A 119,610-nucleotide genomic window follows, 5' to 3' on the forward strand; every position below is an offset into this window, starting at 1 on the left:
CTAAAGGGGCAATAAACGATATTAAGGTATGCAAACTTTTGACCATGGATTATTTCCTTATTTTCTTTTTTGTTACGTTTTGTTTCTAATTTGTTATATATATAAATGCACCACTTATCTAATCAGATAATTATGTGGCAGCAGCACGCAAAAATCTTCAAAAAAATCTTCAGTTAATGTTCACATCAAACATTGGAATAGGGGAAAAGTGTGATCTCTGTGACTTTTACAGTGGAATGGTTGTTGGTACCAGAAGGGCTAGTTTGAGTATTTCTTTAACAATCTCTAAAGTTTACAGTTCTGTGGGTGGAAACAGCTTGTTGATAAGAGAGGTCAGGAGAAAATGAACAGATTGGTTTAAGCTGCCAGGAAGGATATAATAACCAAAATAACCACTATTCACAAACATGGTGAAAATCTTCAGGCCAAGAAGAGGAATCTGAGGCCATTATAGGCACAGGCTCATCGAGACAGCTGAATATTAGTTAAAAAAAAAAAAATAAAAAATCACCTGGTCTTTTACAGTTTGGATGCCAATGGTTAAAGTCACAGAGATCTCAGTTTAACTCTATTCCTTTTGATTTGTATCTGCATGATTTTATATATATTGCTGCTGCTATATGATTGGCTGATAGGATACCTTCATACTGTAAATTGGCAGGTGAACGGGTGTTTCTAATAAAGTGACTAGTGAGTGTATGAGATATACACTTTGTATATAAGAAATATATCTTAGTGCCAATGCAATATATGTTTCATATTCTATGCCATTCTATGACAAATTACTGAATTAACCCCATTAGTGAAATTACACAAAACTACACATGACTAGCTGTACTAAGACACACACGACATAAATTCTGGAAGTTATCCTCCCCTTGTGGCTGTACTCGGTACTGTCAGTGGCATCAAAATGCACAAATCCCCAACCCTGAACAAAATTACTTAACCAATCAGCATTACAGAATATCTTAAATATTTATTTTTTTTTAGATCTTTAAGGATAGCCATTTTTTAAATAGCACATGTTCTAAGCTTTGCAAGAAATAAAGAAACACTTTGTAGAGAGATGCATTCCAAAATAAGCCTTTGCTCCTAGATTCTTTTAGTTATTTGAGATTTCTCTGTCCTTGAAAGGCCAGCACAACTACTGAAATGCACGAACTGTAATGTGCTATTATGAGGATCATATGGCAGCTCATCATTGTCCTCAGGCAGGAAGTCTGGCTGCTTCATCTCCATGATTCATATTAGTAAGACAGATGCCCTTCCATACGCTTCTTTGCATCAGTGAAAGAGCAGCAGGTTTCTCCTGCTGTGCCTTAGATAGGTTATTCAACAGTCCAGAACCTGCTCCAACTGTGAAAAATCAAACAGCGACATGAGCCAAAGCTAATGGTGAAGTGTAGAGTGAACACACACACACACACGCACACACACAATCACAATTATAATTTTTTTTTTTAAATCATTCATACTGAAGTGCCCACAGACATAAAGTACTTCTTGTTTCTACTGTTTTGGTTAGCAGTTGTTTTATGCAAAATTATATGTTTACACTTGAAACACAGAAATCCAGATCAGGCCCTCATTGAGCCCTTATCTGTTTGAACGAGCACTTGTTACAACTGTTCTCACCATTCAGGCAAAACAAAGCTCCACTTGACTGCTGCTGTAGCGGTTGTAAACACATGGAACAGATACATATTCAAGCATGCATACATAAGGAATACGCCTTATACATTACAATCACAATGCTCATTTGAAACAAATCTGTTCATTTTCATTCCAGTGGCATGTTATTGTTCAAAGAAAGTAGTGGAATGTGCTCCTGATGTTTGAAATAGGTATAAAGGAGACACTTTGACACTGAGAAGCTTTGACTTCAGTAAATCCATACTGGCAGGTGACTGGTGCTGGCCTGATATTCCTGATGCATTTTCCTTTTTTTGAATGAAATGCAAATGCTCCTCCACCCTCAACCAACTTCCTGTCATACTACCATGCAGCAGGTCTGAGATCAGCAGACTATGCCCATTCTAGTGGCATGTGTTCAACCCAGGCTGTTCTGAGGTCAGTTCTCTCTTCTTACCAAATACCTACCAACACTGACTGTCAGAAGAAAGGCCTCTAACCTGGAGTAATAAAACAAGCCTTTGGGAATGGCATTTAGTAATTGCCAAACAGTGTATAAAAGAAAAAAATATTTATTGTATTAACTCCCTAGTATGCCGGAAATGGTAATATGTCTGCATTACTCTTACATATTATGTAGGAATTAAAACACAACAAGGCCTGCAAGTATTAGAAAATAATTTTAGCTGGGGTGATGTGTCCCTACCACTATGTCCAATATGTCCAATGCATGTCAAGCATTATAACCATTTACATTTAATGCTGTAGAACATCCACCAGCCAGGTTAGTTCCTGTTATTTATTTATTTGTTTATTTGTTTATTTATTTTTAAGATAAATAGCCTCTGTTTTTTCTGTTTCTTGGAGTTAATAAAACCCAACTTGTTAGTGTACTGGAAACTGAAAGATCCTCTTTCCTGTAGAATCATCTACACTCTGAGATTACGTCCTTAAATGTTATATCAGTGGGTCATTACATGGAAGTTCACTATGTCAACAATTATAAAGCTTCCTTCATTAAATGACAGCACGTGTTTGATTTCTTTGTTATTAGACTTACATTACAGTACTTTCTGCCATTTAAGTCTCTGTCAAAGAGCTGTTGCTATAAACACTATAATATCAATACGTACAAACGAATTACATTTAGAAATTGGCTTGTATGTAATTACTATGAGGGCTTTGTCTCTGTGAAAAAACAGATGTGGAAGAAAGCGAAAAAGAAGAAAAAGAAGAAGAAGAAGAAGAAGAAGGAACTGAAGATAAATAGTTGAGCCTATCTGTAACAGGATCTATAAAAAGGAACTTGAATCTGTGCTTTTCTGGCCTTGAGGCAGTTCCTTCTCAGGAACTTTTGGTCAAATCTTAAAAAAAAAACAAAAAAAAAACCAAGCTTTACATTCCTCATGATCTCTATGTCACTGAAAATCAGCAGAACCCTTGACTGCCATCTGGTGCTGGTGTTCTTTAGTCTCCTCTCCTAAGTGCTGATGCCAGAATTTGGCCTTGTGCATCTCTCTGCTCAGAGTTTGTGTTGATGTAGGTATGTTTACTAAACAACGCCAGTGTACATAGACATGGCAGAGACTTTTCTTTACACAATGCTATGATTTTTTTTCAGTAAACACTTCATATTGTTTCAGGTGTAACAGAGAATCCAGAGGGAACAGTGGGACAAATCAACACTTTCACAGGATTACACAAGAAGGTAAAAATCCAGGAATAATCACTGTTTTAGATGGTTACACATTTATAAATTACTGTTCATTTTTCTCAGTATCTCAAACATCAATATCATTATGGATTATTCAAGTTCAAGTTCAAATTATTATTATTATTATTATTATTATTATTATCATTATTATTATTATTATTATTATACATTACGACCTAAATTCAATTCAATTCAAGTTTATTTGTATAGCTCTTTTTACAATTGGCATTGTCTCAAAGCAGCTTTACAGAACATAATCATAGAACAAAAGGTTAATATAAAGAATAATAAAAAGATTAATATTAGATGTATTTAGTTCACAATGTGTATGTATTTATCCCCATTGAGCAAGTCTGAGGTGATTCAGGCAGCAGTGGGGAGGAAAAACTCCCTTAGATGGTAAAGGAAGAAACCTTGAGAGGAACCAGACTCAAAGGGGAACCCATCCTCATATGGGTGACACTGGAGGGTGTGATTACAAATATACAGTCTGATACATGTTGTATTGATGCAAAAGATCATATGAAGTTCATGAATGTATAAACTATTTTTACTGGCTGGTTTTAAAGGCAGCATCTCAAACCGCATGAACTAAATTGGTCGTCACCTATTGCTTACTGTTTAGTAGGTAGGATGCGGATTGGGACGAAGCCCAAATCTTTGGTCCCACCTGCTTTTTCGTTCCACTCAACGCGCACTGCGTGGGGATTCCTCAGGATTACCCGGCGTGCCTCGCGGGAAAGATGGCGCTGGGAGAGACGAAAGAAGGATAACTTTCGTTCGGATCCCAAACAACGTACTCTCAGTGAGGGCTGGATTTCGGCGCATTGGTCGTGTCGTTGGAAGCCAGTGAAGCATGAACGGCGGACCTGGTGTCTGTATTATTGCAGTAGAGAACCGAGAATAACGTTAAATGACGAACTGCGGCTCCTGACGATAGCAAAGTGTTAGTTAGCAAGCAGGCGGACTGGTGGTGCTGAGTGACTTAACACAGTGCACAAACTTTATCACCGTGGCTTGGAGTACGAGCTTGTTCATCTAATCTGATCGTCTGGGTCTCCACAACGACTTAGGAACAAATAATAGGCGGTAAGAACAACGTACATTTATCACTGTTACTCAAATAGTGCGTGTTTGTTTGTTTGTTTGTTTATTATTTCTGACAGTAACTCGGTCACTGATTATCGAGTGGAGATCAACACACCCAATAAACACACTGTATGGTTTAATTATCAATATGAATCTCAGTTATAGAGCGTTACTAAGGTCCAGGTGATCAGATTAATCAGTAAATATGCCATAAACAGACCAGAGGAGACTGTTAAACAGCCTCAAGCTGGACCTAAAAATGTCGCTCTGTCGTTGTCTGAAACCGACTGCTGTTATCATGAAGAGAAGCCGAACTGATTTTAACTGTAATATAAATGCGACGACTTCACGACCCTTTTTAATCATTGTTTAGCGTCAACCGATTCAGGACCCTTTTGTTTTTAATTCTCTCACACACTGATAGCAACGTGATCCTGAGTGTGAGAGGAAAAGGGTTTAATAATAGGATTGAATTCGGATTAAATCGGTTCCTTCAGTTGAGTTCTATGTGCAGATCACGTTTGTCAATGTGATGTGAAAGAACAGATCTCTGTGTCAAGTCACTTTTGCAGTAAGGATTGAAGCTTTATCCTGGTAATGAGTTGACAGAAAATCCATTCAAGACACCGATTGCAACCCACTTTAGGGTCAAAATGCAAAGAGAAATGTTTTCACCGACCTCTTACTAAGCCTCATCTTCTGTGTTGATATGTAATGATGCATGGATACATTATTTTACTTTACATTCTCCACATACACACTATGGCAAGCTGGATTTTATTGTATCGTGTCAATCCACTTGCTGTTTTTCTGCAATCAGAACGCGTTTCATGGGTTTTTTTGTACCTGGAAATGTCAAATAACAGAATCAAATTACAGCTCTCGTGCCATTTCAATGAGACTTTACAAGCACTTAATAAGTATGTGCCAAGAAAATAACCTATATGTAAGTGTAATGTACAATAGTCTATCAGTCAAAAATGATAGGCACAAGCTGTGTGTTAGAATTGGTAAAGAAAAAAGAGAAAGAAATCTTTGTCCAGTTTACTCAGCTGGTAGCTGATATCATACGGTTGCTTTAGTCTTGTTGGTCTGTAACAGTTAAATGTTTGTAAGGATTGATAGTGGCATCTAAACCTGTTTAGCGTTAATTGCAATCATGAGGAAATGTGGAAGTAACTAAGAATATGATTCATTAAATGTGCCTCAAATTTCATAACAAATTATGTATGGTATCACAGAACATATTTGTAGCCCAAGGACACCTGAAACAATTTTACTGATGTGAACAATTCTAACTTGATGAGTTTCTCAAGTAGGATTTGATTTTCATGGAGTATTTTGACTGACTTTGTTCAGTCTTATTAAATAACTCAAAATCTTTACATTTCACATTTAAACGTGTTCAACAGAGGTTTAGAAAGTAATGTAAGCATTTTCAGATCACTGAGCTTTTAAATTATATATCTAACACATTTGCTCAGGATTTCTGAATCCTAGTGGTGCACAGTTGAGTTTAGTAGCATTCAGATGTTGTTAAAGTCTAAACCAGTTGTTTCTTTAGGTCATTGTTAAAGGGATACTCACAACTGGTTACAGTGCAGATGTGGAAAACATTAACCTTTAGTCAGTGCTTATGCTGAATTGCTCATTGTAGGGCTGGGCAATTAATCGAAAAGTAATCGAAATCGACATTCAGTACCTATAATCGATCAAATTTTTCCAGGTCGATTATTTCGATTACTTTCCCATTAAAAACAGTACCGCGTGTGAAGTCACGTGACCCCGTTACGTTACGTTATTCCACCGACATGTCGAGCATGGAGAGCTTAAACACTCAGACAACTGAGCAAAAAAGAGCAGCTTGTACCAAAGAAAAATGCAGTCTCTGTCGTTTGGACACATTTTGGCTTCAGTAAGGATGACATCGAACAAAATGAAGTCAGATGTAGACACTGTAGAAAAACAGTTTCGACGCCAAAAGGTAACACCACCAATTTGTTTCAACACTTGGAGCGCAATCACGTTACTGAATATGAACAGTGCATGGCTCAAAAAAAAAACAAAAAGATACTGACAAGCGCTCAGTAACAAGTGCCTCTGCAAAGCAGATGTTGATGATAAATGCATTCACAAATGCCACACAGTATGAGAAGAGTTCAAGAAGATGGAACGAAAGAAATGACGCAATTTGTTATTACATCGCAAAGGATATGACTCCCTTGGCTACAGTGGAGCGAAGCTATACAAGAGTTATTTTATTTAGAAAAGATACTGCTTATTTTCTACTTTTAATATGAAAAACATTGAAAATAATTTATTTTGTTTCCAAAAGTGCAAGTTATTTATTTTTACTTTTTTTTTTTTTATTTTTACTTGTTACTTTTTTTTTATAAGAACAAAGTGCCTTTGTTTTAGGCAATGTGTGCTTTAATTTCAGTTGTTCAACATTGATGTTCAATAAATAATCATAGCTAGTAGATAGTGTGTTTCCTTCAATTATTTTAAAATCAAGTAATGCACCCTTCATTAAAAAATCTCTTTGTAATATGTGAGCATATTTACTAAACAAAACTTGTCAGTGAACTATGAGAGCAAAATAAATAAAAATAAAATAATCGTTCATTAATCGTAATCGAGTTAAAATGTTCAATTAATCGAGATTTTGATTTTAGGCCAACTTGCCCAGCCCTAGCTCATTGTTTACCTCTTATTCTGTTTAGGCTGCATTTAAGGTGATCGTCATTCATGTTATAGCGGCCAGATGGTTGAGCAGTAAAGCTGTACAGACCTATCAAGTCTTGGAAGCGGTACGATATGTGATGATGGTACTGCACTTATTGCACGTTTTCTGCTAACGGCATTTGTGAGTCAGTGGACATATACATGCTTGGTTCGCTTCTGATGTGTCAATTCCTTAAGAATGGTGGTGTTTGAATGGGATTTTATCAATTAAGACATTTCCGGGGATTTGTAAAACGATGTGTTGAAAGTAGTGCAAAGTAGCACCACTATTAGCACACCTTAGCTACTGTGAGGGGTTGGAAGATGGGATAGACCTGTGTGAAGTAACATTTCATTGTGATTGTATTCTGATTATATTATATTATATAACCAGAACCTTTTCTCACTTTGTGTAAGATTTGCACTTTGGTCTTGCTTGTATTAAAGTGCAGGTTATCGCCAAAAAAACTCTGGATCCTTCTTTGCACACAAGAAAAATAGGAGACGTATAAATTAGGAATGTTTTACAGTTGCAAGTATTTTGATCCTTCTGATTTTTACTGGCACTCGCTGGAAGCCCTGCCATAATAATACATCACTCCATAGTACTGTACTGTACAGTACTGTCCTTAAACCTGAAATAGTGGATATGCTGGTTTTTCTTTTTTGGTTTGATTTTTTTTTTGTTTGCTGGTTCTGGAAGATTAAATCATTTTCTTAATGGTGAAACACAAGCAGGGAAAAAAAAATCAATATTTCACAATCCTGCATGGGGAAGGCTGGAGAACTGCTAAACGTATGGCGATACATGTATGTCTGATTCAGTATTTCACTGATTCAGTGTTTCCTGATAAGTGATTTTATGCTTCACAACTGATATTTAGTCAGTTATTAGCGTCCTTTATGAGGGTTTGACATATTTTTGTGCCAGCTGTTTGGATACACATTGGGTGATCTCCGTAATTGGAGCTTGTAAAGCAGAGTGGCTGTGCAAACTGTGGCAGTGAAATCTGGGCTGCACTTTTGTGCTAATGAGGAGAGATGAAGCACAGGCTGGTGCACTTTGATACACTGTCAAATCAGCTGCCTTTTTATCAAAGCAGTTGCTTTTTTAAAAAATTGTTTTGAGTTAAAGGATTTGTGGGGAAAAAAGCCTTAAAACGGCCTGAGGTATTGAGGCATGCGGTTGCAGTAGTGCACACGTCTTTCAGGGCTGTACTGTGTACTGGGCAGGTTTAGGTGATGCTGAATGAGTTTGCATGTGAAATATTGCAGTAGATAATGTTTATATTTCATCATTTGGAACTTTGGCACAATCCAATTGAAGTGCAGTGTTGAGTAGTGGAGGGTTATGAGCCCTTCTCAAGGTGGCTTTTAAAGCTGGCATTAGTGATTCTACTGCTGTAAAACAACACTGTGATCATGATCTACTTATAATGTGGTGAATATCACAGGTTGTTTTGGAGGGATGTGTGAAGGCGTTTAAAGTAAGAAGGTTACCGAGTCTGTAGCACTGTGCACTGGATCCATTCCTCTCCTCAGTTGTGCCCCAGTCATGGTGGAATGCTCTTGAGTAACCACCGTTTAATTCTTGTGCAAATTAGCCCTTCAGCTGCCCACTCTTATTGTCAGCATGTCAGGGCCATGTTTTATGTTTACTGCGTCAATCCAGTTATCTGTGACCCGCAGTATAACCACTGCATTTTGCTTTCCAGTCTCTCACGGTTCAGATACATTTTTTTAAGCCCCTTGAATGAGTCTCAAGATCTAACTGTGGATTAATATTATCACAGTGTCTCTCTGTGTCCTCATTAGTTCTTCATTCCATCCTGGATTTAGTTTTTATGTTCAGGGTGTTTATTTTTTCCTTTCAGAAAACTACTTCTATTAAAATTGGTAAAAATTATTTGCAAGCACAGGATTCTTCTTTTGAGCTACTACTGGTGAAGACACAAAGTGTAATTACTTTCTATCAGAGCTGGACTTTGATATACATGAAATGTGAAGGGCTTTGGATGAGTGAATGTACCATATGTACAACTTTTGGCCCAAATTTACTTCTGCCATTACAAATTCGCAGACTGATTGTTTCCAAAACTGTAAAAAAAAAACAAAAAACAGTGGCCATTACAGTGGAATGTTGTCTCTCATCATGGGTCATTTTAAGACATACTTTTATTTAGCACAACAAAAGTAACAAGAGGAAATAACTTTTATGCTCGCCTCTTTTCCTATAACCAGATTTCAGCAGAACTATAAGCTATGTTTTTTTAATTTGCTCTTTTCTGTCACAACCACTTGCTTATAAACTACTAACAAGTTGATGTGGGAAGAAGTTAACTTCATCCTCAAGGACCTTTAAATTAAACACATCCCTCAAATGAAGTGTTTGCCTGACATTTCCACAGTACACTGCCTAGGAGAATATCCTTAATTTCAGGTGACTCTTGATATTTGTTCACAAAGCGTTTAACTTGCTATAAACACTACATAAGCGGAATCTATAAAGATGCAGATTTTCCCAATGCCATCCTCATTGGTGGAAAAACAGCAACTTCCTGCTGTCCCTTAGCAGAGATTAAAGATTTAAAAAATACTGGATACATGTAATGACAAGCCAAAGGGACAGTTATTCTTGCATACAAGTACACAACTGGTGCTGTGAGCTTATCTCTTGTATCACAGCACGACAGCTTTACCCCAAAGGTGTACAGAAGCCCAAAGAGAGCCACATATTCTCTGGTCTGTTTTATGCTTAAAATGGTTTCGCTTGTAATTCCTTTAGAATGACTTCTTTCCTCTAGTCATGGTCTGCATGTTTGGATTTGATTTCAGCCACGTCACTAATCCTTGCACAGCGAGTATTAGTTATTTAAGAAGGTTTTCAGACATCAACTCTGTCTGGTTGTATATTAGGAACCCCGGGGGTGGAAGTGTCGTGTTGCAAGTGCCATCTTGCAATGGCACCTTGCAATGGCACCTCAGCTGCCAACACATAGCAGGACATTCATTGACTCATACAGTATGACGCTCTCTGTGTTCCTGTCTCCTGCTCACTGTCTTGTCCTGTTTCCTCTGAATTTGGAGCCCTTCCAATCAATGCCCAATATCAACCAGTTTCGCTAAACATGTCCGGGTGCTGTTTTGAGATATTTCTGCTATCGATGTTTCCAGAAAGACAAATCAGTTCCAGTATGCCATGCGTTCTTTCACCCCGACAGACTGGCAGACTATTTATGTCAGTAGGGCGGCTGTGCTACTGTGTCAGGTTACCTGTAGTAATGTAAGTGATCTAGAACTCAGACTGACGTAAAGAAGTTCCGGTAATCCTGTCTGCTCTGTGAATGTACTCATTGACATTAAAGGAAGATGCACAGGGGCTACATGTGACTTAATCTGCAGTGTTCTCTGAAATTGTTCCCTTATCCTGTTACCTAAAGGGTTTCTGCAGCAGACCCAAGATTGCCTTAAGTTCTACTGATTCCTGGCACCTTTGCAGATTGGATATTATGGCTGGTTGAGTGCATCCTTTCCAAGGAACAGTGAATCAAACCCAAGGAGCCAAAAAAGAGCCGCTTCAGCGTTGTTCTGACCTCCCATGAGGTTGACCGGTACCAAGGAGACATAAAGTGATTACAAATCTCTCTAGCTGTTAAGCAGCGATTTCTGTTTCTTTTTGGAAAGCAAGCACATGTATGCGTACATGCTGCTCGTGCATTCACATCTTCATCGGCTCACATTTTGGATTTGATGGGCACATGTTAATGAGTGCCTTTTCATTTTGCACATGCTTTGGCACACTTCCTGGCATTCTTTCTAGTTGGCAGCAGGTAGCGCAGCTCGTGAGAACTGCTTGTATTTCTGCAGCTCCACCATGTCAACCAATGACCACATCCTCAGCTGTTTTCTCTCATGATATCTCTTCCAAATACTGCACTCTGGGAATTTTGTGTCATTTCTGTTGTCTGTTCCTTTTCTCTGTACTGCTTAAACCCTAAAGGTCCTAATCTGTGTATCCCTTACAAGTCTAATATATTGAGAGCACACTGATCATGTTATCATATTCTTTCAGTGAGATCCTGTAACATTACCAGGAATCATTGCACTTGACCAGTAGACTGATATCTCTGGATCACAATGACCGACCCGCATTACAGTTCATATGCTAGGATTAGCACTAATCCAGAATTTATCAGTAGCTTTAAATTGACACCAGCCCCATGTGCTGCAGTCTGCAGTAACTGTGAGAGAGTCAAACCTCAAGCATTTTAACTTCCTTTGGAGCTCTGTTTCTGGTTAAAAATACCCCCAGCTGGTTTATTTAATATATATTTTTGGGTGCATTTATAAAATCATTCATTAAGAATATTGTCAATCATGGAGATCACATTTTGCTTACAACCTCAGAGATTCAATTTGCTTTATTTTGGAATCACATAAAAGGAGTGTTTCCAATCAGAAAATTTCTTTAAGATTTGGTTTAGTTTTCAGAATTGAGTTCAATCCAGTTGTGAAGCCAGTCTCATGAACCATGTTGTATCATTATGCTCCTAGTAGATAGGTTTCATGGCCATACCTTGATTTTAATAAAAGAATTGCTCAGCAATCATCACCCAATGAAAGACTGGCAATTTTGACCTTTACTGTTGAATTTTGCACATTTCCCTTCAGACAAGTAGCTGTCTTGTTAATTAATGTGTGTACTTTGCTTGCTCTTTGCTTGCTTTCCTAAAAGCTTTTAAGTAGGGCCTGATATCCTGAGGGCACTAGATGCAGAAATATAATAAACTGTCTAAATTAGAAGTAAAAGTCAAAAAGCCTGCCTGGATTAGATGTCTCTTTGTCCAATACTCTCTGTGGTCTCTGACTGATTTTCAGCTGGCGGCTCATATAACACAAGGCTGGTGCACGCAAATCCAGCCGAGGGACACGCTGGCAAGCTGAATTTCAGTCCTAACACACACAAAAATGACACTCTCCAGAAAAACTAATCAAAGCAATGTGTGGATCCAAAAATACATCTAGAAGATAGCAGGAATTTCAGAATGTCTGTAAGTCTGTCTGTCTGCAGGGCTGAACATGCTGAACATGGGGTGGGGGGTCTTCTGGTTTTATATACACACGTGTATATACAGTATATATATATTCTTTTAATATAAATATAAATATAATTTTTTTATAAATATTATTTTGTTATTGTTACAGTTTCTTAGAATGACCATAGGATGCACTTCCACCCAAATAATTGCTGGCAGTAACATGACCATGTAGGCTAATGATTGGCCAGCAGAATACCAAAATATGGCCGCAAAAATCTTCACAGATCTACCCCCATGTTTGACAGCTGGCTTTTTCATCCATTAACTCTATCTGCTGTTGGGAATAATGTAAATGATGATTCATCTGACCATATTATTCGTTTTCAGTCTTTATCTGTCCAGGTTTTATGACCTTTACACCATCTTTTTCACATTTTTGCATTGTGTCTGTTAACAATGGTCTAGCAAGTGCAACTCTTCCATGGATGTTGGCTTTGTGAAGTTCTCTGCAGACTGTTTTTATGGAAACAGGGTCTTTTAAGGTGGACATTAAGTTCTGCTGTCACGTTTGCTGCAATAGTTCTGTGTTGTTTGGACACAGTCCCTATCATTGTTTTGATTTTTTGTCCACTATACTTCTTTACTGATGAAGTCCTGTCATGCTTTACGCACACAGTCATGATCAGTTTCCTTTGGAAGTCTGACAAGTCACCCATTTCAACAATGCCTAATCACACCATTTAATTTTCACCTAATTTTAGCCTACACAAATAATATTACCCCCATAACAATGTGTGTTCACTTTACGTTGTCCGTCCCCTGTATAGGAGTCATGAGAAGAGTTTTTGACCAGATCTCACTAGGTACCAGTTCATTAGCACAGTACTAACTCAGGCTTGCTGGAAGTAGTCTTGGTTTTTCTTTGATGTTACATGGTGATTCATTGAACATCCTCTTTTGAGATGCAGTGTTCTGCAGAGCAACAGCAGGATCAGAAACACTTCATAATATTGTACATCATTGTCGATACTGACCTACTTTTCTAGTGATTCTCAGATTTGTAAACTGCCTTTGGTTATATAAAATCTGTCCAGTCTGTGGAGACTGAGTAGAAATCAGACATTGCTTACCCACGTTTACAGAACAGAACAGAACGGGGGGCATAGAAGCCTTTATTATCGCCACATATACATTACAGCACAGTGGAATTCTTTTCTTCACATACCCCAACTGAGGATTCATATTGTATATTTCTTGGTTACTGTTGTACATATATTTACATATTTATCTGAGCATATCTATCTGACTATTTGTCTGATGTTATGAAAAGTTACATATGATTAGCCTCTTAGCCTAAATGTCTCTCTGTGACAGACAACTGCACTTTGGATTTCTACCAAATTACGTTAAAAAAGAATGACAGATTATGGCTATGGACTTTATTGAGAGGTAGACTAACGTAGATCAGACTGAGTCTGTAGCTCATCCGCAGACCAATTTTAATACATCTCTTTATACAGCTTGTTTAATTGGAACTTGAAGACTTGGAAAAACCTCTGTCTCTGACATGCCAGTGAAAGCCTAGTGGAACAAATCTGCTTTAATAATAATTCCTAATAGCACAGAGTTAATTCTTCTTGTTGCCTTTCTGTAATTCTACATAAATTAATAACCTTTGCTTTGGGAGCAGAAATTTTAAGTCTTATGTGCTTAATTCTCTAATCCATCACACAGAGTATGATTCAGTTAAACTTCGGCTCATTTTAATCAGCATTTATTACATTGAGAAAATCCCCCATCTACTAATTATATTCATAAGATGGACTAAAATGTGGCTTGCTTTTATGCAACAGTTCTATGGGGAAAAAAAAGTGACATTTTGCACATAATTTAGACAAATGTATTCTTTATTTTTTTTCCAGCTAGCAGAACTTGATCTCGATAAAACACACACTATTGCAGATCTGTTACTAGGTTGTACACATTACTTCATGTGACTTCTTATTGCTTCCTGAAAAATTGGCTTCCCTTCTTGATTTTCATTTCCTCTTAATTTTTAGCCATAATTTATATTCCCGAATAACTGCCATGTCTGCTGGTTGCTCTAACACTGCTGTAGTAATTGTTAGGACGTGGAATTCTACAGTATGTGGCAAACACACCTGAGTGGAGTGATGCACATAGTGACAATTCCCAGTGTGGTTATTGTAATTATAGTCATGTCTCTTCTTACGGAGCTTCTTTGTCAATCCTGAAGTTCTCCCCCTGGTTGGAGTCTCATTGCCTGGTGGTCATCCTGCCCGGGATTGCTGCATGGTCAGCCAGTGACTCATGGGATTGTTGGAGATGCCCGGTGACCGTCATACCTTCTTTGATCCAATGTTGCATCAGCCAGCTGTATGGTCTGGTCTTTATCAGCAATCATTTGAAGACTTTGACAGAAAGAAATTAGTGTTGGGTCTTTGCTGAACTCAGAGTTTACGATGACCCATTAGCTCTCGGTTGCACTATTATAAACTGTTGTAGAAAGGGCATTATTTACATTTACATTATTTACTGTCCAGTGTGAGGATGGGTTTCCTTCTGAGCCTGGTTCCTCTCAAGGTGTTTCTTCCTCATATCATCTTAGGGAGTTTTTCCTTGCTTTTCCTATAGGGACAGATATATAGTATTTTAAATGATAAATTCATATTTTTAAATTAATTTTAAACTTTGAATGTACTGTATATATTAATTGTTTTTTTTTCTTATTTTTTCTTCTTCGTATATATACGTGTATATATATATATATATACGTGTATATATATATATATATATATATACACACACACACACACACCTTTCAGGGTAGAATCAAGTGATTAGAAATTGACTCTCTCATGCGCACACATGCACGCACGCACACACACACACACACACACACACACACACACACATACTCAACTACATCTCTGTCCCTCAGTCAGCAAGTGGCACACTTTTAATGACATTACAGATTTAATTTGTGCATAATGGCCATGAACTGTAATTTTTGTAATTAATATTTAACTACTTAGCTAGTTGTTTCTTTTTCAACCTTGTACTACTAAACATATGAGCTTCTAGGCCTGGCATGATTGATGATTGTATTAGGAGTATTGATTTGAGCTAACGAGATCCTGATCAGGTAGGACGATCGTGTCACACACTGTCTTTAGTTTTAAGATAAATAAATAAGGGAAAAATACATTTTTGTATCCTCTGTGTTTCCTATTAGCCTACTATCATCATATACAAACTTTAATAGCCTTATTAGTGCTGTCTGACTTCTGAGCAGAGCGTCAAATCCGTTCTGTCAAAGAAATAAAACCATAAACGTCTTTGCCAAAAATGAACCGGGTTTCAGTTCCAGAAACTTATCATTGTGTTGTTACCAGGATGACTTCACAATACAAAAACTCAATAAGTGGCTTTGCTGCTGTTCAACACAGAGCACATGTACATGTAGTTTACCTCATTCTAATTTTATGATTAGTTAATCATTTGTTTGTCATTAATTAGATCCTGATTTCAGTTTTGTAAACATTCCTGGCCTTGTTAAAGGTGGGGTCTCCGTTGTTTGAGAAATGCTTCAGAAAACTGCATTGGGCCACCAAACAAAACAAAAACAAAACAAACGTGTAGCCAATGAGCAGAAAGGGGTGTGTCTTTTCAATATGGGCGGAGAGAGTGTTCAGTGCGCATGTGTGATATTAGCAGAAAGCGGTTTTAACATTGACATGGCGGATAAAAACAAAGAAATTAAGTGAAGAAAGGCTTACGATAAGGCAAGAAGTAGGACCCGTGTTAATATAGGATCAGCTTTCCAGCACTGGAGAGAACTGAACATCTTCCGCATGAAACGGAGCTAAACCTTTCACGGTACAACACACAGTACTACAAAAACACATTTGGATTACCATAGTATTACTCATTGAGTTCATTTATTGATAAAAATATACCCTCGGTGAGCTGCCCCAACAGGTTCCGCCATAATACTTGTCTGGGTTATACTTGGGTTATACATGGTGTATGTGTGGGGCGGAGCTATCAAAACAGGGGTGGGACCCATTTGGGTTAGGGGTGTGTTTGTTTTGGTGATTTCAAATGTCAACATTGGCCTTCCGGAGACCCTACCTTTTAACTAGCAGTAATTTACATTTTAATCCGTATAAGTAACTGCAGCTACAGCTCACTTATTAACCAGCTCCTTATTATTTATTTATTTATTTATTTTTTGCTTTAATGACATAATGTCTGACCACATTGTTTTCCTTTCCCTAGTCCGTGTCACACCCCTCCTGCGTGATGGGAATTACAGGTGTCTGTCCGTATCTCCACCGTCTGAAAGCTCTAATTATCATGGTAGAGAGTAGCGCCATCCCTCCTGCCCAGAGAGCACAACTAATTATATGCCCTCTTGTACTCACAGGATAGTTGTTTCACTGTCGGGATGCAAATCTGTGACCTGCCAGCAATAAGCTGAAGGTGGTTTTTAGCACTAAAAAGTTTGGGGACAGACACGAACTCGCAGCATGATGTCTGTTTGCACCTGTAGGTTCAGACATCACAATATTAAGACATCATCCTTTATAGTACTGCAGCCAAGTTGAGAAGGTGTGCAGAGGCAAATAAACCACTGACGAAATGGTACTTCTCAATAGCAGTGTGTACTAGTGGTTTAGTTGTTTACATGTCACATGAGTAGGGTTGGGAACCGAGAACCGGTTCTTTTTCAGAACCGCTTCTGTTTTTTAACAGGAACCGGAACCGCGCAGAATTTTTTAGTTTCGGTTCCAAACGCGGTTCCGATGCGATGACTGGCAAAGCGCTGGGAGCGGTCACTTTAAATAGCCATGTCTTACCTCATGATTATTAATTGTTTTACAGTCACGCAACCAAATTAACGCAGCTTACCACAGAAATCAGTCACTCGCGCTGCTGTGCTGAGGTACGCTTTGTGTTAAACATGTCTAAAAAAAAAGTCTAAAGTTTGGATTAATTTCCAAAGCTACAACAAGGAAGCAAATCTACCCCATCATAAAAAAAAACAAAAACAAAACACATTTCCTGAAAATAAATGTTGTAGTACAACTATCAGGACATCAGTGATGTGTGTTCTGAGTTTGGTGACAGTAAAGTATATTACAGTAAAGTTATTGATCTTTTAATATTATGAAAAATCATAAAAAATAAACAAAAACACATTTATCCCAAATAAGTGTTGTAGTACAACACTCAGTACATCAGTGATGTGTGATCTGAGTTTGGTGACAGTACAGTGTATTACAGTAAAGTTATTGACTGTTTTTTGTTTTCGCTTTTCGGGTTTTGCACTTTGCTGACGGTCTCTTGGAATCTGTCTCTTAGGTGTTCGCACATAGAGACTTATGTATTTTGTCCAACTCGGAGGAAAGCTGATATTGAGGAAACTTGGGTTGTAGCTGCGTTGTAGCTGCCTCTCTACATTACTACAATAAAAAAGAGGCGTTATTTGTGTAATAAGAGTGTTTAGGTCAGGAGCTATTGACTCGGGAAATTCGAATCTGTGAATATGGAGCCAACTTTACTTAAGTCCCTCTGAGAGGGTTTTCTCCACAGCTGGAGATACAATAAGCCAGGAAAGGTCTCGTCTTCTCCCAGAGAAAGCAGACATGTTAAATTTTCTTCCGAAAAATTGCTAACTGTTTTGCTAAGTTGTAATTCAGGATGTTAAATTTGATGTTGAATTTATTTAAATTTAAATTGATATGAATTGAAATGCTCTGTTTAAAATATTTAAAGAGTGATTAATAAAAACAAATGGAATTGTTTAAGTATTGTGCATTATTTTTCACATTTCTTTTATTATGGAATCGAAATCAGAACCGGGAATCGTAAGGCAGAACTGGAACCGGAATCGGAACCGGAAAATTCCTTTTGATACCCAACCCTACACATGAGGGTTTTTTTATATAACACCCTCATTTTGCACACGTCAATGTACAGATGCATTTGGCTAACTTGGGGAAAGACTGGAAGTCTGTTCATTCACCTGTTGTTTTACGCTGTGCTGCTCGGTTAAATCGGCATCTCCAGCTGAACGCTTGCCTCAGCAGCCTGTCTCATTAACTTTAGGTCTCGCCTAAATGCACATGTACATCAGCTCCATATTGGTTCTGGACTCTGGACAATGAAACTGGAAAACAATTATTTTGTTCTCTGGTTATTTCTCATTCATAAATAACAGTATAATCTGTGACACTATAGGGTTTTTCCATACTGTGACTAGAGATGGCATGATAGCATGTACACTGATACTGATGCTGAAATCTTGAGTATCAATCAATATAGATACCTAGCTGATTATTATTTTAAAAACTACTAAGCTTTGAACGTATTTTCAAAACCCTTACATGTAAATAGTGCCCATTCTAAAATAAAAAAAAATCTTGTCCGGTCTTTTCTATTTGTTACACCATCTTTTTTCCTTTTTTATCTAGTCCCTCTGTACGCTTAAGACGCACAACAAGGCAAATCAACACAGTAACATTTGCAGGTTTTATGTGTTTTATGGACTAAATTAAAAACGTATCCTCATGCAGGTAAAAAAATAAATAGATGAGGCTGTAAGAATACTATGAAGCAGCAGGAAAACACAAACACAAGCCTAAATTTAGTACGCATTTAAATGAAGACAGCCAGTGACTTGGCTGCCAAGACTGCTAGAGGATGTTTACCTTGTGTATTGAGGGAATGATGGGAAATCTGGCAGGAAATCACCGGAGGGAAAGCAGCCGTTACAGTAATCTCGAGATGACATGGGACTAAACAAACATCCTAAATGGTCGCTCTAGGGAAATGACCGGTTCCTACAGAATATCCTGAATATCTAAGCCAGGTTTGCAATGAAAGAATTTAAATGAAAGAACTTCCTTCAGGATTAATAAAGTTCTGTCTTGTCTTGTCTTAGCAATATGTTGTTCTGCTGTGGGATCCGATCATCTTGACGCAGAGATGCTACGTCAATATTACGGAAGGGGTTTGGCTACAAAAGTTAGCCATTTTAGGTTGCATGAGAACCCAGAGTGACTCAAACCAACATGCCTGTATCTTTTGTGACTTGTTCCATGTACCATAAAACTCAGAATCAAGCTGTGGTTACATGACATTATACTCACACACTTACTCTTTAGATGTCTGCACTACAGAATGCTTCACAGTGACCTCAAAACTTGCTGCTGCAGAATATCTGTATTGTGATCATGATGTTATTTGAAGGCCATATCTCTCACCCCTTTGTTCCCATATTGCTGAGTGTGAACAAGAACAGAATTGACGAAGGATGTCGGTCTCCGAGGGCCGTCCTGTATCCAGCTAATCTAAGTATATCTCAAACACATGCTTGTGCGTCTCTAAGCCTCTTCCAAAACGAGCTGTTGTAGCTTCAGCTGGATATCTGCAATAAATCAGTCTCAGTCAGCCATGAAATTGCTGCTTCTTTTTGGTCAATAGAGGGAAATGAAGATAAAGGGAATGAATTGAGGACATTGTTAGACGTGTCTGTGTGCATCTCTGTCTCCGTCAACAAGCTCATTCACTGGTGAGTTAATGAAAGGCGGAACATTGGCTTCACACCTGGGTGAAAGCCTTCATCTGTCCTCAGTCTCAGCATGCTTTAGTGCGTTTTGCAGGTATCTGCTTCCCATGGCTGATTTTTTGAGTGGCAGTATGATTCATCTGCCTCTTCACTCACTCACACACACACACACACACGCACAGCAGTTACTGGACTTCAGCAGGGCAGTGCTGCATTCTGAGAGACTGTAACTGCCTCTGTGGTTAGCTTTGCCCACATATCAATGCTGTTCATACTTCTGCTTGCAATGATTTTTGTTTTTTCCTCTGTTTGCCTTCCAGCTGTTGTCTTACATCAAGGACTATTTACTTCAGATGCACATTGTTTACTCTTGCACTAATTACTTTTTAATTTAGCCTGTGAAAAATAAATGAAGTGGGATGTAAGGCTGAATTATATTTCAGCATTAATAACATTAATAATAATTCTTTTCTGTCACAATTTTAAAATCAAAAGCGAGTTAGAACAAAAGTGCATGCGGAATTGGTCAGTGCTCATATGGCTGCATTTAAGAGCTGAATCAACAGCAACAGCATCTTGAATCAACAGCAGCACGTATAACATGTTACCTTGCTGGAACCGTAGCTGTCTTGTTCACACACGGACCGTTTATTTCAGCTGCTCGGCTCCCACTGAGGCCAATCTGATTACATTTAAACATCTCACACCATGTTATTTCCTTTCATTTCATCTCATTTTTGGAATCACTTCAGTATATCAGGAGCATTTTATTAGTCACTCCCTCAGGTTGCAATTAGGAAGCTGTGTTAATTACAAAACAGCACTTTACACTTAAGAGCCCGCTGGCATTTGTTTATTATGATGATGCACTTGGTGCTGTGATGGATAACACACATGACTGTAGACACACTCGTCATTTATGGCTTTGCAAAATTTCTTTTGTGCGCTCGTGCAAACATGGTGATTTGGAGAGAGAGTGTTAGCAGTGATTAGTCATTATTTTAAAGGAATTCTTTAGTCATTTTCTATCTAATATGAGATCTGGGCTTTCATAGTTTTACTTTATATCTTTACAGCCTTAACTGAAGCAAGTTTAAATGTTTTTTATGCATCCATGCAGGCAGCAAGATGTTCTACTGTACACACACATGCGCACGTGTGCACACACACACATCTTTAAATGTCTTACAGAGCTTCAGCTCACTTCTGCTCCTGCTAAGATTGATTCATTTCTACTGTAGGTCTAAACAGTGTTCTTCATTTCTCTCCCTGGTGTCCTGTGTCATGTGAAGTGTTCATGGTTCTGGCTCTCTGCTTTTTCAGCACATCTTCCTGTAGCTGACTGAAAATCAGGATAGGATTCCCTGTTGTTTTCTGGGTTTCAGTGCATTTCGTTCGGTACCGAATCTATATTTGTAAAGAGTAAATGGACTCTTTTATTATAGGACATGAGCAGGTTTGTTCATCTGGAGGAGTGCGCGCACACGCACACACACACTCACACACACACAACAATGTAGTATTAATAAAACTCCAGTTAGTGTCTATGTATCATATGAGAGCTTGCGGGTTTATGTAAATATTTGTATATGAAGACTCCCAGATGTTATATTATCATATAATTTAAAGCACCTTGCAGGCTTTAATGATATTATTTGAACGAGTTAATGCAGGTTGATATACAGATTACACTATCATGTTCATTTCAGTTTCACACAAATTTCCTAAACATTTTCTGAAGCTTGGTATTAAAGTTTCAAATGAAAAGTAGTCCGAGCAAAGCCAGAAATTCATTATAAAACTAGCTCATCAGTGTGGAAAAGGAAGGATGTAGAGCCAATTTTCCCTCAGTGCTTGCCAACATGCTGCATTGCCAGAAGATTTCTTGTGCTTTGCCTTATTGTTCAGACACCATTTTTAGATCAATGCAAGGTGGAGATTTGTGTCTGAAGTGGTACGGGAGCTAAATAATTGTTAAATAAATAAGAAAATTAGTTCTTTTGATTTCTTATGATTGGATGTTCTTTCTTTTCTAAGCAAACTCAGGTCTAAATATATTTTTTGGAGAAAATGAACTCTTTCACTGGCATTAATCTTTAATTATTAAGCAGGAATCTGCATGGAGACCTGCTGTTTCTTTAGTATCCAAAACAATCAGGAAAACATGGCAAAGTGAAAAGTGTTTCTAAATCATTTATACCTGTAGTGTTTCTAGACACGAGAGATTATCTTCATTTATTGTGACACCTGTAAAACCAAAGGAAAAGAGTCAAAACAATGTGCCCGTGTTTAGGACGACATCAGATCAAATGTTCAAATAGGTTAATGAGCATGAAAAGTGAAATATAAGCATAATAATGATAACTTGGCTATTAAACCTACTTGAACCAACCAGATCGCTAAACGATTCTTTGTCAAGTCTCCTTGTAGATAAGGTGAGTTTAATCTTCAACCTAGTACTGAATAACTGTAGGGGACAACAATAACAGCAGCGTGTTTTTGTAAAGATGTCGATCTTTTTTCATGACCATGAACGCTCGTGACGTCATGTGCCGTCTGTAGAGTTTATTACATTTGAATGAACTGCAGTGTACAACAGTGTATAAGCGATGAATATTTTAACACTCCTCCTTATTTGCTTAATATAGTTTAATATTTCTAGAAAAATGTTACATATTCTTAAAAAATATAATATAAAAATATGGATTATTTTCAGTTAATTAATGGGAAAGGGTTTAGGCATTGGGTTACTGATCTGTGAATGTTCTGGGTTCAAATCCCAGGACCACCAAGCAGCCACTGCTGGGCCCTTGAGTAAGGCCCTCAGCCTTCAACCGCTCAGTTGTATAAGAGATTATTGAGATAATTGTACTGAGATCAATGGCATTTTGTATGGATAAGAGTCTGTTAATGTACTGGGTTATTGAGGATTTGTTTCCTTCTGAGTCTGGTTCCTCTCAAGGTTTCTTCTTCATATCATCTCATGGAGTTTTTCCTTGTTGCCGTCAGCGTCTGGATATTTCTGTAACTCCTCCTACATCTGCACCGTGTGTGAATGTTTGTGTGCCGTTTATCCGCCTCCCGTGTGACTGTTTGCTGTGTTTGCTGGTGTGTGAGGAACTGCAGGGATAATGGGATTATACACAGCTTTACACTGAGGCTTTTTGGAAGAAACTGTGTCACTATGACGAGAGAGCAGTTCGTAGTTACCATGTAGGGAATACTTTACTGTAATGAACCACATTTGAACTTTGTGTTAAATGATGCTAGAATTTTTTGGCATATAATATTGTAGGTTCTAACATAATTTACCAAAGTAGGGTAGCATTGGAGATTAGGTTGTGTGAACATCATGTATGCAGAAGACTCTTGGCAAAATCTGTAATAAAATCAACCTGTGTGTGTATATATGTGCGAGTGTGTGTGTGTGTGTGTGTATATATATATATATATATATATATATATATATATATATATATATATATATATATATATATATATATATATATATATATATATATAATATACACACATACATACATACATACACACACACACACACACCACACATATATATATATATAGTGCACTGTTTAACGTTTCTGTATTTTAGAGACGTTAAACAGTGCACTATGATGATGTCCTTGCAAACTAACTTGTATTTTCAGGTGAATAATATTTCTTTTTGCAGTCCTTTGTTTTGGAGGAATGTGAGAAACAGTGGGAGTTTGATGCACTGGCTTCAATTGTTCCTTTGCACATTTTTCTAATATTTGCACTTCTGGTAGATGATAAATGCCATTTTGCTTATATGACTGCCTGCCTGCCTGCCTGCCTGCCTGCTTTGTCAGAAAACATTATCTTGTGATTCTTTGGCTAAAAGTTTGGTACAACCTGATGAGTTAAAAGTGTCAAATGTTTTTTTTAGCAAATCTTTCAAGTAGTTTTACGGTGTCAAAAAAAAACCTATCAAATTCAGTTGAAAAGGGCTGTGAGATGTGAGTCAGCAGATATTTTTTGTATCTTTATTTAGAATTTTTGAGTCTGGAGTGATACAAATCAAGCTTTGAAATTGAAGACGTATGCTGTGTGGAACCAGTAAACAAAAATGTACAGAAAAGCATTCTTGCGTCAGTTCAGGTGTCTCATTGAGCCCGTATATAGGTGTCACTTATGCCCTTATATTATTTTCATAATCACAGATGACCTGATAAATAATGCCGAAAGAAACCTTGAAAAGAACCAAACACAAAACGGGACCTCATCCTCATTTGGGTGACACAGGAGGGTGTGATTTAGAAATTGTTATAAACACCGGAGTGTGTTGTTATGAATAACGTCCTTTCTATAATCCTATGCAGTCCATTATTTTTGCACTGATTAGGAGATTGTTGTAAAGACCACATGTAGTCGGCATCTCCTCTTTAAATGTCCAAAATCTTCACGAAGCGGAATCCTCACAGGACCCTCACAGGGTTGGTGAGAATGGCCTCTTCTCATTGAAGGTTCCAAATCTTCATGAACCAGAACACAACTGGACCTGGCACTAAAGCTCTAGATGAATCTCTAGATGCCTCGTAATAGGTAGAAACGGAGAAGTAAGTGGAGAGAACTGCAGCGTAACTGCAGTTCATAATATTAACCAGCACTAGATGTTAATGTGCACTTGATATTAGACTTGTATCTTGCCAAATGTGGTCTGAAGAACTTTGACCTGTGAAAGCTTGTCACAGAAAAATGTTCTTCAGACCACATTTGGCAAGATCCAAGTCTAATATATATTATATAAAAGTTTAACATGTAAGAAATTTGATCAGGCCACCACACACAAGAGGTGCTTATAGCATTCATTTGTCTGTGAACAGAGGAGCAGATCCTGCGTAGCTGCACTACAGTACATCAGCTATCAGCCATCAGTAAATGACTAATAATGATGAGCACTTAGAGTAGAAATTATACATAAAATTGACCGTTCTTGACACTATCCTTTCAAACAGCTACAGATTATCCACCTCTGTACCATGAATCTTGTAATGCTGATTGCGTAGGCAGAGACTGTAGGTTAGTGGCCATGATTTGGTAAACTGTCTCTTCAATAAACTGAAGGGATTTTTTGATGTTTTAGGCTGCAGATTTTTTATTTATTTATTTATTTATTTATTTATTTATTAATAGGACACTACTTTGTGAGGTCGTTGTCAACCTCACAGGGAAAGTCCTTAGAGCAGACCTCAATAAATGGTGGACTAAACTCTAAAAATGTACAGGTTGTGCTTTTCAAAGCACCCAGACTCATATGTGATAAATTCACCAGAATTAATAATCACATCCATAGCACAGAACCATCAGATGTGTGTGCTTCACTGAACTGAGTCAGTGTTTACAGCGTGAGGTACAGTGCATACTGGAACTTGGATTGTACTCGATTTATTCAGCACAAACATCCAAGCATTGAATAGCAACACACACACACTTAAACCCCATCCATCATGAAAAAGGATTTTCTTCAATGAGTAATTTGCCGCAAACGAAATGATGACAGCATGGCTTCCATTAAAAAAAAAAAAAAACAAGAAAAAAAATTGTTTTTTAAAAGAGTGGACGAATTCTGACTAACACACTGCCTTATATCATCTGAAACCAGTTTAATAATAATAAAGTGTTGATTTAAGGTGTTGTGTACATCGAACATGTCCACAGAAGTGCGGTGTACAGACACGCAGTATAACCGAACTGAGAACCAGGTATCCTGCCATTTCCTGTCACTACACGGGAGAAGTACAGCTCTAAAGATGATCATTAATGGTGTTAACCTTTTAAAGGTGTAAATAAGAAACAACTGCATGTAGAAGTATCTACTACAGTTCAAATTCATTCTGCAATCTAGACAATTGTTGGGAGGAAATGTTTAGATCTTAATTCAGTACCCTGGCTTAGAGGAAACCTATCCAGAAATCTCCTTATCATTAATTAGACACATGTGACTTCATGGTTTGTTTTTCCATGATTCCTTAAATAATGAGAACATTTAACATATCACCAGCACTTTCCTCCAAAAATATACTGCTCAAATATTTCCTCTCCCAATTTATTAAATCAATCTGTTTTTTTTCCTCTCAAATTGGATCTATGTTCACAGAACAGTTATGTTAATAAATCCTGATTTGCTCCATAATCTGTAATCTATTTATGCAATATTTATATGCAAAATAAGTGGGTGGAGATGAGATGAGCCATTTTCAGCAACCCCTCCCAAACCCCAGGAGGCCAGTCATTTTTTTCACTGATCTGAGTGCAGTATGAGAGGAACATTGCAACCCTTTTCATCACATCCAGTAATCAAGCTCTTCTAAATGTTATACTCTTTAACCACAATCACAACCACTTTAGCAGCCCGGAAGACAGATGCACGAGGTCATACACATGGTCCCACAAGGCTTTAGAGACTGGCAGCATGTGACTTTGGTGCCATGTTTATTTTCACCAACCTGTCTTTTGTTTCAGGTCATCAATAGCCTGGGAGTTCACATGCCAGGAGGAGAAGGACAAGTTGGAGGAAGAGGAGAGCGAGAAGGATTGAGTTTCCCTGGTTACCGGAGGGACACGTTCACTGCAATGACTGGCGCTTGAGGTGAGAAACAACACATTCACTGTTGCGTTTTAATGCTCTTCTGGACCCCTATTTTGTATTTCTAAGGTTCTATCTGACAACTGTGTCATGTTATTGAGCCATATTATACCGCTCAGCAGCCTCAAATTTCATGGTTTATCTGTAGTATTTTAGTCCATGTTCTGCTGCAGAATTTCTTTAATGCATTCCGGGACTTGTAAAGAACATGTTTAGAACATTAACCCATTTTTCATATCGGACAGTCCGATCTGGCTTTGTCTTTACTCTTGCTGTGTGTTATCATTATTGTACAACTATCATTCACTTCGTTTTACATGTCATAATGCTCACACTTTATATAATACTTAGTACTTGTACTCTGTTGAATAGCCTGTATTTTCTTGGCCTTGTCATTTTCACAGTGAAATCAGAATTCTTTGTCTTATTATGAAGCCAAGGCGCTTGTATTCATTTCATTTGTCTCTCATTCCTGCCTTATCTGGGTTCAGCTGAGTGAGGATTAAGGAACTTGAAGCTACCTGACTCTGCCAATTGGCTACAAGTATAATGAGTCTTTTTTTCCCTACCAGATGTGTGGATATATGAACCATGGTCTCATGTGTCTTGTTAAATTATTTAATGTGGGCTAGGTGAGCTCTAACCTCTCCCTGCTCAGGTGCTTGTTAATTATTAACTATCAAGTCTTCATTTCATTAATTTACCTCGGTCCTTTTTTCTGTCTAATTACACGCGTCCCTTCTTCCATCAATCTACTGGTGTGTTCTAGATACAGTTTACAATCATTCATTCGGGTGCATATCTACTGCGCTAGCAACCGTTCTGAATGAATTCCGAGTCTGTCCATCATTCCAGGCACTGCATTGTTTACCTGTGTGTTATGATGGGAAGATGTCAGCGTTGGTGCTGTTTTTCCGGCTCACTTCCAGGGCACCGCCAGCTGACTGTCACACACAACCACTGGCCTTCACATTTGTTATTCTGTCACATCCTGCTGCAGAAGTGTATTCAGCAGAAGGCCTTAAACATTACACAAAGGAAAGCTTTACATGCTGTATGCTGTCAAATCACAAGGGGGTCAACTCTCTGTAAATGTGTGTGGGATGGGCTGATAAAATGTTTGCTGCAGATTTGTAAGCTGCTTATATTTTATCATAAGCTCATTAGCTTTAAATCTGGAGGAATTTGCGCAGATTGCTATGTCTATGATGCATGTTATGCTATTTCTCTAAAGTTGTTGTTTAGCACGTTTATTATCATGGTTTATATTAAGAACAACCATGATGTAGGTGTGTGTGTGTTAAAACAATGTCTACTAGAATGGCAGAAGGCAGAATTATGAAGTAGTGGTGATATTTTTGCATGTTCTCTCACCTGCAAATAGAGTGAATAGAGCTGTTTAGGATTTCATGGCTATTCACGGTATATGATAATGTAGTCACCTCACCATTAACAATAATATTGTTTTGTTTTTTCTTCCTCTTCTCTCAGCACGTTTTCCATCCCTTCTCCTCACACACACACTTGCTTATAATGACAAAATAAATCCTGTAAATACAGTATAGGTAAAATAGTGTACATACTGGCAATGAACTCGCAAAGAGATCTTATGAGAGAGGCATTTTCAAAAAACTTTGTCCTCAAAATATCTGGGTCTTTCTGAGATTTTAGTTTCGTCCAAATTTGTCTGTACACACGCATGTCTGGGATGCTTCTGCCATATTTTACCTTCTGTTCAATAACATTGGCAGTAGAAATAATCCCTGTTAAATGTGACATGTTGGTAACAATTCTATCATTGCCTTTTTTGTCATACACTTACAGAGCACTTTGTGCAGTTATCTAGTCAGCATGGATAAGCAGCAAAATGCATAAAATCATCCAGATTACAAGTGAAGAGCTTTATTTAATGTTTCCACCATCCTCAGCATGCTCTCAATGGACGATCTCAATGATTTTGACCATGGCATGTTTGTTTGCAGCTGCATGGGCTGGTATGGGTGTTTTAAGAAACTTCCTGATCTCCTGGGATTTTTATACACAGATAGTCTTTAGAGCAGGGGTGGGCAATTCATTTTTACAAGGTGCCACATGAGAAACCTGAATTGTGTCAGAGGGCCACACCAACAATAACTTGAACTTAATTCTGCTCAAATTTCTTTCATTGTAAAATGCACTAAATTATATATTTTGAATAGCTGGTACTGATAATCAGAAGAATAAAACTATTCTGTAAATATTTATATTAGGCAATGTGAAATTGTGGTGTATAGGTCAAATAAGAAAACAAAAGCAATTATTGAATCAGTGCAATTTATTTTTAACTTGTTAATCTCCACAAACAATGAAAAACAACTTGAACAAGTTTATAGAAATACAGCAATACAACAAACAATAACTTGTAATGCTTTCCATCTCATTTTACCTCTTCAGTGAGAATAATGCGGTCTGTTCTGGGCTTGAACAAGGGCATTGAAATCTGGCTGAATGTCTGAGGTGGCTATGCGAAGGACAGCTGAGAGGTGGTCATCAGTGATACACAGAGGATCTGTGTTTGGATTTGTTGAACTTCATCACTGAGAATGTCTGTTCACATACATGGGTAGATCCAAAGAGGACTAGAATCCTCTGAGCATGCCTCCTCAGTTGTGGAAAGTTCTCTTTGAGGGAGGAGTAAAAGTCCAGCAGTGAGACTGACCTGAAGTGCTCTGCCAGAAGTGTGTCAGACTGCAGGTCAATGAGTTCCATATGAACATCACTTGGTGCATTATCCACACTGCAGTTCGCTACAGACGGAGTGGGCGTGCTCGGATTGATTTTTCATTCTTCTCATATTTAGAACGGCAATCGGGATGTTTGGATTTCAGGTGATAAATTAAACCCGACATGGAGAAACTCTTTGCAGATACACCCCCTCTTGAAATTTTAGCATTGCATGTTTTGCAAATCGCTATCCGTGGCTCTTTCTCCGAGATATTGAAATAAGTCCACACTGCAGACATGTTGGCTCTTATCCAGATAACCGTGTGCTGGCTGTGCTTTTTAATTGTGTCTCGGCCGTGTTGTTTCGGTGATTTAGGTATTCCGGGCGAAAATGTTCGCTGGCCGAATTTTCAGTGCATGCCTATAATTTATGATTGGCCTCACGCAGGCCAGACAGGGACGTACAAAGGGCCGGATGTGGCCCACGGGCCGTAGTTTGCCCAGGTCTGCTCTAGAGATCAGGTGACAGAAGAATGGGCTGACGAGGTCTAGTTTACAGCATGGATACAGTACAATATAAATAACCACTCTGTACAAGTGTGGTGAGCAGAAAAGCATCTCAGAATGAACAGTACATCAAATCTTAAGACATTTCTTTATTTTTATAAACAAGTAGACACTATTTTAAAGATTTCATAATCCACTTTTTTATTTTTACCAGTTTTTTTTAATGGAGGATTAATGCTATGCAATGATGATTTAACATTGATTAAATGGTAACACTTTTATGTTGAGTTTTATACAATATATGAAGGTGTATATCAATTAAGCCTTTGCTGGTTGTAATACTGGCCATTTACTGTGTTGATGGAAGGACTAATTTGCTGGTTAGCTGTAAAATGTTTCCATGACATTTTCTCATTGAATTTGAAATGGATATATGAGCATGTTTACATGTTTCGTGTTTTTATTTTTCAGAATGTCCTGGGCCTGACAACAACTGAATCTCAGACACCACCACCTCACTTTTTGGGTATGTAACATTAATTAGTTAGGAGAGTCTGGTAATAGTTTTTTTTTTTTGTGGTCCTTTGGCAGCTTCTAGAAATAGCCTCAACTGGTTGAATCCATCTGTGTGCTGAATTCCCTAGTTGCTTTAGTAAAGACAAGTTGATGCGCACGACTTCAAGAAAAAGATGCTGCAGCTCTGTGATGAGCGTGAAATTATCTGCCCATCAAGAAGGATATTTACATCAGATGAGGTGATTTGAACTGTACTGAAATGTGACTCATAAATTTGCAGTTTAATGTGTTGTACTTGCAGCATCTGATGTTTTGCTCTTCAGAATATATATAATATAAGTGTACAGCAGGTCTTTAGTGTTTGTTACTTGTTTAATATTAAGGCCAAGAGTTTGATAGCTCTAAACTAATATTTATATCTCAGCGTAACTTTTTTTTTTTGCCCATCTTGCAATTTTGCCTCAAAGCTTTGAGACAGCAGGGACATATTAACACTAGCTTTCACACAGTCCCTACAGGCTCCTACTGTCTGCTCATTCACTGTCACAGACATGACATTTAGTGAAGCTGACTCAAGTCTGCAGTGGCTGTTTCCGGGCCTCCGGTTTCTAAAAGGATGCTCCTTAGAGAAGAGAAATGGGCTCTGACTGCAAATGAGAGCTGGTCACTGCAAGGAAGTACACACAGTACCAGTCTGGCACAACATTGGTGTTTGTGAGAATTGGCCAGTAAATACAAGCATGTTCATGCTTTAATAAAAGTTTAATCACCTTTTCTTTATTTTTAATGACATTGGCCTGCAATGACACCAAAAGCATCAAAAATCAAGCATCACTGCATCAAACATAATAAAACTTATCTTTGGATCCTTTATTTCCAGTTTGATTAAAAAGAGAAAATCCTTACAGCAGATATACTACATTTACCAGAGAATAGGTCACTCTGGTGACCTACTTTTTTTATTTTTTTTGTAGAAGTTGCAGACATTTAATATTTTACATTAACGCATTGCTGCCTCAAACAAAACGACTGCATTGACATGTTCTAGTTTTTTTCTCTTATTGCTGCAACTGCTTCAGCTTCAACTATAGATTTTCTTAGTATTATCATATCCTCAGTGATTAGATGTCCACCAGTGTAGCTATGGAATTACCATGTTTTGTTAATGGACCATCCTCTTATTGCTTGTGTAGCAGATCTACAGTAAAAACACTTTAACACTATTAAAGGTAGGGTCTCCGATTTTTGAAAGCATATGTTGACATATAAAATCACCAAAACAATGGAAAATGCGGCCAGTTCTCTCCAGCGCTGGAAAGCTGATCCTATATTAACACGGGTCCTACATCTTGCCTTATCGTAAGCCTTTCTTCGCTTTCTTTCTTTGTTTTTATCCTCCATGTCAATATTAAAGCCACTTTCTGCTAATGTCACACATGTGCACTGAACACTCTCTCCGCCCATATTGACAAGACACGCCCCTTTATGCTCATTGGCTACACACTTGTTTTGATTTTTGTTTAGTTTTCGGCCGGCTCAGTTTTCTGAAGCATTTCTCAAAAATCAGAGACCTTACCTTTAAATTACAGTGTAGTTACTACAGAGGATATTGCACAGACATCACTCTGCAGCATCTACTCAAGGAAGGAAGAAGGTATTTATAAAAGTACAGTAGTTAGGTTAATTATAAATAATGGTCTGATGTCTTTAGTATGTTTAGTTTTTTTTAATTATTACTTAGCATTTTTGTGCAATTTCTTAGCAATTGTTTTTATTTTTCCATGTAATTTCATCTCTTATGCTGATCCATCATTTAGCGTTTTACTGTTTACTGTTTTGTAGTTTGACTTGTGATTACTGTTATGAACTACAATAGACATGATAGTCAATTTTTTTTATTCATTTACTCAAAGAATGACATACTTAACCCATGTGAAATTCAACAATGCAAGAAAGCCACAAAAGAATTGTAATTAAGCAATGAATTCACTTCTAACTGTAATTCAAATGTCAGAGTTCCTAGAAATGAATGACAACTCTATTATGAAGTGCACGCAATTATAATGAAGGACCTCGATTAAGAATGACTGCAGCTCTCGTGTGGGATTGTAAGTGTAAAGGCCACATTATAAACCAAGCCCACTTTTCTGTTACTGAAGGAACTTCTGTTAGTCCATTGATGAAAAATGTTCAAGGCTTTCCTCAAATGTACACAGCCAGCATACGTACAGTAACAAGACGTAAAGGCACATGAAATCCTCATCTCTCAATTACTATCTTAAGAAAGACAAATCTGCATTGTTCTCCCAAGCTCTTTTGTCTTATATCTCCAGTGACAGAGGCTCATTTTTCTGAGTCATTGACTGCCTGTGAGTCATAAGCAAACAGTACCTAGATTATTCGGGAGAATGGGTTTAACCATCTTTGTCTGTGTCCTGGTGTGCAATTTAAATTCCCTGTCATTTTCATGTGGTAGCACCAAATTATTCGAAAACCCTGCATAGATAAAGCATGTGTTTGTAAAAAAACATCAGTGTTTCTGCAAGTCGAGTTTATTTACAGGCCGATTAAACAATTGTTAACATTTGGTGGCAATGGTTTTCAACAGTCCAAAATCTGGTTTGAAGAATGTTGTTTTTTGGTGGTGCTTATTACAATCTGTAATTAAGAAACTAATCTCCTTTTGTTATAGTGTAAAATTGCTAAGTAAAAATGTTAATCGCTCTCTGTTATAGTGTATGATTATGATAACTATATCTACTTGTCAACTATTGTGACAAAAGGCAATCCACTGAGACCTTTAATGGTTCCAGCGGTTTGGACACAAACCTGAAAGAAAATGCTTTTGTTGTGCATGCTTAACAAATTTAACACAATGGTTTTTTTTTAAACACAATGTTTTTTTTATTGTTAATGAGAACCTTTATTGAATATTTATATGTATAAGAAGATTTTATTAGTATTATCCCTTTAGCTTTAATGGCACTCACAAGCAATTGTAAAAGCTGATGATTAATGTTAGCTCAAAACCATGGGAGTGTCATCTGAACATGTTCTTCAGCGGCTCAGTCTGAAGTAATGTCCAACCTTTCATGCAAAGAGTTACAACTGGCACCTTTTTAAAGCAAGCGCTTATATTTTCACTGTAGTATGTCCCCTGCATAAATGTGTGTCAGTGTGCATGTGTGTCGCTATGAACTGAAGCCCCTCCCTTAGAGGAACAGTCCTGTGAATGCCATTGATTTAACATTGGTGGAAATCTGTGACACACCAGCTTTTTTGTTCCTGTTTTATCAGTAAAGATGGGTCTCATTGTCCTTAAAATGCTGCTGTTTTAAAGAGTGACCTCATCAAACAGGAAGGTCTGACCCAGTAAGCAGAGGAAAGACCTGTGGGTGTGATGGTTTTCCACACTGTTTTTGGCAGGCTATAATAAGTGATTGGGGGAAATGTCCAGTCCTTCCACATGATTTGTTGGCTTGTGGTGGTAGCATAGTTTCCTCATGTAATTGTTAATCAAACAAAGGGGTAAGATTTATTTGTGTTTTGTAATATCCATTAACTGCTTTTCAAATGCACTGGCTTGTTTTTGTGAAGTACAGTATGTCTGGCTTCTATAAAAGGGGTGTTATAATTCATCTGGATCAGAAAAGCTTAAGGGTCAACCCAGTGTCAATGAGTCAAGGAGTCCATAATGCCAATTTTCCCCATTCTAACTATTGCTTCCAATAAGAATAAACCTCCAATAGTGGTTTATCTGTTTGAAATACACTTTAGCTGGTAATCAGTCACTATATTAAAGGGAAATCCACTTTTGTCTTCTCCCCATTCATCCTAATCATTTCTTGTTTTTCTCTCTCATGTAAAGCTTTGTTGCAAACATGCACACACATTTATTACACATTCTCACATGCTTAGTCAAATTTTTGTAAAATACGCCACACAAACATTAACAGATTAATGGTTATCTGAAATGGCAGGCCCCTCCCTCGCTTCCTCAATCTCTGATGGTCTGCTTCCGGCTGTTTTTCTTTACTGCCCAGTGCGGCTGCATGCATCAAAGCCTATCGATTTAAACTGTTTTTGATGGCAGTCGCTTGGGGAGATGGAAGTAGTGAGCTGGGGGAGAAAGAGAACAGATAAACTGAACAGCCTTTTTTTAATGAAGCAGGACTCTAGGTTGGTGGTCTTGTGTAACCTTTATGCCTATATGCTTTGGCAGGATAAACCGTCAGTGTGTGGACAGAGACTGAGCTTCTAGAATGATGAGTGCAGCCCCAGCCCGCAAGCCGTACCGCAAGGCACCTCCGCAGCACCGTGAAACCCGGCAGAACCAGCCCATTTTACGAGAGGACCTTACTGGGAGCCCCACAGCAAACTGTGACTCTCTGGCTCCAGCACAACATGCCCCCAGCAAGGTAATTTGTCTCCAAGATTATTCTTCCCTTTTGCAGAGCACACAATTTACTAGACCTTACCCAAAATACTCAGACAGTGTTGAGGGCCCAGATGTTTTCTCATCATCATGGTCAGATAGCGAACTGGAAGTTTCTAGTCTCTCTAGCTTGGAGCTCATTGTCCTTCCTCCTCCACGGATATTCAGCCATGGTGCTGTCGGAGTGACCCTTTCTCCCAAACCGAGCAATGGCATGAACAGGTTTATTAGCCGTAGCGAGGACCTTCTTCTGAAGTCTGTTGAAGAGGATCGTCCTATCTGGAAAGGGTCCCAGAAGAGTGCCCAGTGCATTTCCCCAGCCCACTCTAACAGATGTGGAGAGCGCTCATTAGTCTTTAAGGAAGAGGCAGAAATCTTTGTTCCCAGAGTGGAACAGCATCTTTCTACGTCTGTATTTTCAACACGGGCACCTCCAACCAAGGGTATCCTCAAACAGACACAATACCTGAGCGTACATGCAAAGGACAGTCTACGCAAGTCCAAATCAGCTGAGATGCTGGTAAGGAGCCACCGCCATAAGAGAAAGCCCAAGAGCATGTCCTTGGACCGGGAGAGGAAACCAGCTGTGTCTGCCCAAGGACTCGATGCTAATACATCCTCTGCTTCACCAAGTTCCGTACTGCCAGAATGGAAGATCCAGCTCCTGGAGGAAAAGCTTAAGTTCTCACAGTTTTTGGATGAGATTACGTACAGTGTTTTGAGTCCTGCTAGCTTGAACTTGCTGGGTTATAAAAAGCAAACCTCTAAAGGAATCCAGGCCCAGCTGAGTCCTTGTCAACAAGATGAACCCAAGAAGCATAGAGGAAAGGAGCAGGAGAGAAACCAACCATGGGGTGAATGTGACAGCCAACAGGACACTGAGGCTATGAGAGAAAAGACAGGCAGGTCTATAACAAGGCATTTTTCTTTGACAAAGGACAAACTGGAACAAGAAGCAGAGAAATGGCATATGAGACAACATAAATCCAAAGGTTCTGATTATAGACAGATGGACATTGGCGTCGATTCCATGCATAGCAGTGATGCAGAGTGGGATGGCAGGATTCGACAGGGGGTTCAACAACAGTCATCACCCCAGTCAGCCCAGCTGGAGCTCAGGACTCAGCCAAATGACACAGTGAATAAATTAGGGCTGACAAAGGCTCCAATGTCTACCGTCCATATGGAAAGTGAAAACATTCCAGTATCAGAAACTGCTTTTTTGGTTTTAACACAAATTAAGGTATGTGTACCAATTTTGTTTCTTCATTCTCCAAACCCCTCTGTCTTTGTCAAATCTCCGCCATGTTCTTTAGATGCACTTGGCAAATCAAAGAGTTGATGATGTATACAAGGTTTACTCATTTTAAACAGACTTTTTTTTATTTACCAGAGAACCAGATTAGAATAGCTGTGTTAAGTTGTCTGACATAACCACATGCTCCTTTGCTAAATTCCAGATATATTGAGGCTTAAAACCACTAAGACGATGTGTACATAACCTTGAAGCAGACGTTCTACTTTTTAGTAAATTGTGGAGAACATTCAGTTGAATGTAGTAATTATTTACTAAATCAAAGTGACTAATACTAATACTTAAACTCAGTTTAATGCAATTGTCATAATTTGCTGTTTGGATTTTTTCATTATTTGTTCTAAACAAAATCTGCACATTATTGGATTGTTAAACTGAATTAGTAACAGCTCAATTAGTCTGCGATATGGAGAGATTATTAGTGAAAACCTACTTTAGCAAATTTACAACACCACAATGAATGGATGTACACATTATGATTTTGTATCTATCCTTATTGAATGTATGTTTTACTAGATGGTATACAATTTATAAATGGGATGCTAATGTACTAATTATCAGATGCTCATACATTTTTCTTTCATTCTTTTTTTTTTTTTTTTACGTGAACTCAGATTTTATTTTAACAGTTTTATTTATTAAGTTAACTGTGGGATGTTTGGGATTTTAATTGGCAGAAGACAACAGCTGCCAGAGAAATTTCACAGCTTCACAAAACAAGGATATTAACCTCCCATGCCAATTAACTCTCCATATTTCTGCATGCGCTTGTTCTTAATTAACAATTTTGTTGTCATGTGCAAGCTGTTCCTTCATACTTAATTGTAATTGTAGGTTGAATTCCCTGCTTTTAATTACCAGGGAGGTGAAAATACTTTTATAAATCAGACTGGATCGATAATTTAATGATAGAAATATTCATCCTTGGTTGCTCTTATATGTATTATATCTGTAACAATGCATTATAAGTACTGTTATTTTCATTGCATTTAAACTAATGCTTATGTATTTTTGCAGGAGTCGGTATCAGATGCAGACAAAGTCAAGTAAGTGCATGTTTTTTTTTATTGCTGCTCTTTTTCTTGCTGTATAAATTAGTTTAAACACTAGTTTTTTTCCCCTCGTCATATTGGATGGCAGTCTGTTGCATGTGCATCACTGTGTTGCTTTTCATGGGCCTTACATAATTCATGAGAGGTATTTTTAGTATGCTAACCATGTTCATGTTATGTGTGGACAGCATGTTCTTTATTTCAATCTGAGGGGTTTTACTGTTTTATTTAAACCTGACATACCCATGTGTGGGGCAACAAGGTGAAGAACTGATAGACATACTAGACCTCATGGGAAATGTGTACGGCAGGTGTCAATCAACAGGAGTGACAGAACATCGCAGTGTAGAGATCAATCAGAGCGCACTTGGGCTCTTTTTTCCCCTCCAACTTTTACTTTGACTTTCACTGTCTTGCTGTTTTAAGTACATTAATGCTCAGCGTGATCGCTGTTGTCTCGTTAGCCACAGAGGAGAACCGACCTAGTAGTTCCTGCTGCTGTCATCTGTGCAAAGCTGCTGGAGTCATGTTTTGACCATTTTAAATTATTCAGAATTAGCCATAGGAATCACTTTTTAGTGATGCATATACTTTTTTTGTATTTATTGTTTCACTGCATTATAATGTACTTCCTTATGCCCATTTATTATTCTAAATATTTCAATGGAATTGTTCAACCACAGCATATCCTGGTGAAAATTAGTAGCATGACATTAAGAATCATTGTTCGAGTGAAACTGCATGTCCTCAGTGAACGTAAACAAAAAAATGTCGACCGAAAGTGATATTTAACCGAAGCCACGTGACAATGACAGCTTTATTGATTGGCCTAGATGCTCACTCATTAGGGAAAAGCAGAGAATGTTTTGCAAGGCTTGACCAACTTTCTTTTTAGCATTTATTTTTTGTACCTTGTCAATGTCAAGGTCAAAGCTCAGCCATCCTGAGAGTCCAGGCACTGTTAATACTCTGCTTTCAGTTGTTCACTAAAGAGGACAGACTCATGTGGAGAGTCATACTTCGGAGCGCACAGTTAATGGAAAATTACAACTTGCTGCACATTTAATTACTAAAGCAGTCTACAGCATAAAACCTCTTGAATAAATAAAGTTGATGGTGATTAGGAACTTGTCTTTTCTCCAGGTTAATTGGAAAGCCTTCACTTCCTTTCCACATCAGGTACCACACTCTGTAACACAGAAGGAACAAGGAACTTAATTCCTATTTACTAACGGGTCTGGTCCATTTTCTATAATGATGAAATTTTTACTTCATGGCCATTTTATCTGACTGCAGATAAATGGATGACATCGATCTAAACTGCTAGATTATTTACCAGATAATCAACTACTAATTTTGTCCTGTAGCTCGTTGGCAAAAATGCAAGATTATATCTCTCCAGTTATTATAATGTCCGGCTTTGAAAAGCTTGCTGTGTTATGGTGTTCAAAAGTATGTTTCCCCTATGAAGCATGTGCAAAATAGTTTCAAGTCTGCTAAGGGCTTCTGCAAATGCTTCTCCCTTATTGTGTTCCTTAAAAACAAAACCACTTTTTCCCAGAGCAGCCTGTATTTCTCTCGAAGTTGTTTGTGGATTTTTCTTTGCGTCCTAAACAATTCTTCTGGCAGTAGTGGGTGAAATCTTTCTTGGTCTAGGTGTGGAAACTTCCCTTTAATAGCCATTTAAACCTCTGTGTGTCAACCTGTGCGTTTATAATGTGGCCAAACATTCAAGGATATGTAAACTTTCAGGTAACATTAGGTTTTGAAAAGGTGATGATTTTAAAATGTGATGATTATTGACTTCACATGAGCACTATCCTTAAATAAGAAACAATCTTTTCATACTTTCCAAATAAATGGCAATATTTAACAAATTCTTTCAGGGTGTGCAATCTTTTGAGAATAAGTGTGTGTGTGTATACACCATACAAACACCACTCAAATAAAAAAAAAGATGAGTTCACCATTTGAGTGGTGTATGTGTAGAAGAGTGTAAAATGTGATCTTTAGCTGCTTTAAAGTCCACATATGCTGATTTTATCTTGGATGTTAATATGACATTTTTGTTATGAAAGGCTTAACATGACAACAGGATCATTCCGTCAGACAGGAAGGAGACAGTATATCAAATCCTCAGATTAAAATGCACATTAATGGATTGTGTGCAATAGTATAATGTATAAAGAGACTTCTAGACGCAAGGGTACACACACACACACACACACACACACACACACACACACACACACACACACACACACACACACACACACACACAAACCTATGCATGCCAGGCCCCAGTTACTGGAAGTAATGGCTAGTGCACTTTTCACTTAAGTGGATATAGAGAGGAAAGTGAGCTGGGTTATCACAGATGAGAAAACATTATAATAATATAATATGGAATCATTTATCAAGTTGGCTGCATTTATTCCTAAATTGATCTTAGGTGCCTTTACAAAAGCAATTTGATCTCTACGGAAATCACATCGTTTTTAGAAAACATTCATGACTTTCTCATGCTCTTCAGTCTGTGTAAATTTACAATCAGCCAACTTAATAATGTAATCTTCATCTTGGTTCAGCTTTAACACGCATAGCCATAAGCTGTAAACAAATGCCTCAGCTGATGGAAGATTTAGCTCCGATAAGGGAAAGGATGCTTAAAGACCGGAGAATGAAAACTTGCTGTGAAATCAGTTCTGTTTGACACACCATCTTCTTTCAAATCTCTGTGCAACTTTCACTTAAAACATTCCCTATGTGACATACTCGGTGTACATGATCACCTGGGTATAGGGTAGAGCTAGGCGGCTTCTCTGTTTTTATGCCACTATTTTCTTTTCATCTTGTTTTAAAAACTTGATTCACATATAATTCACCTTTTTTTTTCATTCATGACAGGCGTCCGTGAACCCTGTCATGAATGAGTTTAGCACGTGTGTGTTCAGCGTACACATGCGAGTGTTACATTATTATTTGGTCTTCCTTACACAAACATTCACATACAATTTACTAATTTAATAATTTACAATTATTTATACTGCTTTTTTTGTCTAGCTTTCTGACTTTATTTTGCCCTTTGCTACATTTGTTTATTTATTTATATGGAGAAGATCTTTGAACAAATCAGTCTTTTTTTTTTTTTCCTGATTAATTTCTTTTTAATTATTTAGCAACCTGTAAATGCTTTTTGTTTAATTAGAAAGCTGAGGGTTTCTGGGAAATGGTTTTAATGTAAAAGAGCAGCATGTCCCCAGAGCACCAGTAAGAGCACTGCAGAGACAGTTCTGTAGCACATAGCAGATGTATTGTGTCTCATGACAGTTGCCCTTGTCTCCTCACCACATAACCAACTGCCCTCAGCACATAATGCCCTCATGTTCTCTCTCTCTCTCTCTCTCTCTCTCTCTCTCTCTCTCTCTCTCTCTCTCTCTCTCTCTCTCTCTCTCTCTCTCTCACACACACACACTCACACACACACATTTTCTAGTTACTTATGTGCATGCCTTCACAAATATCCATTAGATTTGTTTTGCAGACACACATAAGCATTAAGTTTTGGACGCATTCCGGATGCCAGATTCAAAGTAATGTATAGGACAGGATGTACTTGGTCAAGTAGTTTACTTAAGGAACAAGCCATTTCTCAAGCACTAATATATTAGAGGTATTGATTACATTTTTTTTTCCTGTGTATGTTTCCAGGATCTTACAACAGCAGAATGAAGACCTGCGCCGCCATCTCACACATACCACCCACAAAATGGAGGCAATGGAGGCGGAGTTTGACAGCCGTCAACACTATATGCAGACAGAGATGGGCCGAACACGAGACGATCTGGAGAAGATGAAAGACAAGTTTCGAAGGTTAGACCTACCATCTGCCTTTGTTTCTCTCTCTCTCTCTCTCTTTCTTTCTCTTTCTCTTTCTCTTTCTCTTTCTCTTTCTCTCTCTCTCTCTCTCTCTCTCTCTCTCTCTCTCTCTCTCTCTCTCTCTCTCTCTCTCTCTCTCTCTCTCTCTCTCTCTTTTTCTCTCTCTCTCTCTCTCTCTCTCTCTCTCTCTCTCTCTCTCTCTCTCTCTCTCTCTCTCTCTCTCTAAAATACCCTATGGATGTATTAGCTCAGTGACTCTGCCTTACTCAGTAACAGACTATCGGCCAGACAAACTGAATCAGCCTCCCGTGGCTGTTGACTGGCTTTCACCATCTGCTTCTGTACTTACTCTGTCTGGGACTTTTACCTTTTCTTTCCAACAAGCAGCGAACACCTTTCTGTTTCTAATGACCTTAATAAAAGTAATGAGAACACAAATATGCTGAGCACCATCAGTTTAAATTAATCTGATGTTCACAAGGCCTGCTGAATGGGTTTGACTGGAATGATTGTCTGAAAAATGCTCAGATTTCAGATCAGTGATTTAGATAATTTGCCTTGAGCACTTCTGTCCTTACGGTTACACTCAAGACCACTCGTCTTTCACAACTGAATCAAGACCACCTCACTTACACTATTTCAGTGTCTGTACTTGAAACACTAAGGACGTTAACTGAATTGAATTTACTGGATTTCATTCAGCTCAGTAATTTAGTGTGATTTTGTTTAATCACCAAGAAAGCAACCCAAACAGTGTATCACATGCAGGAGTGCTCATGAACATCACCACAAGAGAAAACAAGTAAGCACTGGAAAGACATTACTGATGCTGTGATATTTTACCTGGCCAAAAGATATAATATACATCAAAACTACAGTATAGTATCCCACCATCTTTCAGGGTAAGAGGTAGCTATACATCAAGACTCTCTTCTGTTCTGGCACCGAGGTGGTGGAATGAACTTCCCCTAAATGTTCAGCTGAGTAACTGGGCATCTTCATATGACTGGTGAAGACCCACATCTTACTGAAACACTTCAATTAAAACTGTTTGATTTTTATGTATTCTCAAAAAAAAAAAAAAATCCCAACAGAGATTTAGGTTGATGGTCTAAGTCTGTAACAGTAAACCAGTGTTGATATATTCATTGACAGAGTCGTCAAAGAACCTGTAAGACCACACATGCAGATTTACCACCGAACAAAATAAACTTCATTCTATTTTTAAACTTTATGCAAATGTTAATATAAAAATGTACCTATTGTATCTGTATTGTGTATCCTATTCATCCAGCCTGATTTGCTCTCATTTACTGTCACTTGTTTCCTCTGCGCTCATCTTCCTGATTAAGTCAGTGTCTAATTCTGGTGCAATCAGACCGATCTTTATTTCCAATCAGGCTGCGTACCTGTCTCATACTTTTCTCAATGGCACCCGGATTCAATCAACATCCTTCCTGTCAAATCAGAGACCGCATTGCGGCTTTTACTCCCCTTCTCCAGCCCGCAGTGCTGATTTGTATAATAGTCAAATTGGATAACAATCAGGTAATGAATGTGTACCACAGTGTGCATGTGCATCAGTGTGTGAATATGTTGTGCCATGCTCACATTAATGTAGAAGGCCTCTGGGGTTACACAAGTGCATTTTACAAACTGAAAGTTGTCATTTTTAAATAATGGTTTGTGTTTTTCGTCTTTTCTCCAGTTTATCAGCAACCATTGCCCAGTCTGACCAAATCTAAGGAACCAACCTAATTTACCTCTGCCATTAAATTCGATATTTTGTTTTCTATCTATTCCTGTATAAACATTGTCTAATGTTGTTTACCAAACACATCGTGCACGGGTCAATGATACCCGAGTTATATTTTACATTATGAGTTTATGGCTGTACTCATTGGCAATCGGTGGTGCTTGTGAAAATGAATTTAATTGTTAAAAGGTGACACACAAAACCCCCTGTGTAAAATAAAATTGATCAGGAAGAGAGAGTAAGTATTAATGTGAAGTAGACTCAATCGGTCAATCTCAGTTAGTATGTGTAAGCACAAATTTCTATTGATATTGATGCTCCCTTATTAATGTCGATGTGTATGTACGGGAATAATGTAGTGTTGTATACAGAATCTGCAAGGCTGAGACTTGATGAATTGAAACGGAGTTATAAAACATGAACTGTTCTCAACCCACAGTCCATGTACTGAGAATGTGTTGAGAATTTAATATTAGATGAAGGCATAATCAGACTGCAAAGCAGGGCATATTAATGCACTGTGTAATATTGTGTGGTCAACAGATCAATCAGCGTGTTTGCTGGAGTCCCAGTCGACATTGTGTTGTATGTGTATATGTGCATACAGTATGTCTATGCTTTCTCACTGTGTGGATATACAGTATGTACCGTATAGAGCATATTATCTGTATTGAACCATCAGAGTATTATAAGCATGCATAACCATTGTAGATCAAATAATGTTTAGCTCAGGGAAATCAGCATAGTGTTCTGATTTCTAGGCATCAAATGATTTATTAGAGCATCAATACATTTTTATTTTGAAGTTGGAGTTGTGACATCAGTTGTGAAGCGATTAGCTGCAATTCCAAAATATCAATATGAACTGAGTTTGGATAGAAACTGCAGTTAGGTTTTGGACACTAATGTTGATTGATGATGATACATCAATATTGATAACACGATGTAATTCTGCTCAACAAAAAGTAATGGATGGTTCCTGTGTGGTTGATTTTGTTTAATGACTCATCAGATCAGCAATTTCCAAAATATTAATATTTTCATTGTTTATTTTATTGATTTTTGGGAGCTCTTTTGGTTTGATACGTGACCTTTTATTGGGTAATATTTAAAAAAAAAAACAACCTTATATAATAAAAGTACCATACAAACAAAATGTGTTTAATGTGATTAGGAATCCAATGTCCTTGTTATAACGGAATGAAATACATTTTGAAGTATTTACATTTACATTTACAGCATTTGGCAGATGCCCTTATCCAGAGCGACGTACATAAGTGCTTAAATCTCTAACATTGAATACATTAATGCTGGATCACTAAGTTACATACTTAAGATACCATGAGTTTAAAACATTTGTTCAGAGTTACAATGAAAAAAGTGTCAAAGGTGGGTTTTTTTTTTTTGTTTTGTTTTTTTTTTAATGCAAAAGATAAGGAAAGTGCTAGTTGAAGTGTTTCCTGAATAAGTAGGTCTTCAACCGCCGCTTGAAAATAGCCAGTGAATTTATTACTGTTACATATAACTTATTACATTTATTACAGTTAAATGATATGTAAAGGCAAACAACTATGATTTTTATACATTCCATTTGCATTACATTTCATATGTAAATGTATTTCAGCACAGTTTAAGAACAACCACATGTCCTCTGGATATTATATGTATTGCTCCTAAATGTAGGCAAGAAGTAACGTGTTATGGTGAGAGAAATACATGGCTTTTTTTCAGTCATTTGTGTACAAGTCTCAGACCTGCATAAAGCCTGCAAAAAACCAAAAACAATACCCCACTGCTTCCCAGAGGTATATTTGACTGTCTTGCTCATCTTAAATCTGAACACAGGCCATACCTGCCTTGTCTCAGTGCGGCCTTATTACGGATGTTGTGGATAAAGGAAGGCAAAAAACAAATGAGGCTGCTGAAATATTTCATCCAGAAATGCATTGCTGAATCTAATTGTAAACTACAGTTGTGTATTAATGACTGGTCCTTCATCTCTTAAAAAAAGCAGAGCATTAGCTGATGCAAAGCTAATCGAGTGTTTCTTCCTGTTCCCGTGGTGTTAATTATGTGTGTTTCTCCCACAGACTGCAGAACAGCTACACAGCCTCACAGAGAGCCAACCAGGATTTGGAAGAAAAGCTTCATGCCTTGGTAATCATTCTCCCTTTTACCTTTATCTTCTAAATTCATTTTAGTAACAGATGTCTTTCATTCCATTTCTTTTGGTTTCACTAATATAATGATCTTCAGTATGTTTGGAGGGAGTCAGCCCAGCATTTATCTCACTTCATGCCACAGGGATTAGATTAGACTCTGTAACACTGACAAACATTTAGCATGCTTGTTAAATACTTTTTTCGTATGCAGTGGCCCTTACACTGTATATTCTTCTTCAGGCTGCTGCTCCTTAACTCCTTTTTAATTCATTTATCACACTCTATGACTTGCAAAAAATAAAGTAGCGATTAAGTTTTGTGTAATAATATTTCTGAACCCTTCAAGTTTTCTTCAAATCTAAAGAAATGGCTCCTAATAAACCATCTGGTCATCTTCCTAAACACTTCTTAGAAAGGTTTATTGCTGCTACCCCTGCATCCTTACAGTTTATTTGTATAACACTTTTAACAACTGACATTGTCTCAAAGCAGCTTTATAGAAGCATAGAAACAGAATAAAACTTAAGTTTATAATTAATTTATATATAATGAGCCTTACATGACATTTTCAGGACTTTATTTTGCAGGTTTTTGTATCCAAAATAAATGAAGGAGGGAGGGTTCGGGTTCGGGTAAATGGTTAAAGCAGCACTGATTAAAAAAATGGCATGTATCTCAGCAAATCAGCAAATTCCCAGTGTCCGAGAGACATCTGTGAAAGAACAACACTTCCTAAAGCAGAGAAAATGTGAACTAAGAAAATATTTATCCAAAGAAAGGAAGCCCATATGAAGCCCACAAGCTCGACCCACTGTATATACCATGCACTAGACTTTACTTTATCATGATCACTTATCAACTCACTTACTGTACTGTCCTGATATCAGCTGAATATGAATATTTACTGTCCAGTGTCCCCCAAATGTCCTTTCTGAGTCTGGTTCCTCTCAAGTTTTCTTCTTCATATCATCTCAGGGAGTTTTTCCTTGCCACCGTCACCTCCGGCTATAAAAATATTTATATTTTAAATTGTATTTAATATTTTTTTTTAATTGTATTTATTTATTTTTAATCCTTATTTTTTTCTTCTTATTATTATAGATTTATTTCTTTTTTTCCTCTCTCTTCTGTTTCCATACTTCTGTAAAGCTGCTTTGAGACAATGTTTTGAATTGTTAAAAGCACTATACAAATAAATTGAATTGAATTGAATATCCTTGTAATCTATGTGCATTAATGTCCTTAATATGGTTTGGGTACAAGTTTGTGTTGTGTAATCCTGCCCTGTAATGGACTGGCAGCCCATCCAGGTTGTCCCCCTAAGTCCCTTGAGATATTCTCCAGGTTCCCTGTGTAGGATACATGGTACAAGGATGTGTGTGTATCTGGCAACTCAAGTCCCAGACATGGACACCTATACACCCTCATGCGGTACAGAAGTAGTCCAGAATCATATGGAAACCACAATGGATCTGTGGGTTACCAAAATAATTAGGCAGATTTACGAATTGACAGGGTTGACTAACAATACAACTAGCTGTCTTGTCAGTAAATATAGGGATTGAAGACTAGGATAAGACATTTTATAGTCCTGCTTATTTTGCAATGTCAACTGCTCATATAAGTAGGCATACAGTAATGCATATACAGTTAACTTAACTTTTTTGTTCCTGTATTAATGTTAAAGTTTATGATTTTAATTTTAGACAACAGGAATGTATCAGGCAGTATATTATAAACTTGTATTATGATGAGGATTTTGTTGAAAAAGTAAAATGGAAATTGTAAATGGAGTTTAAAAGGTCAGTAAATTTGTAAGTTTGATAAGAATGAAAAAAGTTATTTTTTTTCCTCATCATTTAACATTACTGGAAAATGTATTTTATATAGTTTCTTAAATTAAATTTTTATGTTTCTGATCAACGTTGTTGTATGTCTATGTTGAAGTGTTTCCATCATTTGATTTGATTTCCAGGCACTTTAAATTTAATAGATCCTGAAATCTCTACACATTGTCATATAATCATATATGGTGGCATTGCAATGTAAATGTTGAGCATACATACCATACATACATATTGCAATGCCACCATATGTGTGATTATATGACAAGGTACATATATATATATATGTGTGTGTGTGTGTGTGTGTGTGTGTATATATATATATGTATATATATATATATATATATATATATATATATATATATATATATATATATATATATATATATATATATATATATATATTATTTTTTTTAATGACTCATGACTCATAAATGACCCATTGTGTGCAATCATATTATGCTTTGTGCCCATCAATTCTTTCTCTTTTTCCATCTTCTCCTCTTATTTACTCATGCTGCCATAACTTGGATCTCACATTGCCACAACCATCACCATCAGGCTGCCATCAGTCAAACCTGGGTTCATGCAGTTGCGTGATCACTCATTCTCTTCTATGTGCTTACACTTCAGTGTGCATTATTGTAGATGTCATTCTCCAGTCTCTAGTGTCTCACCCTTCTGTTCTCCCTCTGCATGGCAGTGCTTTGACATCAGCGGCATGACTCTAGAGTCCAAGTATGCAGTACAGTGGTTGAAAAGCTCTAACTGTTGTATTTACTGTATAAGATTTTGTCTGTCACACCTTTACAGTCTCTTTTATACTCTGCATCAGTACCAAAGAGAAATCCATTGCTGTTGTGTTTAATGTTAGATTCTTTTAGAATGAGCCATCAGCAAAATGTGTGCTTGCTGAGGGGCTTTAGGCATTTCAACTACTGAACTTCAACTGTGGATGTTCAATATATAAACCGTGCTCAACTTTCTGTATTTTTTCTCTCTCTCGTTTCTTGTCTTCCCATTTCTCACTCTTTTGGATTTTCTTTTAGTCTAGGACTGATATTACTAGTTTTGTGTGGACTAGTTTTAATAAACAGCTGCTTTTTTTCTGTACACTAGGTTTATTGTTCCACCTAATCCACTGTAGCACCACTGCTAAATTTTATAATAAAGATTGGAAAACAGAGGCTTTTCTGGCACTTTGCATCACACTGCACTCTTAAGCTAATAGTAGACAGAGTTGAATTTTAGGTACCAGTGTATCCATGTCCTGAACACACACAAAATGTTGCGCATTGTAATTAAATGTAAATCACAGGAATTGTTCTCCATTACAGTCCTCTTTTAGTCTATTACTGGAAATACCCTGTGGCTCAGAAGCCAGTATTTAGAATGTCATATCCAGCCATCTAATCACCTGCCCATTTAAATTACTGTGTGCAAAGCACAGACCTGCTTAGCTTTTCACTTCTGTGATGTTTTATGAAGCACTCAATTCTATTAAATTCACTGGCTCTGTCAGCGTTCTCAAAGAGTGCTGAGGGTCCATTATGCAGACACCAGATTATATACAGTCAGAATGCAGTTAATATGCTGCTAGCAAAAAAAATTGACATACACAGTCTAATCTGAAAATATTGGAATGGTAAGACATTTAGGTCTAGATGTGTTAAACAACTTAGAAAATGGCACCATTTGTTTGAACCCAAACATTTATTTATTCATTTATTTATTTATTTTTAATGAAATGTGGGAACATAAGACTAATTGATGATTCTTCTTGCCCAGTTAGATTGGCTGTTTAAAAGTTTATTAAATACTGAATGTCTACTCTTGGTTTAAGCCCTGGATTTCAACATGAATGCCAGAGAGCTGTCTGTGGAAGATAAGCAAGCCAGTTTGAAACTGAGAAAAGTGGGGAAAATCTGAGCCATTGCACAAGCATTGAGCATAGCCAATACAATTATTTGGAATATCATGAAAAAGACAATGCTGAGAAAGATGTGAAGAAAAGCCCCAAAATAGTCAGTTACATCATCAACAACAAAGGCATCACAATTCACTGTTCAAACAAAACTTCAAGAGCAAAAACATAGAGGCCATAACCACAAGCTACAAGCCACTCAATCAGCAGTAAGATACTGAAGGTCAGATTAGAATTTGCAAATACAAACGAGCCACAAAAATAGTAAAGAAAAAGCTTAATCTCTAATATACCACATGGAATTGCCTGATGCGTTCATGTTAACATAGAATAGAATCACAAAGGAACATTTCCAACATCTTGTGAAATCTATGCCATGAAGACTTAAGGCTGTTTTGAGAGCAACGGGGGTCCTTAATCAGTATTAGTGTAGTTTTCCTAAAAGAAAATGTTCAATAAGTGTATACTGCTCTCTTACTGTTTCTTTCAGCACTGTGCAGTGTGATTGCCAAACTTGTTTAGCTGATATTGTGTCAATAAACTGGTAAATCAAGGCAATTTCCAATATACCATTTATTTATACCTCAGCCTGCAATATTCATGTCATACACTTAAGCTGAATGGATCTCGCTCTCTTTCTGTCTGTCTGTCTGCTTGTCTAGATGTAAAGACTTAGCATTTTTTCTTATTTTTCTGTTCCTTTCATTCATGCTGATGCTGTCAGTAGAGATCTAAAGACGAAAGGAAGATTTTCATTTCATTGATAAGGAAATGACTGTCTGCCCTTATTTAAAACACTAGCTGAGGTTTTTGGCTGATCCATTGAGAGAACTGCTTAGAGAGCTATTTGTAATTTCTGCTCGCTCTGTCTTTTGCAGCTCCGGAAAGTGGAAAGAGACAAGAAGACCATGGATCAAGAGATAGTGGAGCTCACAAACAAGCTTGTGGATGCTAAGAACACTATTGACAAGCTAGAGGAACTAAATGTATGACGTTTGTTTGTGTGTGTGTGTGAGACATAGTGGACCAGTATTTTCAATGTTGTAGAATTAAAATTGGTACCCACTGGAGCTGAAAATTGAAAGTTACATTTAGAGGTTCAGCGCTTTCATGCACTGTCAGGTCTGTGTGCAGTTTTGGACAAGACTGATAGAGTTCTATAGATAGAACCAGCAATCTCACATTAAGACATGTTTTTCTTTTCTATTCAGATATATACAATTTTAGATACAGCTCATCAAATCCATATCTGTGCTAGGGCTATATTATTGCACGTTGCATAGGATACCCAGGATTGTAAGGAATGTCTACTAAATACTTGTGCACAGATTAGTTGTACTGAAAATCATGATTTTCAACATGACTTTCTCTTTCAGGAACGCTATCGGCAGGACTGCAATTTGGCTGTGCAGTTGTTAAAGTGCAACAAGTCCCATTTCAGGAACCACAAGTTTGCAGATGTAAGTGTTGGTATTGTTTATCTATCTGTCTTTGTGAAGTCCTTTTTTTAGCATCACGTGTGTTTTAATCTCCATAGTGATGCACAGTGCAAGGAGTGTGAGGCCATGTAATTGAAGGTTTCTTTTCTTTTCTTTGATAAAAATGGATATGGGTGGATTTCTGACTGTACAAGGCATTAGGCAAAACAGGGGCAATATAAAGGGGACTATGTTAAAGAGACTATTATCAGTTATGTAATCATTTGTTGTACTGTGCCAGATTTAACCCTATGCTGGTTAGTGGCAAATTAAAATTGATCATAAATGAAACCTGTTTAGGTGAGCCTGCGCCTTCTTTACCCTTAGATAAATATCCTTGGCTGACAAGATTGGAACCTGATGTGGACTTTTACTATTGTAGCTGATCTACCTCAAGGTTCTGATGTGCTGTGTTCACCTAGATGCTTTTCAGTTCACCACAGCTGTAAATATTGGTTACCATAGTTTACCATTGCCTTCACCTTCAAATTAAAGGTGCTGCTTCTAACAGAACTGCTGCTCTTTGCGTGTTCCATCCCAAACCCAACCACTTTGTGTAAAACTCTGTAATGTATGTTGAAATCCCAGTAGGTCAAGCGATGCTTTCCTTGATGATCAAAATAAGAATTGCATCTTAAAATCTTGTTTTCATGTTACATATTTTGTTACAGCTCTGTGGCTCTAACGGTCACAATGGGTTATGAGATGTGTGCATCGAAGAGAATTCAGCAGTGCACTCATAATGGTGCATAAATGCCACTCATGAGCTCTCTTTTGGAGCCAAAAATGACAAATGACTTTTAAGGTTAAATCCTTCTCTCATTAGCAGTAATGTACCTCCAGTGGAATTTCATACTCTGTTATTCATAAAATGCATAAACGTAATAATATTTAAGCTCATATAATGTGTGCAAAATATTAGTGTAATGGTATGAACTGAGGGTAATTAACAGTTAAAAAAAATAGAAAAACAGCTAAATGATTTGCCACTATTGTGGGTTGTGTTTACTTCTTTGGAAGGTTTTATAATGATGTGTTATACTTAGATGATGTAATACACATGCCATAAAGAATGCCTATTGTAAGCATTGGGTTCTGGGAAACCTTTTCCAAACAGCAGTCATTGGGAATGCATACAGAAAGCAGTGTGCCACCGACTGTGGCGAATAAAACAGAATGCACATAATCGTGTGCGTGCGTGTGTGTGTATTTGGACATTAATCACTCTTCTGTTTGCTTGAGCATAAAGGAGGGCTCCAGGTTGCACTTTTGTATTTATTGGCAGCAGTCAGCCAATTTCACACCACTAAATACAATTGTAGAATGATATAATTTGAATAAGATTTAGTTATGGGGACTTAAGTCTTAGTGTATCTTTTTGCCTCTTGTAGATTTCTATTCATGTACTTGAGCTAAGACACTTGTGCAGTGGTATGATGCAGTGGTTCAGCCTGGTATCCAGAATATAAATTATTGTCTTGACTAGTTGGGTGGAATAGCAAACTTAGCTCAGTGAAGTACTGGGTTTATATTCAGAACAATTTTATTCAGGAGTCATGTTTTGAAGTGCTTTGCGGAATGCAGTGATCTTGTCTGCCCTCACATCTAGACCAGTTGTGGTGCACTTGCTGCACTCACAAGATTGATCCAGCATCAGCTTAGCTAAACTTTATGATCAGACATATTCCCTTCCAGTGTTCCATGAATCAATAAGCCCCAGTTAGCCTCATCCAATTAAGGCAACAGTGTAAGATAAATGTCCTCATTTTCTGCCCAAACAACTACTTTTTTTTGCTTCTTTACAGTTAAAATCTGGTTTCATTAGCCTCTATTCTATGTTAGAGACATTGGGGGTTTTTGAAAAAACTGAAATTGCCTTCACCTGGTTGAATGGTAGATCTCTTTTATCAGCTTTTTCACATTTCTGGGAAGAAAATACATTTCAGTTACAGAAAAGGTGCCAGAATATTTTCCTCTAATGTTAAGATTAATTTAAGATTTCAGTAACAGATTTTTATAAAGGAATCATGCTTATTTATGCACATACTGTCCATCTTTGTTAAACACCAATTCAAACACCTTAAATTTTTAAAGCTGAATTTTTTTTTGTCTGCAAGCAATTATATGATTTATAAAACATGTATTTGTCTTTTGCTGACTTGCTTTGTAGTTACCATATGAACTGCAGGAGATGGTGAATAAGCACATGAAAAGCAGTCTGCCTGACAAGGCTCAGAGCCCTCAAGGAGCCCATGGCCAGGACCCAGACACACTCAGCCTGACACCTGCTGATGTGGTGCCCACGTCTGTTATTGCACGGGTACTTGAGAAACCTGAACCACTTGTTCTCAACTCTGCTCAGTCCAGCAGCAGTGGCCGTCCAGTGGCTGAGGATGTGTTTGTCCATGTGGATATGACTGGATCCCGAAATGAGAGTGCTGGCAGAGAGAATGGGGGTTCTGGTCAGACTAAGCTTAGTACCGGCACTGCATCTGAGCAGTCGCATCTTAATGGTATGTTCCAAAGTCCAGAAGGCCAGTCAGCTGACAGTGGGTCAGCACCATCCTTTGAGAAGTTAAACCCCTACCCTACACCTCCTCCCCCACATCCGCTCTATCCTGGCCGCAAAGTGATTGAGTTCTCTTCTGATGATAAAGTAAAGATCCCTAAGAACAGCCCACTGCCCAACTGTACATATGCCACACGCCAGGCTATATCTCTCAGCTTGGTACAAAATGAAGAGGAGGCTGGAGAACGGCAGCGTACTGTCCCCAACAGCCCTGCAGTGTCTGATGGAGGTTGGCGTTCTGGAACCTCCTCATCTTCAGGTGGAGGGCATGTATCGTACCCCAGGACACCTCAGCAGAGTGATTTCACTGACCCTTTGTCTAGCCAGTCAAGTCCATTCAGCAGCCCGCCACAGCCACCGAGTGCCTTTGCCAGCTCAGGTAGCTCTGAGGAGGACTTGCTTACCAACTGGCAGCGAATGTTTGTAGAAAAGATCGCACCATCCTCAGAAGGGACTCTGGTTAACCGCACCTCCTTCAGCAGTGAGACTGTAAAGGAACTCCAGAAGAGTCGCAGCAGCAAGTCAGGTAGAGGAGCTTCAGACCGAGGTATCCTGCGTGGGGCCTACTCTGATGGTGAAGAGGGCTCCTCTACGCAAAGTTGGACGGCCAGCAGAGGATCCAGCCTGGATACTGATACAAGCAGCATTGCAGACCTGCGCACAAAAAGGGGTGAGTATGGTGCTACCTTTTCACAAGAGGAAAGTGAGCAATTGCTGATGGCTCTTGACAATGATGATGGTGCCAGTGGTGACACAATGGTCATGGCGGAGTCCAGCCCAGTCTCTTCCAAGCAGCAGGGGTTTTTTGAAGATGGTGAGTCTGTAGGCAGCCCAGCCGAAGAGCGAGACATCCTTCCACAGGACTTACCCATCATCAGCCCCAGGGTCCTTGCTGGCTTGGAGGATTACACAGAAAAGCCTCCTGCTCACCGTCACCATAGTGGCCCCAACCGGCCTCAGAAGAGCCCCAAAAGAATGGGGGTCCATCACCTGCACAGGAAGGACAGTCTTACCAGGGCTCAAGAGCACGGAAACCTGCTGGACTGAGAAAGAGGCCTAGCCCCTTGCTCCTTATTTCACCTACAGTGCTCTTCTGCTTGTTAGCTCACAAGTCTTACCAGGCCACAAAAGGAAGCAGGAATCATATAGTGATTGATCAACTAATACCCAGGCTGCTTTCCTTTTATGGGTTATTACTGTAACACTTGAGCCACTTCTCAGAAGCAAGAAGTTCACTTAGTTATGGTATTTATATTACAGATTAAGGTGGTCATCATACCTTTAAAGAAGTCTGTACTTCAGTCATCCTTTAAGAATGTAAGAGCATGTAAGAAGTTCATTTTTCCATGCTCCAACATCTTCAGGACATCTTCAAGCTGTGGTGTAATTATGAGACGAATTCAGGATATAGCCATATAGACACGTCTGTATTTGGCCAATGTAATGTAACGGGGGAGATCCAGATGAAATAGCACTGTAACTTGTTACCGAAAGGTACTGAAATACCACAGAAACTGGAAGAAAGTCCCCTTTTCTGTTGCAGGGTTTCAGCATGAGAGCTGTCTATCTTTAAAGATTAAAGAATGAGTTGGTGCTCTAGACTGAGATCCAGATACTGTTGTATGGTTTGGATTATGCAGGTTTCGTGTCCAGTGAAGATCCAGTGGACTTTAAACTTTCAGTGCCTAACCCTTTTTAATGACTAAAGTTTTCCCATCACCCTTTAAAAAGTATTGCTCCTTACTTTCAGTTTATGTCAGAACTAAGAACTCCATCTCACTTCACAACTATGACAAACACCACTTTTTATTGAGCTGCCACAGTAAATTATGATCCAAAATTAGTTTTTTACTATGAAAGTTCCTGGTATGTGGCTAAGGTCCATAAAAGGATTTCTTGGTAACTCCCACTTCACAATGAGAGTCTGTGGAATAGATTTGGATGTCTTGTATAACTACTAAATCTTTGTGTTTTTGAAATATAGTTAGACAAATTTAGACCTAAATCTGAGCTTTGGATATTTATCTTTCACCCTGTGAAGAATGTGTGGATTTGTTCAGCATTTATTTAATTTAATTTGTTTTTTCAGGATTCAGTATGAGTAAGAAAACAAACATCACACGTTAGGATTCCAGTGAAAACAAGATTGTTATTTATTGGTGTCCAATCACGTAGCTAGTCATCAGTTTTCATAGCTGTTGCCAACAGTGAAATTTTACTCACTACAATTTAATGTATTTTAAACAATACAATTGGCTGTCAGAATATTTAAAAAATTCTCAATGCCATTAAAAATTTCCATGCTATTTTTATCAAATGTAGGCCAAAGGAAATCTTCATTTCAAGATCAAATAAGCCCAGTTTTCATTTTTACACCAACTAATAAAATAACAGTATATCAGTTGATGTATGTTAAGGGCTCCTGATAGATGCATGTAACTGGTGCTATATCTTATTTTCCCCACATGTTTGAGATATTTTCAAAGAAACTCTAAATCACTATTAAATTGTAACAACTTGGGTATTCTAAAATAATATTGACATCTTAGTATTAATCCAATCTAAGTAGTTCAGCATTTATTGATAAATATTGGCCTATGCTAAAACGTAAAAATACACAAAAGATCCTTCTCCTCTTTACCTCCATACTAAATACGGCAGTCGACTCATCAATCTGGAACGACTGCCTTTGTCTATTAATTGGCACTCCCTGGAACTGTCTGGAAGTTTATTACAGTGAAATAAAATCTATCAATATGTTTGAGTTAGTGGTCATTAAAGTTAGTATTTCATTAACGTGATGTCAGTTATTTTATTTTTTTTTTTTTTATAAATTCTCAAGAAACGTCATATAAAAGTATAAATTTGTCTGTTTTGGAGTGTGAACCATTCTGTAGCTGAGACCATTTCTTTGGAGTTACAGTGTACTACATGGGTCCTACAATGTCAGCATTACTTGTCTTTATTTAGTTCATATACATTCAGGTATATAAATATATAGGAAATTGACAAAGTTGTTATTTTAGCAATTTTTATTGTCTAAGACAATATATTGCAGTTGAATTGCAGTTACATTAGAAACATGAGCTCAGAGATTTAATTTAAGTCTATTTACATCCAAATCTGGTGAATGATGCAGGAATAAAAAAGTTGGTATATGTCCTATAAGGGACCAGATTTAATTGGACTGTATTGGACTAGTAACACCAGCTCCATGGCGACATGTGATATTCTCTCATCATTTCATTTAAAAGTAACCAGATAAAAAGTTGCTGATTTCAAGTGTAGTTTGCATTTGATTTTCTGTTCTTCTCGATACTAAATCTAAAATATGAAATACAAAGAGCTGTCATTGCCAGTGAAGCAAGCCATCCATAGGCTGAGCAATCAAACAAACCCATCAGAGAAAACGTAATATATTTTCATTTAGAATTTTAAAATGATCAATTGGCCAAATCAACTATTTGGTAGGTTCATAAAAAGAATGCACTTTTGAGCTCAGGAACACCAAATGACCCAGAAGACCACAGAAAAATGTGGTAGATGACAATTTTTTCTGGTGAGGAAAATCCTTTCAAAACAGTTGGCCAGATCAAGAACTCCCTCCAGGAGGCAGAGGTATCTGTGTCAAATCCAACACTCAGGACTTCACCGGAGTAAATACAGAGGGTTTACTCTCTCTCCCTCTCTCTCATTTTCTACCGCTTATCCGAACTACCTCGGGTCATGGGGAGCCTGTGATCTCAGGCGTCATCGGGCGTCAAGGCAGGATACACCCTGGACGGAGTGCCAACCCATTATTACTATTAGATGTAAATTGTTGGTAAGCCTCAAAAACAGGAATATCAGTATGTGATTTTGCTTATTCAGTCAATGGAGAAAAAAAGCATATACAGTTCTGGAACATGTTGAAAAAGCATATACAGTTCTGGAACATGTTGAGGAACATTAAGCTGACAGATTTAAGGAGAAGAGAAGGAACTGAACATGATCCAATGCATACCACCTCATCTTATGGCATGGACATGTAGGGCTGTGGCTACTTGTAGAAGGTGCTGTAATTCCTACACTGTTCACCTGATTTAGATGCAAATTCCCTTTAATTAAAGCTGAACTTTATGTAATATCAGCTGCAATACACTGTGGTAGATATTTAAAAGAATACAAACAAACTCTACACCAACCAGCTAACAACAGTACTGTGTATACAGCATCAGTGCCATTCTTCCAGAAACTGGGTTATGTTTATGTACGTTGTATCCATCAGAAAGGTAAAAGACGAATTTACAAATTTAAGGCAGTGTATTAAATGTTAACTGGTGAACTGGTCACAAGTCATCTCTGAAGTGTGGTGTTTCACAAGTAGATCCTGAGTTTGTCCACAGTCTTCTTGCAGTGTTGAACATTATAATCTCATTGTTAAACTAGACTCACACTGGTCATGCAGTATGGAAATCATATAAAGTGTCATATATGGTATACAGTATATTGCACATGAACATGATTCATAAACATGTCATTGTAAGACATATCAATCAGTTTTCTTAATGTGTATTTCTCTAGTGGTTTAAGTTCTATTGGAAGGGCCACACAGTTCTGCGCTTCTTGAATGTGTCCCCCTCATGACCAGCCTGCATACAGAATATGTTCACATTCTAGTTTCCTCAGCGTCTGCTTTACACTTTATTCCTAGTGTGGCCTATCAATCTCTCTTTTTCCCTTCTGTATGTACCTCAAAGAGCCCATAATGAGTAGAACTATAACTAGCCCCTGTGCTGAATATTTGATGTCTTCTCATGTTTGAAAATAGCTTAATGGTCCTGAAAGGAGCGGGAGAGACAAAGAACAGTCTGTCAGAGACTTACACGTGAAAACGGACGTTCTTAAATATTTTAGGACCTCATCAGCGAATTAGACGAGTTCGTGCAAATACAAAAAAAAGAGCGAGAGAAACAGAAGGACGGCGAAGATAAAGTGCACCTCTGTAATTCATGTGGTTACACAAGATGAATGAAAGAACGAAGATGAATGTCTAATGCGCCGGGTATATAAATAGACTTTAATATCTGATGTGTTAGAAGTGTAATGACTTGCTATCATTACTATAATCGAGTTTATAATTGATTGACAGTTCCTTTCTTTGATCCACTGTGACCTGTTTGAAGGTGAGGGCAAGCAAAGTGTTGACAAAGTTGAATAGACCTTTATTTTTTCTTTAATCAAGCTTGCAGGCACATCTCAAACATGACGCCCACATTTACCATTCCTTTATCCTTCAGGACATTATTTTCCATTAATAATTATTTATTCCATTTACTCATGATTCTATTATCTACATTTTTATTTTTCGATTCTATATTGGACTAATTTTAGCCTGTTAATTTAGAAAAGGAAAATGTAGATACTTAGGGATGTGCCTTCAGTCTATTTTAATACTTGAATATCTGTAAGAGCTGACGGACGGATATTCTTCTAATCGTTAGGAGAGAAGAAAAACATTTTACCGTGCAGTTAAACTTTCCTCCTGTTGTTGGCATTGCACGTGTTTTGGTTAAACAGACTGACAGCTGAATATCCTTGGAGCCCAAATGCAACAGCATGTCACGCTGGTATTCTTAAGACCTACCTACTAGATTTCACTGGATTAACGTGATCACAGTGGTAATGCATGTTTATATGAATCTGTCTAAAGATATTTACAAAGTAGAGCCTATTTGCTAAAGCCGTGAATGAAACGTATGTGAAAGCGGCACGAGCAGCGACTGGTGTAAAATGTACTGCGCTGTGGAGTCGATACGAGATTGTGTCACTTCTGGTGTAAAACAGGATTAATCTGAGGCGTACCTGATTAGTTTCCAGTGAAGTGAAATGATTCATACTAAATGTTCTTAGAAATATATTTGCTCTTATCCCACAGGCTTCATATCTAACCACATGCATGAGGGAAAGCAATGGCCCACTCACCTCCAACATGAACAACACTATAGTGTTGCGCTCCACATCAGAATATTGCCTGACACGGTTTTTCTTTTTCTTTTGCATACTTCTCACTGATGTCATGTGGACTTTAGGCATAATGAATGCCTGACTAGTGATTTTAGTATTCGAATACCGCTGCCTCAAATAGCTAACATAGTATTCGAATAACAATTCAAACAGCTGAACTTGACATTTACTGGATAATTTACAGTATTTCTTTTATTACTTTTATTTTCCGGTTATGGTCACTTGACTTCTATGTTCCAAACGTGGCCTATTTTTTCTATTAGTGCTAGCATGAAGCTGTGCTCTGTAAATATTCACATGTATTTGAAATACCAAAAGGGTGTCAATGCATCCAAACACACCATCACTCAAAAATAATGAATAATCTATTTCATGTTAATGACTCAGGCACATTTCAAACACAACTTCTGTTTAGCTCTGTGGTTTGTCATTGTAAAATCTGTCTGTCCACATGCTTGCTTATTTTTGGCGTGTCTTCGCTTGGTGTATACAAATCGTCCTTCCTCTTTCCTCGGTCTGACTGAAGAGAGATGGTGCTTCTGTCATTCATGTTAGTTCTTTTAAATGGGTTTTATTTGTTTCCCCATTACCCTCCTGTGCAATGACTTCTTTATTTAAATGTTACTTGAGATTTGACTGTGTAAATATTTGTTAGTGAAGTAGCGACACCTTGTATGATATATTTTTTTTCTTCCTGTAAAAAAATGACCTTAAAAAGGGGGAAAAAATTCTACAAAAAAAAAAAGACTGTTATACTCGACTAATTTTATCTTCTTGATTTGTAAACTGATGTATATTTTAAAGCAAATAAACCTATTTTAAATCTAAAAGTAGATTGTTGTAATTGTTTTAACATTGTCTTGATTTTATAAAGATCTTGAACACCTGATACATGTGCAGATGCTTCCTGGGGTAGAAATGTGACCAGACTATTACTATAATGCATTCGTTTAGCCAAAAACCTTTTTTCTTTTCTTTCGTTTTTTTTTTCTGACATTAATTATTCAAGTGTCAGTTTCTACATCCACATGTAGAGAAGCATTTATTAAGACTGGTAGACTTTACACGACTGAACAGTTTCTAATAGTTTTTGAGGTGAGGAATACAAAGGAGCTGATTAAAATTCCACATGGCTTCGTTCATTTACAACCCAGATTAAATTTCCATGACTCCAGCTCTGCTGCATCGCAAAACTGTTCTCTTTCAACTAAGTGGTAGAACGGGGTCCTAATTAAGTTAACTTTCCATTTCAGCTGTCGATTCAAAGCCATCATGACTGATGAATGTGGCGAGTCTGAGCTTTTACATGAAGCACCTACAGGAAAGAACAATATCTTACTAATTACGCTTAAAATCTCTCCACTGATATTATTTTTTATAGTTGCTGTATGATTCCTTGAATCTTTTAGCACATTTTGTCTGTTCAGTCTTTGGATTCAAGCTTTAATTCAAACTGAACTTAGAGTCTAATTGGTACTTTATCATTTTGAGTCCTTTTAACATGGGCCTCCCGTCAGAGGGGGATTAGTGAGTAGAGGATTCATGGCACTATTACGCACTGGACAAATTGCCTTCAGCTTGTCTTGGTCACTTAGCAGCTCAGGAGATTGATCATGGGCCTTTCATTTATTATAGAAAACACTCTGCTCCAGTGTAGCCTGGCTCGTTCGGCAGCTGCTTGGCTGAAAGGCCAGGGTTGCAGCGGGGAAGGAGTTTCTCCTGCAGTGGCGTCTGCTTCCATCTCTGATCCTTGTCCTTAGGGAACTGCGATAATCAACCAGCAGCAACAGAACACAAAAGCTAGTGCACTGCGATATGGAGATGTCTTATAGGTTGTGGGGAAGAAGAAGCCATTGCAGATTTTCTCTCACACTTTTTTTTTTAATAAACAGTTAAGCAGCTCTTGACCCCAATCTAAGTAAAAGGCTGATTTTTTTTTTTATGTGTGTGTTCAGCTGATGTGCTGAAGATTAAAGTGAAGAAGGATCTTGTCTGTTTAAGAAAATAAACTACACCACTTTAGATGTTGTTGGTAACATCTGTTGGTGTGATTTCCCGTTAGTTGGTGGAAATTTATGGCGTAATGAGGAAGAATTCAGGATGGCAAGACTGTGTGTATGTGTATGTATATATATATATGTATATAGCCAACATCCCTTCCACTTATACTGCAGTTTTTTCCTGTGGCTGCACATCTACCGTGTTGGAACCTACGTCCATTTACTGAGACCTGATGTTCATCTAAAGATCTCATGTGTGTCAATCACATGTAGTATTTAAACAGCAGTCTCCCATTAAAAACAACCAGACCCTTATGACTGCAGACCTTTACAAACCTAAGAATAAAACTCGTATTCAGCGCAAATCCCCATGTCAGAGATTTTCCTTGTTTACGCCTCCTAACCTTAACCTACAATATCGTTCATCTGTAACAGCACGCTAAATTATACCATTTTAGTATTTGTTAACATGTCAGGACATAAATGCTTTAAGCGGATTACAATTTTGCTGAACGCTGGAAAGGCAGCATAATTCACTGAAAAATCCTATTTGTCTAAGGACAAATTTCATCACTTTAAATTGTTTGAAATGCACTGTGGGTCTGGTGCGAACAGTAGGAAATGCTTTGAGCTTTTTTCCAATTTGCATTTTAAAGGAAATTCAGCTTCACTCATGGAGTATGCATCGCTGTGTTTGAGCTGCCGATCATCTGCAGTTTTAAAGGTCAAACCCACAAAAGTCCCAAATGCTGACTTTACCAACCAGCATCATATATTGATGATGATAAAACCAAGAGGACACAGTTATGAAAAAGACACCGCACTTAGAAAGATGTAAATAGATTTATTCAGGCCATTACAACAACCCTACTTAGCTGATCTAATCAGGAGTACACTGTTGCTTAAATAGTAACTTATAAATAGATTGTACATCAGGCAAATAAATAATTTACTATAGTGTATAAGTCACTTGGTGGTCGAGGTTTTTTTTTTGTGCCGGCTTTGAACAGTCTAGCGCTAAATGCTACACGTCATGCTTTGTGAGTGGCTGCACGCTAGCACGTGGGCTGACTGTAGCGGCGTGCAGTGCAAACCTAAAACCAAAGGCAGCTCCAGTTATCACAAGTCAGTCTCTCCCAAAAAGCTCTCACCCAGTCCTGATGACATCAGGACCATCTGGGAGTGGGGGTCTGGAAGGGTCAGAGACATTGCGTAAATGTTTGAAAACTGCAATTCTGAAGAAGACAGGAAAGGATGACAGCAGCTCTCTAGTAGTGTTTCTCTTCCTACTGACTTTTACACAGAGTACATGGAGTTAAACACTACGTTTTAAACCATATACTGTTTTTTACACTGATGCGGCTCTTTACTTAGTCAGACTCGGGTTCTGGAGAGCCAAACGCCTGCAGAGATTAGATTATCTTACTCTCTGCTAACACACTGCATTTAATTCAGACAGACAGGGGTAATTATCACAAGTTATTTCCTAAACACAAAGTATAACAGAAGAGTTGCTGATTTATCAATTATTTATCATAATTCTCGGATATTTGAAGTGCTAAAATCATAAGACTAACACTGCATTAATAAACTTATTTATTAAAAATAATAAATGTGCCTTTTTTAACTGCACAGTAAATTTAAATGTTATGTCTTCAAACCAGGGCCACTTTTTTCTTTTTTTTTAAATCACTACTGAGTTTTCTGGAGTAGATTGTTGAATTGAAATTATCCTGTTTTTTACGCTGTTGGAGCGGTTGCCAAGGAAACAAGTTTGTAAGATCAAATATTGTCTGAGCAGCAACCTTTTAGAATGTAAATAGACAGAGTTATAGATGTTAATTTAGTTTAAAACAGCTAGTTAACATCAAGACAACATCATTGTAATGTTATGTACAAATTTCTTCGGTACTTTGGATGTTTTTGACTGATCGAGACTTAATGCACTCTGAACTGCACTTAACTAATTAACCAAACTGTATTACCCCTAAAAAACATCTGTATGGTGTAATCAACAATCTCCATTAAGGTTTACTCCGTCTGCAATAATCAAGATGAACACACCAGTCTAGATTTGTTAAATGACGTAAGGAGAACAGGCCCCAGCTCTGCTCAGTCATTTCTCTGTGGCTGAACTGATACCTGCTCAAAATGTTAAAAAGGAAACACAGTGGTCTTTACTATGCTACAACTATACAGAATATTAAAAATAAAGACTATGAAGAAGTCGGGTTACAACTGATCTTATGCATTCTGATATTTGACCAAAACTTGCCATTTTAAGTAATTACCCAGTCTAATTTAATTGGTCAATTCGTCTATTAATCTATCAGAATGTAAAATTCCATAGTTACTACAGTAGTGTTAGCAACAATCAACACTTTTTAGGAATAAAACTGTTGTCTTAATATATGACCACTCTTCATCTGAATCGGACAATGCAAAAGTGATGCCAGTTTTACTGGCTGCACCTTTAATGGAAATGTACAAACCAACATGAGCTATCTAACCAGTGTACAAATGAATGTGGCTTCATTGGGATCTGTTTCCACTAGTGGAGCTTAAAATACACAAAGCTCTTGTGTCCGAAATATCTTTTGCTCTATATAATTGTGTGTTTTGTTTATAGAACTATTCACAGCTGTGATTAATAAATACGAACCAAATCACAGAGTAAAGATGTTAAGAGGTAGAGTGCTAATCTCTGCAGTGCCATGGTGATTTAGGACACCCCTGTTATCTAAAAATAAATAAATAAATAAATCATACACATTGTCCGTATATTGCACAAGTAATGCTACAGATACCCCTGTATTACTCTAAACACACTAACACTCCTGCTCCTCAGAGTGCTGATGACTCCTGGAAAGTTCCGCATTGAGAAAAAGAAAAGGGGATAATGAGAGAGTTTAGCTCAGGCGGAAGGAAAGACAGTGTGGGAGAGTGGATCAACCCTTACTGCTGTGAGGAAGCCAGGCAGGTTTCTCACGCATGGTGACTGAGCTGCCATGGGCCTCAGCATCCCTGTCCTCATCCTCCTCGCCCTCAGACAGGAGGTCAGAGATCTGCTGCTGTAGCTCAGGGCTGATGGCGTTCTCAGCCAGCACCAGCACACGCAGACAGGTCGGGTAGTTCTCCACCATGTCCAGGAAGACCTGAGGCCGCAGTAACAGAACCATCACACACATACACGAGCACATTAACTGTTTCAGCCTGTGTTCTGTCCTAAACAATATATGAAAGTATGATGCAGACAGAATATACACTGGTATTTACAACGCACTTGCGCGTGAGAGAGAGAGAGGTGATGAGGCAATGCGGTGTAAGAAGTGCTCTGCACTCAGCATTAAGTCATTTTATCTATGGTCTGTCTTATTATGAGGTATGTTGGCTTTGTAAAGAGAAATAAAAATTACACAGAAAACAAACTGCTCTGCTCACTTCTAATAAATGAAAGAAAATTCTGGGTGATTAATGAATGCTTCTTAACCTATTCTGTTCCAACAAATTCACAAATAAATACAAATACCCTTGACTCATCTGATGGTTAATTTGTTCCCAGGTACTCTCATTTACTACCTGTGAAATATTTAATATTTAAATGTCAGCTGAGAAACAGCAACACTAAGCCCTCGTTTAATAGTCAAGTGTGACCAGGACTGAATGCAAAGCACAGTCTACAGTGGGTGAAGGCAGACATTTGATTTGTGATCAGTCAGTCTCACTTCTAATTGACATTTCTTGACCATTTCTTTGAGCCCTAATAGTGTACGTCATCTTTTCTTCTGGTGTTTTAGCCCGTATGCTCCGCTCAGGCAGCCCACACACGAAAGGCTTGTAATAAAGGCAGGACTGAGCACCCACACAACAAACCCAACTGCTATTTGGATTATGAGGGCACAATGTTGCCCTCTAGTGGAGGTTACCCCAAGCACTATTAGAATTTTACATTTGCTTCAAGAGTACTGTATACTTATCAGTTGTATGCTTGTACAACATCTTCTGGAAGTCACAAATTTCGGCATTTACCCATAATTTCCATAAACAATGTCACTGATGTCCACCTGTGGCCAAAGATGATTGATTTCATTATGGTTTCAGTTATGTTTCATTAGCTACCTACGTACATGTCCTCACTCTACAGAGACGCCAAGTGTTTAGGAACTAATTTGTATCATAAAGAGACAGAAAGTGTCAAATTTCATTAATTCAGTATTATTTTCTAGTCAGACTGTCTTGAAAATTTTAGGCCAAATATTACAGTCCTGGTTTTTTTTGTCATGGTAAACCAAATACTGATGTTCCTCAGAGTGTGCTTTCTCAAGGACAAATAAAACAAATAAGAGTGCTCTCATTTTGCTTTAACCTGGGAAAGATTATGATGACTGGTAAAGGACACGTGTATATTTTAAATATTTTCAGGTGGCATAAATTGGCAACTCAGACTGCATAAGAGAAATGATTTTCATTAAAAAATAAACCACATTGATATCAGTAATCTGCTGGCAGCTCCGCTGTATGTGTAGTAGTAGACATTGTAATGGCTTAAACATAGGCATTATTAAATTTCATAATATGGAATATGGGATTAAATATTAGTCCTGATCAGAGTCCTCAGTTCTAGTCCTTTATAAACCTGTTTATTCTCATGCTCATGCCCGCATTTTTCTTTTTATAGAATGGTCTGTAATTGCAGCAGTTTGCAGTAATTCACACTAACAGCAACGCTATCATGGCTGTTTGTCTCTTTGTTGACACGGTGCTAGCCGAATATTTAGCCCCGTGTCAATGTTGACATGCAGCAAGCTAACTGTGAAGAGGAATTAACTTCAACATCTGGTACACTTAATTATTAACTCAGCTAATGAAACATGCTCTAAGTGACTCACCTCCTTGTGAGGGTGTTGGAAAATGAATAATGAATTAAATCATTTCGTTTAAATGTGGAATATGATTGAAGAGTTACTCAGGACCATCATACATAACATACTGCACAGCCACAATGTTGGTAGTGCTTATCTGCATTTGGGAGTCACATACAGTATAAATGCACACTGCAGAATCAGTTTAGAATCGTGTTAAAACAAATGAATCGAAATATAAATGTTTTGTGTTTACAATTTCAGACTTTTTGTTATTTTTTTAGGGAGGAGATAGTGTTTCACATAGCAGTCAACAAATGTACACATTTAGAAGGTAGCAACAGATGCACATATCCACACAAATGCATGTATGTATATATCGCTTTTTCCCTGAAAGATTTGTGTACAAAGGTAGATTTATTTTTAGAGCAGAACTTAACAGCGTGAAGTGTTATATGGCATAACGAAACAAGCACTTTGGCCTACTCTGCATGTAACAGCTAAAGATTGGACTGCAATGACTAATAGTTTATTTTAGATTTAGAAATAACACAGCAGTGGTTGCTCTGGGTTACTGAATGGATGGTTGAGGTCTCAAATCCCAGCAGCACCAAGCTGCCACTGTTAGGCCCTTGAGCAAGGCCTATATCCCTCTCTACTCCACAGCATGTATCATGACTGACCCTGCACTCTCACCTCAGCTTCATAATAAGCCGGAATATGTGAAGAACAAAAAAACAAATCACAGTGCTGTAATATATGTGTCAAATAAAAGCTTTAAAAACAGTAATAAAAACACCAAAGTCCAGACTGCAGGACCACCCATGTGCCACTGCTGGATCCTTGAATAAAACACTAAACCCTTAACTTCTCAGTTATATAAATGAGATAAATTAAAGTCACCCTGGATAAGGGCATCTGTCAAATCGTGGAAAAGTAAAATGTAGCTGCAGGATACAAGGCATGTTTAATCCATGACCTTTCTATAATCACTAAGGAGAGGTTTGACAGTCACAGTAGCAGGATGATAGTTATGATATCTTTACAGCGGGACTAGTCCAACAGAAGGAGCTTTACTTCTCTCTCTTTTGCTCAGCTTTTAATCAGCTATTTAAACTGTTTGTGAAATGTGGCTGGTACCTGCAAAGAAAATATCCTGTATGTCAGATCGAGCTTTGAATAGAAGCCTTAATTTTGTGACCTATACTTTATACCACAGTGAAAATTAGAGCACAGGGTCAGCCATGACACAGCAACCCTGGAGCAGTGAGGGTTAAGGGCCTTGCACTAGGGCCCAACAGTGGTAGCTTGAAATTGCTGGTGCTCTAACCCCAATCCTTCGATGGAACTGCCCTGGTATGGTAAGTATTAAATAATAAAAGGGTGCATGCAAAATGAAATGAGTGGCACAATTAAAGATAAATAGATGTTGATTATCTCATAGCAGTTTAAAGTCATCATATTTTAAAGTTTAGAATTATAATATTCCAAATACGATACATAAATCGTCAAAAAGAGGAGATGATGGGGAGAGTTTACATTTTTCATAGAAAATCATTATCAAACCCTGCTACAGAAGCAAGAAAAAAAGGAGAACAGACCATATGTGAAGATACTTTGACTCATGGAAGTTTATGAAATAGCAGAAGTATAACATGACAGATTAGACATTAGCAATTGATGTACAGTGAGAGAAAAGAATATTTGATCCCCTGCGGAGAGGATCTGGAAGTGGGACAAAATCCCTCCTGAGATGTATGCAAACCTGGTGGCCAACTACAAGAAATGTCTGACCTCTGTGATTGCCAACAAGGATTTTGTTTTGTGAAGGGGTCAAATACTTATTTCACTCATTAAAAGCAAATTAATTTATAACTTTTTTGGAAATGTGTTTTTCTGGATTTTTTTGTTATTAATCTGTCTCACACTGTTAAAATAAAATCATTAAAATTATAGCCTGATCGTTTCTTTGTCAGTGTTCAAACGTAAAAAATAATGTTTTCCCTCACTGTACACCTTCACTAAATGAAGTGGGTCACACTTCTAAATCCCATCAATAGTTAATTCAGAGTGTTTATTTCTGCGTACAGTATACTGTAGCATTCTTGCGTGTATTGTTTACCTGTGCTGATTGATTTGTGAGCCCTGTTCCCTCCAAGTCTAAAACCTCCAGAGTCCTGCTGGATGCCACAGCAACCGCCAGCATTCCGGCTATCTGGTCCCCTAAGAAGTACATTTTAAAAAAAGAGCTGAGACAGATAGAAATGTTTTATGCTTTGGAGTCCTGAATTTGCAATCACTGCACTGCTGCAGCAGTTGACACTAAGATAGTATTTTCATTCTGTGGAAAGAGGCAAATCAGCAAAACACCTGGAAAATAGAACAAGGACATGGCATCATTAATGTGGAGCAGACGTCTTACAGAGCACACTAGTGCTTTTTTTTTTTTACCTGTGCTCATCACAACGCAAATGAACTATGTAAGCACGGGCTAATTTTGGGACGACAGACTTAAAAATGTAACCAACAATTAGGTAATTAAAGTAAACACAATTAAGATAAAGCTTTTAAATATTTTTGTTTATACATAATTACCAGAATAGATCTGTATCTCCATGGGAAAAGAAAGTACTCCAGCTAATTAGGCCCTACATGCTACATGAGGAGCCCCTACAAAAAACAGTAACGGCAAAACTTTGGAATTTGTTGAGCTGAAAAGCTTGCGATTTATCAAAAGCAGGTTACAAAACAGCCGGACACATTCAGACTTTCTTAAGCAAATGATTAAGGGAAGTAATCATCTGAAAAGTACAACAGACTTGACCTGTTAATAAAACAATGCATCAGCATAAGATCACAGTGTTTTGTTCTTCATAGTTTTAGATAGTGTTTTGTGTTTATCGAGAAAAAAAAAAAAAAAGGTAAATTATCTGCCAACAGAACAAGACTATTTCAAGCTAGAAAGGAGTAAACAAAAATGTCTGGAAGTTCATTATATGGTCAATAGTATGTGGAAACCTGACCATCACGTTTAAATATTCAGTTCTTGCTGAACATTCCAGATTCAGTTCCTCTTTGTGGTTATAATAGCTTCCTCTCTTTAAGGAAGGCTTTCCACTAGATTTTGGAGCAGGGCTGTGAGGATCCGAGCTCATTCGGCTACAAGAGTGTTAGTGACGTCAACCTACGTGTACTCGTTTTGTGCACATGGGCATCGTCATACCGGAACAGGTTTGAGCCACTTAATGCTACAGAATATAGAGACTTTCTAAACAATTGTGTTTAAAAGTTTGTGATAACAGATTAATAAGGACCCACAGATGAGTGACCCACAGATGGTCAAGTGTCTACTGAAAAAAATAACCTGTGTGTTGCCTGTGTATTTTCATGCTATATCACCTTGCCAAGAGAGTTTAGACTGATGGACAATTTAGTATGGTATTCTTAGTCAGGGACTTAATGAACTAGTATTAGGATGTAATTAATCACTGTATTCATGACTTCTAAGCTTCAACGTGTCCACATACCTTTGATCATATAATGAAGGTTTAATAAGTTTATATTTGGTTATACAACATACTAGATAAATTTGACAATATTCAAATTATTTTTACTTGATAAGATGATATTTTTGGATTTGGATTTAAGTCATTCATAAAGAATGAAGTATGAATTAATACAGCAATTTGTCCAGCATCTTCATTAATGCTTACCTAAGGGATTGTAGTCTAGATTAAGGACCCGCAGTTGTGAGCTGTGAGCCACTGCGATTGCCAGGCGAGCCCAGCCTTTAGTCGTGACTGCTGGGTTTGCACTTAGCGTCAACTCTCTTAGACCTGCAGAACAAAAAAAAAGTCCAAACAACACATTGGACATGACAAAACATGTAAACGTAAGGATTCTTAATACTTAATTGCTCTGTAACTGATTTTGATATGTTACATGGCTGAATAATACATTGAATTTTTATTGTGTTTAATTAATTCAAGAGTAATATGAATTTTTACCAGATTTGGCCCCATCTGGAGGCAACATGCCACAAATCAGCTGAATCGCTTCATCTCCCAGCATACAATCGCCAAGGTCCAAGGACACCAGAGAGGGGTGAGTTGACAGCGCTGTGTTCAGAGTGACCAACCCTGCATCTAAAAGAGGGCTTCCATGCAGACTGTGAGGGTGAGAGCAACACACAGACGATTAGAGGTCATGTTATACAAGGTATTAGTCAAATAAATTCAGTGCATTCTGATATCATGTGTTATAAACTAGAGAGTTTTGCTTTGCTTTGCTTTGCAGCACTTGCTTTGACAAAGGTCCCTTTGGCCTTTGGTCCACTTTGACCTTTGCCTAACTGTGGACTGTGTAGTGGAAATGTTAAATATCATAAGTGTTTTTATATAACTGTTATTTGCTTGTTCCAGCCGTTAACATTGTACATGTTAGAAAGATGGGAACTTGAGTGGAGTTTGTGTGCATGTGCTCGATAAAAACTGAAAATGGAATGTGGCCTTGCTGAGGTGATAACTCAAAGAGATACATCTTCAGTAACCAGGGAGGATGCATGAACACACACACACACACACACAGACAGATACACACACACAGATACACACACACACACCTAGGGTACAAAAGGGAGAGCTGTACAAAAGAGACTTTGCACTGTATGGAAGACGCCTTTTGCTGCAGCAAAATAAAATTCTCTCTTTTACCACCATCTCTGAGTCTGTGTGTGTTTTATACATCTCGATCAAGACTGGACAACTATAAGACTGACCCAGCGACGGGATCCCGAGCTAAGTGGTAAAATTTCAATTTATTTATATTCTCAATTTTTCCATCTTCAGACATTCTGCCTCAAGGATAGGCAAAATTTAAGTTTGGATTCTGGCCAACGGTTCCAGGAACCGGTAAAGTTGCATAAATAGTTCTGGGAACTGACTGTGTACTGCAACACGTATGCTTTAATTATTTAATTACTTTCAGCAAGCTAAGTGTATCTGCCCAGATAAAATCAAACTAAAAAAGGTAAAAAAAAAAAAAAGGTTTGTCTGTTGACTGATTGTCGAGAGGAATAAAAAAAAAAAAAAAAAAAAAGGTTAAAGATATAGGTGGTGGGGGAAGCAAAGATGAGAGTGATGATTTTTTTAAAGACATGTAAACATCCTAATGTTCAATGTTAACTAATGTAACTAATTACTGACCTGGTTCTGTATCGCAATATCATATGTGGGTGATTTCCAGAAAAAGGTAGTTTTAGAGAAAGGCAGTTAGAAAAGTTGAGAGAAAAGTTGCAAGAGCATGAGGCTTCAAAGACAAGAGGGAAAAAGAGACGAGAAGTAGATTAGGTTGCATATAATATGTGCCAGAGCACGCAAAACAAAACAAACAAACTAATTCACAATCTTCCTCTCTTCAGTGTTTTAAATCTCTTGTAGACCCAGACCTGGACGGCTGCCGCCCAGACCGCCACCTCAGGCCTCTTGACCAGGCCTTTCCAGTAAAAAATGAAGACGACGAAACAGTCTCCAGATATCTTGCACGATTGACAGAAGTACATCGACACGATTAACCTCACACCAAACGAGACACGTCTGAGAAACCATCTCACCCATGGTTCAGTTGTCTGAGGCCTGATGAGATTCCACCAGAGGGAGAGGCCGTAGCCGTGGAAAAGGTAGAGGAAGAGGACGGAGCAGACCTGGATTTCAAATGTTTTTTAGGCAGAGGTTCAGACTACTGGGCACGGGATTGCCCTAAGAAATATCGAGGGGAAGCCGAGAACCAGGAGGCATGAGGTTTGGACGGGTCTGGGACGGGTGTGCACCTAGGGATGGGTAAGTCTGACTCTTTTATGCAATGCAATAAAGAAAATCTTAAACTAACTGTTCCATTTTCACCCGTCACTAAGAATTAGTGTTTACAATCCCTCATGCGAATGAAAGCTTTGCTAAATATAGTGAGCCCGGGTTTAAAGAAATGCCTGTAATTACATTACTTGTCGAACAAATAGCGTTTCTAGTTGACAAAGGAGCAGGGCAATCTGTGATACGATTGTGTAAAGTTTCCGCTCCACCAAGAAGGAGCAATCGCTCCCTGTTTACTATAGGAGCATCAGGATTGTTAGTCATTGAGACATTCTCAGTGCCCTTAAGGTGTGAAACCGTAACTACACAGAAACAATTTAAATTCTCTTTTTTGATCTCTGAATGTTGCCCAATAAATCTGTTGGGTTGAGATTTGATGTGCAAACTAAATTTAAATCTGATCAGCACATCACTAGGACTTAAGATATATGAAAATATATAATATTTTCCCTTTCTCACACAGACTACATGACACCAGAAGCTCTGCATTGCACTGCACACATACACAGACACGAACCAGATGAGAGCTATGAGAAGGAGTGGTTTAGGAATATCCAGATATACTGATGTTGAAACGTTTGATATGGAGTGAGCACAGATGTGTTATAGAGGTAGACTTAACTTGGGTTTCAGCTCAAGCTGGTCATCCACACCCATTCCAAATGAAACATGCATCTCCACATCTCTCTCTAGCTAAATCCGCCAAAGAAGAGTGGGAAACCTTAGGAAAATGGATGAATTGCTCAGACTCATGATTGGGAGCAAACCTAGCAGCCAGCTGTTTTTTACAGCACAAAATTGAATGCATATACATAGAGCACACCACTACATTGACTGGCTATAGCCAAAAGAAATGTGGACCAACCCTAATCTGGAACTATTTGTGGATGGAACAGCATCCAGGAACTCAGAAACAGGTCAAAACTGTGTTGGGTTTGCAGTAGTCAATCAGAACTAAATTTTACTCTCATTTAAACTCCCATCTCATTACTCAGTACTGTCCAAGAACAGGGTGTTTGTTATGCCCCCCCCCAGGGAATTTTTTTTTTCCCTTTTTATGCTAAATTGACACATGGTAAAGAATGCGTGTCAAAAGGAGGGATGGTAACAGAAACAAAGAAACATTGGCATGCCATAGGCTTTACTAATTATTCCCAAAAATTTTGTAAATGCTGTGTCATATGTGCAACAAACAATGTTGGAAGAGGCATCCTGGTTACTCAGAGCGCACATCCGCCACCGCAAAGGCCATTTGAACACTCACAGAGGGACTTTATTGAGCGAACACTTAGTGAAGGTAAGAAGCACTGTCTGGTCATTGTAGATATGTTCTCTAAATGGGTAGAAGCTTTCCCTACATCTTAGCAAGAAGCCAGTGCATTGGCTAAAGCACTTTTCACTGAAATTATTCCACGATGGAGAATTCCTAAGAGAATTGGCAAAAATTTGTAAATCAGGCTCCACAAAAAGTCAACCTGGATTCAACCTAATACAACACTGTGCCTATCATCCAGCTATTGGTGGAGCAAAAGAAAGGGAAAATGGCACACTAAAAAAACAAATTGGCCCTTTCAGTAGAGTTGATGCATATGCGAGCACAAGCAAGAAGTAGAGCTAACCTGAGTTCATTTAAAATTCTATTTGGCAGGCTGTTAACCACAGGAGTGAGTCCCCTGGGAAGCCAGAGATCCAGTATCGGCAAATGTGGAGATGAAATGTTGAGCTATTGCACAAACATGTCCTCTGTGTTATCTGCTATTCACAGACCGGTAAAGACGCCCTTCCTAAACCACATGCAGTTGCATTGCATGACCTGAATCCTGGCGAGTGGATCGTGGTGAAAGACTTCAACCTGAATCAGAAATACTTTCTAGTGGCTGAACTCTCCGTGATAACCAACAGACCAGTCTAAGATCAACTGAGAGGAATTAGTAAAGTAGTTACTGAATTCACACACCATCACACTGACATCACAGATATAATTGACACTGAGTTCAGAACCAGCTGGGCATGTCCACTTTGTCCACCTGGGGTGAAACTAAGCCCCTATAAATAAGAGTTCAGCTATCACCGCCTCTAAATGGTGGAGCTGTTCGTCTCTGCATGTACAAGAAGAAACCTCATCAACACCTACACCTACAGACTGGTAGTGTTCCCAAGCCCCGATGAGGTGGGACGAGTACAAAAGGGCAGTGCCTGCACTCTGAGCACCGATATACGTCAAGAAAGGTGAAGGTTTGCTTAAAATTTAGTGCTGTCCACATGAATCACCCAACAGACATCCTAAATATCCTGTTACCGAGACACAGAGAGTTGAAATTTGACAAGAGCACACCTCTGCTGGAGAGAGAACAGACGACAAATTTGATGAGTGGAGAGAACAATTTTGAGACATGGACTTTCCCCCTGATCTAACACAAACTGACTATGCTCCGGCATTGACCAATGTAGATGAATAAATTAGCTTTGCTTAGTTTTATTTTCTTACATGCCATTGACCGAGATCTTTCTTTCACAAAAATTTACATAAGTTTAGATTTATAGCTTAACCTTATAGGTATGGTTTTGATTATTAATGTTTTGTCACTAATTGGAGTTGTTTCCTGTCCTTCCTATCTTTTCCTATGCTCAAACTAGAGGGGCCCTAACCCTCAAAGACAAAAACAGCAGTATATCCAATGTCTAAGTTTTAGTTAATGAAGATGTCATTAAAAGCCCAAGGGAAAAGATGATGCCTGATGTTCCGTCTAAAACTGTCTTTTGAATGCCTTAAGTCATGATTATGTTTAAATTTGGTTATATAATTTGTCCTAAAGGATAAAAAGGAGGGAGATGTTAAATATCATGAGTGTTTGTATATAACTGTTATGTCCTTTTACAGTATTCTGTGTGACAGACTAGGCAGAAAGAACAAGAGGCCATTGTTCCAGCCGTTAACATTGTACATGTTAGAAAGATGGGAACTTGAGTGGAGTTTGTGTGCATGTGCTCGATAAAAACTGAAAATGGAATGTGGCCTTGCTGAGGTGATAACTCAGAGATACATCTTCAGTAACCAGGGAGGATGCATGAACACGAACACACACACAGATACACACCAACACACACATGCCTGGGGTACAAAAGGGAGAGCTGAAACACTAGAATTTGCCTCTCACTGTGTAGACTTTGCACTGTATGGAAGACACCTTTTGCTGCAGCAAAATAAAATTCTTTCTTTACTTCTTTCTTTTACCACCGCCTCTGAGTCTGTGTGTGTTTTATACATCTAGATCAAACTTGCAACCACAGCTGTTAGCTCTGAACAGTGTAGTGCAGCAAACCAGTTCTCAGCAAGTCAGAACCCTTAATGAAACAGCAATGATTTGATTTAACACTGTCAAATACACTATATGGCCAAACTATGTGGACACCTGACCATCACACCCATATGCGGTTCTTCCCCAGAATGTGGCCACAAAGCTGGAAGCACATAATTAGACATCAAGTGAACATTCAGTTCTTGATGTTTATGTGCTGGAAGCAGGAACAATGTGCAAGCATAAGAATTTGAGCAACTTTGACATGGGCCAGGTGGGGTGTTCCCAGTATGTGTTGGTTAGTATCTACCATAAGTGGTCAAAGAAAGGGCAAGTAGAGAACTGTTGACTGGTTCATAGGCTCACTGATAGGCTCACTGAAGTGAAGGCTAGCCTAATCCCAGAGAATATCTACTGTAGCATAACCTGCTGTAAACGTTAATACTGGAAATTATAGAAAGGTGTGAGAACACACAGTACATCGCAGGTTGCTGCATATGGTTGGACTCTGGGCACTCTGACTGGTTTGTGTATATGCAAGCTGTCCACTACCTAAAGCACCTACAATGGGCATGTATGCATCAGATCTGGACTATGGAGCAATGATAGAAGGTGCACTGGCCTGATGAATCATGCGTGTACATTGCTTATCTGGGGCAAAGATGGAAATAGGATGTACTATGGAAAGAAGGAAAGCTAGTGAAGGAAGTGTGATGCTCTGGGCAATGATCTGCTGGGAAACCTTGAGACTTGGCATACATGTGGATGTTAATTTTCCATGTAGCACCTACCTAAACATTGTTTCTGTCCAAGTACACCACTTTATGTTAACAGTATTCCTGAATGGCAGTGAGTGGCCTCTTGCAGCAGGATAACGCATCCTGCTACACTGCAGAAATTGTTCAGGAATGGTTTGAGGAACATGGCCAAAAGGTTCAATGCGTTGACCTGGTCTTTATATTACATAGATCTCAGTTTAATCGAGCATCTGTGGAATGTGCTAAATAAACAAATCTGCTAGAAACGATAAAGGCTCCACTGCAACTACCACGACTTAAAGAATCTACTGCTAACATCTTGGTGCCAGGTCCAACAGCACGCCTTCAGAGGGTCTTGTTGTCCATGTGTAGTCCATAGAGCTGTTTTGGTGGCACAAGATGAACCTACACAATATTAGGTAGGTTATATTAATGTTATGATGATCTGTAGATTTCTGTAACTCGGTACAATGTCATTGTACACTGTCAGTTTAATTGCACGGTCTAATTCAGGTGTTCTATTATTACTTTCATCTGTTATATACGAGTTGATTCGATCCTGCTTGTTAATTCACTACAGCAGGAGTTTATTCGTCCTGAGTGAATTGTAATGCAGCTCTGAAATGGGAGAAAGTTATTCAAAAACACGGTGAATAAACCTGATTTATGACAGAGGAACATGAACACTACATGTTTTTGTACTTACAACAGTGTCTGTATGGACCTGTTGGCTGTGAGCGCCTCCGCGAGCTGCTTTGCGCGGCCGCTGCTCGACACCACGCCCAGGTTCAGGTTGAGCTGCGCGAGCGAGCGCGACTCGGACACACCGCGACACACGCGCCCGAAGTCCCGGTCAGACAGCTGACATCCTCTCACCGACAACAACCTCACGCTGTTCTCCTTCAGACTGTCGCAAATGTCTCGTATTTCTGCTCCAGACAGCGCCTCTCCTGTGATCTGAATGGAACCCGGCAGCATACTGGTGAGGCTGGAGGAGTCACGGACGAGTCGACACCATAGTCGATTCAGGTAACTGGAGGTAAGGCGGCTTAAGTTCAGGTCCAAAAAGAGACGATGACGCTCTAAAGGAACGAGCTACATCATCGTTCAAATACACCACAGAACAATAGGGTGTTGATGGGAAAAATGAAACATGCCGTTTGATGAAAACTATAAACCCTGAGGATTTGTGCTCGTGTTATTAGCAGATTAGCTCATCTCTAAAGTTACCGCATTTAAACAGACACGGTTTCTCTCCTCAACCTTTCCTCCTACAACAAAGCTTCGTTAAGTGGTGTTCGGTTCGTTTGAGCACAATTCTTATGCTGGCAAGCCAATAAACGTGGCTTTAAATCCTTGAACAGGTGCAATTTTCTCAGTCTCAGGTTGTCCGCTGCGTTTTGCGGCATCCAAGACAAAGCTAATCGTTCCTGCTGTCCGTTACCATGGACACCACCCGTCCTGTGTCTATCCAGTCCAGTCTCCAGTGATGCTCTGAAAGCTCGAGGTGCTGATAATCCGCTTCTAAGAGATTTGTGCTAAGGGTAACCTACAAAACAGGGCTCCACTGAGTGCGTTTCCTAAACCTGGGAAAAGATCCCAGAGCTACTGATGTCACTATACACCGTGTACTCTTGTTAGGGATCACATGCGATTAGTTGGGTCTAGTTTACTTATATGGAAGCCTCATACCCTGGGGAAATTCAAGTACAGAACACACGTCGCTTTCTAATGGTTCCATTTAGTTAGAGGTCTGGTTACTTATTTATTTCATAACATGGACATTGGAACAGCCTTGAATTGTTCAAAAATGTTTCAGATTTACTAATTGCTCAGATCACACTTGATTGGTCAGAACTCTAGATGATCTAAATAGGGAGTATAATGTCTAAATGATGCCGTTAGATTCTCTGTCTTATTAGAAGTCATCTTAGTAATTTATTATGCAGTCTATACCCAAAATGTGATTGCTTATAGTCTACCAATTGTACTTAGAGTGGATCTGGTTGCAAAGCCACATTTCCTATGGAGCTTGGTGTAATATGAGCCCCGATTCTTGTCACAAACACAGGTGGTATACAGCAAGGACTTCTCAAGGCTGAATACAGATCAGCTTTATCTTTATCCAACCTCAATAACCCAAACTAGTATACCACACTAGTTCACATCGATATGTTCCACTTAACTTTCTATTAACATATTAAATATAACCAGTCCTGTTTGACTAAGAAATGTCCTGATGGCAGAAATGGTAATGTTTCAATAACCTTAAACTTGACAATAAAATAATATAATCACAGTAAGAAGCAACGACATTGTGTCATGTTACAGACGAGCTGACTTTTGTTGGCATGGCAACAGCCAGTGAATTTTACTCATCACAGATCAAACATATTGTCACACATCTTCAGTCTCAATGATTACTGAATATTAAATGATCAATAAACTGTAAACACACTGAGTATATAGTGGATCATGAATATAAACCTGTAACCCTCTGTTAGATGCTCTTTACGTTTATGAATTCGCAGCATGAAAGAACATGTGTTAATCTTGTTTTAATACATTACTTTTATTCTAAATTTTCTCTGTACAGCATCCCTATAAATACAAATCCACATGTCAAAGACAAAATAATGAGCACAATCTGATATCCATAATCTCACCCACAGTTCCTCCAAGAAGTCTATGGAGGTGCAAATGACAGCTCAAATAAAACTGAATTTAAAAAATGACACAAAGGAATTCATAACTACATGATCACCGCAGATCTGCATCAAGAATTTGCTCATACAAAATAAATCCTTGCCCAAGTAGAAAGTACAATACAGAAATTGACTGGATATTTTTCTGATTGAAAAAAGCTTAAATTTGGGAGTAAGCAATGTAGTGCCACAATTAGTGTAACATTTCTTAATCCTAATGTTTCATATCATCATTATTTATCAAATTTGTGATTTTGGGAAAAGAAATTTAAAGTTGAGAGGTTAACATAAACAACATGTAAAAAAATCTTTTAAACAATAAGCGTGTTTTTCTTTGACCAAATAAAAAGTACCAATAAACCCCATAAAAGGAAAAGTTTTACAGATTTGTTATAGTGGACCCTCAAGATCTGCAGTACTTCTGCAGAATATCTGCTGCAAATGTGAAATTTGCAGTATATAAGCACAAGCAGGTTTCACAATATATAATTAAAGGTGGATTTCAAACATATTTTAGAATAAACGATACAGAATTTAATCAGCCAGAAATGACAGTGTGTGTAAACAAATTTCAAGGAGCTTTAGCCAGGATGGCTAATAAAATAACAGAGTCTCAATTTTCATTTACAACTGCACATGTATAATCCAATTCCATTTAAATGAAAGGTTACACCATCTAGTGAAGGGTATAGGATTATAGACTATAGAATTCTTATCATTTTTAACATTAATATAATAATAAATAGTGTTGTCCTAACAAGGATAATATTTGCAGTTGAAGCTTCTCTTATTTTAAAAGGAATTACTCAAAAATTCCCACAACTAGAAAAAGGTCCAATATTAGACATGAGATGGTGTTTATAAAATTGGTAAATTGTAGGTGAAATAAAATTCACCTGTTACAAAAGCCAAAACCTTATTTAATGAACTCTAAATGAATTAGTTCATGTGGTGATGCATCACTCAGATGAGGCAAACTTCATTGCACTTTACTTACAGAAATGAGTCTTTAGTGTTGCCATTTTATACCAAAAAAAATTGTGTCAATGCCAATAACAGCAACTTAGCGCAAATGTTCCTGTTGCCTAACAAGGTTTTACAACAGCAGATGATCTCAGGGAACTATTAAAGTTAAGACCCAAAAGAATAATAAGGAATGAGTAGGCATAATTTTTTTGTTGTCTAAGCCTATTCAGATCAAGATCAGATTACACCACCATATGACCATATCTTGTGCCAGTCATCGTGTCAAATATGTTATTATTTAACTTTTAGCTGGACTGGCAACTTACTGAGGTGGTAAATATGAAGTCATTTGTTACGCTCCTGTGCCTAGTGTGTTCACACCAAACCAGTTTCCTTGTCCAAAGAGAAAAACATGAGAATAAGTGATTTACTGTAAGTGTATGATTGCAGCCACAGACTTCACTGTGGCATTCATAACAACAGTAGCCACGTTAGGGACATCTCTGGCCACTCTCTGAATGGGGGGAACATTGGGTCCTTCCAGGGTGTCCAGGATCCCTTAAAAATATATATATAATATTATATATAGGCCATGCTTTATTAATAACTTATTATTATCATCATTAGTAGTAGAGAATAACAATAGTAGTAATAGTCTATAGTATTTATGAAATGACACACATTAGCACATCAGTTCTGTTAAGAACCAGCTAATCGTGTTGTTAAACAAATGAACTGGTATTGGTCAATAACCTCATTCAAAATATAAGAGGTTTTTTTTGTTATTACTAATAATACAGCACAAACAGAGATCTTGAAGGTATTAGTACACATTTCCAGAAGTGAACAGAAAAAAAAAAAGACACATAGCACTCTCAATTCAATGTTTTAGGTGGGCGATTTTTCCAAAATTCTGACCTACTTATACATCATTTGGACCACATAATTGTTTCTAAATGTAGACTCAAGACTAAAGACAAGAGATCTATTATCACACAGTAATAATAATGTCTAGCTATGCACAAGAGACAATACTTTCATTATTTGGTGGCCCATTGGGACGTTGGGCTCCTTTCTTAAATTTTCTATAACAGCCCAAGAAGTAATACGCATACAAGACCCTAAATTAACTGTGAATCAAATGAAAGATGAACAGTGACTGAATATGGTTTGGTAAACATACTGAATAGAGTGAATACTGAGCATAGATTTACGTGCAATTATAGTAAAGGATCAGGCATTTCATAATCTCTAAGAGCATACTCGTTACCTTCAACCATCTTGTGGTAGGCAAAATGCAGGTAGAGCAAGAAAAGCATGTGGAGAGCCGACAGAGTTCCACACAATATGAGACGAGGAGTTTTACCCACAGTACGAGAAATCAGCACAGCTACCTGACAGAGAAAGTGGGGGAGAAAGAGAAAATCAGGACTGAACTGACTCGACACATCAATTTCTGTACTAGATACGCAGTATGGTTCGAATATCAGTGCACTATGAAGAAATTTGATTTAATTACTTCTCCTGTAATAATTAAATAAGATATTATTTTATTCCATATTATTTTAAACAATTTATTATTTAGTGAAAGCAGTTTAGATGGTAATATAATAGACACCTATGTACTCTATATAAGGTATAGCTCTCTACTTAAAAAGACAACGTTAATCCACACTGTGTGCTGGAGGTGTGCATGTTACAAATAATAATTAATGTGTTCCTGAATATAAATACTAACCATATAGAAATTTGTGCTTTAAACAACCTAGTCATTTTCCATTTTATTTCTTAATAAACAGTTTGTTTTTATATTTATATATATATATATATATATATATATATATATATATATATATATATATATATATATATATATATATATATATATATATATATATCTTCGCTGTCGGGCGGAAACCTCGTATGTCCAAATTTGGTCAATTTCATATTTTTTCACATATCGATACTATTGGTCAGTCCCCACGTGGGTCTGTTATTTTTACAAGTTATTAACCAATCTAAAGTCTTGAAAATAGCTTGAACGCAAATCTCTTAACTCCATTGGACACTTCAACTGTCTGAGAAACCTCGTAACTCCACCTCTTCTTCACTCCGCGAGAGAGCTGCGCGGCATATTTCTCCTCAAGATTAAGAGTCGCAACAAATCAACACGTCTTAAAGTGATATCTAAAGTGATTTTCGTGGGGCTCAAAGAAAAAAAAATCTTGACCCCCGCTAGTTATTTGCCTCGTTATTATACGTAAACATGCTGTATAACGTAGTGAAACGATAATTTGAACTTTATTAATTTTATTTTTTGGGTGAACTATCCCTTTAACTATGATTTTATCTATGTTTATCTGTGTTATTGATGTATTTTAAATATCTATTTATTACTGCTTATTATACATGTTCATTGACGTTTTAAAATGTTTTTTATAATATAATATTTGAATTAAATTGAATGTTTTGGATACCACTATTAAATTATTGTTTTTATTATTATTTTACTGACTTTAAGTCAGCCTACTTATAGGCAAGAGATCTATTATCACAGATCTATTTTAACAAAACCGATAGCTGTAATGCTTCTGTGCAGAAAGAAACCCCTGAGCCACGAAGGTAAGTTTGCGAGCAGATTAGACTAATTTCCACCTATTAGACAGCCTAATCAGCTTATCGTGTTTTGTATTGCATCACTTATAGCTCTTAAACCTTTAAAATAGAGTTTAGGAAGATGTATGTAACTACAGTCATTAGCTTTGGTTAACTATTGAAGCCTTTTCTCTTGTCAAAAGGCTCAACGTGACCGCAGACTTTACTGAACACTGCTGGCAGCAGCGACGTCTGTGTCTGTACCGTTCTTATCAATGACAGCATAATCTCGTTTCTCCCTGCTCCCAAGTCATAAAGCTTGTATCTCCGATAAAACGTGACTTTGGGAAAATGTTGTGTTAATGTTGGTACACAACAGTATATGATATCAATATAATGTATAATAACAACTTTAACGATACAATGTTTAATAACTCAAAAAAATACGGCGTTTTTTTAATTTCCTGAAAAATAATGGTTTTGGAGATACGAGGATTCCGCCCGACAGCGACGATATATATATTATATATAAACTTAATAAACACTACTGCATCTTAATAAGTATATGATCTATCATTTTGCTGATTGGATCAATTACCTTAAAAAGTGAAATGCAATACAGAACTAGATCAGTGCTGTCTTTGTAAAATAAATCATTATGAGCATTAAACTGTGGACTGAAACCTGATGTCTCATGGGAAAACTAGGCTATGGCATTTCACTAAATGTACTGTATATCTTTGTGTATGTCACAATATGTGAATTTAAAATGACAATAAAATTAGTTTGTCATTACCATTCGAAGAGTAGAAAGTCCTCCTATTACCAGCCACAAAATATAGAACAAGGAGTGAAAGTGGACATTGTAGGTGATGAAAAGGATCACACAATGGCCAAAGAGACCATAGCCCTGTAAAACACAGTTTCAAAGCATAATACACATGTGCCTTGGGCCATACCACCTCAATCAGAACAAATCAAATCTCATTCAGACGTTACTCACTAGTAAAGACAACATCTGGAGCATGGTGATCTGTGAGTTACAAAGGTAAGCCAAGAAATAGATGAAGGAGGATGTTCCAAGCCAGTAGCCAAAACATGTCCCAATGGCAGTTCCCATGAGCGTGCCCTCTCTCTGTTTTAGTAAACATCATTACTCAGTGAGAAAGATGATGCAAAGAGATTTAACAAATATTCCTTACAGGACTCCAGAATGGGAGATGAATGTATGAACCACAGATTTACACAAAATTCTAATTGGCTGACTAATAGCTGTGAATGTATAGAGTCTTACTTACAATAACAGTTCCAGAAGTCTTCATGCCGTGAAGCAGGATGGCCACCAGAGTGAACACTAGCATCATTGGACCATACAACTCCCCAGCAATTTTCTATTGGTTTGAATAATACACAATTCAGCAGAGATCTTGAAAGCCTTCCATTTATACACACTTTAAATAACAATTTCTTATTAAATTTGCCAAAAAGATCAACCATTCAGAAAATTACTTTCTGTTAAACAACAATGAAAAAAGGCTTACCTGTGGGAAGTTGATCATTTTGAGCGGAATCATGGATTCAATTAATCTGTGAATACGACATATAAATCGTCATTAATGGAAATAACCAAAAACAAGCACATTACACATGTGAACATGACCTGTTTTGGATTTTACCTGTTTCTCACTTGAATAGGCTCAACGTCAAAGTAAGGTCGGAGGATGTCGATGTTAGCATACAGGTTAAAGGCTTTTGAAGCCTGACGCTTGCCTGCTTTCCAAACCTGTATCATGTGGAATATCAGTCATGTGCTTATACATTTCACCTCACTAACAGAAAACTACCTCTATGTTTCTATACTCTTATTGGACATTAACTGTGAATGAAAGCAGATTGAAGTGCACTAGTGACTGAATATAGCAGAACTCCATGCTTAATAATGATAATATAGCAAGAATGCATCAATAATTAAATATAATTATTGAAACTATAAATTTCTGAATGTCCTTAATGTCTGCGTCCAATTAGCATAGATCCTAGTTAACTACATTTTGTGTATTTGCTTAAAAAAATACCAAAAAAAAGAAGAAAAAAGTTAGATAATTGCCTGAAATGGTTAATGTATTTTCTCTTAGATTCAAGGTTGAAAAATTAACAAAAATAAAGTTTCCTGTTTTTAAGAGTTGAACAATGTAAATGGCACTGCAATTACATATCGGCTTTCACTTGTATAGCAAGAGGAGGACAGCAGACTAATAACCTGTATACTGTAACAGCATAAAATGGTTACTCTCCACTACATGGCTGCTAACCTCATCGGCAACTTGTCTTCCTAACTGGCCTTTAAGGCCCTTCATGCCGAGGAACTCTCCATCTTCTCCAGCATCATCCTCAGTAGCTGCAGCCTCAGCTGACACCTCCTCCTCTTCCTTCATCCTCTGGTGCATCTCTCCCATGTCCTCAAAGCTGGAGCCAGAGGTGTCATCCATGTTCTCCATGTCTATAACTGCTGAGTTACTACCCTGTAAGGACATAAAAATGGAATCAAAACACATAGAAACTAGACTCCTCTAGTAAAAACATTACATTGCTAAAGTGATTTTGGGACAGTGGTAAATGAAGTGGTTTAGAGTCAGAAGGGTTTGGGGTTCATATCCCAAGAGCCACCAATCTTCTATCACACAGCCTGTTTTAAGATTTACCTCATTTCTAGATTATTTTGGACAAAGGATACATATAATGCAAAGTAATTGAAATGTTTGTTAACCATAGTTGTTGCTATCAAAAAAAAAAACAAAAAAAAAAAACCAACAAATAACATGTTCAAAAACAGATTAGACTTTATACATTTGGGCTGTTTATAGTTTAATGTGGTGAATGTGACACTGTTTAAAACAGTTATCGTGGAAAAAATAATAATAGATATTCGTCAACAACTAGCTAGCTAATAAAGTTAACGACTTAGCCGAGTCGCTGGACGGATGTAAAAGTGCCCTATAGTCTATAGGTAGGGCGCATAGACAGGGAGTCGGGAGTCATTTGTGATTCAGATGGTTAAATGACAACAAAGACCTCAGAAACGAACTAAAAACGCATTGTAGTATTAATTAATGTAGCTTTAATGACGATGATTTAAAAGAGAAAAGCCTGTAAATAACGCTAGTGTACCTGAATCATAATGTTGTCATCAAAACCACCCCATGGTTCCGTATTCGTGTGTTTGGCTCCTTCCGATGCCGACATTTTAGCCCTCGGTGTAACGACACTACGGTACAAAGTTAAACAGCGGTGCGACTACGACGTGTCTATACAAAGGCACAAACGCGCATTATATTCTTAGCTAGAAATACACGAATTCGGATGATTGTTTCTGCCAGAAACGTTCAGCGACATTCCACATAGCAGCTGTGAAGCAAGAAGCAATAGAAACCGACACTATGTAAAGAATCGATTCACTGATCCGAAACCAAAGCTTCGAATGCCAGAGTCACGTCAGTTGACGCACTCACCAGGCGTAAACAAAAAGGGCGACAGGTTATGATCATCTGATGACTTTCACTTAATTATCACTTAACATATAACTTAATTGTTTATCTTGCCAATATTTTATCCATAAATGTTAGATATTAAAAATTAAACCCTATCTTTTTCTAAATTTTAACCCTTATATTTTCCTCCTATGCAAATTAGGAGCGCCGAGTCTACTTGACCTTGTCTGTTTTGACTGCTTATAAAAAATGAACTATATATGATAGCCATTTTTTTACCTTTTAGTCTAACTTGTTTCCAACATATTAACATATATTTTGCAATAAAAATGTATATTTGGTATAATAAACCTTATTTATATACAAAAATGCCTCATTTTTTAGTAAAAAAAACAACAACTTTATTTAAACTTTATAATAAAAAAAATTATTTTCACTATAGAGGCACAAAAGTTGATGCACAATTACAGTCTGGTATATTTCAAAGGCAGGAGATTGTTTTGAAGCCATTTTGACCATTTTTAATGTAATAATAATAAAACCTGTTTTTTTACAGGCCAAATTGACTTGAATGCTTATAAATAAAAAATTCTGCAATTATCACCATTCTGTGTGTAATATCTATTTTACACTTGTAATATCTATTTTGCCTACCAGATGTCATCTGATCAACCAACAACAGGCTACACACACACACACACACACTCAAAAACATGGCATATCTTCATGTGAATAAAACTTCTTTTACACTCCTTATGTTTTTTTTATTATACTTAATTTATGAACGATTACCCTTATGAAATTATGCCATGTTTTTGAGTAAAATAAGCAGAAATAATTAAATATTATTTTGAATAACCACTGACTGATAAATGTCAAACATTACTCAGCATATCTCCAGGCCAAAGCTTACTGATGCAACTAAATGTATAAATAAGAGAGAGGAAACAAATATGATTTGCAAAACACATGTATTTTATTTTTGAACTCCTAGAAATATGAATGTGTGTGTGTGTGTGTGTGTGTGAAATGTCTACAAATGTGTAGCCTTTGTTTTGTCTGGAGGCCAACTGAAATGCAATGCCCAATGCTTTGAACAGTGTTTGACTGTGTGTGTGTGTGTGTGTGAAGCTTGTTGGTAGATCAGATTTTGCCCCCAGCTGGACAAATGCATATAGCAAGTGTGAAATATTTACAAATGAGTAGCTTTTGTTTTGTCTGGAAGCCTAATGAAATGCAATGCCCAATGCTTGTGTGTGTGCGTGTGTGTAGTATAATTTCGGTAGATCATATTTTGCCCTCTGCTAGGCAAAGACATATCAAAAGTGTGAAATATTTACAAATGTTTGGCTTTTTTTTTTCTGGAGGCCTAATGAAATGCAATGCCCAATTTGTGTGTGTGTGTGTGTGTGTGTGTGTGAGTGTGTGTGTGAGTGTGTGTTTTGGGTGCGCGTGTTAGTGGACATTTTGTGTGTGCAGTTTTGTGTCTGTATGTATGTTCATTGTGCTGAAAAGGGCAAAAGTGTAACCAATGCCCCACTAAATGTGGCCGGGTCAAAATGACCCGGGAGGATCCAAAACACGTAGTACATACTAGTCTGAACACATAGTTCAACGAAAATATACAAAATTTATTTTACTTGCAAAGTTCATAATTTGGAACAATCCTGGTAAATTTCAGGCAAATATGTGGAAGAAAACGCAAGTTATGACACATTAAACTTTCCAGCTGGGTCAGATTGACCCGAGGAAAATATCAGGGTTAAAGATATATTGGGATTTTTATTAAAATGTTTTCTGTTAATAAATTTTTTTTTTTGAATAAATAAATGTTTACAATCTGTTTCCAGTGTGATTCAGTTTTTTTTGTACATCTTTGTTTATACACATTATTATTTTATTATTATTATTATTATTTTTATTTTATTATTCTTATATTAGACATTACAATCAAAGCTACCCCCAGTGAACCAGTCACCATAATTACATACACACATAATTACTGTTTAACTGCAATAATAACAATAACAAAGTATTTAAACAACACGTGCAATAACAGAAATTTTGAAAAATGTGCAATATTATCTGTGCAATATGTCTGTTAGTGTAACTACTTACTCGTAACTACTTACTTTTTGTTCCTTCTCTGTATTTATACATTGTGTTGTGTATATACTGTATATTATATTATGTCTATATTCTTTTATATATTTGCATTTCTTTCTCTTTGCTGCTGGAACAGAGAAATGTCCCCATTGTGGGACGAATAAAGGTATATCTTATCTTACCTTATCTCTTATCTTATTCATGCTTCTCTATTATTACTATGCACCAACACACCGAGACAAATTCCTGTACATGTAGACCCTACAGTACCTGACAATACATCTGATTCTGATTCTGGTACAAAAAGTTCAAAACAAAATGTTTAGTTGCTTGTGTCCATGTAGATTTCCTCCAGTTTATTCTCACCTCTTATCAAGAGATTGTATAAGAATATAAGCCTAAGGAGATACTGAGAATGTTCACTGCTTTTAGACTACAGATAAACTAGTTAACATTGCACAAACCCCAAATTGTGTGTTAAGAGAGTTTAGGTTGTGATGTCTTGGGTTAAATAATCTCCACTTTATTAGGAACACCTGTACACCTGCAAATGTATGCAGTTGTTTAATCAGCCAATCATGTGGCAGCTGGACAAGGTATAAAATTATACAGATACAGATCAGGAGCTAATCAGGGCTAGTTTGAGTATTTCGGAAGATGCTTTATACAATGGACTTTCATGCACAACAGTCTCTCATATTTACGCAAAGTGGTGTAAAAAGCACAGATATTGAATTAGTGACTGTTCTGTGGGTGGGTAAGAGTTGACGAGTAATAGGAGAGAAAAATTGCCTGAATTCTTTGAGAAATCAGAATGCTTCAAAAAGGTATACTTTAAACTAATGAGCAGAAACGCATCTCAGAACATCAAACTTTGAGGTCGGTGGCCTTCAACAGTAGAAAACATCAGGTTCCACTTCCATCAGCCCATAATCTAAGACTATCATGGGCACAGACTTACCCAAATCTGGTGGGTCAAATCACCTGCTCTTTTCCCAGTGTTCAGCTGTCCAGTGTCTGTATGGCTGTGCTGAGTTCCTACAGACCTCCTGTCAGCTCAGACCAGTCTGGTCATTCACCTCTGATCTCTCTCATCAACAAGCTGTTTCCATCTGCAAACCCTCCTCACACACCTTTTTTCCCCTCACCATTCTGTATACATTCTAGAGAGCTTAGTGGGTTAAAATTTGAGGAAATCTGGCACCAGCAACTGTGCTTGAGATCAGTTTTTTCTTCATTCTGATGTTTGATGTGAACATTTGCTGAAAGGTCTTGACCTATATGTGCATGATTTTATACATTGTTCTGCTGCCACATGACTGGCTGATCAAATAGTGTGTTCCTATTAAATAATAATAATAATAATAATAATAATAATAATAATAATATATAAATATATATTTTGTAATATAATTTATAATATAATAATACTAATAATAATACTACACGCTAATACATTAAGAGAAGTAGAAAACATACATACAAAAAGGAAAGTAGTCATTGTGACCGTTTTGTCAGCATAAACTAAAATAATGCAGTTTTCGGTATTACTTTATTTTAAGGAGAGAATTTATGGAGTGTTGAATTGTACCACACTGTGGCGCGCTGACTTTTCAGTGCAGTACCATGTGGCGACCACCAGGTGTCAGTACAACAACAACAACAACTATATAGCAGGTGTCATTGAAGGACAGAATAGATATTTTGTCTATGTGGAATTTGCCGGTTCGTGTTTCTGTCCTTTTCCCGTACGATAGTCTATCTACGAATAATTCTATGCCATCAGTGTCATACAAACACAAACAGAAGGATCCTAGGTAGGTGTTTTATTTTAAATATTAAGATAAAATTAGCTAATTTAACGTGGCAGAGACTCGGTGGTTGAACTGGAGTAACAGACAACGACTGGCTGATTTTAACCTACACTTAATGTACTTCCCTTCACTTACTTTCGCACAAGTCGACAAAATATGTAAAAGAAATGTTGCGAAATGTTTTGTGTGTTGGGGGCGAAAACCTTTGCTTTTACTAGCTCAGAAAATCTCTGCCTGTTTTCCGCATTGTGCCTTCACTCTGGGTTGCCAGGTCTATCTTACAAACCCGTTTTTATACATTCGCAGATAGAGTATATACAGAAACTAGCACAAATAAAAAATCAACCACATAGTATAGTATTAAGAAAATCTCGAGTTTCACACGCACAATTATACATATATTTGTAGTTTATCGTTTGTAGAGTTTAAGCGGAGGTTATGCAGAACTGGCAACCCGTGTGTACGTGCGAAATGGAAGATCCTTCGTGGACGACGCCTCGATATGATCTCTTTTCCATCGTCCGAGAAAACAAGCTCTGTGATTGGCTGTGATTGAGAGCGAGCACAGCGCACAAACCAATCCGTGAATAAGGGGCGGGTCCTAAACATGCAGGAAGTACTGATGTGTGAAAGAGACCCTGGTGGCGGTAATAAACCGTGCAGAAGGGTAATTAGAGCTTTGGGTTAGGATCACCGGAGACAATACTGCGTTGAGGAATATCTCGTGTGTGTCACTGATCGGATGAGGTATGACCCATTAATGATCGTTAGTCAGCTCCACGTGTAGGCCTGTACATTTCACTGCGTAAACATACACGTTAACGTTCATTACTGTCACACGTGTTCATATGGATCTGAAGTCAACACTCTTCTGTGACTAGTAGCTTGTTTATTGAAACTGGGTTTTAAAATTGCTCCTAGTTCAGTGACAGATGTTTATTACTGCATTTTATAATGAACAACAATGGCATCAATGTTGTGGTTTAATTAACCATCACTTTCTCTCCTGGATCTGGACCTTTTCTTTTTTTTTTTTACATAAACGTCAATACAATTAAAAAAAGATGAACGTGATGATCTAAGAATTGTGGAGTTCATCTCATTTAAAGATCTATGGAGGTCTATTATTTTATTTAATAAGACAAAGCGCCTTTTGTTGGGATTAAATAAAAAGATTTAAAGACTTATGGTTTATAATCGTTGGTTATTTTCAGTTCTAACAGATCAATTCTGTTTTATTCAGGATTTTTTCTATCTATTTCTCTGTGCAGAAAAAAAAGAATATATTTTATGAAAACAAATATATATATATATATATATATATATATATATATATACATACATATATATATCTATCTCTATCAGCATGTCATGTAAATAGAAATACTGCTGTTTGGGGGGAAAAAGATGTTTTGTTCAGCATGTGGATTTTGTCATACAGAGAAACTGAACACATTTTCTTATTAGAAAGAACCGAAAGTGAATCTTTGCTGCACTGAAAGTGTGTCTCAAACACTTTTTTCAAAAGAATTTACATCATACATTAAACATTTACTATCAGATTTCACAGAATCTACACAAACTGTACGGTGACACTGAAATATGTCGAAACTTTGTCGTTTTTTGCAGCAGGTTAAATAAAACTGAAATGACACGTTTCTCTGCAGCATGTCACAGGCAGGAGAGCGAGAGAACGCAGCCCTCAGGCAGTGTGTTCAGTCTCGGGCACAGCTGGAGGAGGCCATAGCTGGGGTGATTAAAGCTGAGGCCCAGCTCAGGGGTAATTCTAGAGAGGTGAGTAGCTTTAAGCATGTCTTAAATCTGCTGCTCTGTCTGCATTATAGGTCTTTCGTTATGTTTTTCTACCTTTACTCATCATGCCTGGTATTTTGTGTTTTCTGCTGTAAACACTGTTGTTTAGAAGGTCTTTATTTAGGCACTTTGGGTAATCCCTTGTAGTGCACAGAGAAAGGAGGCATTTTTATCAGAAGCACACAGCATATGACGTTATAACCACTATTTCCCCCACACCCTTGTGCATGCTGTATCATGTGGTAAAAGTCTGGGAAGGCGTGTGTGTTAGGATGACATTACAATATCTTCGTGGCTTGCTATTGATTAGTAATTGCTACCTCTGTCTAACACTTCTAAGCCTGGAAGATTTATTTACCGCATGTGATTGACAGGTTAACATGACGGAATCATTGACCTTCTCGTATAAATAGGATGTAGGTTAATATTTAGCTTCATATTCCCTGTTGCCTTTGACTAGTGCATGTTTCTCCTGAAGTAAATTCTTGACCAGCAACAAACTTCTTTATAAATCCTTCGCACCTGGAATTGGAGGAAAACTAGGTATTTCCAGAAGGGAAGATTTTTTTGTATTTTTTTTTTTTTTTTGTATTTTTTTTTTTTTTCAGTGATGATTTGTTAGTCTTTAATTACAATTTCGAAACAGTGGGATTGTATTTAATAAAACCACAGCTTTTATAGAACCTCAGAGTACAGAAAACTGAAGTAAAGGCTTGTGAGTGGTTTGTAATCAGACACAGAATATTTGCTTTGCTGCTGCTGTGCGTGTGCGTCGGAAACTTTCGTTGTCTTTCATTTCCTAACTGTAAGTTCCTCTGCAACATTGAAATGTTCAGGTGAAGTCTCAGCTGCACAGCTGTATCAGCAGGCATTTGGAGACGCTGCGCTCACGTGAAGTTTGGCTCCTTGAGCAGATTGACCTGTTGGAGCACTTGAAGGCAGAAGCTCTGCAGCAGCAGTTACACCAGCTCCACTGGGTGGGTACATTACTGACATCTCTGTCTCTCTAACCTGTATGTGTAATCTCGTTGATAACGATGTTCTAGTAACATACATGTTACAGCTTGTTCTGTTCTAAATCTGATCTTGAAGAATTTTTTTATTCAGGACAATAATATATTGTGGTGTGTGTGTTATTTATTTATTTTTGGATGTAGCTCCGGGGTCAGTTTGACATCCTTATCCATCAACTGCAAAATTCCTTCAGCAACAGCCTTGCCAGTCAACTCACTGCCTGCTTGGAAAAGTAAGCCGGTGCTCACTTTGGGATTTTTTTCAAAGTCTTTGGTTTAGCCTGTGTGTACACTTCACCCAGCAAAATTATTGTTTACAAGTCACAGTATTCTGTAGCAGCAATGTAGTGGTTAAAGCCTCTGTTCTTATCTAGCAAGCTTGATCCCACACCCAGGCTATGATGCTATGTATATGTCAGAGGCAGGGAGCTTAAGAGCTACTACTCTTGTGCATTGTGCAGGTTTTCTGGTCTGAATCTGAGTCCTGAGGAAACACCAGAGATGAGTTTTGAAGCAGACGCTCGTGCCTTGCGCCAAGCTATTACCTCTTTTGGGACCATTTCCACTGAGGTTTGTGCTTTTTTTGTTTTTTGAGTAAACACATTTTAATTTTTCCCCCTTTTCTATCTTTGCTTTCGTTGATGGCGTAATGTAATTTTTTGTTACATGGAATGCTAAAGTTAAAACTAGTTTTAGTTCAACGTTGTAGATGCTTAATGTCAGTTGGTATTATTAACTTTTTTGCTGTGTGCAAGTTGACTTTGGCCTTACACCGTGTACCATCACAGCTGACAGGAATAGAATGTGATCCATTGAACTGTCTTGGCACTTATTACTGCCTGCCTCAGCAGATGTTGAAGACCTCTGTCTCCAGCCTAACCAATCAAAGATCAAGCTCTGCTGAGGAAACTTGGCTTGTACAAAACTGCCCAGTCACTGCAAAGAGACAGGTTTGTCCTTTACAATGTGCACTTTTCACCAGCAGAATGTGACTTGAATACTTTGCTCCATCTTCTCATGTTATGTAAATAGCCTGGTAATTTTGCTTCACAGAAGCTGGATCAAGACTGCGGAGGCCTACTTGCTGAATGGTTACTCACCAGCAGTCCTGTAACCGGTGCTCCAATTGGATACCAGGCCAGTAATAACCCTCAGGACTGGTTGTTAACCCCTAGAGAGAAACTTCAGGTGAGTTCTTATGGCTTGTTACCTGGTTGCTAACGTGAATATTTTGCATATCTTCAGCTGACCTTTAAGATCAATGGCTAGAGATGGCTTGAAATTAAAAAATATAATAAAAATTGATTACCTCCTCTTTCTAAAATCAAAGGAAGACTTCTGTCAGTCATAAACCAAATGTTGTGGTATCTTTGTATTTAAGATATTAAGTCCCCACTGAAATGCCAGTCTGTGGCATTTGCACATATTGAGAAAAGAAGTGGATTTGGAATGATGAAGTTATATAGATTAGATAATTAAACCAAATGTATCTATAACTATCAATTAAATTTACTTGTATAGCGCTTTTAACAATTTCCCATTGTCTCAAAGCAGCTTTACAGAAGTATGGAAACAGAACAGAGAGAAAAATAAATAAATATAGTAATAAGAAGAAAAAATAAGAATAAAAATAAATAAATGAATATATGCAATTAAAGATTAAAATTAATTAACTTAAAAAAAGATTAACTTAGTATTTTAAATTATATTTAACCCTATTGAGCAAGCCGGAGCTGACGGTGGCAAGGAAAAACTCCCTGAGACGATATGAGAGAGAAACCTTGAGAGGAACCAGACTCAGAAAGAAACCCATAATATTTGGGTGACACTGGACAGTAATTAGTGGAAATGTAAATAATGTCCTTTCTACAACAGTTTATAATAGTGCAACCGAGAACACCTGAGGAAGTAATGGGTCAGCACAGACCTGATTGCTGATAAAGACCAGACCATACAGCTGACTGACACTTTTTTTGTGTTTAGATTTTTTCTTTTTTTTTTTGGTAAACGAATGAATAGTGAAATGCAGTTGGTTACTTTTAATGCTTTTCTGGCATTTAATTCAAGTTTAATGGTGTGTATTTATTTAGTATTTTTAACAATGAACGTTTGTTATGAAGTGGATTAGTTGCTAATAAGGAAAGATTGCTTGAGATGGTCTGAGGATGTAACATTCAGACAGAGACTCGTGCTTTTCTGGGTGATGTAGTTATGAATCAATGATATCATATCGACATGTTCAAGTAATGTTTTTACTGATCAGTTACCACTTCAATTATTTCTTTAAACTTGCCAGATTAAATAAAGAGATGACTGAGATTTGTGACTAATTGCTATGAATGTTGCTCGGGGAAAAGCCTAATGAATTTTTTCCATTGATCTCTCTCTTTCAGGCACACTGCCCACTTGTGCCCTTTGACTTTTATAAGGCCTGGGGTCAGCTCAAAGATCTAGAGGTGTGGCTCATGAAAGAGAATTCACCTGCACGTGAGCGAACCAACAGCAATACCAGCACCAGCAGCTCCGCTTTCTCCATTGAGAAGATTGAGGAGAATGACTTCCTGGGAGAAGGGGAAGTTGAGGGAGCCCAAATGGAGGATGTTGAGACTGATGACACAGAGTCTCTCGATGACTGGCTCGTCACCCCCAAAACCAGCAAGTCCATGGAGACCAGCCCTGTTTCAGATGCAGTCCAGTGGAAGCAGGTGTTCCAACCTTTTCATGAGAACCTCTCTCCCAGTGAGTGGCTCCTGAAGTCAGACTGTGGCTCATGCTGCACCTCACGTGTCAAAGCGGTGGAGATTGAGAACCTGGGCAAGCTCAAGTGCCTGAAAACTTCCTTGTCTTCAGGGGCTACATCTCCCACTACTCCCACTCCATCTTCTATGAGTTCTGATCCAGTGGAGGTCTGGCTCCAGCAAGCCATCCCTGTAGAAAATAACTGCAAAGCCAATGAGAAATGTTCAAGCTTTGCTCAGTGCGTGTGTGATACCAACTGTGGGAAGGAGGCTCTGAGTGCCTGGCTGCTTAAGAAAGAGGGCAAAGACAAGAATGGTGTGCCCTTGGACAAGAATGCCAGCAACAAATCGTCCATGTTACAGCAGCAAGAGCAGAAGGTGCAGGCCATCTTGGATGCCTGGCTTTATCCCAGAAAAAGAGAAGAAGCTGAGGTTCTGTCCTCTCTGTCAGGCTGGGTATCTCCATGCAAGCTTGAGGTGAAAGAGAGAGCCACTTCTGATAAAAGCTCACACACTGATTTGCTTGGAGATTCTGAGGGTGTCTTCCACAAACCCCTGAAACCTGAGAATTGGCTGCTTTCAGAGATTAGCAATAAAAACACACCAGAGCCAGATGCTGAAGAGGACAAATGGCTTCTACGCAAGAGGGCCAATATACAGGTATGACAGGACTGTTTCCTCTGAAATAATTCTAAGGTGCTTTTTTACCACAGTGTGTAATGTGAATCTGTCTCTTTTTTTTTTTTCCCCTGTCCCTGCCCCTTCTGGTTGCTTTACAGGACAGACTTGGTCTCCCCAGAGTATGTGATTTATTTTCCTGTCTCAAGCTTGATGGGGAAAAGGAGAAGTGGCTACATCACACAACATTTGAAGTAAGAACTATCACCTTTGATGAAACAAAGTTGTAATGTTGGGTCAGATGGATAAAGGAGAGTAAAACAACTTCTCTTTTCCAGGTGTGAACAACAAAACACTGCCATTAGTTTTTTGCTGGACTGAATTGCTGGTCATCTTCCTGTTGCCTTATTTTCATATTTCTACCCACTTTTTTTTTTTGTCTGCTTAACACTTGCTCTCAGGAGAGAATAAGCCTGTTCACCATCTCCTATAAAATAGTTCTGTTTAAGAATTTAAAGGAGGAACTAGTTAACAACATTAATGCAGAAAGTACTGTGCCGTCCCAGTGGAACAAATTCTTAGGTTTTAAAGGACTAGAGTAATTAGATTTATGTAAAGGGTAGAAAAGATTCATCAGGCTGAAGGATTGAGTTATGCAGTAGTATTTCACATAGCTTGCAAGAATAATAAAGATAAATCAAAAGGTATGGTAAATCAGATCAAGAGCTATTTGGGTTAGAAATTGGGTTACATAAGTCAGCATAATTTAACACTGGCTTTCTGAATAGGAAAAAAGACTGGTTTATTAGCAAAATTGATTACACTCGATTTCTATTTCCATTCATTTTAAGAAGCCAGTCTATTCTCTCTTTTTTTTTTTTTTTTAATAAGTATGGTAAAATATGATCCTCCGTTTTTGACCAGGTATAGTTTTCTTTCAGTATGGATAGATGATATTGCTTTATAAAGAGCAGAAGATTTAAAGAAATAAGCACACAAAATAGGTAAGCAGTACAAATTTGGCACAGTATATTTTAATTGCTCACCTTCCTCTAAGCCTCACTACAGTTTTTATTCTTTAATATCCCTTTATGTGCGTTACAACTAAGCGGACACCCTACAGTAATTCCTGAATAAAGTGTGGCAAACGTGCATTAGAACATAGTGCATTATGACCACTTGTTTTTCCTTCTGCTTTGTCAGCTTGGGCAGATATAGTTAAATTGCTCTAGATAACATTGGCTTGAGAAGATCTAGTTCTGTGATGTAATAAAGTAAATATAAGATGTTAAGCAGATTACCAAGGAAATAGGATGTTTAGATTTTGCCAGCTCTCCCTAAAAGACTAAGGGTTTGGTGCAATATATAATAACAAAATATGTGACATTAATACCACGTATGTCAGTTTTATTAGGGTCCCATTTTTAAACCCATTCTCACACAAATGCATCACTAACAAATCATATACCATGTTATTTTAAAGTATTATTGCTTCTCTGCTTTCTGTCTTCTGCTCCCTATATCATAATCTCTTAATAAATATATTTAAACAATAAATGACTTGTATTCTTTTTGTTCATATTGGCTGATTTTATTTTCTGTATTCTGCTGGGAATTTAAACTGAGACAAATAAGTATACAATAAGAAGAAAATGTCCTTCCATGACACTTCCTTCTCCACCTTTCCATGACTTCTTTACACACATTGGGTTCTTTCCCCAGTTTAACACTGAATATAATATTTTCCGTAAGTTAAACACTACATGCTGAAAGTGTCATGGTTTGGTGGATGTTTTCTGCAGCATGAGTTGGCCCCGAACGCAATTTTTTTTTCAGAACCTTCTTTGGCAACATGCAATTCCTTCCCTATTAGCATTTCCTAATCCTAGCCTGCAATCTTCATGCAAGACAATGCCCATTGTAACAGTTTTTGTGATACAATACTTACTGACCTCTAATTCTGATCACTGTGTTTTCTACAACATAAAGGTTTTTGTTGAAGTGGCTTCAATATTTTGTAAAAAAAAAAAAAAAAAAGATAGTAGAACAGTGATATTTTTAATTGTTCTCTAATTTTGATCTCCATTATGCACTATATTGCCAAAAGAAGTGCATTTGTGAGGTCAGGCACTGATGTTGGGGGAGATGGCCTGGCCTGGTCTCTGCTCTAATTCCTCCCAAAGGTGTTCTATCAGGTTGAGGTCAGGATTCTGTGGAGGTCAATCAAGTTCCTCCACACCAAACTCGATGATCCATGTCTTTATGGACCTTGCTTTGTGCACTGGTGCACAGCCATGTTGGAATAAGAAGTGGCCCCAAACTATTTCCACAAGTTATGAGCATGAAATTGTACAAATATCTTTGTATGCTGAAGGATTAAGAGTTCCTTTAAATGGAACTAAGGGGCCAAGCTCAACCCCTGCAAAACACCACACCATAATACCTCCTTCACCAAACTTTATACTTGGCAAAATGTAGTCAGGCAAGTACCGTTCTCCTGGTGACCACCAAAGCATTGCACTTGGTGATGTAAGGCTTGGATGCAGCTGCTTGGCCATGGAAACCCATTCCATGAAGCTCCCTACACATGGTTCCTGAGCTAACCTGAATGTCACACAAAGTTTGGAGGTCTGTAGCTACTGACTCTGCAGAAAGTTGGTGACTTAGAGCACTGTGTTCCTCAGCATGTGCTGACCCTGCTCTGTGATTTTCCATGGCCTACCACTTTGTGGCTGAGTTGCTGTTGTTCCTAATTGCTTCCACTTTGTTATAATACCAGTAACTGTTAACTGTGGAATATTTATTTGTGGTATTATAATACAAATGCACTTATGGCACACGTGGCAACCTTTTACGGTACTGTGCTTGAATTCACTGAGCTCTTTCACAAATGTTTATAGAGGCTTTTGGCAATATAGTCAATATCAGGTAAACTGTATAGAAATTCTTTAGGTGCCCAGTCAATCGGGTTGGTGTATGTTGTCCCCATATCCATGTGGGTCTTCTTCCATACACACCCAGTATTACAGGGAAAGGGATTTACAGTGATTCACCAGGATGGAGCAATTTCCCAAACTGTCTCTGAAAATCTCTGAAAATTAGCAATATGGTTTTGTGATAAACCACAGTTCAATGGAAATTTCATTATCTCTTCATGTTACCCATCTGTTCTAACATTCTCTGTGATTAAGTCATGAATTATCCACAAGCTTCAGGTCATTCGCTCCAGTGTACTTTGGTTCTTAACGATGTACCAAAATAGTCAGTTCTGACCTATCTGATGATTTGAACATATCGGATTCCTTTTTTAGCCTGGACTGATTTTGAGAAATGAAATTTTGTACCCACAATGAAAGACCATAGCATTATGCTTCAGGCACAAATGTAACATTTACCGTTTTTGTGTATGAACTATTTATTTAATGAGACAGTAGAAAATAGTTTTCAGGAGATATAATTTTATGCTTACAATGCATTGTGCTTCGTTTATAACAGGGCAATTTCCTCCTTATTACTTGTTTTGCTGATAAAGAAAGTCTTTACAAGGTTGAAAACATGGCACAAGCTAAAGTCACGTCTTCAAAGCAAGTGAATGATTGTCAAAGCCAATTAACAGTAGTAGAAATGTGACCATTCTCCTTGATGAAATTTTGCCAAAAAGATCAGCATCAATTTATTATTTTTTTGTTGAAAAAATAACCCACCACCTGGGCTTTTATACGTAGAATAATTATTACAGATATTTGACTTAATAGTTCACATTAAACAGGCTCATTTGTATTTATTAGCATATACAATTCAGAGAAATGAAAAACAATATATACAAATTATAACAAGGCTTAATAACAGTACAACAATTCAGGAGCCAGAATTGTGAACACAACACAACATCTGAAATCATTTAGATATTGGGATTCTGGTTCAAAGATAAAAAATGTACAGTACCTCCAAGTTTCAGTTTATAAACCACACAATACTTATTCATATCTTGAACTGAACATTAAGAGAAATTTTGCAAGTGAACATTTTAATCTTGCTAAAACCTCAGAGGCATTAATTCATAGTTGAAAAGATGGTTTTGTATTACCGACCCATATACCAAGCTATGACATCTCACAGAATGTTTGCTCTTGCCCCTCAGTAGCGAGTGGTGGAGCTGCCTTTCAGATGGTTCCAGTTATTATACAAGGCGTACAATCCTGATAATGCAAAGCCAGCCACACCACCTCGAACTGCTCCACGCAGACCCCCTGTAAACACACAAATACCCCACTGGATCTGAAAAATCACCTCAAGATGTTTTAACAGATGATTATTTCTAAAAAGGAGAACTTAATGCCGACAGCATTGACGGAGTTGAATTTACTCCCAAAAATAATTTGCATCCTTCAAATACCCATTAATAATATACTTCAAACTGGAATAAAAACTATTTAATAAATATTACTGATATTTGACCTTGCTGTGATCTTGACCTTGTTTGGATCAATTCCAAAATCTAACATTCAACTACTTGTTTTTAAGATATCATGCTAACTAGGATTTTGGATGATTACCAAACTGTAGTAAAAGCATAAAAATATAATGAGGCTCTGAAATACAAAGAATTGCCTAATAAACAGTGTCAGTGGTTTAAAACAATTAACCTCAGATTTGACCTAATGCTAAAAAGTTCATTAATGTTTAGTTTTAGAATCATTTTCTTGGCCATTCGGCATTCAGTGATTTTCATTCAGTGCCTTGAAATGTCAAATACCAGCGTCGGAGGAGCAGGATGAAGTTTCAACTTAAGTGTTTTTATCCTGCTTAAGTGCAGATAAAGTCTGATACAGTTCTCAAGTAGTGCTTCATGTGCTCTACACCCACCACTGGTCGAGTCTTGATAACTGCAGGATGACTCAACTCTACCTTCACTAAGCAGCAACTTAGCGTCCCTAACACTGTGCACTAATTAGTGCTGGATTGAGAGTGCACACGTTGGCTAATAACAAAGCCAGTCTAACACAGAATGACCAAAAATGGAATATATTCAATTCAGTTTAATTTATTTGTATAGCGCTTTAACCATTTTACATTGTCTTGAAGCAGCTTTACAAAAGTACAGAAAAAAGAATAAAAATTAAAGTTTAAAATGAAGTTACTATATATCAGATGATATGAGGTAGAAACCTTGAGAGGAACCTCATCCTCATTTGGGTGGTATGCATATTCTCTACTCTATACATTTCTTCTTTTGGTATCCAATTTATTTCTATGCAAAACTCTTACCATTTAGCGGCAAATCAGTGACCCAGGTCTACACGGGTCTATAATAAAGGAATCTCTACAATAAAGATGATAAACTCCCTATATTTCTTCACTAACCCTTAACATTAACGTGTGTTCTAAACAACAGACAGCATCCTCAATTTCCAAAAAAATAAAATAAAATAAATAAATAATAAATTAGCAGTACTACATAATCAATAGTTGACTGCCTCTCCATGGCCCTCTATCTCAGTTGCACATCTGTTTACTCAGCTGCCAGCTGATGTCAAAAACATTGTTCCAATGATACATCATTTACACAAAGACTTTGACCTTGATGTTACTTATATAAAACTTTGAGAAGCTTGTAAAAAAAGGGCTTAGTAGCTTAACTACTGTACTTTCTACAAGATTCCTCCCTTTATATTAAGGCAAACAAAACAATTCACACTGTTTTAGATGACATGGGAGAGGGAAAAAAAATAAAAATAAAGCTGAACCGGTCCGTAAACGTGCAATAAAGCACAGACTGCCTGTAGCAGGCGCTGAGGTCAAAGAGCAATCCGGCTTCTCCTTTCAGCTGACTGGCAAAAATGAGCTGGCCTTTTCAGTGTATAACAGCATAAATGCTTTCTAGCAACTTTTCACTAACTACAGTAAAACCTGAATGATAAAAACTCTATCATTGATCAACTCCAAACTTCAGGGTTAATATGGCATTGAATTAAATGAAACTCAGAAACCTCATCTGTCCTTTGTGTGGCATAAAGAAGAGAAGTCACTGCTTTCATTTATGTTGAAATAAATGTGCACGATTTTATTTGAGTTGCCTTGCATTTTGCCTTACACTTTTATACTGTAAATAACAAGTCACCACTTCAAGAGGTATGAGAGGCATTTAGTCATGATTTTTGTTGCAGAAACCATTTTATACATAAAACAACTTAACTATATATTATGTTGAAACTAAAAGGACTAATATGTATCAGATTAACTGTAAAGACAATTGCATCTTATTATAAAAGATGCTTAAAAAACTAGATGTAAAATTCAAAATTTGCAGCTACACACTAACCCTTTATATTGAAGACATTTGCATTAGTAGTTCAGATTGTTTTTATTTTTAAAATACGTTTTCCAAATAAAGGCTGTCACAGACTTTTCTTATGCAAACCACATAAAAATGTCTGCTCTTCTCCAATGGCTTCCTGTTTACTACATAATCAGATCATCCATGATATTAAACCGACCTGCCTAACATTGTGTAGGTCCCCCTTGTGCCCCCAAAACAGCTCTGACCCTCAGAAGGTATGCTGTAATATTTGGCACCAAGATGTTAGCAGCAGACCCTTTAAGTCCTGCAAGTTGTGAGCTTCATGGATCAGACTTGTTTATCTATTGTCATCTTGGATTGAGAGTTCCTCAAACCATTCCTGTGTGGACAGCTGGATGTGACTTCACTGCCTGGCAGAAGATGCCAAAAGAAGAGATGGCACCAGGATGCACTATGGGAAGGAAATAAGCTGGCAGAGCCAGTGTGATTCTCTACACAATGTTCTGCTGGGAAATCTTGGGTTCCACCTTGTTAAACATTTCTGCAGACCAAGAACTCCCTTCATTGTAACAGTATTCTCAAATGTAAAAAATGTTCGCAACGGTTTGAGGAAAATGAAATCTCTGATCTGAAATGAAAGCTCTGAAACTGTGGTTTGTGCTGGACAAACAAGTCTGATCAATGGAGGCCTCGCCTCACAGCTTAAAGTATCTGCTACTCGTTTAGGTTCCAGATACCACAGAAATCCACTGAGCACTTGTGACCTCTATGTGCTTCCCCCTTTTTTTTTTTTTAAATACCAGCTGCTACTGTTCTGCACTACGTTCCTCAGATAAACTTCCTCAAATAAAGTGTAGCTGGGAAGTTTTCACTGTTTCAATGAAGCAATGAAATACATTTATCTGATCTCAAAAACTCCCAAGCATTTCTCGAACACGTGCACCAACATGAATGTGCATCAACTTCCTAGAAAAAAATGATTGTGCAAAAAACTATTCAAAAACATAAGTAATCTCTGAGTGCATGACATAAACACTAATTTTCATTACAGCATCTTCAGATCTACATCTGCTCTTGTTTATCCATGAAGCGAATCACCAAAAATACCACAGCTTTGGGGGGCAGTTTTCTCAAGGGGTGTGAAACACACTGTTTTTTCCCCCCACAGAATATTGAGGAAATATCAATAACAGATAAATGCTTGCCAATTACTCATACACAACTACACAGCACATCTCCTGGCAGAAATAGATTTCTGTTATAAATTCCCCTTTGTTTTGTTACCTGGGGATTTGTAGAGGATGCCAGTCATCGTGCCTGCAGCCAGGGTGTTGAGATCATCCTCTGCTCCTCTAGTTTTTTCGACGATCACACCAAATACACTGTATAATAGAGCTGTACATGTACACACACAAACACATTATGTTAAAAACATTGCCATTTGGCAGAGGCCCTTATCCAGAGCGACTTACAGCTGAGGATTTGACCAGCAATGGCATATTTGTGGTCCAGTGAAACAAACTCACAACCATCTTATTAGTAGCCTAATACCGTAACCAGTGAGCTAACACGCCCTTTAATTATTAATTTATTTACTATTCTGAATATTTTATGTTGTTTGCTTTGGTTCAAGACAACATTACACAGTACAATTCAGGTCTATGATTTCATCTAGTCAGTCTGTTTTTTTTTTTTTAATGTACATATGTTTTTAACATAAACTATTTAACACCCCACTTGTTTTGTTTTTACAGATTTTATTTTTTTTCTGATGCAATAAACAAAGTGGGGAAATGTTAACAGGCAAAGTGAAAGAGATGGTCATTAGATAGGTGAATCATGAATCATGAGATAAACCATATGGACAGAAAAAAAGGAAGGGCAGTAAATAAACAGCAACATTAACATGGGGAGGAGAATACAGTTATCTAGGTTGTATGTCTATAAAACAGGCTTTACAGACCTCACCTAATTAACACAGTTAACATTTATACCATTTAGCTTTAATTAAATTGAAAACAGAGGTTTAGACATAAATGCCTACATATTTGACATTAAAAAAATGGGGGAAACCATTTTAACCAAAGTTAAAATGACATGGTAATTTTAATTTAAAAAAATGAAAACAATATAAAACAGCAGATCATTTTCCAGTTCGATTCAACTTTATATGTATAGTGCTTTTGATAATGGACATTGTCTACAAAAAGCTTTCTAGCAGAGTAAATATGTAGAATTTTGCCAGATGCTCTTATCCAGAGCGACATACAGAAGTGCTTTAGAAGTCTAAATCAATGAATACATAAATACTGGTTCACTCGTTTAGTAAAAGAATAGTCAGTCTAAAACTCTTAAAACTAAAAGCTAAAATATCTGAAAACACAATGTGTGGTGAAAGGACTTCTGATGTAAACAGTGTAACCGAAACACTCACCCAATGAGCCCAGAGTGTTGGCCCATGTAGCTCCCTGACGAGTCACCAGGTTTATTATTCTGCAGGAGAAAGAAAGTGATATGACTTCAATGTGTGAATGTAGGGATATGTTTAGGTTTTGTTTTTGTTTTACACAGTACCATATCACACTAAACTGACAAGACTATTTTCTCTAATAAACTACACTAATTTAGTTGTAAACATGTAGGAACATTACAACATTATTTGCAGTAGCTGCTCTGACTTTTACATTTTAATTCCAATGTCTCTTCCATCCCAATATGTTCTTTGAATAGATTGTGCATGTGAGGAAACACAGTCAGACTTTGGCCCACCTAATCAGATTTCACATAGTCACTTCTACTAGATTGCTTTTCTCTGTGAGAGGATAAACGCTCTCTGCACACACAGCTGCAATCGAGGTCCTGTTCAAACAGATGTTCGAATCCCAGACACGCTCTGTTGTACCTCATTGCGTCACTGTGGTACACATGGTCAATAAACTTCATCTGATGTAGACATTTCTCACAGGCTACACTGGAAAATACTTACACTAGAGATGAAAAAAATCTACAAAGCCTAAAAAATATTGAATTAGACCTTTATATAAGCATATGCATACATTAAAAAACACTTAATACAAATCATGCTCATGAAGGATAAAATGAGTAAAAAAGGAAAAGGTAAAAAGTATCAATCAAGAAATAAATTGAAACAGATGATTAATATGAAACAGATGATTCGCTGTGGCGACGCTGAACGGGAAAAGCCAAAAGTAAAAGAAATGTTTTGAATGACACTTTTTGAATGACAAGATAAGTTAAAGGGGAACTGGTGTTAACAAAGCCCCAAGAGCCCTGTGTGGTCTTGACAGTGAGTGTGTGAACAATGGTACTCGTGTTACCGCTGTTTGTACATCCGCACATAAATCATGGACAAAGTATTAACCAGACTCCTGCTTCGTATTACACTACCAGTGTGGATTATTGCCCTATATACAATACAGTTAAATCAGTGCAAGAATGATGTCTTTAGTTTATGTCTTTATGTCTTAGATTATGTCTTTAGAGTCATTTGCTCTACACCAACATATGTTACTCACAGAATTAAACCTTTATTTATTACAGTAGTCCTATATTATAAATCTAAAACTGTAACAAAATCTGTATAAATTCTGTATAAGTGTGTGTTGCCCCAATATTACACAAAGACACGCACACACAGGCAAACAGACAGACAAAAGACAGGCAAACACCACACAGAGACACACAGAGAGACGCACAGAGAGATGCACTGAGAGACGCACAAAGAGACACACAGAGACGCACAGAGACACACACCGAGACACACACAGACACTTCCAGGTCATTTGTCAACCTGTTAAGCTGCCAGATACTGATTTGCTAGATAAAGCTAAGAAGGAAGCTGCAGATAATGTGCTTAGAAACATATAGTGTCTTCAGATAGAGAAAAAATTAAAAATTATAAGCCATGAGTCATTACAAAGGAGAAATGACTATACATTTCTTAAAAGTAGGGTGTGGTATTCTCGGGTCTGTAGGCCAAAACATTAAACTCACGGTTAATACTGACCTCTAGTGGCTGGAAAAATAAAGACGTTTATCATACAGTAAATAACGGAATTTTATATGCAAAGAGTCCAGAGAGTAACTGGAGTACATTTTTGCAGTTGTAGTGTACTACACAATGAAATACTGATGTGACTTTTGTCTGAGGTCATAGAAATCTGAGCTTAATGCTTAGTCGTTTTTGTAAATCGCTTTGGTTGTTGCATCTGTTAGGTCAGTTAAGAGTCATGTATAATGTAAAGATTAATGAGCAAATTTACATTCAAGAGAAAGCCTGAGAAGCTGAAAGCTAAATATATGTTCATCAAAATGTAAATGACTTAAATCAATTTGTTTTATTTACAGGAATGAAAGTATAATGAAATGGTACTCACTGTACATTACGGGGTTTAGACCAGGCCATGTTTCTAGTTTCAGACAATCCCATTCGTAATCCGTTGATGGAGCCAAAGAGTGCACCTGAGTGTCAAACAGCCCAAATCTCATCACAAGTTTCAGCAGCAGTAAATAAGCAAAGGCAGGAGGCTGAATTAGCTAATGGATGAGTGGAAAGATGCCAAAAATTGAGTCATTCACATAAGCTGGTCATTTGTTTCTAATATGTGTGTGATGTGGATTTTTCAAAACTGTGGATAATCTCATTTTGCTTAAAACATTTTTATTGCATTGACTCTATAAAGCTCTTTAGTGTTATTGCCACTCAATAGAAACTGAGACATTTTAAATATCTTAACACCATAGAAGTACTGAAATATATCTTTCATACCACTATTAACCATTAAAGTATTTCTTATTCTCTATTTCTACTTATTATGTATTCGTTATAATAATAAAATTTCCCTTATGACAGATAAAAGTATGTATTTATCTGTTTAATAGATCATTGCTGAGGATTCTAAAAAATAAATGAAGAATAAAAATACGAAAGTACACCTGCCTGTTAAACAGCATGAGCCAATGGTGAAGAAAGCCAGCTCAAAGCGTCCTCTTGTCTTGTTGGCACCAGTGGGCAAAATGAACTCATCTGCATCCTAGAGAGCAATTAATTCGGTAATAACATGAGTAATTATATCCAGCTCCACAGAAGGCATAATGAATGTTGTAGTCTATGGGCCCCTAGAAACACAGGGGTCTTAATACCTCACCTGAATAAGATATTTGGGGTCAACATTAAGATAAGGTGAAAGAGGGCTCATACCAGACACTGTAAATAGAACCACATGGTTTTTATTACTAAATGCACCATCCATCCATCCATCCATCCATCCATCAATGCACAAACTTCATCAGTACATCTTCAGTAAGTGACCAGAGTCACGGTGGATTTGGAGCCAGTTGCAGGAAGACTTGGCATAAGATTAAATAGAACCTGGATGGAATGCTAGTCCATCACAGAAAGGACCATGCCTCGGTGCAATATTTGATAGAGGTTTTGTGTATATGTTTCAATGCAGCAGTGTTATAGACTTTATAGTATATTTGGCACAAATTTCTAAATGCTGAGACATTGTCGATTTCATTCTTGTAGAATTGCGGTATGTTTTCTGTTTGTTTGACAATCACTGTAACAACCATTGCCTGCAACTTCCACTTTGTAGCTAAACATAAATTGAACTGTGGGCCAGGTGTAATAATAATGAGCAAGGAATCATGTAAAACTCACACCAGCCATATGCCAATACATTAGAAAACATACAAATGAAGGATTTGTTTCTGCAGATCTGATGCACACAAAACACATATCATATGCAAATTTATACAATTACAAGAGTTTTTTTTCATATGTTATTCATTTTGATAGACTAACTCAAGTAAATATAATCCATTATTTAAAAAATAAGCATTTCCTGGACCTGGGATTCGAACTCATGACCTTCTGGTCAGTAGTCCAACACCTTAACCACTGAGCTCTCACAACCCTGAATGTTCTTGAGATGCTCTGGACTCAACACAACCCCGAACAGGAATAAACATAGTCTGGAAATGAGCAGTGTTAAATGTGTGATTGTGACAGACTTGATTTACTTACAAGACACACCGGCTAGGTCTGGATTTGAATAACCTGGACCTGTAGATCTGAACAAGCTGCCAAAGCCTCCTCCTCCTCCTCCTCCTCCTCCTCCTCCTGAGCTCGGGTTAGACGACTCTTCAGGTTCTTTATCCATCTTCCTTGTTATTGCTCACCTGCACTCAGACCAGGCAAAACAAACGACGTAACAACAAGTGATTTTAGCGTAAACACGCCACACAAACCCGCACTACTTCCTTACTGGTACACCGTCTAGTTCTTACCGAAATATTAGACGAATTTTGTAACGTTATAAATACGAACAGTAAGAAAAAAAGCGCTGTTGATTATTTTCTGCATCTAACGACGTTCACGGCAAGTTTCATATTACCAACGTACAGAATAACCGTCGCAACCGCCAATCCCCTCGTTTGCCGTAAAGCAGTCTATCGTCCCAGAATAAAAATAAAAAGAATACAAAATCAAAAATAATATTGCTTGCAATACAAGAAGGCGAATTTCATTACTAATGCATATTAATTAAAAAGCAGAATAACAGGCATGTATCAACCCGTGCATTATAAATGTTTTCAGAGGTGTTTCATGCAACGTTCACGACAGTCTTTACAACAGCTAGTCTATTTTCTGGCCAGATACCTATACAAGCCGCAGACGGATTTACGTAAACACAGCAGGCAACTCCATGCGCCGTAGTCGATGCCCATTTTACTAAGATCAACGATATAATGTAAAAAACGTCTAAATTGACAGTCATGACGACATCGTTTATGATCTGGCCGAGAGGTGCGGCAGAAGCGAACAGTCAGATTACTGCGAGGACCAAAAACGGCTATTTTGATTGCAGATGCTCGGTAATGAATTTCTATTCTAGTGACTACATTATCTTCCTAGGCATGTGAAAAACCCCTGACCGTCATATTGCAGGCAAACAGTCTAATCGGCGGTGTACAATGACGGGAGAAACATGATGTTCTGGCCGCGTTTACGTGTAACACGGCCGCCTGCTCCAGGTTCTGTTGTCAATTTTCATCTGCATTTACTGTGTGGTTCCTAAAGCAGACGGAGACTTAGAGCACAGCCAGATGGCAGCAGCTTTGTGAAATTCGTCCTCATTTACAGCGTCTCTGTCTCTCTCTGTTTCTTCTGTGCCTGTCTCTGTCTCTTCTGTGCCTGTCTCTGTCTCTTCTGTGCCTGTCTCTGGTTCTGTCTCTTCTGTCTCTGTCTCTCTTTGTCTCTGTGTCTGACTTCTGTCTCTGTGTCTTCTGTCTGTCTCTGCCTCTCTCTATGTCCCTTCTGTTTCTGTCTCTGTTTCTGAATCGGTCTGTCTCTGCCTCTGGTTCTGTCTCTGTCTCTGGTTCTGTCTGTGCCTCTGTCTCTGCCTCGTGGTCTTGTAATAAATGAAAACGTGGCTAAACTCGTTTGTTACTTCTTCTCTACGATAGAGGCTTAGATTAAAGCTGTAAACACGCCGTGTAGTGTTGTGGACTGATCTGTAGGTACATTAGAGATGAACATGACCAGACATCCAAAGCCCTATAATGCGCTTAATACTACAGATAAGCAGCACCTCCATGCCTATAGAGTGTAATGGAGGTTTGGGGTGCGAATGTAAACACACTTTGGGTTTACTGTCAGTTTATGTGGCCGATTGTATCCAGGCCAGTAAGATGTTCTGGTGAGAGGATTGTCTCTCCTCACAAGGTCAGAGCATGTTTAGGACGATTATCATTACGTCCGCTTGTTGTTTTATCCCTAAACGTGTTGTCAGTGTGCACCATGTCCGATAAAACGATATTATTCCGCTCACTTTCGCTGCCTTTCGGAGTGTCGCCGAACAGCCCTTTTAATCCGTGCTACCCATGATGCACTGCGCGCCGTGTCTTCCCTCTGTTGTATTTCCTGTATGCTGCTCTGCAATGCTTTGTTTGCTTATTCGCTTTCACAAACGCGGGCTTTTGACAACTCTCTTTACAGTTGCGACTGCAAAACGATGGTGAGCACAATAAAAAGCGTCTCCTGCGTGTTTGTTGACGTTTGTTTATCTGTATGTGACGCTACAGAGAGGATAAATAGTGGCGCTGAGGCCCCGCGCTAACGAGGAAATAACCTCCTGCTTTAGGTCGCTTTCGGTTTACACTTTAGTTCGGTGTGACTTTTGTACTCCGTCCTCGGGTTTAACGTGTTCTTTGTGCTTTATATTTAAACACGAAAGCTTAATGAAACCCAGCATGTTGCTCAGATGTGTAAGTGTAGTCACAGTGACCTTTCTCAACACGGCTGTACAGCACAAGGCGTTCAAATCGTCAGTAATGTTTATTTTTATTCACTGCACTTTAAGCATTGTGTTTGTCTACATGCTGTGTTTTTTCCTCTAATTTTTTATTGCAATATATGTCTCTGGGTATAACTATTAAACCCACCAGAGACATTTTATGTACTACAGTTAATGTGCTGATTATTAGATCCCTGCTACGATTAATATAAGTATTTTTGTGTTTGTTTTTCCCCTGCTAGGAAACACAGAGGTTTAAATTGAGGTCGTGATATCCAAAGAAGCAAATTGCTCAAGATTTTTAAACAAGACTGGTGTGTTAAAAGAACAGGCCTGATGGAGGATACAGGAACTGAGTTAACTTCATCTGAACCTGATGCTCTTGGCGCAGACTTTATCACAGTCGAACTCGATACCCAGCCCATTGAGTATGTGGTCAAGTGGGCTGAGGTGGGATCTAAATTCACTCTTTCCTGCGTGAAAAGGGAATCAGATGAGAGCTTCCCGTCTGACCAGCTGGTTAAAACGGAATCTGATGAGAGGTTCTTTGTTCCCTATGAGGCTGTGTATGCAGAGTGTGAGGACACAGAACCTGGCCTGATCGCCTCGCAGGAGGAGGAGGTAAGGAGTGTCTCGGATGTAGATGAGCACACGGTGCTCGTGAGCTCCCAGCTTGGGGAGGAGGAGGAGGACGACGATGATGGCTCAGACAGTGATTGGGATAAAGGTGGTTCCCATTCGAGAAGTAGGCTGTACAACTGCCACATATGTGGGAAGAGTTACAGCCACTCGTCCAGTCTGGCGCGCCACCTACACCTACATTCTACAGGTGACCATTTGACCAATTCCACTTCACCGCTTTCTAAAGTGAGTGGCAAATCAGAGGATGGGAAAAAGCTTTTGCAGTGCAACTTGTGTGGCGTGAGATGCAATGGCAAGCGGCTCCTGGCAATCCATAAGAAGTGCCACAAAATCAAGAGACTGCACACATGCAATGCATGCGGCAAGTCATTTAACCACAGCTCGAGCCTTTCGCGCCACAGGCTGATCCATAAAAAAGGCCTGGACAAAAACCTAAAGCCACTATACACGACACCCCCATCGATGCCCACCGTAACCCATCAGAGCCGCTCGTCTGGTCGTGGATCAAAGAAGAAGAAGTCACAGCAAGCAGAAAGCAAATTTGCTGTTGGTGAGAAGCAGTACCAGTGCACACAGTGCGACATGGTGTTCAGCACATCCACCAATCTGTCAAAGCACCAAGTGTCTCACGTGCGGCAGTTGCTCAACTCCTATGCGCAGGGCAGAGACACACTGGACAAGTCCTCAGACCTGAAGATCCGTCTAAAGCTCTGCTCACGTGACAAACCCAATTACTATACTCTGTGTAAGAAGAACAAGCGCCGCAAAGGTGGCAAGAAAAGGCTGCCATTGGTCGATGATGATCAGCCATATTCAGGCTGCGGCGTCGCCCTAGCCAAGTTCGAGCAACCGCATACTGGTGACCGGCGCTACACCTGCAATGTGTGCAAGAAGACCTTTGTGCGCTTGTCCAACCTGAAGCAGCACCAGCAGACGCATGCCTCTGGCAAGCTCTATGAGTGCCAGCACTGTGGGAAGACCTTCGTTCACTCATCTAGCTTCTCGCGCCACAAGAAGGTTCACTCTGGGTTAAAGCAGGTGCCTAAACAATGTAAACGTGAGCTAATCGACGAGAGCGCACCTCTGGAATCTGAGTCCGAGTGAGAGACCCTCACGTTCCAGGACTGTCCAAGCACAGCTTATGGAAAAGTCCTTATTTTTGTGCCCCCCCTCCCCCTCCCCCTCCTTAATTTTTCCCCAGTCTTTTCTTATTTTGTTAAAGGACAGATAATTTGGCATTGCTCTCATTGTGAAGTGGGTGTGGTGATGTGTGAAGCGAGGCTGTGTGTTATCAGCAATAGGCGTCAACATGATGTTGTTTTGATTTTTTTTTCATTTGATTTTTATTTTTTTTGGGGTGGTGTTAGAGGATGCTCAGGCCATCTTTGGCAGTGTAAAGTATAAAAGACTTGTACATTTTTGTTGACATTCCCTTTTTGGTCATGGTTAGGGACAGTTAATTTAATGGCAGGGTAATTGTTTTGCCAGGTCTCTAGTGTTATTTATGTCTACCTTTTTATTTGTAGTCATTCATAACAAAACAATTGACATTAGCATTGCAGATGTTAAATATTTTGGATGCTTGCACTAAACACACCTGAAAACAAGATGAAGTACTTAATAGAAAAGATAGCAGGGTTTAAATGAGTAAAGAATATTTGGAACCCAGACCTGCTGTTAATGGACCTGTAGTAGTTTCTGTGGTTAACAGCACCCCAAAAGACAGAAATTGTTAAAGGATAGGTTTGATATCAAGACAAAATTCAACATTTGGACCTTTTGTTTGACCAGAAATCTTGTATTCTCTCTTCCCTTTACCTTAGACCAACAAATATAACCACCTAATCTCATATTTTCACTTTTCTTTTGGCAACTGGTTTTTATTACCATTAAACACATACATACACTCAGTAACTTGTATACGTTGGTTCAGATTTAAATGTTGACTTAAATATTTGAAGAATTGGATGTCTGTTCTGACCTGCCAAGTAGACAAGCCTTCTTGAAAGAATTTTTCTTTTTCATGTTTGACACATCAGATCTGGAGTCAGATTTTGTTCTGCACAGTGCTCGGATCTCTAGTACTGTTCTTCCTTCGTCTGATTGATTAAAGCGCGGAAGTTCTGAAAGGTTGCTTGTCCATTTTTCAACCTGTGAAGTCCACGTGGGTTACGCAGAACTGCAAATTGTGGTGCAGCCGTCAAGGGCAATGCATTCACAAACGGTGACTTCACATAAATTAGTGTGTGTGTGTGTGCATGTTGAATATATTGAGAGAATATACTCACCAAAATATATATACATTTTAAATATGTGCATATGTGTAAAAATGAGAAATGCCATGAAAAGTTATAATGCGTGAATGATTTGTGAATAATAACTTTGAATAATTAATGAAATAACCAGGGGATTTCATATTTCACCAGGCATTGCACTATCGATTAAACAAAAACAAACCATGCACTACATACCTGCAAATCTGGAAATAAAAATGTTAGTGTTCAAAGAAAAAAAAGATAGGCCATGCTAGATTAAAAGTTTAGAATACTAATGCTTTTTTTGTTGTTTTTTTGTTTTAAACCCACTCAGTACTCTTCACACCTATTTCAAATGTTTGATTTATAAGACAGATGTATAGATTGCATAGTATAGTTCACAACAAATGTTCAGAGTTCTCTGATGCTGTCATTGACTGAGCACCACCAAAGCATTTAGGAAGCAACTGTCCACACGCACTCGATTGGTTCCCTGTCAGCCGTGCGCCTCAGCAGCGTGTTCTCTGTACACTTCAACGTTCACATCAGCGTGACCTTCTGCTTAATCTTCTTGTTCAAACGTAGGTTAAATAGCAATGACTAACCTCTGACATTGCTTGTTTGTATTATGAATCATTTCGGTGGTCTCGAGACGAACAAATCAAGCACAGCTCTGATCTCGGACTTGGATCGATGTTTGTTGGGGGGGGACAAAGGAAAAACATAAATATGCTTGGTACTCGATTTTTCTTTGTTTGTTTTGAAATAGTTCCTCTGTTCACCTTGAAGCTGAGGGTCAAATTACCTCAGTAAAAACATTCATTTAATCTTATTAGTCTCTTCTTGCCTCCAACTTTCTTCTGCAGTAATCAGGTTCTTTCTTGTTTTCTGCACTTCTCTCTCTCTCTCTCTCTTATGGGTCATGTCCATATCATTACCTTCTGTTTTTAACCGCTGTCGTTGTCTCATTTTTTTGATGCAGCGGACCTACATCTAATATGAGGTGTATGTTTTTGTGTTGTGTTTGCCATTAGAAGACGATTTATGAATTTTCTGTCTTGCAGTTTTGTAATAAACCATTGGTTCAAACCGTGTGGTTTCGTAGGTGTGTGCCCCTGAAACAGCTGCCCCAATCACTGAGCATCAGGTACTCGTAGGAAAAAGAGTATGTTTTTTATAATACTGTGTGATGCTTAACTCTGTTGTTTGTTTGTTTGTTCGTTCATCAATTCATTCATCTATCAGTTCATTCATTTGTATACAGAAAAGCTGACCCAATGACAGGAATTAATTACTGCAATATATTTAATCAAAATCAGATTTTTCAGTACTTTGCAGGTTTCTCATTGTTCTTTACAGGGTGTATAGTCTGGGATTATATTCACAAATGTACATTTGACATCCCTTTTTTTCTTTAACCTGAAGTAGTAGGCGTTGTTTGTTACAGTGGAAGTGTGTAGAGTTTTATTTGGGACTGGTAAAAGAAATGCGAACACTGAGCAATAGGTTTGACGTTCTTCACGTATTGCTGGAATTTAAGTGACCCAGTTCAGTGTTCTACCACCAGGTGGCGACAAAACCATTTATGAGCGTTCTCTCACTTTCTCTCTCTCACACACACTTTCTCTCACTTTGTCTTCTTTTCTCTCTCTGTCTTCCTTTCTCTCTGTCTCTATCTGTCTCTCTCGCTATCTGTCTTCCCCCCGCCCCCCCGTGTCTCCCCCCCCACCCCCCCTCTCTCTCACTCTGATTCTCACTCTCACTCTCTCTCATGTATTAACAGCTGCTTAAACTGTTTACAGCTCATTATCTGAACTGAGTGACATTTAGGGTGGTACAAATATGAAAATAAAGAATGTTATACCCTGCAGTTATGCATTAAGACTTTTAATGCATTAAGATATTTACCAATAATTTACCAATTTTAATACTTAGTTGCAAATCCTGTGAAGTCCATGACTGCCTAAAGCCTGGGAACCATAAAGATCACCAGATGCTTGATGTCTTTCCTGCTGATGTTCTTCCATTCTTCTGCTTTTGTCAGTAACATCATCATCAAATGTACTTAAAATGTCAGAAGCTTCTTTTGAGTGATTGACAATAATAAAATCACACTACTTAAATAAAACGTGACAGATACGACTGCGTTCCATTTATTTGCTCGCCTTAATTGCCCAAGCTGGAGGCGGCGAGATTCTTAGAGAAATTCTGACACCTAGTGGTCGGAAATGGAAACTGCATAAATGGCGGTTCATTGCGAAAGAAATCCCAAGCCCTCATTCTCAGGTTTCAGTGCTAGATTAAGTTAATGCCAGACAATTCATCACATAGCTGTTAAATTAGGCAAATTTTAACGATCTTGTAAATGTAATATATTTCCACACAAGGCACAGGTGAAATGCAGAAATGTCTACTAAACACAATACTGTTTGTATTGTAAGATATATTGCTAAAATTTTTTCTTGTTTTCTTGTTATATAAAGAATAACGTCTTTTTCCCATTTAACTGCCTGGGATAGTTTCAGGTAATTCATGTAGGCTTTGAGGTGTTGTTAATTCACACATTTGCCATGCCATCATTTCAATAAGCTTATGCAATGCCACAATATTTATTTCCATCCAGAGTTGCATCTATTTCTTGCCAAGATCTTGTATTCATGAAGTGAGAGTCAGACCCTACATGTACGTCTTCTCCAGCACGTCCCATCCCAAAGATTCTCAGTGAGGTCTGGAGGTCTGGACTGTGAAGGACCCGATGATCTCTGAGCCAGATAAATCCTGGCATTGCCATCTTGGTATCTACCCATGCCTTCGGGGAAGAAAAAACTGATGGAAATATCTGATCATTCACTATATTCAGGTAGTTGTCTGGAGCCTCCTTTTTTTTTCTGAACCAAGACCTGACCTGAAGCAACACCACATAACACTGCTCCATAGGCTTGTATGCTAGGCACTAGACATGGTGTGTACAACACCTCATCGGCAAGAGTTCTGTTTATTATTATTATTATTATTATTATTATTATTATTATTATTATTATTATTATTATTATTATTATTTGATTTCATTTGAGATTCAAAATCATTCAATATTTTTTCTGACCACATTTTTTCCTCAAAGATGATGCTACACCAATATCCTTCCTGGTTTGTGGACAGTTCTTAACCCAATTTTAGTAGTTTCAGCAACTTCCTAAGTTGTTTATCTTTACTTGATGCAGGCCAATAATTTGACCCTTCTCAACCAGAGTAAATCTTTTCCAAGACTACAGGATATGTCTTAGGATATGATTGTTTAAGAAATGAGAAGCTATTCACTGCATCATTTAGGGTTAAAAAACATATTTCCACCTGAAACATAATCATTGCAGTAATTATCCAATCCAGTGTTCAATATTTGCTTAGTTTAATCCAGGTGGTGACTCTTTTTTTGTCCGGGCAGTGTAATAATGAGCAAGTACCAAGTTAGAGATGAGTGCAGTAATATACAGGGCAGATTTTGATATTCACAAATCTGTTTCAGGTCACATTAAAATAATAACATAGCCAAAATATTGAAATGTGAAGGCTTTAATCTGCTTGGATATGTTATATGCTGGTTATTATTGACTGAAGGAGTAACAACAGAGAAGCTTCAATCAGTTCAGGCTACTTCTAAAATGCATCTATATCACAAGTGTACTGGAGAAAATAATTGTACCTCATACAAATAATTGTATACACAGTGGTTTCCATGTTTTTAGTTGAATAACAATTAATAATAATTCAACATAAATAAAGAAACAAGAATTCTTCTACAACTAGTAGTACTAATTATTATTATTACATTTATTTTCCTCCAATGTTATCTATAAAAATTAAGAAATGAATAGAAAATTGGCAGGAGTCAAAAGTGCACATATTTGTACGTGCTACATTTTGTAAAAGCCCAATAAAACTTTATATCAACTCAAGTCAGTCAATTTACACATTCAGTCCAACAGAGGGCATCCAACTACAGAGGAAAGAACCAGTACATGCAGTTTCTTCACAGAGTTGCCAACAGCAGAATTTACCTGATCAGCCATTTGATTAATCTGTTTCACCTCAATATTTCAATTTTATGAATTGATTTAAAAATAACCATGATTCTAAATATTTAAATTGAATTTACATGCACACTGTGGTTTACTGTGAATTGGACTGGTTTTAAACTGTGTCTCGCAAACCTTCATTGATTCTTGAAACTCTTCTGTCTTCTGTTAGTGTGTGTGTGTGATAGAGAGAGAGAGAGAGAGAGAGAGAGAGAGATTGAAGAACAGAAAGAGAGGAGGAACAAGTTCCCATTAGAATTCTGGAGCTGCAGCTGTGAGTTCTCGGGCCGTCGAAGTGAGGCAATGAAGTTTGCCATTGTTGCAGAGCTCACAGGCCTTGGCTTCCTGGCAACCGTGAAGTGAATTAGCCAGGCCTTTCTGTGGGTCGAGAAACAGCTCCTCTGTTCCTCAACAAAAAGCCCATTGAGATGAAGGGCGAGCTGGCCTCCCCAGGCCTCCTGAAAGGCGAACCCCAAAGCCAGCAAATGAAAGACCCAGCTCCCGCTAAGGCATCGGCCGCTGTGGGAAATGTGGGTGATGTCATTATCAATGAATTTTCTTACTGTTCTTGTTGCTTTCCTAAACCCCCCTCTTTCATCTGTTCGCACTCACCCTCCTATCCACCCTACTGTTCTCTTCCTGTTCCATTTAGATCCCTATTATGGGGCTGCATCTCACTGCAAATCCAAAGAAACCCTCAGACTTGGTTGCTATGGAAACATGGAAACAGTGCAGGGGTTTGAGGGTAGCGATCTTTTAAATCAGTTTAGAGGCGATGAGACGGGGACTGTTGGAGCGTGGGGACGATGAGACCGGAATGAGCAGGAATTTGGACATGTTTAAAGACAAATTTGTAATCCTTCAATTTCTAGGCTTTTACTCAAACAAAGGTTTGAAAGTCTAATGGAGTTTGTGATCTCAAAAGATCCTCTACAGTCAGCCAAAGCTTTTTCACAAAGACATGCTGAGAATTTTAAATACAACTCAACTGCTGGAAAAAATATTGCAGTGCTGCAGCATACTGTCTTTTATCATCACACTAAAATTCCACTTGTATTATTACACACAGTGGAGATTTATGTCCTAATTTCTTGGAGCATTTCTCATTATTCAGTCTCAATATCAATGTTCAGTAAAGTCGAGAAGGAAAACAAAACCAGAAGTATTAACAGTGGCAAAGCATTGATTAAAAGAGGCATAATGACAGTATATGTGTAGCTACAGCGTACCAAATCAAGTCTTTAGGGCTGAGAGAGTTCTTTTGAAGATGGAAAGGTTCTCACGGTACTTTGCAAAGAGACTTTTCTTGCTCATTTGGCTTCCATTCAGGGTCACTTTAGGCTAATTTTCACTGTCACTATGGTGTTTTTCTGTTGGATGCTAAACAATGACAATAACTACTCAGAGCTCAACTGATTCTCACCAAGCTTTGACTACAGAGGGGATTAACTTAAAAAACATAGCCTGACACATTATTTAGGAGAAAAAAGACAAGTGGGATTATTATCTACTTTTTTCTGCACACTGCTGCAATGCACCGCCAGAGTGAGTTAGGTCTGGAGAAAGTATTCTGATCATGCTCATGAAGCTTCTATAGTCTACAGATTGAACTAAAAGCAGTTTCAGTTTCATCTGAAGATGGATTTTGACACACAAATTATTTCACCACAGCAACACTATCACTTTTAATGTACGCATGAATTCAGACAGCTGACGAACAGTCTTGAATGATCATTTAATAATTTCCTCTTAAGAGCATATTTGTGAATTTGTATTTATATTCTAAGCTTTTCTCATAAATGTTGTATAATTTTGTCTTCTCTCTTCATTAGCAGATGAGAGAAGCAAATGAAAGAGTTGCACTGATAAGTTTTGACACATTCTGAAAGAGGCATTAAATTATATGCTATCTTGTTAGGTGTCTTTTTAATGGGTTTCAGAATGTTTCACAAAGTGGCCTGAGAACTAGATAAGAGGAATAGTTCCTACTCTTCCTATTTATATTAGAGGGACTCTCATATTTACAGCACAACAACTCTTCACAGCAACCTCAGCTAACGGCAGAGTTTTAAATCAAACTCTTTATCTCATTCATTAAATTGGATTTAATTAATCTCTATGCTAGAGTCTGAAAGATATATAATAATCTGGGCAATATATTCATTATAATCCATTCAATCTTTGAGCTGAGACCAAAGAAAATGATTAGGTTCCTTTTCTTGTTATATCCTCCTTATTTTTTTATGTATAGGTAAATTATTGCATTCTGGTAGATTTGTCAAATCTTTTGGCAAATTCATTCATCTTCTACCGCTTATCCGAACTACCTCGGGTCACGGGGAGCCTGTGCCTATCTCAGGCGTCATCGGGCATCAAGGCAGGATACACCCTGGACGGAGTGCCAACCCATCGCAGGGCACACACACACACACACTCTCATTCACTCACGCAATCACACACTACGGACAATTTTCCAGAGATGCCAATCAACCTACCATGCATGTCTTTGGACCGGGGGAGGAAACCGGAGTACCCGGAGGAAACCCCCGAGGCACGGGGAGAACATGCAAACTCCACACACACAAGGTGGAGGCGGGAATCGAACCCCGACCCTGGAGGTGTGAGGCGAACGTGCTAACCACTAAGCCACCGTGCCCCCTTTTGGCAAATTAATACTCAAATATTTGAAAGACTCTGTTTGTCATGTCAAAGGATATCTACTTTCAATCTCATCTGGTGGATTATGATTGTAAGAAAGTAACAAATAAAGTTAAAGAAAAGGAAGTAAAGAGTTTTATCTAT

General features: G+C 37.9%; 6 protein-coding genes across 11 annotated transcripts; 3 read left to right on the forward strand and 3 right to left on the reverse strand.

Annotated features, from left to right (window-relative positions):
• Positions 1–4,060: 4,060 nt before the first annotated feature.
• tjap1 (tight junction associated protein 1 (peripheral)) lies at positions 4,061–55,362 on the forward strand. Of its 2 annotated transcripts, XM_060872090.1 has the most exons (10): positions 4,061–4,438; positions 26,303–26,429; positions 30,108–30,162; positions 34,375–34,570; positions 36,920–36,948; positions 40,666–40,827; positions 44,680–44,746; positions 49,398–49,505; positions 49,896–49,979; positions 52,168–55,362. In XM_060872090.1, the coding sequence occupies exons 4-10, from the start codon at positions 34,415–34,417 to the stop codon at positions 53,611–53,613; spliced, it is 2,052 nt and encodes a 683-aa protein (XP_060728073.1). In that variant the 5' UTR covers positions 4,061–4,438; positions 26,303–26,429; positions 30,108–30,162; positions 34,375–34,414; the 3' UTR covers positions 53,614–55,362. The 2 variants fall into 2 exon arrangements, with proteins under 2 accessions (XP_060728073.1, XP_060728072.1); XM_060872089.1 differs by lacking the exons at positions 4,061–4,438; positions 26,303–26,429; positions 30,108–30,162; positions 34,375–34,570 and adding an exon at positions 34,580–35,830.
• A 6,036-nt stretch (positions 55,363–61,398) lies between these two features.
• Positions 61,399–76,999, reverse strand: lrrc73 (leucine rich repeat containing 73). The gene is made up of 6 exons (XM_060872079.1): positions 76,065–76,999; positions 69,442–69,602; positions 69,148–69,270; positions 67,557–67,657; positions 63,532–63,727; positions 61,399–61,762 (listed from the first exon to the last, which is right to left on the reverse strand). The coding sequence occupies exons 1-6, from the start codon at positions 76,334–76,336 to the stop codon at positions 61,692–61,694; spliced, it is 924 nt and encodes a 307-aa protein (XP_060728062.1). The 5' UTR covers positions 76,337–76,999; the 3' UTR covers positions 61,399–61,691.
• Positions 77,000–77,909: 910 nt separating this feature from the next.
• On the reverse strand, positions 77,910–85,079 carry yipf3 (Yip1 domain family, member 3). Its single transcript, XM_060872080.1, has 9 exons — positions 84,793–85,079; positions 83,937–84,146; positions 83,301–83,407; positions 83,166–83,211; positions 82,923–83,015; positions 82,628–82,759; positions 82,421–82,534; positions 80,300–80,423; positions 77,910–79,587 (listed from the first exon to the last, which is right to left on the reverse strand). Exons 1-9 carry the CDS (start codon positions 84,865–84,867, stop codon positions 79,457–79,459), a joined length of 1,032 nt encoding a protein of 343 aa, XP_060728063.1. The 5' UTR covers positions 84,868–85,079; the 3' UTR covers positions 77,910–79,456.
• Positions 85,080–88,884: 3,805 nt separating this feature from the next.
• ncoa4 (nuclear receptor coactivator 4) lies at positions 88,885–96,770 on the forward strand. Of its 3 annotated transcripts, none has more exons than XM_060872081.1 (10): positions 88,885–89,035; positions 90,700–90,826; positions 91,681–91,821; positions 92,002–92,090; positions 92,319–92,427; positions 92,706–92,807; positions 92,911–93,045; positions 94,251–95,255; positions 95,375–95,467; positions 95,552–96,770. In XM_060872081.1, the coding sequence occupies exons 1-10, from the start codon at positions 88,929–88,931 to the stop codon at positions 95,555–95,557; spliced, it is 1,914 nt and encodes a 637-aa protein (XP_060728064.1). In that variant the 5' UTR covers positions 88,885–88,928; the 3' UTR covers positions 95,558–96,770. The 3 variants fall into 3 exon arrangements, with proteins under 3 accessions (XP_060728064.1, XP_060728066.1, XP_060728067.1); XM_060872083.1 differs by having other exon boundaries at positions 92,709–92,807; XM_060872084.1 differs by lacking the exon at positions 88,885–89,035 and adding an exon at positions 89,633–89,779.
• Positions 96,771–98,974: 2,204 nt separating this feature from the next.
• Positions 98,975–107,985, reverse strand: timm23b (translocase of inner mitochondrial membrane 23 homolog b (yeast)). Its single transcript, XM_060872088.1, has 8 exons — positions 107,830–107,985; positions 107,567–107,721; positions 106,683–106,741; positions 106,475–106,568; positions 105,912–105,996; positions 103,949–104,007; positions 102,799–102,909; positions 98,975–99,463 (listed from the first exon to the last, which is right to left on the reverse strand). Exons 2-8 carry the CDS (start codon positions 107,700–107,702, stop codon positions 99,351–99,353), a joined length of 657 nt encoding a protein of 218 aa, XP_060728071.1. The 5' UTR covers positions 107,703–107,721; positions 107,830–107,985; the 3' UTR covers positions 98,975–99,350.
• Positions 107,986–108,243: 258 nt separating this feature from the next.
• LOC132847109 (zinc finger protein 345) lies at positions 108,244–113,824 on the forward strand. Of its 3 annotated transcripts, none has more exons than XM_060872086.1 (2): positions 108,244–108,417; positions 110,081–113,824. In XM_060872086.1, the coding sequence occupies exon 2, from the start codon at positions 110,175–110,177 to the stop codon at positions 111,582–111,584; it is 1,410 nt and encodes a 469-aa protein (XP_060728069.1). In that variant the 5' UTR covers positions 108,244–108,417; positions 110,081–110,174; the 3' UTR covers positions 111,585–113,824. The 3 variants fall into 3 exon arrangements, with proteins under 3 accessions (XP_060728069.1, XP_060728068.1, XP_060728070.1); XM_060872085.1 differs by lacking the exon at positions 108,244–108,417 and adding an exon at positions 109,298–109,559; XM_060872087.1 differs by lacking the exon at positions 108,244–108,417 and adding an exon at positions 109,651–109,868.
• The last annotated feature ends 5,786 nt before the right edge of the window (positions 113,825–119,610 follow it).

Source organism: Tachysurus vachellii, chromosome 6 (assembly GCF_030014155.1).
Source record: "Tachysurus vachellii isolate PV-2020 chromosome 6, HZAU_Pvac_v1, whole genome shotgun sequence".
Lineage (NCBI taxonomy): Eukaryota > Metazoa > Chordata > Actinopteri > Siluriformes > Bagridae > Tachysurus > Tachysurus vachellii.

Coding starts and splice junctions, on each gene's coding strand:
- tjap1 (XM_060872089.1), top strand. CDS start 34,802: ATGAACAGGTTTATTAGCCGTAGCGAGGACCTTCTTCTGAAGTCTGTT. Junction 35,831..36,919: donor TGGTTTTAACACAAATTAAG/GTATGTGTACCA, acceptor GTATTTTTGCAG/GAGTCGGTATCAGATGCAGA. Junction 36,949..40,665: donor TCAGATGCAGACAAAGTCAA/GTAAGTGCATGT, acceptor GTATGTTTCCAG/GATCTTACAACAGCAGAATG.
- lrrc73 (XM_060872079.1), bottom strand. CDS start 76,336: ATGCTGCCGGGTTCCATTCAGATCACAGGAGAGGCGCTGTCTGGAGCA. Junction 69,603..76,064: donor AGGTCCATACAGACACTGTT/GTAAGTACAAAA, acceptor TCACCCTCACAG/TCTGCATGGAAGCCCTCTTT. Junction 63,728..67,556: donor TCACAAATCAATCAGCACAG/GTAAACAATACA, acceptor CTGCGGCCTCAG/GTCTTCCTGGACATGGTGGA.
- yipf3 (XM_060872080.1), bottom strand. CDS start 84,867: ATGTCGGCATCGGAAGGAGCCAAACACACGAATACGGAACCATGGGGT. Junction 83,212..83,300: donor CCTATTCAAGTGAGAAACAG/GTAAAATCCAAA, acceptor TCGTATTCACAG/ATTAATTGAATCCATGATTC. Junction 83,016..83,165: donor AAATGATCAACTTCCCACAG/GTAAGCCTTTTT, acceptor TCAAACCAATAG/AAAATTGCTGGGGAGTTGTA.
- ncoa4 (XM_060872081.1), top strand. CDS start 88,929: ATGTGGAATTTGCCGGTTCGTGTTTCTGTCCTTTTCCCGTACGATAGT. Junction 91,822..92,001: donor AGTTACACCAGCTCCACTGG/GTGGGTACATTA, acceptor TTTTGGATGTAG/CTCCGGGGTCAGTTTGACAT. Junction 93,046..94,250: donor CCCCTAGAGAGAAACTTCAG/GTGAGTTCTTAT, acceptor TCTCTCTTTCAG/GCACACTGCCCACTTGTGCC.
- timm23b (XM_060872088.1), bottom strand. CDS start 107,702: ATGGATAAAGAACCTGAAGAGTCGTCTAACCCGAGCTCAGGAGGAGGA. Junction 105,997..106,474: donor TGGCTCATGCTGTTTAACAG/GCAGGTGTACTT, acceptor TTTGACACTCAG/GTGCACTCTTTGGCTCCATC. Junction 104,008..105,911: donor TCTAAACCCCGTAATGTACA/GTGAGTACCATT, acceptor TTTCTCCTGCAG/AATAATAAACCTGGTGACTC.
- LOC132847109 (XM_060872086.1), top strand. CDS start 110,175: ATGGAGGATACAGGAACTGAGTTAACTTCATCTGAACCTGATGCTCTT.